General features: G+C 48.3%; 2 protein-coding genes across 2 annotated transcripts; both read right to left on the minus strand.

The window, feature by feature from the left end:
* Window positions 1-18979: 18979 nt before the first annotated feature.
* Window positions 18980-73029, minus strand: LOC140395454 (tripartite motif-containing protein 16-like). The gene is made up of 6 exons (XM_072483225.1): window positions 72445-73029; window positions 67184-67279; window positions 66860-67093; window positions 64497-64665; window positions 61397-61480; window positions 18980-24418 (listed from the first exon to the last, which is right to left on the minus strand). The coding sequence occupies exons 1-6, from the start codon at window positions 73027-73029 to the stop codon at window positions 23856-23858; spliced, it is 1731 nt and encodes a 576-aa protein (XP_072339326.1). The 3' UTR covers window positions 18980-23855.
* A 25803-nt stretch (window positions 73030-98832) lies between these two features.
* On the minus strand, window positions 98833-102082 carry LOC140395455 (avidin-related protein 1-like). Its single transcript, XM_072483226.1, has 4 exons — window positions 101755-102082; window positions 101123-101336; window positions 99386-99506; window positions 98833-98987 (listed from the first exon to the last, which is right to left on the minus strand). Exons 1-4 carry the CDS (start codon window positions 101815-101817, stop codon window positions 98927-98929), a joined length of 459 nt encoding a protein of 152 aa, XP_072339327.1. The 5' UTR covers window positions 101818-102082; the 3' UTR covers window positions 98833-98926.
* Window positions 102083-108511: the final 6429 nt, after the last annotated feature.

Here is a 108511-nt window from a genome sequence, read left to right on the forward strand (position 1 = left end):
ACCTTTTGAAATTATTAATGCAATCAGCTTCCGTAGAAACCTTCCGGATTCTGTCAACTCAGAGAAAATATTTCTCTATCTTATTTTCAGTGATGTGAAAACTATAGGCTCTGGTTATTGATCTATTCCCTCGGAAATAACTTCTGTGATCTTTTTTCTCTAATGTTGACTATCCATCTCTAAAATTTCTCCAATGGATCATCTCTGAACTTTCCCTGTTCTGAGGAGGACATTCCTAACTTTTCAGCCTCTCCTCATAACTGAATTCCTCATCCTTGGTAACATCCTGGTTAACTATCTCTGTCCCCTTTATGAAACCTTTCCATCTATCCTGAAACGTGGTGTCCACAAGAATTGTCCACAATATTAACCTGAAGTCGAATGGATTTATAAAGTTCAAGCACAATCTCTTTTGCGAGATTATCTGGCCTCCCTGCGGCGAGTTTCTCGATGGCGGGAGGCGGCCCGCCATTGGTCAGCGGCAGGATCTTCTGGTTCTTCCATTGTCAATGGGATTTCCCATTGAATCCACCCCACACTGTCTAGAAACCGAGGCAGAGGTGTGTCGTCGATAGGCCGAGATCTCACCCTTTGTTTTTATTCTATTCCAGTACTTATAAGCCCAATGTGCTTTAAAGCCACCCTTTCAACTTACCCCACCACCATTAAGGATTAAATGGACACCCAAGATATTTTTGTTCATTAGGGTTTTCAAAATCCTTAGTATTTACAGTATACTATCCAGACCATATTAGTCCTCTAGTACATCACCTCACACATCTCCAGATTGAACACCAGCTGTGATGTTTCTGTCTCTTTTGTCAACATCCTGAAGCCTATCCTCATCATATCTGTTAAGTTTTGTATCATCTGCAAGCTTTATAATAATGCCCCCCTACATCTGAGTCTAGGTTGTTTATAAAAACTGTAAAATGGTGAAGTATCCTTGTTTGGTGAGACAGGAGAGCTCATTGTTATTCTTAGATGTGGAGATGCCGGCGTTGGACTGGGGTGAGCACAGTAAGAAGTCTTACAACACCAGGTTAAAGTCCAACAGGTTTGTTTCGATGTCACTAGCTTTCAGAGCGCTACTCCTTCCTCAGGTGAATGAAGATGTATGTTCCAGAGCATATATATAGACAGATTCAAAGATGCCAGACAATGCTTGGAATGCGAGCATTAGCAGGTGATTAAATCTTTACAGATCCAGAGATGGGGTAACCCCAGGTTAAAGAGGTGTGAATTGTGTCAAGCCAGGACAGTTGGTAGGATTTCGCAGGCCAGATGGTAGGGGATGAATGTAATGCGACATGAATTCCAGGTCCCATGTGTGCGGAACTTGGCTGTAAGCTTCTGCTCGGCGATTCTGCGTTGTCGCGCGTCCTGAAGGCCGCCTTGGAGAACGCTTACCCGTAGATCAGAGGTTGAATGCCCTTGACTGCTGAAGTGTTCCCTGACTGGAAGGGAACATTCCTGCCTGGTGATTGTCGTGCAATGTCCGTTCATTCGTTGTCGCAGCGTCTATAGAACACTACAGACAGTTACCCGCTGATCCAACCAAGGAACACATCCGCCAACTTAACGGACTGATCAAGACCTTGGATCCAGATCTTCAGAGCACCCTACATGCTCTCATTCCACGTACTCCCCGCATTGGAGATCTCTACTACCTCCCGAAAATACACAAGGCCAACACACCAGGCCGTCCTATCGTTTCAGGCAATGGGACCCTGTGTGAGAACCTCTCTGGCTACATCGAGGGCATCTTGAAACCCATCGTACAAGGTACGCCCAGCTTCTGTCGCGACACGACGGACTTCCTACAGAAACTCAGCACCCATGGACCAGTTGAACCAGGAACATTCCTCGTCACAATGGACGTCTTGGCACTCTATACCAGCATCCCCCATGACGACGGCATTGCTGCAACAGCCTCAGTACTCAACACCGACAACTGCCAATCTTCAGATGCAATTCTGCAACTCATCCGCTTCATTCTGGATCACAACGTCTTCACCTTCGACAACAAGTTCTTCATCCAGACGCACGGAACAGCCATGGGGACCAAATTTGCACCTCAATACGCCAACATCTTCATGCACAAGTTTGAACAAGACCTACTCACCGCACAGGACCTTCAACCAACGTTATACACCAGATACATTGATGACATTTTTTTCATTTTGACCCACGGTGAAGAATCACTGAAACGACTACACGATGACATCAATAAGTTCCATCCAACCATCAGACTCACCATGGACTACGCTCCAATATCAGTTGCATTCTTGGACACACTCGTCTCCATCAAGGACGGTCACCTCAGCACTTTTCTTCACCGCCAACCCACGGATAACCTCACGATGCTCCACTTCTCCAGCTTCCACCCTAAACACATTAAAGAAGCCATCCCCTATGGACAAGCTCTCCGTATACACAGGATCTGCTCAGACAAGGAGGAGCGTAACAGACATATACAGACGTTGAAAGATGCCCTTGTACGAACGGGATATGGAGCTCGACTCACCGATCGACAGTTCCAACGCGCCACAGCAGAAAACCGCACCGACCTCCTCAGAAGACAAACATGGGACACAACCGACAGAATACCCTTAGTCGTCCAGTACTTTCCCGGAGCGGAGAAACTACAACATCTTCTTCACAGCCTTCAACACGTCATCGATGAAGATGAACATCTTGCCAAGGTCATCCCCACACCCCACTACTTGCCTTCAAACAACCGCGCAACCTCAAACAAACCATTGTTTGCAGCAAACTACCCAGCCTTCAGAACAGTGACGACACCACACAACCGTGCCATGGCAATCTCTGCAAGACGTGCCAGATCATCGACATGGATACCACCATTACACGTGAGAACACCAACCACCAGGTACGCGGTACATACTCGTGCGACTCGGCCAACGTTGTCTACCTCATACGCTGCAGGAAAGGATGTCCCGAAGCGTGGTACATTGGCGAGACTATGCAGACGCTGCGACAACAAATGAACGGACATCGCGCGACAATCACCAGGCAGGAATGTTCCCTTCCTTTAATCTACGGTAAGCGTTCTCCAAGGCGGCCTTCAGGATGCGCGACAACGCAGAATCGCCGAGCAGAAGCTTATAGCCAAGTTCCGCACACACGAGTGCGGCCTCAACCGGGACCTGGGATTCATGTTGCATTACATTCATCCCCTACCATCTGGCCTGCGAAATCCTACCAACTGTCCTGGCTTGACACAATTCACATCATTTTAACCTGGGGTTACCCCATGTCTGGATCTGTAAAGATTTAATCACCTGCTAATGGTCGCATTCCAAGCATTGTCTGGCATCTTTGAATCTGTCTATATATATGTTTCTGGAACATACCTCTTCATTCACCTGAGGAAGGAGCAGTGCTCCGAAAGCTAGTGACATCGAAACAAACCTGTTGGACTTTAACCTGGTGTTGTAAGACTTCTTACTGTTATTCTTCGAGACACAGGATCAGCACAGTCACTGATGTTGGTAGGTGACGGAATTTCTCTCCAGAACATTTGCTGAATAAAAATTTTAAATATGGGTTAATTCTGTAATTGTGAGGTTGGCTCATTACTTGCCTGCTGACTTTTTATTGGGAAACGGCTTGACTGGGGATAAGGTTAGGGTAGGTTGCTGTCTCCAGTGGTTTCAGGAAAACCCCTTGTGGCTGTTGTAACTGAAGTTTTACAAGAAAAGCAGAGTTCCATTGAAGAATCCAGGCTTCCTGTAACCCAGTTGCAATAATTGATATTTTGACTAAAGATGCGTGGAAAGGGTCAGAAACTCAGCCTACTAATTTTAAAAGGACATTGGAACATCCAGCTGTGATGAATTAAAAATGCAGGAAAAACATGAGCAAGGTGTGGCAGAGCAGATAACAACTGTACTCAAAACTAATGGTGACACAAAGAAGAGGAATCCATTGAAGGAGGGTGGGCACAGCTGAATCCAAAACTAACAATGTAGAACTGTGAGGAAGGACACATGTTCTTGAAAATAAATTCAAAAATAATCGTGAACTGACTAAAAAATTCCTTGGCTGAACGTCAAAATGACATTAATGGGATTTGCAAAGCTACAACTAAAGAGGATTTTACTTGACAGAGAAATGAACTGATTGCACAAAAGGAGCCAGTGTTATACCTGCATCTCCAGGAAAAGAAAATCAAAAGTTAAATCATGGGAAAGATTTAAAGATAAAAATGATCCTGAATTTAAACAGAATTAGGTGAATTCAATTGTTATGCAGGGCAATTCAGATGTTTGAAACTTTCTTTTTTTTCTTTTAAAAAAAATTTAGAGTACCCAATTATTTTTTCCAATTAAGGGCCAATTTAGCCTGGCCAATCCAGCTACTCTGCACATCTTTGGGTTGTGGGGGCGAAACCCACGCAGACACGGGGAGAATGTGCAAACTCCACACGGACAGTGACCCAGAGCCGGGATCGAACCTGGGACCTCAGCACCGTGAGGCAGCTGTGCTAACCACTAGGCCACTGTGCTGCCCTGTTTGAAACTTTCTTCACCGACCTGGACATAAAAAAATGTAGACTCGAAAGAAAATGGAGTTCAGGAGTTAAAACCTGAACAGAGCGGTTTACAGTCTGTTTTAAAAGTACACACAGGACAGAGTTACAGAGCTCAAAACAACATACATCTTTAAAAGTTGAGAACCCTGGTGAAAATGTAGTGTCTGGTATTAATGACGAACAATGGAAATTGCTGAAACCAGAGGGTGAGAAGCAATATGAGAGAGGATTTTTCCTTCGATTCCAATGTACAGCTGCTAGTACCTAGAAGCTATCAATACTGCTCTTGACAAAGTTAACCAGATCAAACAAATTTTGAAAGTTTTCAAATAAAGACAGAAAGTAATGGAAATAGTCAGCAGGTCTGGCAGCATTTGTGCAGAGAGAAACAGAGTTAGCATTTCTAGTTGAAAATTACTTCCAGCACTTTCTATCTTTATTCCAGAATCTATTATATTTTGCTTTTATTTTAGTGTGAAACCTTTGAACCCATCAAGAATACTATCCCATGGTCCAGATTGTGCATTATCCAATACAGATTTTAGAAAGCAACATGACAATGCAAAATCACAGTGCAGTCTTTTAACCAAGGACATGGTAAAGCTATATAGACTATGCAAAACAAACTGTTATCTTTTGCATAGATTGAAGAAAGTAAATGAACGAGCAATAAAAGAAACCCATTTGCAAGAGAATTGGGACTCTTAAGTACTCACACAAGGTGGACGAGAAATCTAGTCACATTCAGGGCACTAATTCATCTACCCTGCTGTTCCTTGATGGGGTGAAGGTCCTGGCGCCATATTTAAACCCCAAAACACAAACATTCACTGCAGTCCAAGTGTATTGGGGACTTATTGCCCATGGTGCCCAGAAGAACGAAAACCTCAACTCCATGATTCAACAAGGTCTCCTGGGGCAGCACCTTCAGGCTATCCAGGGGACGTCCCCTTTACGCATGACGGGAGCAGAAGGTCCATGAACATGAACACACCGGCATGTGAGCAGGTCGCCAGGGAGGTGTTGCTGCTGAGTATCCCAAGGTTTGTGAAAAATGCCAACCCCTCCCATTTCTCATCCTTTCTCTTTCAGCTTTTCCTGTTAAGTTGCCACACATAAGTTGATCGCTCGTCATATCAACCGTTATTTCTCTTTTGGATTTGGCAGGTGGTTTTACAGCTGGATGTCCTTCCTGTGCTGCTAACCTTCCCTTTTTATCTGACAGTGATGGACACTGGCTTGCTTGCACTAGTGGCTGGGCTGCACCCTACTCCCACCCTGCAGACGTGGAAAATGTGCAGACTCTACACAGACAGTTACTCAAGGCTGGAATTGAACCTGGATCCCTGGGGCTGAGGCAGCAATGCTAACCTCAGAGTCACGGTACCACCCTGTTGACTTCCATCATTAAGGCTTGCAGCACTGTATTTGTAATTGTCTCTCTACTTTAGTGCTCCATTTTCTTTGTTTCTTATTGCAGTATTAGCAATCAGCAGCAACCTCTTTAATGAGGGACATACCGGCTTTAACAGTAGAGGCTAGCTGAAACACATGCTCGCCTTGCATGCTGCAAGGCCCCTGTTTGGTGTTCATATAGCCAACAATGTATGTCCCACTCTGCTGTATAGTACATTCATTCAAATGAGGAGAAAGTTTGTGTATTGCATGTCTCAATGGGACCTGGCACTGGCAAATCCGAATTGCAATCAAGATCGGAGGAAATAACTTTTTATTTCTTGTGCTGGGCTGCTAATATAATCCATCACCGACCGCTGAGAAATTTGAACTGTACTAGTAAACTAGGAGAGAACATCCATACCTACAGAATGGCATCAACTGAACACGGAACTGTCACAGGAAAAGGTACCAGTTCACTCTCCCTGAGAACCTGCCCCCCATAAACCTCAGCCCATCCAAATCTCTGCTGTCGATATCCTACACCAAACCAAGTCCAATTGACCCATCACCCCTGTCCCCACGACTGCCTTAAAGTCTGAAATTCAAAATTTTCCTGTCTGTTCGAATAACTCCATGGCCTTCTCCCAACATATTTCTATTACAGCCTTACTACTTGCACCCTCAAACATTTCATTACATTAGGGCAACATGGTAGCACAGTGGTCAGCACTGTTGCTTCACAGCTCCAGGGTCCCAGGTTCGATTCCCGGCTTGGGTTGCTGTCTATGCAGAATCTATACGTTCTCTCCATGTCTGCGCAGGTTTCCTCCGGGTGCTCCGGTTTCTTCCCACAGTCCAAAGATGTGCAGGTTAGATGGATTGGGCCATGCTAAATTGCTCTTAGTGTCCAAAATGATAAGGCGGGGTTACGGGGATAGGGTGGAGGTGTGGACTTAGGTAGGGTGCTCTTTCCAAGGGCCGGTGCAGACTCGAAGTTCCCGGTGGCCTCCTTCTGTACTGTAAATTCTATGATTCCAATATCTTCTCTCTGATTTCTTGTTCTCCCAGTGAGCCAGAGAAGACACAGCCAGAGTGAGACACAACAAAGAGTGAGTTTGGGAATTTGAAGCTAGGTGGGAATTGAATTCAATCGATAAGACTGTTCCTTTTTAAATTTCAGGAGTTTAAATTAATCCAGAATTGTGCAGTGAAGGTTAACAAGGGCTGCCCCACCCACTCACATAACTGGATGGCAGTTAAGTGTCAGTCACCTTAATCTACTTTGATATAAAAGCGGGTGTGGGGGGGGGGGGGGGGGAGTCAACTCCGGCCAATTTAAAAGAGCAACTTGTAACTCGCTCCCAGTGAGTTCTCCCAGTGAGCCAAAGAAGACACAGCCAGAGTGAGACACAACAAAGAGTGAGTTTGGGAATTCGAAGTTGGGTGGGAATTCGAAGCTGGGTGGGGAGGAGGTGCTTTTTAACCCTGGTAAGTAACTGGTAAGTAGTTTTTCTTTTCATTGTCTAATTTTTTCTTTTTTTTTTTCTTTCATTTTTTGGAATTGTAGTTGTATAAGTTGACCTAAGTTTTAAGACATTGCAGGAAATCCCAGACCCGTGTCATGCCCCCGTGTGCGATGTGGGAGCTCAGGGACATGTCCACTGTCCCTGCCTCCTTCACGTGCAAGAAGTGTGTCCAGTTGCAGCTCCTGTGACAGCTCTGGAGCTGCGGATGGACTCACTTTGGAGCATCCGCGATGCTGAGGAGGTCGTGGATAGCACATTTAGCGAGTTGGTCAAATCGCAGGTGAAAGCTACTGAGGGAGATAGAAAATGGGTGACCAAAAGACAGAGCAAGAGTAGGAAGGCAGTGCAGGTGTCCCCTGCGGTCATCTCCCTGCAAAACAGATATACCGCTTTGGATACTATTGAGGGAGATGGCTCACCAGGGGAAGGCAGCAGCAGCCAGGTTCATGGCACCGTGGCTGGCTCTGCTGCGCAGCCTCGCAGGAAGAAGAATGGCAGGCTATAGTGATAGGGGACTCAATCGTAAGGGGAATAGACAGGCGGTTCTGCGGACGCAATCAAGACTCCAGGATGGTATGTTGCCTCCCTGGTGCAAGGGTCAAGGATGTCCCGGAGCGGCTGCAGGACATTCGGGGGGGGGGGGGGGGCTGAACAGCCAGCTGTCGTGGTGCACATAGGCACCAACGATATAGGTAAAAAACGGGACGAGGTCCTACAAGCTGAATTCAGGGAGTTAGGAGTTAAACTAAAAGGTAGGACCTCAAAGGTAGTAATCTCAGGATTGCTACCAGTGCCACAAGCTAGTCAGAGTAGGAATGTCAGGATAGATAGGATGAATGCGTGGCTCGAGATGGTGCAAGAGGGAGGGATTCAAATTCCTGGGGCATTGGAACCGGTTCTGGGGGAGGTGAAATGAAATGAAAAATGAAAATCGCTTATTGTCACAAGTAGGCTTCAAAGAAGTTACTGTGAAAAGCCCCTCATCGCCACATTCCGGTGCCTGTTCGGGCAGGCTGGTACAGGAATTGAACCGTGCTGCTGGCCTGCATGGTCTGATTTACAAGCCAGCGATTTAGCCCAGTGTGCTAAACCGGACGGTCTGCACCTGGGCAGGACTGGAACCGATATCCTGGGGGGGTGTTTGCTAGAGCTGTTGAGGAGGGTTTAAACTAATGTGGCAGGGGGATGGGAACCGATGCAGGAAGTCGGAAGGTAGTAAAACAGGGACAGAAACAAAAGGCAGTAAGGAGGAAAGTGTAAGGCTGAGTAGCCATAGTCAAAAATCAAAAAGGCCGACAGTACAAGGTACAGTGACTGAGGGGAGCTCAGTGAATAGTCCCAGCAATACTAAAAGGAATAAAACGGGAATTAAAAACATAAGTGGTAAGCGACGCGGCAGGTTGTTACATGAAGATATGGGTTCAACGACAAGGAAAATTAGGAGAAAAGTTAAGAGGAAATATAACTTAGGAGAGGTTACTGATCGAGGTGTTAAGATTCAAAACAGAGGTATAAAAACCAACATAAGTGTACTTTACCTGAACGCACGTAGTATTTGGAATAAGGTAAATGAGTTGATGGTGCAAATCATCGTGAATGGCTATGATTTAGTGGCCATTACTGAAACATGGTTAAAGGATGGTCATGACTGGGAGTGAAATATCCCAGGGTATCAAACTATTTGGAAGGACAGAGTGGATGGTAAGGGAGGTGGTGTAGCTCTTATTTAAGGATGGCATCCGGGCATTAGTAAGGGATAACATCGGTGCTATGAAGAATAAGGGTGAATCCATTTGGGTGGAAATCAGGAATAGTAAGGCGAAAAAGTCACTGATAGGAGTAGTCTATAGGCCACCAAATAGTAACATTATGGTGGGGCAGGCAATAAACAAAGAAATAACTGATGCATGTAGAAATGGTACAGCAGTTATCATGGGGGATTTTAATCTCCATGTCGATTGGTTTAACCAGGTCGGTCAAAGCAGCCTTGAGGAGGAGTTTATAGAATGTATCCGCGATAGCTTCCTAGAACAGTATGTAATGGAACCTATGAGGGAACAAGCGGTCCTAGATCTGGTCCTGTGTAATGAGACAGGATTGATTCAGGATCTCATAGTTAGGGATCCTCTCGGAAGGAGCGATCACAATATGGTGGAATTTAAAATACAGATGGAGGGTGAGAAGGTAAAATCAAACACTAGTGTTTTGTGCTTAAACAAAGGAGATTACAATGGGATGAGAGAAGAACTAGCTAAGGTAGACTGGGAGCAAAGACTTTATGGTGAAATTGTTGAGGAACAGGGGAGAACCTTCCAAGCGATTTTTCACAGTGCTCAGCAAAGGTTTATACCAACAAAAAGGAAGGACGGTAGAAAGAGGGAAAATCAACCGTGGGTATCTAAGGAAATAAGGGAGCATATCAAATTGAAGGAAAAAGCATACAAAGTGGCAAAGATTAGTGGGAGACTAGAGGACTGGGAAATCTTTAGAGGGCAACAGAAAGCTACTAAAAAAGCTAGAAAGAAGAGTAAGATAGATTATGAGAGTAAACTTGCTCAGAATATAAAAACAGATAGTAAAAGTTTCTCCAAATATATAAAACAAAAAAGAGTGACTACGGTAAATATTTGGTCCTTTAGAGGATGAGAAGGGAGATTTAATAATGGGAGATGAGGAAATGGCTGAAGAACTGAACAGGTTTTTTGGGTCGGTCTTCACAGTGGAAGACACAAATAATATGCCAGTGACTGATAGAAATGAGGCTATGTCAGGTGAGGACCTTGAGATGATTGTTATCACTAAGGAGGTAATGAGGAGCAAGCTAATGGGCTAAAGGTAGACAAGTCTCCTGGCCCTGATGGAATGCATCCCAGGGTACTAAAAGAGATGGCTAGGGAAATGGCAAATGCACCTCATGATAATTTACCAAAATTACCAAGACTCTGGGGTGGTCCCGACAGATTGGAAATTAGCAAACATGACACCACTGTTTAAAAAAGGAGGTAGGCAGAAAGCGGGTAATTATAGGCCAGTGAGTTTAACTTTGGTAGAAGGGAAGATGCTGAAATCTGTCATCAAGGAAGAAATAGCGAGGCATCTGGATGGAAATTGTCTCATTGGGCAGGCGCAGCATGGGTTCATAAAGGGCAGGTCGTGCCTAACTAATTTAGTGGAATTTGTTGAGGGCATTACCAGTGCGGTAGATAACGGGGAGCCAATGGATGTGGTATATCTGGATTTTCAGAAAGCCTTTGACAAGGTGCCACACAAAAGGTTGCTGCATAAGATAAAGATGCATGACATTAAGGGTAAAGTAGTAGTTTGGATAGAGGATTGGTTAATTAATAGAAAGCAAAGAGTGGGTATTAATGGGTGTTTCTCTGGTTGGCAATCAGTAGCTAGTGGTGTCCCTCAAGGATCAGTGTTGGGCCCACAATTGTTCACAATTTACATAAATGATTTGGAGTTGGGGACCAAGGGCAATGTGTCCAAGTTTGCAGATGACACTAAGATGAGTGGTAAAGCAAAAAGTGCAGAGGATACTGGAAGTCTGCAGAGGGATTTGGATAGGTTAAGTGAATGGGCTAGGGTCTGGCAGATGGAATACAATGTTGACAAATGTGAGGTTATCCATTTTGGTAGGAATAACTGCAAAAGGGATTATTATTTAAATGCTAAAATATTAAAACATGCTGCTGTGCAGAGAGACCTGGGTGTGCTAGTGCATGAGTCGCAAAAAGTTGGTTTACAGGTGCAACAGGTTATTAAGAAGGCAAATGGAATTTTGTCCTTCATTGCTAGAGGGATGGAGTTATACTGCAATTGTATAAGGTATTAGTGAGGCCACACCTGGAGTATTGTGTTCAGTTTTGGTCTCCTTACCTGAGAAAGGACGTACTGGCGCTGGAGGGTGTGCAGAGGAGATTCACTAGGTTAATGAAGGGGTTGGATTACGAGGAGAGGTTGAGTAGACTGGGACTGTACACATTGGAATTTAGAAGGATGAGGGGGATCTTATAGAAACATATAAAATTATGAAGGGAATTGATAGGATAGATGCGGGCAGGTTGTTTCCACTGGCAGGTGAAAGCAGAACTAGGGGGCATAGCCTCAAAATAAGGGGAAGTAAATTTAGGACTGAGTTTAGGAGGAACTTCTTCATCCAATGGGTTGTGAATCTATGGAATTCCTTGTCCAGTGAAGCAGTTAAGGCTCCTTCATTAAATGTTTTTAAAATAAAGATAGGTCGTTTTTTGAAGAATAAATGGATTAAGGGTTATGGTGTTCGGGCCGGAAAGTGAAGCTGAGTCCACAAAAGATTAGCCATGATCTCATTGAATGGCGGAGCAGGTTCGAGGGGCCAGATGGCCTACTCCTGTTCCTTGTTCTTATGTTCTTTTCACTCCATCATTGGTTAAGTTGCCTCGACCTGGCACTCCCTAAACATTTAAGGGGAGCCAGATAAATACATGAGTGTGAAAGGCACAGAAGTTGATGGGGTTATATGGAGCATGTGTACGGTATAAACACCACATGAACATGTTGGCCCAAATGACCTATCTCTGTGCTGTAAATACTATGTAATTTTATAGCCCTTGCCAGCAGGGGAGACACACCAACAGGTAAGGATAGACTAGGTAGGCAGGCAAACAATCTGACAGGTTAATGACTGAGGCATGAATTTAAAGAACAGACTAGATCCGACAGACAAGGTGAAGTGAAGAAGGCAAAATATAACCTCTCCAACCTTGGTGGCCAGGGTTTGAAGGTAAGCAGCATGAATCAGTCAGCACAGGACAACAATGACTCACATTTACAAGGTTCCTTTAATGTGTAAAAATATCTATGCTTTCTCCTCCATTCCTTGGAGTAGTGAGTTCCACATTCTAAGCATTCTCTGGGTAAGGAAGTCTCTTCTAAATTTCCTACTGGATTTAATAGTGACTATCTTATATTTGTTATGAAGATGTGTCACATAAAATATTAATTCATAATCTTCATAAGAGCCTTGACTCTTCCTGTGTCAGCCCTGGCATTCGATCATGGAGGATCTCACAACTGAATTTGATTCTGTCCTCACCCAACACTAACACAAGATTTTTGGAGACGGGCAGGAGAGCGTGTAGTAAGCCAGCCATTATAATCAGCAGTATGAGGCTTCCTGGTTTTCTTCCTCGCCAAATGGTGTGGGGCTATTTGTAGCAACCCCTAACCATTGCGACCATATTATCTGGGGACTTGTGCCAAAATTGGGAGACCTATCCAACAACCTAGTCAAGCAACAGCCTAACATAGTCATACTCATTGAATCATAACTTAGAGCCAATTTCCCAGACTCCACCATCATGTATATCCCTCACTCTAACATTGCTAAGCGATCAACCCTGGTTCAAGGTGGAGTGCAAGAGGACATGCCAGGAGCAGCAGCAGGCTGAAAATGATGTGCCAATCTGGCGAAGCTACAATACAGGACAACATGCATGCTAAAAAAATTTATTAAAATATTTCTATTCTCCTTTTCCACATTTTCATCAAATTTACATCCACTAACAAATAATCAACAGCAACAAATACAATGGCAATCCGCTGGCCAACAGTCCCTTTATCCCACCCACCCCCAAAAAGCCCCCAATATTTTTAATACAGCCCATGTACGACCCGCCGCCGGCGCTCCCGCTTTGGGTCCCGGCCAACACTCTCCACGGAGAGGAAGGGGTTTTTCGCGTCCCGAACGCCACCCTCACCCCCGTCCCGCGCCCCACGCCTGACCTGCCGGCGCCACCTACTTGGACCCCGACCACCGCTGTCCCCGGTGAGGGAGCTCCTCGCGCTCCTTGCGCTCGCGGCCCCACGCCTGACTCGCCGGCGCCGCCGACTTGGGCACTGACCACCGCTGTTCCCGGCGAGGGAGCTCCGCGCGGTCCTAGCGCTCGCGGCCCTGGCGCTCGCGGTGAGGGAGCTCCGCGCGGTTCTAGCGCTCCCCAGACCCCCCAGCACACCATGTGCGACCCGCAGACGCCGCCATTTTGGGTCCCGACCACCACGAGGGGAGGAGGGGCGCCGTTGTGCGACCCGCAGACGCCGCCATTTTGGGTCCCGACCATCACGAGGGGAGGAGGGGCGCCGCCATCTTGGACCGCCCCCGACCTGTACGACGCATGGGGCCGGCCATTTTGTCCACCCCCGCCGCCATCTTGTGACCCCCCAGCCACGTGCGATGTATGGGGGCGGCCATTTTGTCCATCCCCGACGCCATCTTGGACGGCAACAACGGACCCCACCCCACTACTACAACCACGGCTCGCTTCGGTTACGCTCGATCTGGCTCAGCCCCGGACTCTCCAGACGACGACGACAACGGTCCTAATTAACGGCCACGAGACGCCATGCCTAGTCGACTCCGGGAGCACGGAAAGTTTTATACACCCCGACACAGTAAGACGCTGTTCCTTAACCACTTATCCCAGCGCACAAAAAAATTTGCCTAGCTGCAGGATCCCACTCCGTACAGATCCAGGGATTCTGCATAGTTACCCTAACGGTGCAGGGGAGGGAGTTCAAAAACTACAAACTTAACGTCCTTCCCCAACTCTGTGCCCCCACCTTGCTGGGATTAGATTTCCAATGTAATCTACAGAGCCTTACGTTTAAATTTGGCGGCCCCATACCCCCACTCACTATCTGCGGCCTCGCTACCCTCAAGGTACAACCCCCGTCCTTGTTTGCGAACCTCACCCCGGATTGCAAACCCGTCGCCACTAGGAGCAGACGGTACAGCGCCCAGGACCGGACCTTCATTCGGTCCGAAGTCCAGCGGCTACTAAAGGAGGGCATAATCCAGGCCAGCAATAGTCCCTGGAGAGCGCAGGTGGTAGTAGTGAAGACAGGGGAGAAACAAAGGATCGACATTGACTATAGCCAGACCATCAACAGGTACACACAACTAGACGCGTACCCTCTCCCCCGCATATCCGACATGGCCAATCGGATTGCCCAGTATAAAGTCTTCTCCACCGTGGACCTCAAGTCCGCCTACCATCAGCTCCCCATCCGCCCAAGTGACCGCAAGTACACAGCCTTCGAGGCAGACGGGTGATTATACCATTTCCTACGGGTCCCTTTTGGCGTCACAAACGGGGTCTCGGTCTTCCAATGGGAGATGGACCGGATGGTTGATCAACATGGGTTACGGGCCACGTTCCCGTACCTCGACAATGTAACCATCTGTGGCCACGATCAGCAGGACCACGACGCCAACCTCCAAAAATTCCTCCAGACCGCCAAAGCCTTGAACCTCACGTACAACGAGGACAAGTGCGTTTTTAGCACCGATCGGCTAGCCATTCTGGGCTACATAGTGCGCAATGGGATAATAGGCCCCGACCCCGAACGTATGCGCGCACTCATGGAATTTCCCCTCCCGCACTGCCCAAAAGCCCTGAAACGCTGCCTGGGGTTCTTTTCGTACTACGCCCAGTGGGTCCCCCAGTACGCAGACAAGGCCCGCCCCCTAATACAGACCACGACCTTCCCTCTGTCGACAGAGGCTTGCCAGGCCTTCAGCCGCATCAAAGCGGACATCGCAAAGGCCACGATGCACGCCACTGACGAGTCCCTCCCCTTCCAGGTCGAGAGCGACGCCTCCGACGTAGCTCTAGCGGCCACCCTTAACCAAGCGGGCAGACCCGTGGCCTTCTTCTCCCGAACCCTCCACGCCTCAGAAATCCGCCACTCCTCAGTGGAAAAGGAAGCCCAAGCCATAGTGGAAGCTGTGCGACATTGGAGGCATTACCTGGCCGGCAGGAGATTCACTCTCCTCACTGACCAACGGTCGGTAGCCTTCATGTTCGATAATGCACAGCGGGGCAAAATTAAAAATGACAAGATCTTAAGGTGGAGGATCGAGCTCTCCACCTTCAACTATGAGATCTTGTACCGGCCCGGAAAGCTGAACGAGCTGTCCGATGCCCTATCCCGCGGCACATGTGCCAACGCACAAATTGACCGCCTCCAAACCCTCCACGAGGACCTCTGCCACCCGTGGGTCACTCGGTTTTACCACTTCATCAAGTCCCGCAATCTCCCATACTCTTTAGAAGAGGTCCGTACAGTCACAAGGGACTGCCACATCTGCGCGGAATGCAAGCCGCATTTTTTCAGGCCAGATGGAGTGCACCTGATTAAGGCTTCCCGCCCCTTTGAACGCCTCAGTCTCGATTTCAAAGGGCCCTTCCCCTCCACCGACCGCAACGCATATTTCCTTAATGTAGTGGACGAATACTCCCGCTTCCCTTTCGCCATTCCCTGCTCCGACATGACCGCGGCCACAGTCATTAAAGCCCTGAACAGCATCTTCACACTGTTCGGTTACCCCGCATACGTCCACAGCGACAGGGGGTCCTCTTTCATGAGTGACGAGCTGCGCCAGTTCCTGCTCAGCAAGGGCATAGCCTCAAGCAGGACGACCAGCTACAACCCCCGGGGGAACGGGCAAGTAGAAAGGGAGAACGGCACGGTCTGGAAGGCCGTCCTACTGACTCTACGGTCCAGGGACCTCCCAGTTTCACGGTGGCAGGAGGTCCTCCCGGACGCTCTCCATTCCATCCGGTCGTTATTATGTACAAGCACTAATCAAACGCCTCACGAGCGTCTCCTTGTCTTCCCTAGGAGGTCCTCCTCTGGAATGTCGCTGCTGACCTGGCTGGCGGCCCCAGGACCCATCCTGCTCCGAAAGCACGTGCGGGCACATAAGGCGGACCCGTTGGTCGAAAGGGTTCACCTCCTCCACGCAAACCCCCAGTACGCCTACGTGGAGTACCCCGACGGCCGACAGGACACGGTCTCCCTGCGGGATCTGGCGCCCGCCGGCACCACGCACACCCCCCCGACACCATCAACCCAACCGCCCCCTTCCTGCCACCGCCGCACCCCGCGACCGCCCCCTTCCCAGGAGGATCAGTCCCCCTCCCCTTTGCACCGACAGCTGAAACCGTACGGCTCCTGGAGGCGACAACACTGGTACAAGCACCACCACCACCGCCGGGGCCGAGGCGATCGACACGGACGACCAGACCGCCCGACCGACTCGTGGCGTCGATGTAAAACAAAGATGGACTGTTCAAAGAACATTTTGTTTTTTCCTATACCCGCTGTAAATAGTTGTAACAGGACGAAACTGTCCAATACTGTACTACCATGTAAATGTTCTGTCCTCCCAGGACCAGCCCTGTAAACCCTTACCACCATACGAAGCATCACCCCGCCGGGTTCATTTTTGACAAGGGGTGAATGTGGTAGTATGTATTGGGGGTCATGTGGGACTGGAAGCCCTAATGTCATTGGCTGACAGATCCCGGGTCCTGGTTGGCCGTTGACCTCAAGCTCCGTCCTGAAGGCGAAGTATAAGAAGCCGGTGTCTTCCCCCGCAGGCCAGTTTACTATCGGGCTGCTGGGGAACAGACACGCTTAATAAAGCCTCATCGACTTCACTCTATTCGTCTCACGGAGTCTTTGTGCGCTACACCACTTGCCAAGTCTCCCTTGTCTGTACCTTCCAAACCTGTGACCTCTACTGCCTTGATGAACAAGCATAGCAGATGCATGGAAACACCACTGCCTGAAAGCCCCCTCCAAGTCACATACCTTCCTCACTTGGAACTACATCGTTTCTTCACTGTCACTGATTCAAAATCCTGGATCTTCCTTCCTCATTGCACTGTGGGTGTCCTCACACCACATGGACTACAGTTGTTCAATAAGGCAGCTCATCAAGGGCAATTAGGGATGGGCAATAAAAGCCAGTACACGTGTCTCACGAACTAATTTTTTTAAAAGGTTGCCCTGGGTTCATTGAGCAAACTCAGAATGTTGACCCTCTTGAGCTCAGTCCCACAGAGACAGTGGGCTGGATTTTTCCAGAACGCCACGGGCGAGCCGCATACGATGGAGAAATCCACTGACCTCGGGCGGGATTCTCTGGTCGCCGGGCAGGCGCGGCCAGAGAATCCCACCCAGAGCATTTACTCATTAATGTAACACGGGTGTCATTTTCTGTTTAATGGTTTAGTTTCTTTTTGATTTATTGTGTACCTCTTTATCTTTCTGTCCAGCACCCCTCTCCCCATCACCTCTTCCCTCCTTTCTTTCTGTAACCCATCCATGTACGAAAGGCCAGTCCTGCTGACAACTCCAGCTCCACCTCACAGGGGCTACTTGGGCTGATCTCCAGGAGAACATTTTCAAAAAGAATTCGGATGGTGCTGGAATAATGAGGTGCAGAGGCTTGAACTTCATTCAAGTACATTACAAGTCCAACAAGAGCGTGTAGTAATTCCAAATTTAGTCTTTGGAAATGAAGTAGGGAAAGTGGATGAAAGAGCAGCGGATGACCACTTTGGAGACAGTGAACATAAAACAATTAGCTTTAGCATCGTTATGGAAAAGGACTAAGAAAGAACAGGAGTAAAAGTTCTAAATTGTGGGGGGGAAGACAAATTTTACAAAGCTGAGAAGTGATCTGATGAAAGCTACTTGATGAAAAACCAGTGACAAATCAATGGAAGGTATTCAAAAATGAGATTCTTATGGGCACAGTGTAGACATGTCCCCACAAATAAAAAGGGTGGTACTGCCAAATCTAGACTCCCTGGTTATCCAGAAGCATGCAGGGTAAAATAAAACAGAAAAATAAACTTAAATGACAGTCACAAAAAACTTAATATTGTAAGAAGCCTAGCAGAGTGTAGAAAGTGCAGGAGTAAAGTAAAAGGGAAAGTAGGAAAGCAAAGAGAGGATATGAAAAAATACTGGCAGGTAAAATCAAGGAAAACCCAAATATGTTTTATCAGTACATTAAGAGCAAGAAGATAACTAAGGAAAGGGAAGGGCCCAAGGGATGTAGAAAGTAACTTATGCATGGATGCAGAAGAGATGGACAGGGCTCTCAATGAATACTTTATCTTTGTCTTCACTAAGGAGAGGGATGATGCAGGCAAATCTTCATTAAAGAGGAGAATTGTGAAGATTTAGATACAATATACATATGAGAAAGGAAGTACTTGAGGGACTGTCATCCTTGAAGGTGGTAAATCACCATGGCTGGATGTATTGTATCCCAGGCTGTTACAGGAAGCTCAGGAGGATATAACGGATGCTCCGAGGACTATTTTCCAATCCTCAGTAGATAGAGGTGAGGTACCTGAGGAGGTCAGCGAATATTGCACCATTATTTGAAAAGGGTGCAAGGGAGAAGCCAAACAATTGTAGGCCAGGCAGTCTGACTTCATTGGTGTGAAAATTATGAGAATTAATTTGAAGAGACAGGATGACCTGTCACTTAGAAAGGCAGTGATTGATCAGGGGTAGTCAACACGGTTTTGTTAGGGGAAGGTCTTGACTTATTAATGTTATCAGATTTTTTGAGGAAGTAACCAGAATTGATGAGGGTAGTGTTTTGTTATGCTCTTGACATAGCATAAGCTGCTTCCTTGATGTGCACTCTGACAAAGGAAGGTTCAGAATTGGAGATAGCTTTAACACATTTATTAAACTATTAATAATTCTCCTACTTGGATTCGACGCTACTGTTAATCCTGCTATAGCTACTCAGACTGACTAACCAGTCTGCTACAATCCACGTGGTGGGTGTGATGTTCAATCAACCCTGTGTCTGTACTCACTGAGTGTCTACACTGGAAAGAGCCAGAGCATGTGTGATGTATCCTTTCATATGGGTTGGCGTAATGCCCTCCTGTGGTAGTGTCACCTCTGTGTGTATCGTGACTGCCCATTGGCCGTGTCCTATTGGTTGAATGTCTGTGTGTCATGTCTCTGGTGTTCCCTCTAGTGTCTAGATAGGTGTAGTGTATGTACATTAACCCTTTGTGTACTTACAGTGATGTATATCACCACATTCCCCCTTTTTTCGTGTTACATATTTTCTGTACGGTGTTAAAGAAAACTGAACAAACTAGGTAGATGAGTGGTACTCTATGCAAGTTATGATAACAGTGATCATTAAACAATAAGCCCATATGCATAAGTCCAAAGTTCATTAATTATTATGGTCGAGTGGCTTTCTTGTTTGGTTGGTGAGTTGGTGATGTTGATGGTGGCATTGCATTGTAAACACCATCAGTGTCCCTGTGCTGAAGGAACCAAGAAGTGGTCAAATCACTACGTTGTCGGATTTGGACTCTTTTTTTTTTTCTTTCGATGCTTGTGGTGGTAATTCTTGATGGCATCTGTCCTGAAAGCCAGGTTGCCTGTTGGTAGTGCAGCAAAAGTGAATTGGTAAGATGCATCGTCCTGCCATGGCATGTAATTGTACTGAGCTGAGAAGTAACAGTGTCCCTCATTTGCAGAGTTGTAACATGTCGTGCCAGTCGTAGTTCCATTGGTGTTGTTTTTGTCATGCTTGTTGTCAACGTTGTTGCCTTTGGTACGCTCCTTGCTATTGTCTTTGATGTTGTTGTTGTGGTGGTTGGTTTTGTTGCCGTGTTTGCTGCGCTCAAGGACCACACTGTGGATAATACGAGTCCTTCACACAGTTACTCGTGTTAGCGTCCTTTGTGGCATCTGCTGTCTCCTTGAGCCTGCCGTCACTGAGTTTGCGGCGCTCTCCATCTGGAGTCATGTCCGGCTTACTTGAATCAGCTTTGGCTTGTCGATGCTCCCCGTTTGGAGTCTGGGCTGTTTCACCTGAATCAGTTTTGGTTTGTCGATGCGCCCCGTCTGGTCTGTTTCACCGGAATCAGCTTTGGTGTCTTGACGCTCCTCCTCCGGAGTCATTGCAGGTTCACTTGAGTCAGCTGAGGTTTCTTGATGCTCCCCGTCAGGAGTCATTTCAGGTTCACTTGCATCTTCTGAGGTTTTGTGATGCTCCACGTCCGGAGTCAAAACATTCAGGAATGCATTTGCTTGTGGAGAGGCTCGAACGAATGAGGTTTGAAGTAACGTGGTGTCACCGGAGTCACCAGTAGTCTCGCTGTGATTGTCGAGTGCCTCTGTACACACTAGCTGAGGTCTGTCACGTTGCACATCTGGTATGGGAAGTGGGATGCCGTCGTCACTTGTCTCACATACAGTGGGTAGAGCCTCAGTGTCTTCTTGTCTTTCACTTCAGCTGGGTAGACCGTCAGAGTCTTCTTCTGATGGCTCAAATAATCTGGGTGGACTGTCATAGTCTGCTTGCTGTACACTTGAGCATGGCAGACTGTCATAGTCTTTCTGTTGTTCACTTGAGCGTGGCAGACTTGCATTGTCTGCTGCTGGTTGCTCAGAGGAGGTTGCTAGACCCTCACGGTCTTGTTCATGCAAGGACTGCGCTTTGGAGTCTTGCATTGCTTCTATCGTGGAGGCTGTCCACGAGCTCGCTGTGGAGGCTTGTGTCACTCCCTCTGTGGAGTCTTGCAGCGTTCCTTGTGTGGTATCGTGCATTGGTCTCGCTGTGGAAACTGTCATCACTTTTTGTTCATGCATTGGTCTCTCTGTGGAAACTGTCATCACTTTTTGTTCATGCAAGGACTGCGCTCCGGAGTCTTGCGTTGCTTCTATCATGGAGTCTGTCCACGAGCTCGCTGTGGAGGCTTCTGTCACTCGAGTCACTTCTTGTTCATGCAAGGACTGAGCTGTGGAGTCTTGCATTGCTTCTCTTGTGGAGTCTGTCCACGAGCTTGCTGTGGAGTCGGGGACCCTTCGCGGTGCGTGGACCACTCTCTGTGTGGCAGCAGGCCGCTCGCTGTGGGCTTGTACCGCTCTCTGTCTCTTGGCATCAGGCTGCAGCATAATCCTGCACTCACGAGTCGGGATGTCATATCTGCTAGGCTGAAGATTCCCCAATCTGAAGAACTCGTCATCAGGGTCGTCAATGTACGTCTAGTTGCGGTTCGGATTTGGTACTGGGGTAGCCACCCAAGGTGAAATGTTCATCTGAGTCGTTGTCTTCTGGGACCATATCATCACGTTTTGTGTCAGAGCTAGCATTGGGCACGCAATGTCCAAAGAAGAATTCAAGGTCTGAGTCATAGTCTTCAAGGACTGTATCATCTCTTTGGGCGGTGCTAACTGCTTATTGCAGGGTTCTGCAGAGGTTACTTTCAGCTACTGGTCGAATTTCAGGCATTGTGCTGTCGTTCCAGGTGAAAGAATCTGGTTTTGAGACTTTAATTTTTTTTTGTGTGTTTTGGGACATTTCCCCCTTAAGTGGGCGTGGTCCGCGGCCTCTGACGTCATGAAGCGTGTGACGCAGGTCGTAGGAATCTCAAACATCACCTTACCTGGCTGCTGTTGCTGGTTTTCACTGTTTGCTGAGTTTTAACTATATGGATTTAAACAGTTACTCACTGGTACCATGTTTTGTTATGCTCTTGACATAGCATAAGCTGCTTCCTTGATGTGCATTCTGACAAAGGAAGGTTCAGACTTGGCGATAGCTTTCACACGTTTATTAAACTGTTAACAATTCTCCTACTTGGATTCAACGCTACTGTTAATCCTGCTATAGCTACTCAGACTGACTAACCAGTCTGCTACAATCCACGTGGTGGGTGTGATGTTCAATCAACCCTGTGTCTGTACTCACTGAGTGTCTCCACTGGAAAGAGCCTGAGCATGTGTGCTGTGTCCTTTTATATGGGTTGGTGTAATGCCCTCCTGTGGAAGTGTCACCTCTGTGTGTATCGTGACTGCCCATTGGTCGTGTCCTTACTTACTGACCTATTGGTTGACTGTCTGTGTGTCATGTCTCTGGTGTTCCCTCTAGTGTCTAGCTAGGTGTAGTGTATGTACATTAACCCTTTGTGTACTTACAGTGATGTATATGACCACAGGTAGGGCAGTCCATGTCGTTTACATGGATTTTAGTAAGGCATTTGATAAGATCCCACATGGCAGACTGGTCAGAAAAAAAGCCCATGGGATCCAGAGGAATGTGGTGAGTTGGATCCAAAATTGGCTCAGCAACAGGAAACAAAGGGTAATGGTTGATGGATGTTTTTGTGAATGGAAAGCGGTTTCCAGTGGCATTCCACAGGGCTCAATGTTGGGCCCCGTGCTTTTTGTGGTATATATTAATGATTGACTTAAATGTTGGAGGTATATTTGGGATATTTGCAGATGACACAAAAATTGACCGGACAATTGGTTGTGAACAGAATAGCTGTCGACTCCAGACTGATATCAATGCCTTAGATAAAAAGTGAATTCAATCCAGAGAGTTGTGAGGTAATGGATTTGTGGAGGACAAACAAAGAAAGATAATACACAATAAATACGAGGATATTGAGAGGGGAAGAGGAAGTGAGAGACCTTAAAGTGCATGTCCACAGGTCCCTGTAGGTGGCAGAACAGGTGGATAAGATGATAAAGAAAGCATATGGAATGCTTTCCTTTATTGGGTGAGGTATTAAATATGAAAGCAGGAATGTAATGCTAGAACTGTACAGGTTATTGGTTAGGCCACAGCTGGAGTTTTGTGTACAGTTCTGGTCACCACATTACAGGAAGGACATAATAGCTCTGGAGAGAGTACAGAGGAGATTTACGGGAATGTTGCCGGGGCCTGAAAATTGCAGCTATGAGGAGAGATTGGATAATCGAGGATTGTTTTCCTTGGAACAGAGGAGGCTGAAGGGTAACTTATTGAGGTGTACCAAGATTATGAGTGGTCGAGAGTAGACAGGAAGGACCTGTTTCCCCCACCGGAGATGTTAATTGCCGGAGCACAAATTTAAGGTGAGTGGTCAAAGGATTATAGGGGACATGAAGAAAAACCTCTTCACTCAGTGGATGGTGGGTGCCTGGAATTCACTGCCTGGTTTGGTGGTTGAGACAGAAACCCTCAACTCATTTAAAATCTACCTGGATTCACACTTGAAGTGGTGTATCCTGCAAGGCTATGGACCAGGTGCTGGAACGTGGGATTAGAATGAGCAACTGGTTTCTTTTTTTTTTTCTTCTTCAGGCGGCACAGTGGCACAGTGGTTAGCACTACTGCCTCACAGTGCCAGGGTCCCAGATCAATTCCAGTCTCAGGTGAATGTCTGTGTGGCATTTTCACATTCTCCCTTTGTGTGGGTTTTGTCCGGGTGCTCCGGTTTCCTCCCACAGCCCGAAGATGTGCAAGTGGAGTGACCATGCTAAATTGCTCCTTAGTGTCCAAAGATGTGCAGGTTAGGTGTTGCTATGGGTTTAGGATGGGGTGTGGGCCTAGGCAGGGTGCTCCTTTGGAGGGTCGGTGCAGACTCAATGGGCCTATGTCCTCTGTCTGCACTGTAGGGATTCTGAGATTCTTTGGCTGGCACAGACATGATGGGCTGATTGACCTCTTTCTGCACCGTACTTTTTCTATGGCTCTGTGGTTCTAGAACCAATAACTAGCATTCAAACTGGTGAATGGTGAGGGAGGAATTAGAGTAAAGACCAAAGGCTGGATATATAGGATCAGTGAAGACAGTTTGGAATCGGTGTAGAAGGATTATTCTGTCACTGAGCGCATAGAATGAGAGGTTGCCTGCATCAATGTCCAGGTAAACCCCAATCCGCTCACACCTGGTTACTGGGAGGTTAACACCTTTATTTCTGTGCCGTGTGGCAAAACGGAGCCAGTTTCCTCCATCTGGGTAAACATTCAGGCACCAGGACATAGCATTCTCACCTATACAACAGGACCGCTCTGCCCCCTTTCTGCACATCTTCCCGTACACAATCCCCACTTTGGCCAGGAAGTTATGTGAATAGGCCTGACCCTGCACCTCCCAGTAATATTTGCCGCAGGCCAGGCTCTCACTGCACAACACCTGCCACAAGCTGTCGAAGCGCCAAGGGTGGTCGGGGTAGGCCTGTGACTCTGGGTAGCATTCCGTCACTGTCTGATTCACATCTGATAAACGGAGATAATTATTCACTGTGTTAGGATCAAAAGTCAGATTCACAGCATCTGCAATGAGAAAGAGAGAAAGAGTCACAAACTCTGGTTGAGAAATAGTTTAAAAAAATCAATTTTGCATGATTAAATTACCCATATTCTTAACTATTGTCTATTGTAGATTATTTCTACAATTTAAAACCCTTTAGTTGAGAAACTGTAAAAAATGGAATGTGGTGTTTAAAGATTTGGGTGCCTGATGTCGGCTCAACAACTCTCAAAAGGAAATTGGACAAATATTTAAAAGGGAAAATATGGACTCTGGACTCTGGACAAAGGGGGGGGGGGAGTGGGATTAATTGGATAACTCTTTCAGAGAGCTGTCCTGGGCACAATTGGCTGAACAACCTCTTTCTGTGCAGTATAATTCTACAAAAAAGGCTGACCATGTGACTGGGTGAAGGTCACCACAACAATCCTAGACAGCTGATATGATTACAATTAGATTCACTTTATTACCCAACTGGTCTCATTTTATAACATTCTAACCCAAACATTAATGCTTTTTGTGCAGGGCTACCCACCCACAAGTAGCAGTAATCAAATTGACCTTGTTAATGACCAATTAAGTCATTTTGTCAAGGCCAACCGGAGGCAGCCTCGCAGCAGGAGACTGTTGCAGCACCAGCACTCCAGGATGGCTAAGAGATCTTCACTGTCCATAACAAGATTCAGGTGCAGTAGCGGACAGCCATGTGGTGTATTTCCCCCCTCCACTGTGATAGCTAGGTTGCCGAGGACGTTTTGAATTTGATTTGGAGTTTAGAAAAGGTGGTGAGAAGGTGCCTATGACTTTGAGCACCCTCTCTCTCACTCAAAAAGCTGGCTTCTGCTTTGAGTGCTGCAGGGGGTGTCTCCATTAGCCCTCTTCAAAGCCCACCTGTCATCCTTCATTGGATGGCAAGCCTGCTCTGACCACCAATTGGCCAATTAGGGGAAAATTATAACCAAGTGACTATTCTCCACGCAGTATGGGCTTCTGACCCCTATTTGAGCCTATGGTGGGGGCCTGAAGCCCGTAGGGTAAAGTTTTGTCTCATCTTTAATAAATCTGCAGACATTTTAATTAGGGAGTTTGTTTTTTTCTTGCTAATTTCCTCCCCTCCTCTCTTAAAGGTTCTGATTCATGACTGGACAACAGCTTCAAAGATATTGGCCGGTATTAGAATTTATAAAGACAGACGCTGGGATTTTCCGCTCTTGTTGTTTTCGTGGGGATTTGACGACAGGAGTGAAAAATCTTCTGAAAGGCCCAAATCGTGTTTTATGTCAGCATGAAGTTTTGCAGCAGCCACCCCCTCTCCCTGCCAGTGACATAACTGGTTCCCCGCCATGCAACGTCAGGTGATTTCAATACTTTATCACATCATCGGGCCTCCACCCAGCAGTAACACCTCCATGCTCCAAGGTCAGCCAGAGGCAGCGTGACATCACAACGATACAAATCACAACAGCTTTTAAAAGATGGGAACCTGGTGAGCTCACACACTCGGGGCGTTCGGAGGTAAGAACACAGTTTGCCACATGGCATCACTTCTTCAAAGGGGAGAGAGGGCACCGGCAAATGTGAGGGGGTGCTAGCAGAGGCCTCGAGAGAACAGGCAAATGTCTCAAGGTGCGAACCGGTAAAAGCAAGGGAGGATGCCGGCGAGGGCAATGGGGGTAGCAGCAGAGACATTGGTGCCAGAAAGGGCCAATGCACTGGACCTGAAATCTGCAGGCAGAAGGGCTGAAAGTTGAAGGCACCGGGGCTGAAGGCACCGGGGCTAAAGGAGCAATGGAACTGAAGCAAAGGCAAGAAGGTGGGAAGAAATGGGCCCAAAAGCAGGGCCGACTAAGTGCCAGAAGGGGAAGACAGCAAGTCTTAAAATTACCATTCCTGAGGCTGCATTCTTCTGCTGCTGGGCTTCTACCTTCTTGGAGGGCCCTGACACTGGGAAGGGAAGCCTGGGTTAGTGTGGTGGGTGAGTGGCCAGTCATCACAAACTGACGGACCCACTCACATGTTGGGGAGAGCTGCAGTGAGTTTACTCCTGACAAAGGCAGGTCTGGCGATGAGGCATGTCAGTAATAAACATTCCATTGCAGCTGAAATTGTTCAGCTGTAACTCAGTTAACATACTGTAATCTGACGGCTCACCCAATTATGCCCACTAAATCACCACTGATGTATCTGAGTGCCGCTGATTGCCACTCAGCAGTTAACCCTTGGCGCACTGACCTCCACATTCTGACTGTTATGGTCTCCCTGCACCATTGGCTCTGTGGGCAAGCACATGCATCCCCTTTGACCGTGAGCAAGGGCACACTGGCTGAGGAGAGCGCTCTGTCCCATCAAATGTGTGCAGAGGTGCATTTTGACAGGTGCCCCCTGTTGACCGGGTTGCGTATAAGGCCTTGGAGTGAAGCTTGGGACAATGCCTGCATCTTACATGAGAGTTCAGAATGCAGTACTTGGCCTAAGCTGCGGCTACTCAGTCAAGCTGCCTGGGGCAAGGGTGGTGTGGAGGTCTTGTCCATTCTGGGAGTAAATGAAAGACGGGTCATGAATGTGGTGACCAGCACATGAGTCACTGTCCGGCAAGGCGCAGCAACCAAGGACGAATAGGCAAAGGGTGAACCCTGGGGGCAAAACTAACCGTCAACTCTGTCATGATATTCAAACACACACATCATGATGGACACACCAACAGACAAATCAGAGCACACAACACCACAACCAATCACACACAAGGATAGCAACCACATAAAAGCACGAGCACGACACCTAGTGGACAGTAGGTCTGGGGACAAAGACACGGACAAGACCGGTTACAAGATCACAAACAGGGAATCCCCACGTGCAGGGTATCAAGACAAAACTGTACATAGAAAGTTTAAATAAAATAGCGTTGTACCATATACAACCGTGTTGGCTCATCTGTGTGTCAGAACACCCAACACCACATGGTACAGGAGTGGATCGATACCTGCCAACTAACCTGCCATTCTGGACATGGACCGCACCGACAAACCGCAGCCGTTGCAAGTCGCGGGGAACCTAGGTACCAATTGGAAGCTCTTCAGGCAGCGATTTGACCTGTACATCCGAGCCAACGAAAAACAGAGTGCCTCGGATGAAACGAAGATTGCAATGCTCCTCTTCTACGCAGGTCAGCACGCCCTCGACGTCTTCAACTCACTGGTGTTCGAAGAAGGCGAAAACCAATCCAAGTATGACACGGTCATCCTCAAACTGGACCAGCACTTTAAGGTTGAAGTAAATGAAAGTTTTGAAAGATATCTCTTTCAGCAACGCCTGCAAGGTAAGGAGGAGCTTTTTCAACCCTTTTTGACGCACCTCCGAATTCTAGCGCAGTCCTGCGGTTACGGCAGCACCACAGAGTCCATGATCAGGGACCAGATTGTTTTTGGCGTTGCCTCTAGTGGCCTACGCCAGCAGCTTCTTAAAATAAAAAGCCTCACCTTAGCGTCTGCTGTGGAAGCCTGTGTCCTCCACGAGAATGCAACCTGCCGTTTTGCCCGATTTCAGGCGTCCGAGTTGGCACGGAGGGGGTCCCCAGCCGTCGAATCGGCAAGCCAGGCCGCCCACGACGCCGAACGCATCCAGGCCGTCGATTACTTCCCGACCCACGGCCCGGACGACAGCGGCCGCTTCCCGCGCTTTTCGCGGTCTCCCGCGCTGGTGCGCGCCAAAAATAACGGCCACATCGAGGGACACGCTGCGCAGGCGCGCCCACCGCAAGATCGCACTGCGCATGCGCAGTGGCGCAACGAACGCCGTGACGTCATGACGTGCGGCAATTGTGGAGCTGTACACTTAAAAGGGCAATGTCCTGCTAAAAACCGACAGTGCCTCAGATGTGGCAAGATGGGCCACTATGCTGCCCACTGTCGTTCGGCTCAACCCATGGATCCTGCACATGCCCGACAATCTCGCAGACAAGTCAGGACCGTCCAGCCCACGCATCAAGACTTCCAGTTAAGTGATGCAGATGACCAGGATGCCTTCCGCGTTTCCGTCATCGATGTCAACAAGGTCAATGCCATCAATCCAGCCGATGAGTGGTGTGCCACCCTGACGGTCAACCGATCGCGCGTCACCTTCCGTCTGGACACCGGCGCATCCGCCAACCTGATTGCATATTCTGCATTCCAGGCCATGAAGGTCAAACCACCCATCACGCCATCCCGGCTCAAGATGGTTGATTATAACGGGAACGTCATCCCGTCCATAGGATCTTGCCAGCTACAGATAACTCACAAGATGCACACAGCCTCACTCCCCTTCGAAGTTGTCGGCTCATCAAAAGACTCGTTACTGGGCGCACAGGCGTGTAAGGTCCTTCACCTGGTACAGCGCATTATGTCTCTCTCTCCAGATGAGATATCCGACTTCCCGGATGCTGAGTTCCACGCAAATCTCCATTCCCTCCTTGCTCACAACCAGGAGGTTTTTGAAGGCATGGGGACATTGCCATACACGTACAAGATTCGACTCAAACCGGACGCCTTCCCTGTCGTTCACGCACCTTGCAGGGTTCCTGCGCCACTCAAAGACCGCCTCAAGTTGCAGCTGCAGGCTCTTCAAGACCAAGGGGTCCTATCCAGGGTCACGGAGCCCACGCCATGGGTCAGCTCCATGGTCTGTGTAAAGAAGCCCTCTGGCGAGCTCCGCATATGTATAGATCCTAAAGATCTGAATAACAACATCATGCGGGAACACTAACCCATCCCGAAACGAGAGGACCTCACCAGCGAGATGGCGCAAGCCAAAATATTTACCAAATTGGATGCGTCCAAAGGATTTTGACAGATCCAATTGGACCCGGCCAGCCGAAGGCTATGCACGTTCAACACCCCTTTTGGCAGATTCTGCTACAACCGGATGCCATTCGGCATCATTTCAGCATCTGAAGTTTTCCACCGCATTATGGAGCAGATGATGGAAGGCATCGAAGGGGTACGTGTATATGTGGACGATATCATCATTTGGTCCACCACTCCGCAGGAACACATGCATCGTCTATGACGTGTCTTCACCCGCAAACGACAAAATGGCCTGCGTCTCAACCGCGCCAAGTGTGCCTTCGGCCAGATGGAGCTGAAATTCCTCGGGGACCACATCTCACGATCAGGGGTCCGTCCCGATGCAGACAAAGTTAGCGCCATCACAGCCATGCCACGGCCGGCTGACAAGAAGGCTGTCCTAAGATTCCTGGGCATGGTCAACTTCCTTGGGAAGTTCATTCCCAACCTGGCTTCTCATACAACGAATATGCGCCATCTCGTAAAAAAAATCAACAGAATTCCACTGGCAGCAATCGCATCAGCTGGAATGGGAGGAGCTCCAGCACAAACTGGTCACGGCACCAGTGCTGGCGTTCTTTGACACGACTCGCCCTACAAAGATCTCAACAGACGCCAGCCAATCTGGTATTGGAGCGGTACTCCTGCAAAAAGACAGCACGTCGTCATGGGCCCCGGTTGCATATGCCTCACGAGCCATGACCCCTACCGAACAGCGCTACGTGCAAATAGAAAAAGAATGCCTGGGCTTGTTAAGTGGACTGGACAAGTTCCACGACTATGTGTATGGCCTGCCACGATTTACGGTTGAAACTGACCACCGCCCCCTGGTCAACATCATTAACAAAGACCTGAACGACATGACCCCTCGCCTTCAGCGCATCTTACTTAAACTCAGGAGGTATGATTTCGAACTGATCTACACTCCGGGGAAGGATCTCATCGTGGCGGACACGCTCTCCCGAGCAGTGAGCACACCACCAGATGCGGAGGGGTTTGTGCGTCAAATTGAGGCACACGTGACTCTGACAGCAGCAAATCTGCCAGCTGATGACCCAAGTCTGGCCCACATACGCGCAGAGACGGCGACTGACCCCCTTCTGCAGCGAGTGATGCGCCACATGGCGGAAGGGTGGCTCAAAGGGCAGTGCCCCCAGTTTTATAATGTGCGAGATGACCTTACCAACATAGACGGGGTCCTTATGAAATTAGACAGGATCGTTATTCCGCACAACATGCGCCAGATGATTCTTAATCAACTACACGAAGGCCACTTGGGCGTCGAAAAATGCAGATGAAGGGCCCGAGAGGCAGTATATTGGCCGGGTATTAATGAAGACATAGCCAACATGGTGCTCAATTGCACAACCTGTCAGAGGTTTCAGCCGGCGCAACCTCCGGAGACGCTTCTACCACACGAGTTGGTGACGTCCCCCTGGGCGAAGGTGGGTGTTGACCTATTTCACGCGCTCGGCAGAGATCACATCGTTATTATAGACTACTTCTCAAACTACCCAGAAGTCATGCCTCTCCATGATCTGACGTCGTCCGCAGTCATTGGGGCCTGCAAGGAAACATTTGCTCGCCATGGCATTCCAAGGACTGTCATGTCAGACAATGGACCCTGCTTCGCCAGCCGTGAATGGTCGCCCTTTGCCGCAGCATATGGTTTCACTCATGTGACATCCAGCCCTCTACATCCACAGTCGAACGGGAAGGCTGAAAAGGGCGTCCACATTGCCAAGCGGCTCCTGTGCAAGGCGGCTGCTGCCGGATCGGACTTTAACCTCGCCTTGCTGGCCTATCGATCGGCCCCGCTATCCACGGGTCTCTCGCCAGCGCAGCTCCTAATGGATCGCTCCCTCAGGACGACGGTACCGTCCATCCTGGCACCAACAACAGACCATGAGACGGTTCTTCGGAACATGCAAATGCAGCGTGATCGCCAGAAAAGTCAGTACAACACACGAGCGACGGACCTGCCCCCCCTGACCTCCGGAGACAAAGTACGCGTCCATCAACCGTATGGCTGGTCAGCACCGGCCGAAGTCCTCCGACATGTGGCTCCCCGCTCGTTCCTGGTTCGCATGCCGGATGGTTCAGTGCGTCGCCGCAATCGGCGCGCCCTTCGCCGACTTCCACGCTCGCAGCCACACAATACGCACACGCCAGATCCTCAACAGGCTTCTGAGGATGACTTTGTGGAGCTGCCGCAGATCACGCCCTCTCCATCGCCACCCATGGCCATGCTTGCACATCAGCCGGTGGTTCTTGACCCACCCTTGAGGCGGTCAACCCGAACTCGTCGCAAGCCCATTAGACTGGACTTAAAACACCGTTCATATGTCTAACAAGTTGCACAATTTTATATGATAACCTGTTGTTGTTTATCGTTCCAGATATCGTCTGACTGGACCACTGTTCAAGTTCTTTTTCTCGTTCGCATTCATGTTCTGTTATGGTACAACCTTGTTCATGTGACGCACCCGACATCGCCCCCATGTAAATAGTTACGTCATATGCACATGCTGTACACAACACACACACACTCTTAGATGCACTCACAACGCGATCATATTTATTACCACGTAGGCACATATCTTTGTAAAAAGGGGGGATGTCATGATATTCAAACACACACATCATGATGGACACACCAACAGACAAATCAGAGCACACAACACCACAACCAATCACACACAAGGACAGCAACCACATAAAAGCACGAGCACGACACCTAGTGGACAGTAGGTCTGGGGACAAAGACACGGACAAGACCTGTTACAAGATCACAAACAGGGAATCCCCACGTGCAGGGTATCAAGACAAAACTGTACATAGAAAGTTTAAATAAAATAGCGTTGTACCATATACAACCGTGTTGACTCATCTGTGTGTCAGAACACCCAACACCACAAACTCTCTCTGTTTACCGTTGCAGTGATTAGCATGAGGGAGAGGTGGAGCCTGTGGGACTGGCTATTATTCTCTGCCGCATAGAGAGGAGAGAAAATATCAAGGGAAGCGTTTGGCTCTCCAGAGACAGGAGCAAAACCCTGAGGAGGAAGGGGGAGCAAAACCCTGAGGAGGAAGGGGTAGCAGAGTGTGCTCTCCTGGCACAAGAGGTATCCCAGAGAGTGATTGCTTGGAGGTGCCTTCCATGACCCAGGGTCTACAGACAGTGCCTGCCCTTCCTGTACATGAGCGAGAACCAGTGTCAGCAAAGGTTTCACCTGTCAAGGAGCTCACTTGTGCACCTGTCTGCGGGAGTTGGCCCCACGACGACTTGGAGGGCATCCATTGCCTGTGGCATTGAAAGTCACAGCACTCTGCAACTTTTACGCAACTGGCTCCTTCCAGTGACCTTTGCAGCATCTTGCAAGTCCTTGCACATAAGTGTGTCAAGGAGGTGATGGATGCACTCTTTGCAAGGGCACATAACCACGTCAATTTCAACCCATATCAGACAGCCAGGATGCAAGAGCTGACAGATTTGCCCAGATTTCTGGTTTCCGATGAGGTTCCGGTGCCTGGACTGGTTTGGTGGAGCCCTGCAGTAAAGGGTGCCACTCATTGTGGTTGTCTGCTGTGCCCTTCAAAACCTGGTGCTTCAACGGAGGAGGAACTGCCTGGGAATGAGATGGAGGAGCAGCACGTTTCCTCAGGTGAGAAAAATGTTGAGGTGAATGGCAAAAAAGAAGTCCTGGAGAGCGGGTGGGTTGGCCCTGAGTGGCCGCCCGATTCGTGGATGGTGATGATGTGAACCACTGAGAACATCCCATCATCCTCAGGTCTCTTCTGTTAGCATTGCTCTCTTAGCTGACTGCTTACAGCGTACACCCTCACTGATAAGGCTCGTGTCATGGGAGGGTGATGCACGGTCAATTACATAAAGACCAGAGTAGGATATAATCGAGGCTTTATTACACTGAGATGTGTGGCCTCCTACAGCAGCTGACTAAATGGCTGCTGTACTGGGAGCACACATATTTATACTCCGCCTACTGGGCGGAACCAGCAGGCAGGGATCTACCCCCGTACCTGTAGTACAGGGGCCTTACCGTAAAGCACCTACATCAACATCCTATATATACATAAGTGGTGACGACCACATTCACCCTGTTAAAAAAATGAGTCCGACGGGGGTGGTGGAGAACTATATACAGAAAGTTGTGTTTTAAAAGTACAGATAATATTACAAATTCAGGCGGTCCGGTGGAGCGCCGCAGTGCTGGTGGCGACTCTGGTGGCGGGGAGTGTGTCGAAATCCTCTTCACCCCGGGTGTGAGCAAGGGGAGGACGGATTGTCCCGGAACGGGGGCTGCGGTGGGGTGCGCCGGGAGAGGGGAGAGTGGCGCCGGGGCGGGGGGTGGGGGGGTGTGGAACCAGCTGGTGCCAGGTCCCTGAGGGAGGCTGTGTCTTGGCGGCTATCGGGGTATGCTACGTAGGCATACTGTGGGTTGGCATGAAGTAGCTGTACCCTCTCAACCAACGGGCCCGCCTTGTGGAGTCGGACGTGACGACAGAGGAGAACGGGTCCTGGAGCTGCCAGCCACGTTGGGAGCGAAACCCCGGAGGTGGACTTCCTGGGAAAGGCAAAGAGACGTTCATGGGGGGTTTCATTAGTCGCGGTGCACAGGAGCGACCGAATGGAGTGAAGTGCGTCAGGGAGGACCTCCTGCCAGCAGGAGGCCAGGAGATTTCTGGACCGTAGGGCCAGCTGGACGGCCCTCCAGACCATCCCATTCTCCCTCTCCACCTGCCTGTTTCCTTTGGGGTTGTAGCTGGTCGTCTTGCTCGAGGCAATGCCCCTATTGAGCAGGTACCGGCGCAGCTCATCACTCATGAATGAGGATCCCCTGTCACTGTGGATGTAGGCGGGGAAGCCGAACAGAGCGAAGATGGTGTTGAGGGCTTTGATGACGGTGGCAGATGTCATGTCGTGGCATGGGACGGCAAAGGGGAATCGGAAATATTCATTGACCACACTGAGAAAGTACGTGTTGCAGTCGGTGGAGGGGAGGGGCCCTTTGAAGTCCACACTGAGGCGTTCAAAGGGGCGGGAGGACTTCACCAGGCGTGCATGGTCTGGCCGGTAGAAGTGCAGTTTACTCTTCGCGCAGACCTGGCAGTCTCTGGTGATCGCCCTGACTTCCTCGATGGAGTTGGGCAGGTTGCGGGCCTTGATGAAATGGTAAAAACGTGTGACCCCTGGGTGACAGAGGTTGTCGTGCAGGGTCCGGAGTCGGTCCACTTGTGCGCTGGCACATGTACCTCGGGATAGGGCATCGGGGGGCTCGTTGAGCTTACCGGGGCGATACAAAATCTCGTAATTGTAGGTGGAGAGCTCGATCCTCCACCTCAAGATTTTATCATTTTTGATCTTACCTCGCTGTGTGTTGTTAAACATGAAGGAAACCGACCGTTGGTCAGTGAGGAGAGTGAACCTCTCGCCGGCCAGGTAATGCCTCCAATGCCGCACAGCTTCAACGATGGCTTGGGCCTCTTTTTCGACAGAGGAGTGCCGAATTTCGGAGGCATGGAGGGTGCAGGAAACGAATGCCATGGGCCTGCCTGCCTGGGTTGCGGCCAGAGCAACGTCTGATGCATCGCTCTTGACTTGGAAGGGGAGTGTCTCGTCGACTGCGTGCATCACGGCCTTGGCGATGTCGGCCTTGATACGGTTAAAGGCCTGGTGAGCCTCGGCCGTCAGAGGAAAAACAGTGGATTGAATGAGTGGGCGGGCCTTGTCCGCATAGTTTGGGACCCACAGGGCGTAATACGAAAAGAATCCCAGGCAACGTTTGAGGGCCTCGGGCAGTGGGGGAGGGGGAGTTCCATGAGGGGGCTCATGCGATCGGGGTCGGGCCCCAGAACTCCGTTCTGGACCACGTAGCCAAGGATGGCTAAGCAGTCTGTGCTGAACACGCACTTCTCCTTGTTATACGTGAGGTTGAGGAGAGTGGTGGTGTGGAGAAATTTGGCAAGGTTGGCAAACGCAGATGGTGACATTGTCCAGGTACGGGAAAGTGGCTCGCAGCCCGTACCAGTCAACCATTTGGTCCATCTTCCATTTGAAGACCGAGACCCCGTTGGTGACGCCGAAGGGAACCCTAAGAAAGTGGGAAAGGCGGCCACTTCGAACGCTGTATATTGGCGGTCCGCCTTGCGGATGGGGAGCTGGGGGTAGGCAGATTTCAGGTCTACTGTCGAGAAGACCCGGTACTGTGCAATCTGATTGACCATATCAGGTATGCGTGGGAGGGTGTACGCGTCGAGCTCGTGTACCGATTGATGGTCTGACTGTCGTCAACGACCATCTTGTTTTTCTCCCCAGTTTGACCACTATCACTTGGGCTCTCCAGGGGCTGTTGCTGGCCTTGATGATGCCGTCCCGAAGCAGCCGCTGGACTTCAGACCTGATGAAGGTCCTGTCCTGGGCGCTGTACCGTCTGCTCCTGGTGGCGACGGGTTTGCAGTCCGGGGTTAGGTTTGCAAAAAGGGAAAGTGGGTCGACCTTAAGGGTCGCGAGGTCGCACACAGTAAGGGTTGGTAGGGGCCTGCCGAATTTCAGGGTTAGACTCTGGAGGTTGCACTGGAAGTCCAGGCCGAGTAGCAAGGCAGCGCAGAGGTTGGGGAGGATGTAGAGGCAGAAGCCGCTGAACTCCACGCCCTGGACAGTGAGAGTGGCGATGCAGTACCCCCGGATCGCCATGGAGTGGGACCCGGAGGCCAGGGAGATTCTCTGGTTAGCGGGGTGTACCGTGAGGGAGCAGCGCCTTACCATATCGGGGTGAATGAAGCTCTCAGTGCTCCTGGAGTCCAGCAGGCAGGAGATCTCATGCCCATTGACCTTCACTTTAGTTGAAGCAGTCGCGAGGTTGTGTGGTCGAGACTGGTCAATTGTGACCGAGGTGAGACGCGGCTGGTCGTTGGTGGTTGCAGGCGATGAGCGGCTGGATGAGGTGCCCGACGAGCATGGGTCCTGAGTCAGGTAAGATGGCGGCGCCCATGGGCCACACGTGTCGTGGGGGAAGCAAGATGGCGGCGCCCGTTGGTTCTGGGAGGAACAAGATGGCGGCGCCCACAGGCCGCATGAGTTGCGAGTCGGGCAAGATGGCGGCATCCACTGGCCGCACGTGGTCCTAAGAGGGGAAGATGGCAGCACCCACTGGCTGCACGGGGGTGCAGGGACAATAGCGGCGATTGAGCGGGCCTTGCACACTGCAGTGAAAATGTCCCTTCTTGCCACAGGTCTTGCAGAGGGCGCTCTGCGCCGGGCAGCGATGTCGGGGGTGTTTTGACTGCCCACAGAAGTAGCATTTGGGCCCTCCCGGGGTTGGTTGGCTGCCGTGCGGCACAGGCGTGGGATTGGCTGAGGGCGGTCGCTGATGGGGTCCACGATGGGGTGGCCGTCTGCAGAGTCCACGATGCACGGGGGGTGGGCCGGGCGGTTGGGGGCATAGGCCTGAATGTTGCGTGGTGAAAGCGCTAGTTTTTTGGTTGCCGAAAGGTCGAGTGTGGCCCCCTCTAAGAGGCGCTGGCGGATGTAGTCAGACCCTATGCCCGTAACAAATGTGTCTCTCATTAGCAAATTTGAGTGTTCCGTGGCCGAAACGGCCTGGCAGTCACAGTCTCTAACTAGGGGGAGCAGGGCACGCCAGAAATCTTCCACCGACTCACCGGGAAGATGACGCCACGTGGAGAGGAGGTGCCTGGCGTAGAGTGTGTTAGTCCGCTGAGCGTAATTTTCCTTCAGTAGCGTCATGGCCTCTGCGTAGGTTGGCGCATCCTGGACAAGTGGAAAGACGTTGGAGCTCAGCCGCGTGTAAAGGATCTGGAGCTTCTGTGCTTCTGGAATTTTGTCTGCCACAGACCCAATGTACGCTTCAAAACAGGCTAGCCAATGTTCAAAGGCCTTTTTGGCGTTGTCTGCTTGCGGATGCAGCTGCAGGCGATCCGGCTTGATGCGGAGATCCATCTTCTGAAAAACTCGGTGTAATAAATTGATGCACGATCAATTACACAAAGACGAGAGTAGGATGTAATTGAGGCTTTCTTACACTGAGATGTGTGGCCTCCTACAGCAGCTGACGAAATGGCTGCTGTACTCGGAGCACACATAATAATACTCTGCCTACTGGGCGGAACCAGCAGGCAGGGATCTACCCCTGTACCTGTAGTACAGGGGCCTTACTGTAAAGCACCTATATCAACATCCTATATATACATCAGTGGTGACTACCACAGAGGGACTGACTGCCCATAATTCCAACGTTTCAGGAGGATCTTGAAGACTTGCAGTGGAGTCAGTACATAGAACCTCACAGAGCTACTGTGAATGTCTTACTCCAGTCTGGCTGAATGTAGCTCGCTTATTCTCAGTGACCTGGGTCATAATTTGGCAGTGTCGCATAGAGTTTCACCTCTCCTGGTCTATGGTCCTCGTTAGTGATCTGTAACTTGGGTTTTAGTGTCACAGGGGGCTGAGGCTAATATTTTATGGGGACAAGCAGCAGGGCAACATGTGCAGAGAGCTCACATTGACAATGACTGAGATGAGTGACGGTAGCTCTGCAAATTGTGGGAAGCGCTCTCATTCTCTCTGCCTTAAAAATATTCAATGAGCAAGGAAGTGAAAGGTTATTGTGGTACGTAAGATCATAAGACATAGGGCAGCATGGTGGTGCAATGGTTAGCACTGCTGCCTCACGCGCCGAGGTCCCAGGTTCGATCCCGGCTCTGGGTCACTGTGCGGGTGGAGTTTGCACATTCTCCCCGTGTTTGTGTGGGTTTCGCTCCCACAATCCAGAGATGTGCAGGGTAGGTGGATTTGCCACGCTAAATTGTCCCTTAATTGTAAAAAAAATTGGGTACTCTAAATTTATATTAAAAAAAACATATTCAAATTTTCCAATGACATGAAGATTAACGATACAGCAAGCAGTGTAGACAGGAAGCAAAGAGGCAGGCGTTGGAGGAGCCCCTGGGGCTGAGGGAGGTGCTGGATAGTATCAGGGGTATGAAGTCGGGGAACGCCCCTGGGCCGGATGGGTACCCGGCAGAATTTTATAAGGAATTTGCGGCGGACCTGGCACCACATCTGTTGGGGGCGTTTAATGAAGCACTGGAGAAGGGGGAGATGCCGGAGACGATGAAGCAGGCAGTAATCACACTAATCCCAAAAAATGGGAAGGATCCGGTGGAATGTGGGTCGTATAGACCTATAGCACTATTGAACACGGATGTGAAAGTATTGGCTAAGTTGTTGGCGGGGAGGATGGAGGATTGTGTCCCGGGGTGGTTGCAGAAGATCAAACATGGTTCGTGAAGGGCAGGCAGCTCGCGAGTAATATAAGACGGCTGTTGAATGTGGTGATGAATCCGTCGAGAGCTCTGGTACTGGAGGTAGTGGTGTCCATGGACGCGGAGAAAGTATTTGATCGGGTGGAGTGGCGGTACTTGTTCGAAGTTTTGGGAAGGTTTGAGTTTGGGCCGAGATTTGTGGCATGGGTGCGGTTGCTGTATGTGGTGCCAAGAGCGAGGGTGAGGACGAATGATATGAGCTCACAAAGCTTTGACTTACACAGGGATATGAGGCAGGGGTGCCCACTGTCACCACTGCTGTTTGCGCTGGCCATAGAGTCGGCAGGGGGTCGGCAGAGTGGCAGGGGATAATGAGGGGCCAGAGGGAACATCTGTGCCCGTGACCTCCTGCTGTATGTTTCGGATCCGTTGGAGAGTATGGGAAGGATTATAGGCCTGTTGGGGAGGTTTAGAGGGTTCTCGGGATACAAGCTGAATGTAGGGAAAAGCGAGGTATTCCCGGTGAATGAGCTGGCACAGCGGGCTAGTTTAGTGGAGATGCCATTTACGGTAGCGAGGGATAGGTTTAGGTACTTGGGGATTCAGGTAGCGAGGGAATGGACGGGGCTCCATAAGTGGAACTTAATGAAGCTGGTGGAGGTGGCCAGGGAGGATCTTAGGAGGTGGGATACACTGCACTTAACGTTGGCGGGGAGGGTACAAGTGGTGAAAATGAATATTCTGCTGAGGTTCTTGTTTATCTTTCAGGCTCTCCCGATCTTTATACCAAAGGCCTTTTTTCGGAAAGTGGACACAATCATCTCTGACTTTGTATGGGCGGGGAAGGTGCCGAGGGTGGGGAGGACCCTGCTACAGAGGCAGAGGCAGCAGGGGGGTTGGCGTTGCCAAACTTGCTTCATTATTATTGGGCGGCGAATGAGGACAAGGTGCGGCGGTGGTGGGAAGGAGAAGGGGTAGAGTGGGTTAGGATGGAGGAGGAATATTGTAAAGAGTCTAGTTTGAGGCCTATGGTGACGGCAGCATTGTCAATGGCTCCGAGTAGGTATTCAGGGAGCCCAGTGGTGTAGTCCACAGTGAAGATATAGGATCAGCTGAGGAGGCATTTTAGGATGGAAGGGATGTCGGTGCTAACGCCGCTGTGCGAGAATCATGGGTTTGAGCTGGGGGGATGGATAGTGTATACAGGAGGTGGAGGGAAGTGGGGCTGATCAAGGTGAGGGATTTGTATTTGGAGGAAGGGTTCGCCAGTCTGGAGGAGCTAAGGGAGAGGGTAGAGCTGCTGAGGGGGAGTGAGTTCAGGTATCTACAGGTTAGGGACTTTGCACGAAAGGTCTGGAAAGGGTTCCATAGATTGCCGGGATACCCCCTGCTGGAGCGACTGCTGCTTCCGGATGTGGAAGGGGATTGAAGGATTGGGGATATATACAAGTGGCTGGGGGAGCAGAGAGGAGAGCGGGTGGTGAACATCAAGGAGAAATGGGAAGCTGAGTTGGGAATGGAGATCAATTGGGGAGTATGGAGTGAGGCACTGCGAAGGGTAAATGGGACCTCCTCTTGTGCAAGGATGAGCCTGATACAGTTTAAGGTGGTGCACAGAGTGCATATGACTCGGGCGAGAATGAATGGGTTCTTTCAGAGGGTAGCAGATGAGTGTGAGAGGTGTAGGCGGGGGCCAGCGAATCATGCGCACATGTTTTGGGGTTGTGAAAAATTGGGAAGATTCTGGGCGGGAGTGTTCGCGGTCTTAGCCAGGATAGTGGAGGAGGGAGTGGACCCGGACCCTTTGGTGGCGATATTTGGGGTTTCAGAGAAGCCGGAGCTCATGGAGAGGAGGAAGGCCGATGTCTTGGTCTTCACCTCTCTGATTGCACGGCGACAAATTTTGCTGGAGTGGCAGTCGGCATCGCCACCGGGGGTAGCAGCATGGTTGGGTGACCTGTACGACTTCCTGCGATTAGAGAAGATAAAGTATGAGTTAAGGGGCTCAGCAGAGGAGTTCGAGGAAAGGTGGGGGATGTTTGTGACCGTGTTTGAGGAGCTGTTCGTCGCAGAGGGGGTGGGGGGCTGTCATAATATCCACGCATGTATATAATGAAGTGCAGACAGGCAGTGACTGACATACAGGATGACCAGTAAGCACACAGCACAGTGCAGCCAATCACCAGACAGGACACCACCACTATAAAGCCAGAGGGCACTAGGTTTCCCGCTCTCTCTGGACCCAGCCACTGAGACAGTCAGAGTCCACGAGCTAGCACAGTGCAAACACCATGCGGTAGCTAGTAAGTCTGGTCAGGCTAGTACAAGGTCTCCAGTCAGTTCAGTACAGTGTCGACCCACAGTTAAATATGTATGTTAGTTCTATCGTTCAATAAAACCGTGTTGGATCTTCTACAATGTTACAGGTCTGTTTCTCGCATCGCTGCATCAAGTGCAGTCCACACAGAACCGACCTGCCTAACACATCATGGTACCAGAGTGATACTGATCTTGATGGACCTACCTCGAGTGAATCAGCATTGACCAGCAAGCAGCCATCCGGTGACATGGAAAACATCCAGCCTCCTCTGCAGCTCCGCATCTCCGGCAACCTTGGCGCAAATTGGAAAATCTTCAAGCAAAAGTTCCTCTGGTACATCGAGGCCTCCGACCTCGAAGCAGCATTGGATGCCAGGAAGATCGAGCTATTTCTCTCCACCGCGGGAGACCACGCCATCCACATCTACAACTCCCTCACGTTCGCTGACGACGAAGACAAAACAAAATTCAAAACAGTCCTGCTGAAGTTTGACAGTCACTGCGACATTGAGGTGAATGAGAGCTTTGAACGGTACGTTTTCCAGCAGAGGCTTCAGGGTAAGCATGAACCTTTTCAGTCCTTCGTGACCCATCTCCGCATCCTAGCGCAGTCATGTAACTATGACTCGACGGCTGATTCTATGATCCGGGATCAGATCGTTTTCGGGGTCCACTCCGACTCCATGCGGCAGCAGTTCCTGAAAGTCAAACAGTTGACCCTCTCTGTCGCTATCGAGACGTGCATTGTCCATGAGCATGCTAAGAATCATTACTCCCACATCAGGGGGGAGAAACTGCGAAGCTGGCCTCCCACGAGGCGGAACGGGTGCAGGCCATTGCACAAATGCAGGGCCTGAGCATTGAGGAGAGTGGCTGTTTCGCGCGCTTTTCCCGGGACCCTGCGCATGCGCGCCACATCCGAGTGGACGACAAGCCCGACAACCCGACTGTGCAGGTGTGTACGTCGACCCACCGCACTGCGCATGCGCCATGGCGCACGGAACGCGTTGACGTCGGCGGCATGACGTGTCCAAATTGTGGCTCCGCCCATTTAAAGGGGCAAAGTCTGGCAAAAGGACGCCGGTGTCTACAGTGTGGCAAGCTTGGCCACTACGCAGCCCTTTGCAGATCTGCTCCACCGCTCAGCAGCCAGCGATCCCAGCTGCGGCGCAGAAGTGTCCGCTCAATACAACAAGGCATGCCAGATTCCGATCCCAACAGCCCAACAGACCCTGATGCTGAGTGCTTCAAGTCCCCATACCGGGTGGGCATCATAACTACACATGCGCTGCCTTCCACCACAATGGCGAAACGCCTCTCGATCCTCAGTGTGGATCCCGACGACGAGTGGTCTGCTGTCCTCACAGTGGACAAGGCCCGCATCCGGTTCAGACTGGACACTGGCGCATTGGTGAACCTCATCTCGATATCCGACCTCGACACCATCCGCGCTAAACCAAGCATTCTTCCACCGGCCTGCCAGCTCCTTGACTACAATGGCAATGCCATAGCTGCCAGTGGCTCATGTCAACTGGGGGTATCCAATAAGGCGATCAAGGCGACGCTGCGGTTTGAAATCGCCGGGCCTGACAGAACATCTCTGCTCGGTGCTTGTGCCTGCAAGCTCCTGAACCTTGTTCAACGCGTCCACACCATGTCATCATCACCGGCGACGGCCTCGCCCGATGGGAACTTGCAAGCTGACATAGATGACATCATCATGCAGTACCACAGTGTGTTCGACGGAATGGGCACGCTCCCATACCGATACAAAATCCTGCTCAAGCCGAACGCCACCCCTGTAATTCATGCACCTCACCAGGTGCCGGCGCCCCTCAAGGATCGTCTGAAGAACCAATTACAGGACCTCCAAGACCAGGGCATCATATCAAAGGTTACAGAGCCCACAGACTGGGTCAGCTCCATGGTCTGCGACAAGAAGCCGTCAGGGGAGCTTTGCATTTGCATTGACCCTAAGGATCTAAACCACAACATCATGAGGGATCATTACCCGATACCAAAACAAGAAGAGTTGACCAGTGAGATGGCTCATGCCAAATTCTTTACTAAGCTCGACGCCTCCAAGGGTTTTTGGCAAATACAACTGGACGTGTCCAGTCGCAGGTTGTGCAAGTTCAATACCCCGTTCGGTCGCTACTGCTACAACCGGATGCCTTTTAACATCATATCTGCTTCCGACGTATTTCATCGCATCATGGAACAGATGATGGAGGGCATTGCGGGGGTGCGAGTGTACATTGACGATGTCATTATCTGGTTCACAACGTCCCAGGAACACACCGCTCGCCTCAAGCTGGTATTCCAAAGAATCCATGAACATGGTCTTCAGTTCAATAGGGCCAAGTGCACATTTGGTCAATCGGAGATCAAATTCCTAGGTGACCACATCTCGCAGCAGTGCGTGCGGCCAGATGCCGACAAGGTCTCGGCGATCAATGCCATGAAGACCCCGGAGGACAAAAAGACGGTCCTCCGCTTGCTCGGAATGGTCAACTTCCTCAGGAAATTCATTCCCAATATGGCATCCCACACCACGGCCATCTCGTCACAAAGTCGACGGAATTCCAGTGACTGCCCACGCATGAAGAAGAATGGCACGAGCTGAAAGCAAAACTCACGACAGCCCCGGTCCTAGCATTCTTCAACCCAACTAAGGAAACCAAGATATCAACTGATGCAAGCCAGGACGCCATTGGGGCGGTGCTCCTTCAGCGGGATGACTCCACGTCCTGGGCTCCAGTGGCGTATGCCTCCAGGGCCATGACGCCCACTGAGCAACGGTACGCTCAGATTGAGAAGGAGTGGCTGGGCCTCCTAACAGGGATAGTCAAGTTCCACGACTATGTTTATGGCCTGCCGAAATTCACGGTAGAGACGGACCACAGGCCTCTAGTCCACATAATCCAGAAGGATTTAAATGACATGACACCTCGGTTACAGCGAATTCTTCTAAAGCTACGCCGCTATGACTTCGAACTGGTCTACACACCAGGCAACGAGCTGATCGTTGCAGATGCCCTGTCCAGGTCCATTACCACACCACATGAACAAAGTGACTTCATCTGCCACATAGAAGCCCAAGTGCAGTTGTGTGCCTCGAACCTTCCGGCCTCCGACGAATGGGTGGTCCAAATTCGTGAGGAGACAGCCAAGGATCATCTGCTGCAGCGCGTGATGCAGCACCTCAGCAATGGCTGGCAGAAGGGACAATGTCCCCAGTTCTATAACGTAAAAAACGACCTGACGGTGGTGGAGGGAATCCTTCTGACACTCAACAGAATCGTAATTCCTCAGAGTATGTGTGCTATGGTGCTGGGCCAACTCCATGAGGGTCACCTTGGGGTCGAGAAATGCCGACGCAGAGCTCGGGAGGCGGTCTATTAGCCGGGTATCAGCCAGGACATTGCCGACACAGTCCTCAACTGCCCTACCTGTCAGAAGTTTCAGCCAGCTCAACCCAAAGAAACGTTGCAGCGATCGTGACCTCTTCGTGGTCCAAAGTAGGTGTAGACCTTTTTCATGCCAAAGGGCGTGACTACGTACTCCTGGTCTACTTCTCCAGTTACCCAGAAGTAGTGAAACTGTCCGACCTCACTTCAAAGGCGGTAATCAAAGCCTGCAAAGAAATGTTCGCCAGGCATGGGATACCGCTCACGGTAATGAGCGACAGCGGTCCTTGCTTTTACAGCCAGGAATGGTCTGACTTCTCACAGTCCTACAACTTCCGTCACGTTACCTCCAGTCCCCACTACCCACAGTCAAACGGGAAGGCCGATAAAGGGGTCCACATTGTAAAGCGGCTGATGTGCAAAGCTGCAGATTCAGGCTCCGATTTTAACCTGGCGATGCTGGCAGACAGGGCGACCCCACTGTCCACTGGGTTGTCTCCAGCCCAGATGCTCATGAATCGCACTCTGAGGACCACAGTTCCAGCCATCCACATTCCCAACCTTGACCACCTCACGGTCCTACAGAAAGTGCAGCAGTCATGGGCCCAACAGAAAGCCACGTACGATGCCCATGCCACGGATCTGCCCGAGCTGGCCCCAACTGATCATGTTTGCGTACAGTTGCCTGAGGGCGGCTGGTCAGCCACAGCTGTTGTGCTCAAACAAGTGGCCCCAAGATCGTTCCTTGTCCGCATGGCTGATGGCTCCCTGCTACGGCGCAACAGACGGGCACTGCGAAGAGTTCCACGCCCGCTACCTGACCGGCGTGCCCCGCTGCCAACGATGCCTCCTCCGGACGTACCCTACCACGAGGCCACCGATCTCCCAGCAATCCTGCCGGTCCACGCGCCCACCGCGATGCCAGCGATCCCGCCTCTCCAAGTGCAGGCGGCACCTAATCCGCCTCCTGCGGCGATCAACTAGAATTCGGCGCCCACTACAAAGACTAAATCTATAGACGGAGCTTTTGTACATTTTTGTGATTTCACCAATTGGACCTGTGTAAATATCGTTTTGTTTGCCATGTATCAAGTCTGGTCAGGCTAGTACAAGGTCTCCAGTCAGTTCAGTATAGTGTTGACCCACAGTTAAATATGTATGTTAGTTCTATCGTTCAATAAAACCGTGTTGGATCTTCTACAGTGTTAGAGGTCTGTTTCTCGCATCACTGCATCAAGTGCAGTCCACACCGAACCGACCTGCCTAACACATCAGGGGCGATGGGGAGGTGGGGGTGAAAATGGAGGAAAATCTGTACAAACTGTATAGTTGATTGTTGGGAAGAATGTTTCCCGGGGTGTTTATTTGCTGTAACCTACTTTGATACAAGTTTGAATAACATGTGTTTAAAAAGAAAAAGCAGTGTAGACAGGAACACAAAATTATAAAGAGACATTGATACATTAAGTGAGAAGACAAAACTGTGGCAGGTGGTTTTCAAATTTGGCAAGTGTGAGGTCGTCCATTTTGCAGCAAAAAATGATAAATGTGAGTATTATTTAAGTGTTGAAAATGTAGAACCTTATAGAGGGCCACTTAGATTTGGGGGTTCAGGATCATGAAAATGTAGTGATCACTATATTTCCTCTAAGCTGTCCAGGGTGGTGCAGTGGAGCAGCAGTTGGGAAGGTGCTGCCCAGAGGATAAACAGGCCGGGCGGGATCAACATTTTCTTTAAGATATACACTGCACCAATCTTAAAGGGACAACACCGTGGAACAAGCCAGCCTCACACAACAATTTAATGTTAGAAGATTCATTGGTAATCAGGCACAAAACAAAATCAAAATGGCTGCAATGTTTACCTGTATAACTAATGGATAGAATATAAAAGGGAGGAAGTTTCACTACAGATATTCAAATTCCTCATTGGACTAAATTGAGAGAATTGAATACAGTTCTGGGTACAGTACTTGAGAAAGGATATATTAGCTTTGGAAGGAATGCGGCATAGATTCACCAGAATGTTTCAAGGGCTCCGAGGATTAAATTAATAGGAAAGGATTACAAAATCTAGGCTTGTAGTCAGTCCCTGGAATATAGAAGGTAATTTGATTGCCTTTTTTTGGATTTTGAAAGGAAATTATCGATTAGATAGAATTTGTTTCCACTGGTGAAAATGTCTAGGACAAGGGGACATAATCTTAAATTCAGAACCAAGCCATTACATTCAGGAGAAGGTGGGAACTGATTTATTTATTTGTTGCCACAAAGAGAAAAGGTATAAAGGTGCCCACTCTCTGGATTCTTGTAAAACATGATGAGAAGTTTACTATGACGTATTGCTCATACAATCAAAGATGGTGATCTCCCAAAGCCTTTGCAAACATTCTGCTGACATCAATAAACATCACGTGACAGCAGGAATATATTCTCTGATAATAACACCCATTCGTGCAACAACAACAATCAATGTTTATACAACGAATCACTTTACGTTATTTCTATACATGTATACAATTCGATAAGACAGTCTCTCTGGTGGACGCCTATTCCTTTTTGGTAGAATCCGGCGTTCTTGAACTTGGCTACTTGACACCTCAGAAGTGTCCTCATTCCTTTCTGTAGATGGTACTTCTTGGGTAGTTATTTCAGTATCTGTCACAATAGATATTGAAAAGTCCTCAGAAACAGAATCTGAGCTTATCATTGTCTCTGGTCTCCAATCCGAAGTATTGCTCTCTAGATTTTCCAAGGGAAGAACTTCTTAAGATGTTTCTGCGAACTCGCCTTGTGCAGCAAGTAACTGATCGGCATGATGTTGCCAAACTCTTTCATCATCCCTCTGTATGGTGTATGATATTGGACTTGTCTTTGCTTGGATCATAGCAGGTGCCTATTTCTTGTTGGTGGTGCAGCTCCTAGCTAGCACTCTCTCTCCCTGCTTGAATTCTTGCTTTTTAGGAAAGGATCAGTCACCTTGTCAGGAGTTTTCTATAGGCCCCCCAATAGTAGCAGAGATGTGGAGGAACAGATTGGGAAACAGATTTTGGAAAGGTGCAGAAGTCGCAGGGTAGTAGTCATGGGTGACTTCAACTTCTCAAACATTGAGTGGAAACTCTTTAAATCAAATAGTTTGGATGGGGTGGTGTTTGTGCAGTGTCTCCAGGAAGCTTTTCTAACACAGTATGTAGATTGTCCGACCAGAGGGGAGGCAATATTGGATTTGGTTCTTGGTAATGAACCAGGGCAAGTGATAGATTTGTTAGTGGGGGAGCATTTTGGAGATAGTGACCACAATTCTGTGACTTTCACTTTAGTAATGGAGAGGGATAGGTGCTTGCAACAGGGCAAGGTTTACAATTGGGGGAAGGGTAAATACGATGCTATCAGACAAGAATTGAAGTGCATAAGTTGGGAACATAGGCTGTCAGGGAAGGACACAAGTGAAATGTGGAACTTGTTCAAGGAACTGGTACTACGTGTCCTTGATATGTATGTCCAGGCAGGGAAGAGATGGTCGAGTGAGGGAACCATGGTTGACAAGAGAGGTTGAATGTCTTGTTAAGAGGAAAAAGGAGACTTATGTAAGGTTGAGGAAACAAGGTTCAGACAGGGCGCTGGAGGGATACAAGATAGCCAGGAGGGAACTGAAGAAAGGGATTAGGAGAGCTAAGAGAGGGTCTGAACAATCTTTGGCGGGTAGGATCAAGGAAAACCCCAAGGCCTTTTACACATATGTGAGAAATATGAGAATGATTAGAGCGAGGGTAGGTCTGATCAAGGACAGTAGCGGGAGATTGTGTATTGAGTCTGAAGAGATAGGAGAGGTCTTGAACGAGTACTTTTCTTCTGTATTTACAAATGAGAGGGGCCATATTGTTGGAGAGGACAGTGTGAAACAGACTGGTAAGCTCGAGGAAATACTTGTTAGGAAGGAAGATGTGTTGGGCATTTTGAAAAACTTGAGGATAGACAAGTCCCCCGGGCCTGACGGGATATATCCAAGGATTCTATGGGAAGCAAGAGATGAAATTGCAGAGCCGTTGACAATGATCTTTTCGTCCTCACTGTCAACAGGAGCGGTACCAGGGGATTGGAGAGTGGTGAATGTCGTGCCCCTGTTCAAAAAAGGGACTAGGGATAACCTTGGGAATTACAGGCCAGTTAGTCATACTTCGGTGGTAGGCAAAGTAATGGAAAGGGTACTGAAGGATAGGATCTCTGAGCATCTGGAAAGACACTGCTTGATTAGGGATAGTCAGCACGGATTTGTGAGGGGTAGGTCTTGCCTTACAAGTTTTATTGAATTCTTTGAGGAGGTGACCAAGCATGTGGATGAAGGTAAAGCAGTGGATGTAGTGTACATGGATTTTAGTAAGGCATTTGATAAGGTTCCCCATTGTAGGCTTATGCAGAAAGTAAGGAGGAATGGGATAGTGGGAAATTTGGCCAGTTGGATAACTAACTGGCTAACCGATAGAAGTCAGAGAGTGGTGGTGGATGGCAAATATTCAGCCTGGAGCCCAGTTACCAGTGGTGTACTGCAGGGGTCAGTTCTGGGTCGTCTGCTGTTTGTGATTTTCATTAATGACTTGGATGAGGGAGTTGAAGGGTGGGTCAGTAAATTTGCAGACGATATAAAGATTGGTGGAGTTGTGAATAGTGAGGAGGGCTGTTGTCGGCTGCAAAGAGACATAGATAGGATGCAGAGCTGGGCTGAGAAGTGGCAGATGGCGTTTAACCCTGAAAAGTGGAGGTTGTCCATTTTGGAAGGACAAATATGAATGCGGAATACAGGGTTAACGGTAGAGTTCTTGGCAATGTGGAGGAGCAGAGAGATCTTGGGGTCTATGTTCATAGATCTTTGAAAGTTGCCACTCAATTGGATAGAGCTGTGAAGAAGGCCTATGGCGTGCTAGCGTTCATTAACAGAGGGATTGAATGTAAGAGCCGTGAGGTGATGATGCAGCTGTACAAAACTTTGGTAAAGCCACATTTGGAGTACTGTGTACAGTTCTGGTCGCCTCATTTTAGGAAGGATGTGGAAGCTTTGGAAAAGTTGCAAAGGAGATTTACCAGGATGTTGCCTAGAATGGAAAGTAGGTCTTACGAGGAAAGGTTGAGGGTGCTAGGCCTTTTCTCATTAGAATGGAGAAGGATGAGGGGCGACTTGATAGAGGTTTATAAGATGATCAGGGGAATAGATAGAATAGACAGTCAGATACTTTTTCCCCAGATGGAACAAACCATTACAAGGGGACATAAATTTAAGGTGAATGGTGGAAGATATAGGGGGATGTCAGAGGTAGTTTTTTTACCCAGAGAGTAGTGGGGGCATGGAATGCACTGCCTGTGGAAGTAGTTGAGTCGGAAACATTAGGGACCTTCAAGCAGCTATTGGATAGGTACATGGATTATGGTAAAATTATATAGTGTAGATTAATTTGTTCTTAAGGGCAGCACGGTAGCATTGTGGATAGCACAATTGCTTCACTAAGGTGTTAGTGAGGCCACACCTGGAGTATTGTGTTCAGTTTTGGTCTCCTTACTTGAGAAAGGACGTACTGGCACTGGAGGGTGTGCAGAGGAGATTCACTAGGTTAATCCCAGAGCTGAAGGGGTTGGATTACGAGGAGAGGTTGAGCAGACTGGGACTGTACTCGTTGGAATTTAGAACGATGAGGGGGGATCTTATAGAAACATATAAAATTATGAAGGGAATAGATAGGATAGATGCGGGCAGGTTGTTTCCACTGGCGGGTGAAAGCAGAACTAGGGGGCATAGCCTCAAAATAAGGGGAAGTAGATTTAGGACTGAGTTTAGGAGGAACTTCTTCACCCAAAGGGTTGTGAATCTATGGAATTCCTTGCCCAGTGAAGCAGTAGAGGCTCCTTCATTAAATGTTTTTAAGATAAAGATAGCTAGTTTTTTGAAGAATAAAGGGTGTTCGGGCCGGAAAGTGGAGCTGAGTCCACAAAAGATCAGCCATGATCTCATTGAATGGTGGAGCAGGCGCGAGGGGCCAGATGGCCTACTCCTGCTCCTAGTTCTTATGTTCTTATGTTCACAGCTCCAGGGTCCCAGGTTCGATTCCGGCTTGGGTCACTGTCTGTGCGGAGTCTGCACATCCTCCCCGTGTGTGCGTGGGTTTCCTCCGGGTGCTCCGGTTTCCTCCCACAGTCCAAAGATGTGCAGGTTAGGCGGATTGGCCATGATAAATTGCCCTTAGTGTCCAAAATTGCCCTTAGTGTTGGGTGGAGGTGTTGACCTTGGGTGGGGTGCTCTTTCCAAGAGCCGGTGCAGACTCATTGGGCCGAATGCCCTCCTTCTGCACTGTAAATTCCATGATAATCTATGATTAATCTAGGGCAAAGGTTTGGCACATCATCGTGGGTCGAAGGGCCTGTTCTGTACTGTATTTTTCTATGTTCTAGAGTTTTTCTCCTTCCAAGTAATTTGTGTTTGTTGTTATTGCTTGACAATCTCTGAACTATCAGGTGGAGTTAACAAATCAAACTGTGTTCGTAGTTTCCTCTTGAACAACAGAATTGCTGGTGAACTTTGTGTGCTAGCATGTACAGTGTTCCAGTAAGATATTAGGAATTTGGTTACTCTTCTTGCCAATGTCCGCAGTCCTTTGATGCTTTAATAGAATGCTTTAATGATTGCGCAAAACGTTTGGTCAATCCATTCATTGCAGAATGATATGGAGCTGACTGGATATGGGGTAAACCGTGCCCCTTCAAGTAGTCCTCAAATTCCTTAGAAGTAAACTGAGTACCATTATCACTGACAATCTGCTCTGGTGTTCCAAATCTTGCGAATATTTGTCTATTTTCTTTATGATTTGCTCAATCGTCTGTAACTTCATTATTGCGATTTCTGGCCATAATCGCTAAGAACATGTGACCCTCCAGTGGACCAGCATAATTGGTGTGTATTTTCTGCCATGGCTGTGTCGGCCGTTCCCACAAATGTAATGGTTGTAATGGTGGAGCGTTCCTTAGTTTTGCACAGGATTAACATTGCCTTATTTTCTATTCAATTTGAGCATCTAATCCTGGTCATCAAAAATAACTGCATGTCAGTTCCTCCATCTTCATTACACCAGGATGTCCTTCATGCAGTTGGTCAAGGACTCTACTTTGTAAGCACGGAGCAATAATCACACCATTTCCCACAATAGAACTCCATTCTGTACACTCTTAATGTGATGTGGGTTTGAGGTCTGGATTTTTCTTATGAACGTCTGACAGCGTTCCTTGTTGGACCAAGTCCATCATCTTCCCCATCACTGGATCGGTTCTTGTGTATCTTTGAACTTGAGATGAAGTCACAGGTACATTATCCACGAGCGAGAAATACCAAAATATTGAGGAAATGTTCTTAAGGGTCATGCTTGACTTGTAACAGCAATTATGATAAAGCATCATCAGCATTTGCATGCGATATTGGATATGATAAGTGTGTGCCGACAATATATATGTATATATAATCTACTAGCTGACAAAGAAGGTATGTCTTTACACGGCCCAAATATGGCAGTCAAGGGTCGATGATCTCTCAAAAGAGTGAAATGACGTCCATAAAGGTAATGGTGGTATCGCTTCTCGGCCTTTTGGCTAAGATGAACATGTGGTCAGGTGTAATGTCTGATGAATTGGATTCAATTTGAATTGGTTTTTGGAGCTGGATTCGGGGTTTGCCCCTGTCTACACTCTGAGTTCTGGCTTTGTAACTCCGATAAAGTAATTTTAAAAAAGTAATGGCGGCATTTTCTTACACCAAAAATGATGTTCAAGGCTTCTTTTTCCAGCTAAACATAATTCATTTCTGCACTAGTAAGAGCGCATGAAGCAGATGCTATCGGTCATCCCTCTGCTGAAGGTATAATGTGCGAGACGACTGCACCAACCCTGTAGTCACCGTAAACAAGTTGTAACTTCATCTTGGGATTATAATGAACCAACAGCTGTGACTTCTGTAAAGCTTTTATCACTTCATTGTATGAATGTTCACATTCTTCAGATCAGTGCCATGCCTGTTTGGCACATAGCAAGGTGTGTAAAGGCTTCAATCGTGTTGCTAAATTCGGTATGAATTTATCATAATAATTGATCACGCACAAAAATGCCCTCAATTGTGTCACATTTTGAGGACGTGGTGCTTCTAAGAATCCTGACGTTTTCTCCCGCTCCTTGTGTAAGCCATCTTTGTAGATGATATGATCTAGGTAATTTATGGATGACTTGAAAAAGTCACACTTTCCCTTTTTAGTTCTCAGGTTGTGACCTTGTAAACACTTCAGGGTAGCTTCCAATTCCTGTTCACACGAACCAGTGAGGAGTAAATCATCTAAATGAGATTGTACTCCATTCAACCCACTTGGAATTTGATCCATGGATCTCTAAAGAAGAGCAGGCGCAGATGTTATTTCAAAAGGAAGTCTTCGGTAACAAAACAGACCTTTGTGCTTTACTATGGTGAGAACTGGCTGTGATTCTGCAGTCACATTCATCTGTAGATATGCCTGTGAAAGGTCAATTTTACTGAATTTCTCCAGAAAGTCCAGCAAGCAAGTCCTCAATTAGCGGCAGTGGATAATGATCTACAGACAATACTGGGTTAATAGTGGTTTTATAAACCTCCACAAATTCTCACTGAGCCATCCCTTTTATACTAGAACAGTTTGTGTTGCCTAATCACTTGTGGCAACAGGTTCAATGACTCCTGTACATACTAATTTTTCTAGTTCTTCAACTTTAGGCCTGATGGCGTATGGTACGGTTCTAGTTTTGAGACATTTGGGTGTGCTGTGTTTTTTGTTTCTTTTGTTCGTTAAAGTAACAAGCCTAGGTTGGCTGGGTTTTCTTGTTGTGATGGGGGGTGGTTTGTTGGAGTTTGGTGGGTTGTTTGGTTGCAACCCAGGGGGGAAGGTGGGGGCAAGGAGAGAGGGGTGGGGGTTGGGGGGGGGGGCAGGTTGCTGCTGATGGTTTATGTACAGTCTTAGGAGGGTGACTGCAGCCATTTTGGGTGGGCCTGGAGCTGGTATAAGTTGGGGCCCGAGTGGATTTCCTTGTGGGTAGGATATGGCTGATCATAGTAGAGGCCCAATTAGGTTGGTGACATGGAACGTGAGGGGGTTGAATGGGCCAGTTAAAAGATCCCAGGTGTTTGCCCATCTAAAGAGTTTGAAGGCAGATGTGGTTTTCTTGCAGGAGACATATCTGAGAGTTCAGGACCAGACAAGACTGTGGAAAGGGTGGGTGGGGAAAGTGTTGCACTTGAATTTTGATGTGAAGGTGAAGGGGACTGATAAAAAGGAGGGTGACCTTTTTGGTGGCTAATATTTTAGTGGACTCTGGGGAGATATGTTATAGTGAGTGCGGTGTTGGCGGGCGCTCCGGTGGTCTGAGTGAGTGTATATGCGCCCAACTGAGACAACACGGATTTCACCGAGAAGTTGCTGGCCACCATCCCCGAGCTTGACTCCCATCATTATGATGATTATGGAGGAGGATTTTAATTGTGTGTTAGACTCCAGGCTGAACATGTCGAGCCCCAAATCCTTTACAATATCGGGGGTGGCAAAGGAGCTGCTAGTATTCATGGAACAGATGGGGGAGGTGGATCTGTGGCAATTTAGATACCCTAGGGGAAAGAGTTTTCCTTCTTTTCACACGTGCATCGGGTCTACTCTCGTATTGATTTCTTTGTGGTGGGGAAGTCGTTACTCCCCGGGGTTGGGGGGGAGGGGAGTACTGAGCGATTGTAATGTCAGATCACACCCCACACTATGTCGGTGTGTGGTTGGAGACGAGCTGTGCTCAGAGACCGCCGTGGAGGTTGGATACGGCTTTGCTCGCAGATATGGGGTTTTGTGAGAAGATAGTTTCTGCTATTGGAAATTATGTAGATATTGATAAGAATGAGGAGGTCTCCCCTTCCAACTTCTGGGAAACGCTAAAGCCGGTCATCAAGGGGGGGGCGATAATTTAATTTATAGCTCTGGTATGGCAGAGAGGCAGAGGTTGGTGCATTCCATCCTTGGAGTGGACCGTCAATACTCTGCTGCCCCAACGGCAGAGCTGTTACCGGTGAAGAAAAGCTTCAGATGGAGTTTGAGTTGGTGTCGACGGGGAAGGCGGTGAGCCAGCTTCATCGTGCAAGAGGGACATTTTACAAGTATGGGCAGAAGGCCAGCTGTGACGCAGGCAGCCTCATGGGAGATAGTTCAGGTTAAGGACTGGGGGTGGTGGTGTTGGTTTCTGCTCCAGAGAAGGTCGATGGGGTATTTGAGTTCTTTTACTGGGGGTGAAACCACTCTGAGTTTCCTTTTTTTAAAAAGAAATTTAGAGTACCCAATTATTTTTTTTCACAATTAAGGGGAAATTTTGCATGGCCAATCCACCTAACCTGCACATCCTTGGGTTGTGGGGGTGAAACCCACGCAGACACGGGGAGAATGTGCAAACTCCACACAGACAGTGACCCAGGGCCAGGATTTGAACCTGGGTCCTCAGCGCCGCAGTCCCAGTGGTAACCACTGCGCCACATGCCGCCCCCAGTCTGAGCCTCCTGAGGAAGACTCGACTATGGTATCGTTTTCTGGATGGGTTGGTCTTCCCAGTGGTGGAAAGGGGGCAGGAGCTGGAGGCACTGCTCGGGATGGAGGAAATTATGAACAATATTTGTTCAACGCAGTCAGGGAAAGTACTGGGCCCGGATGAACTCCCTGTGGCATTTTATAAACAATTCACGACTGTGTTGGAGCCACATCTGTTGGACATGTTTAATGATTCTCTGTCCCAGGTGCAGATATCAATCGCCTTAATCTTGAAAAAGGATAAAGATCCTATGGAGTGTAGATCATATCAGCCCATCTCTCTGTTGAATGCTGATGCAAAGTTGTTGGCCAAGGTGTTGCCACCCTTGCTGGGGTAATTTCTGAGGATCAGACTGGTTAAAGGCTGGTAGTTGTCGGCCAACAGTAGGAGACGTTTGTTAGCGCGGAGGGACTCGAAGCCCCCGAATTCAGAGGTGTGGCTTAGTGACATGGCTTGGTTTCTAAGACTTGAGAAAATAAAGTTCGCCCCAAGAGGGTCAACGCTGGGGTTCGTCCGGGGGTGGCAGCCGTTTGTCGACTTCTTTGGAGGAAACTAACTGTCAGCAGAGGTAGAGGGGAGGGGGGAGTTAGATTATTTAGAGGAGGTGGGACTTGTGAAGGAGGGAGGCGGTCTTTGCACTATGTTTATATTTGTATTTGTATCCCCGAACAGGCGCCGGAATGTGGCAACTAGGGGCTTTTCACAGTAACTTCATTGAAGCCTACTTGTGACAATAAGCGATATTCATTTCATTATTTGTACTGTTTACTGTCATTGTTATAAAATTATAAATGCCTTAATAAAATGTTTTTTTTAAAAAAAACAGTAGGGGACTTTTGAATGTGGTGCTGTCACCCTCCCAGGGGGTGATCCAGAGGTGATCATCTCCATGGACATGGAAAAAGCGTTCAACCGGGTTGAGTGGGGGTATTTTTCTGAGGTATTGGGGCGGTTTGGCTTCGGGCCTAAATTAATTTAGTAGGGTAAGCTTTTGTACAGGGCCCGCACTGCGAGCGCCTGTACCAATACATGCAGTTTGGGGTATTTTCAGTTATATAGGGGACTAGACAGGGATGTCCACTTTCCACGTTACTGTTTGCTTTGGCGATTGAGCTGTTGGCCATCGTGCTTAGGTCATCGGCAGGGTGGAGGAGTATAGAGAGAGGATGTGGGAGCATAGGATGTCCCTGTATGTGGACGGACGATTTATTACGGTAAATCATGACCCTCTCTCTAATGTTGGGGAGATAATGGAGGTGTTAAGGGAGTTTGGTTCCTTCTCAGGATATAGACTGAACGTGGGTAAGAGTGAGGTTTTTCCAGTGAACCCTCCTGCGAAGGGAGCTGATCTGGGAAGCTACTGTTTCGGCTGGCCAGGACTAGTTTTAAGTACCTGGGAATATGGGTGGCTCATGACTGGGCCTCGTGACATAAATTGAGCCTGGTCAGTCTGATAGAGGGACTGAAGGCCAATTTGAAGAGGTGGGATGCCCTCCCGGTGTCCTTGATGAGAAAGGTTGAGACAGTAAAGTTGAACATTCTTCCGAGGTTCTTGTTTGTGTTTCAATGTCTTTCTTTCTATATCTTTCTTTAGTAGGGTCACAAAGTTAATTTCGACTTTTGTTTGGGCAGGTAAGAAAGGGCTTTCTTGCAGAGGGATCGGCAGTCGGGGTGATGGGGGGGCGGGGTGCGGGGGGGGGGGGGGGTGGCGGGGGGGGGGGGGGGCTGGGGTTTCCTAATCTGATGTATTATTACTGGGCGGCAAACGTTGAGAAAGTGCGGGGGTGGTTTAGGGGTCGGGGTTGATGTGGGGGTGGATGGAGGAGGCTTCTTGTATAGATTTGAGTTTGAGGTACGACCCTGGCCCTGGGTCACTGTCCGTATGGAGTTTGCACATTCTCCCCGTGTTTGCGTGGGTCTCACCCCCACAACCCAAAGATGTGCAGGGTAGGTGAATTGGCCACTCTAAATTGCACCTTGATTGGAAAAAATGAATTGGGTACTCTAACTTAGTTTTTAAAGGTTTGAGTTTTAGGGCACTTTTACTGCTCCTCTTCTGTTCTCTCTGGCTAGGGTCTCTTTGAGCCCAGTGGTAATAGCCTCTGTTACTATGGAATAAAATCAGACACTACTTTAAATTGGGGTCTGTGTTGCTACTGACCCCGATCCGTGGGAACTATTTGTTTATACTGGCTGGGATGGATTCATAGTATAAGATCTGGGAGGGGGAGAGGCTGAGAGGTTGAGGGATTTGTTCATGGTGGGTAGGTTTGCTGGGCTGGAGGAGTTAGTGGTGAAGTTCTAACTCCCAGGAGGGAATGTTTTTAGATATTTGCAGGTATGGAACTTTGTGCGTAAGGAACTCTCTTCATTTCCTCTGTTGCCAGCGCCTTCACTTATGGATGAGGTGCTGTCTCTTGACGAGATAGGGGAGGGGAGGATATCAGATATTTATGGGCAGATGATGGCGATGGAGAAGGCTTCGCTGGAGGAAGGGGAAATGGGAGAAAGAGCTGGGTTTGGTTTGCATAAGGTCAACTTTACCTCCTCATGTGCCAGGCTGAGTGTGATTCAGTTTAAAGGGATACATAGGGCATGTATGAGTGGGTTCTTTCCGGGTGTAGAGGATAATGTGAGCGTTGCTTGAGGGGGCTGGCGAACCATTCTCATATGTTTTGGTCTTGCTCTAAGTTAGCAAAATCTTGGGCTTCCTTCTTTGAAACAATGTCGGAGATTTTGGGAGTTAGAGAAGAGCTGTGCCAAATGGTGGCATCTTTGGAGTGTCAGACTTGCTGGGGCTGCAGGAGAGGAAGAAGGCTGATGTCTTGATCTTCGCCTCTCAAATAGCCCAGAGGTGAGTCCTGCTCAGATGGAGGGCATCGGCACCGCTTAAAGCTTCGGCATGGTGGGGATTTGTTGGGATTCCTGCATTTGGAAAAGATAAAATATACCATAAGGGGATCAGAGGAGGGGCTTTACTCTAGGTGGCTACCGTTCTTTACCTTCTTTAAGGAACTGGTTGTCGTCAGCAATTCGGGGGGAATGGTTGGGTTCGTGGAATCATAGAATTTACAGTGCAGAAGGAGGCCATTCGGCCCATTGAATCTGCACCGGCCCTTGGAATGAGCACCCTACTTAAGCCCATACCTCCACCCTATCTTCGTACCTAACCTTTTGAACACTAAGGGGCAATTTAGTATGACCAATCCGCCTAATCTGCCCATCCTTGGACAGTGGAAGGAAACCGGTGCACCCTGAGGAAACCCATGCAGACACGTGAAGAAAGTGCAAACTCCACACAGACAGTTCTGTGTAAATACCGTGGGAAGCTGGGTCATGGAGATATTTTAATTAAAATTTTATAAATTTGTGTGACTATTTTGTATGTTATAATTGAACATTTTCTGATTAAAAACATTTTTAAAAAATGATTCTGCTGTACCCGTATCCACTTGCATTTTAATTCCATAACCTTCAAGTTTTGGATATGCCCAAAAAACGCTGTTGATCACCCTGCATTGACAAGACACCTAGTTTTAGCTCCTGCAGTAGCTCGGTTACGTTGTCTTATGAGTGTTCTTGAGCTTCATCCGTTAATTGGTAAACACGATTAGACTGTTTGGCTGTGTTTCTTTTCTTCAACCTTCTTGGTGTAGAAGACCTTTTCTGAATCCAACATACGTTGGCAATGTGGCCTTTCTTGCCACAGTTCTTGCCTGTATTTGTTTTACTCCAGAATTCCCCCGCTGAGTGACCAACCTGCATACAATGGAAACATGGTTGCACCTTTGCAGCCTTGTTCCTTGAAGTTTTGTGGATCTTCGCTCCAGCCCCTATCTGTGAAGCTCTCTTGCTGCTAGCTTCATAAATGTGGCAACTTCCACAGCAGCTTTTTGAGTTAAATCACTTACAGTAAGCAGCTTCCTCTAAATAGCTTCACTGCAGAGTCCACAAACCAGACTGTCACAAAGAGTATCATTAAAAGGGCGGCACAGTGGTTAGCACTGCTACCTGACAGCAGCAGAGACCCGGGTTCAATTCTGACCTCGGGTGGCTGTGCGGAGTTTGCACATTCTTCCCTCATCTGCGAGGATTTCCTCCGGGTGCTCCGGTTTCTTCCCAATGTCTAAAGATGTGCCAATTAGGTGGATTGGCCATGCTAAATTGCCCCTAGGTGAGATTACGGGGATGGGGCGGGGGATTGGGTCTGTGTAGGGTGCTCTTTCAGAGGGCCAGTGCAGACTCGATGGGCCGGGTGGCCTCTTTTTGCACTGTAGGGATTATGAATGCTGCACCAAATTTGCAATATTTAGCTAACTGTCATAAAGACGCTGCAAACTGTAAAATGCTTTTACCTTCTTCCTGATTACAGCGGTGGAACCAAAACCTTTCTGCAATCAATAACGGTCTAGGAGAGAAATGTCCCTCTAAGATTTTCTTTAATTCAGTGTAAGACTTATCTCCTGGTTTTGCTGGGTAAACTAAATTCTGTTGCAGCATAAAGGTTTTGCACCCTACTGAGCTGGGAAAGGGTAGCATGGTGGTTAGCACAATTGCTTCACAGCTCCAGGTCCCAGGTTCGATTCCCGGCCTGGATCACTGTCTGTGCGGAGTCAGCACGTTCTCCCCGTGTGTGTGTGGGTTTCCTCCGGGTGCTCCGGTTTCCTCCCACAGTCCAAAGATGTGCAGGTTAGGTGGATTGGCCATGCTAAACTGCCCTTAGTGTCCAAAATTGCCCTTAGTGGTGGGTGGGATTACTGAGTTATGGGGATGGGGTGGAGGTGTGGGCTTGGGTAGGGTGCTCTTTCCAAGAGTCGGTGCAGACTCGATGGGCCGAATGACCTCCTTCTGCACTGTAAATTCTATGATTCTATGAAATGTTGCGACCTTTAGGTTCTCCGGCGCCTGATTTGATATGAGAAGTAATTGGAGTCTTTCCTCATATGAATTCCATGATGATCCTCATCAAATGTATCCATGGCACCCATTTTCCCCACCATTTGTGGATCCTAGCTTCTCGGGTCTGCACTTCCTTCCTTTGATTTCTAATGGAAGTAAGGCACAAACGATCCCCATCACAAGCAACTAGGAATTCTTTCCCATTTTGCCTGACTGTAGTTTGACTTTTTCTCTGAGTATAGCCGTGCAGAGTTGGCAAACTTCGAACGCCCTGTTCCCCACAGCTCATTTAGCTTCGCCACGTGGGCGATCCCTGCAACCCAGCCCCTGCTCACTTCAACGCAAGCAAGTCTTCCCCGACTGTCGGTATTCTTGCTCACAGATGCAGTTGAAATTTTTTTTTTTAAACCTTCACATCGGCGGCAGTGCTTCACCTGACGTCTGTGTGTGTTTGAGTCCGGTCCCGAGAATCTTCCATTGCTCCTAATGCTGTCCCACTATTAGTCGACAATTTTTTTCCCTGCGATTTTTCCTGCCTCAATCTTCGTCTCCAGTTTACTCTTGTTATACTTCTTTGTTGTCTCATAGAGAAAAGGTATGGAGTTGCCCACATTCTGGATTCTTGTAAAACACGATGAGAAGTTTATTAATGGTGTTGCTCATACAATCAAAGATGATGATCTCAGGGCAGCACGGTGGCACAGTAGTTAGCACTGCTGCCTCACTGCGCCGAGGTCCGAGGTTTGGTCCCGGCTCTGGGTCACTGTCCGTGTGGAGTTTGCACATTCTCCCAGTGTTTGCGTGGGTTTCGCCCCCACAACCCAAAGATGTGCAGAGTAGGTGGATTGGCCACACTAAATTGCACCTTAATTGGAGAAAAAGTGAATGGTGATCTCCTTAAAGGCCAAGCGAACACTCTGCTGATGTCACTACGCTTCACGTGATACACAAACCAGCAGGAATGTATTCTCTGATACATAACTGGAACACTTCTTCTTGCGAAAGGTAGTCGAAGTGTGTAATTCTTTCCCACAAAAGAGTAGTAATTGTTAACTCGGTTAATCATTTTAAATATGAGATCAATAGATTTTTATCAACCTAGCGTATAAAAGGGTATGAAGCCAAGACGGGTAAATGGAGGTAGCCCTCATTAAATGTTGAAATGTTGGAGGGGTTGAATGGTCGCCCTCTGTTCCTATATCCCAGGAATAGTGAATTTCCTGCATGGTTTACTGATTTACGAACAAGTAACATAACCTGTAATGGATGAGAACATCACTAAAACATTGTGTAGGCTGTTAATGTCAGATATCAGCATGGATTTAGCACTGCCTGAATGATGCTTTGACCTGCCACATTCTGTATGACTGCTGATGCTCTCAGTTTGTACAGAGTTAGATAGTTGTATGAATTCACCTGCTGTTCACTGTGTTTGTGACAGTGGAAACAATACATCCTTCATTTTTGTTTTTTACAGAACAGTGCATATAGCATACAAAAAAAACACTATATAAAAAGGACTAGATTAGATAGCCCTTGAAATTAGGCATGAAGATCATGTTGCACAGTTACTTGCCTGCTCATTTCCATGATTGTGGCAGTAAATAACCCTGATAAATTAGCAGAGAACACTCACAAGGTAGGAAATCCTCTCTGGTCTCCAGGTGAAGCAGGGGAACTTCTGGTGAGGGAGTCACTGTGGGGAGATCCCGGTCTGGTTCTAATCAAAATTAATGTAGGAAGAACACAGGGAAGATTTAATAACTTTACTTTCTGTTATTTGAGTCTTACTCCCTTCTTTGTTTTGTTCCAATCCTAATTATCCCTATTTCTGATTGTCCTGAATGCAGTAATTCACCAGAATGTTGTTCAGGGCCATTGGCTGCTCCTCCCCGACCATCCTCAGGTGTGAGCTACTAGAGCTGGGGAATTGTCACATCTGCATAATTGGCAGAATGAGGCATTGAAGTCGAGGCTGCCAATAGTGGTGAGAAGTGAATGGAAGCTAGGTCAGAGGCAAGAATGTGACTTACTATTGAAGTGTTAGGGGAATGTAACAGCCTCCCTGAACAGGCGCCGGAATGTGGCGACCAGGGGCTTTTCACTAACTTCATTTGAAGCCTACTTGTGACAATAAGCGATTTTCATTTTATTTTCAATGGTATTTGAGAGAGGTGTAATGGGTGAACAAGTTTGTTGTGAGTTAAAATACAGACCGCCGAGTTTTGGATGAATTGAAATTTATGGAGGTTGGGAAATGTCAATTCTGGAGAAAGCCGAGGCAATGATTAGAGATTTATCAGCAGATGGACGGAGGTTCAGGCAGATGGGAGTGATGTTGTAAAGTGGAAATAGGGGGGGGGGGGGGATTCTCTGAGCCCCGCGCACCGGACCGGAGAATCGGCGGCCCCGCCGATTCCAGCAGCCCACGCCACGCCAAACGCGCCGGTGCGCGATCCTCTGAGGTGCGGAGAATCGTCGGCGTTTGCGCCGGCGCGTTTGGCGCGGCGTGGGCCGCTGGAATCGGCGGGGCCGCCGATTCTCCGGTCCGGATGGGCCGAGCGGCCGCTCCGACATGACAGAGTACTGCCGGCGCCATTCACCCCTGGTCGCTGCTGGCGGGAACTCTGCGGGAACGCTCGGGGGGCGGCCTGTGAGGGGGGGGAGGGCTCCTTCGCCGGGGGGGGGGGGGGCCTCCGATGGGGTCTGACCTGTGATCGGGGCCCACCCCGATAAGCAGCATTGGCAAGAATGGAACTGCTGAGGAAGAAAAATCAGAAACATTCTTTGAAAAACAAAACTGCTCTTTCCTACAACCTTATAAAAGAGTCAACCAGATAGAGCATTAAACTTCACTCCTCTTATTTTTGTCCAAATAAACATTGATAAAAGAGAACACAGAAATAACTTATTATAATGACTTAAGATGTCAATCAAGGAAAGTCGACAATTTACTTAATTTGTCTAAACATTGAGTCCCTGCTGAGCTAATGCCTTTATTGCCTGGGCTCTCAGTCTAGCATGCATAATGAGGATAGAGTGTCTAAGGGTTGGATAGGGATGAAGAAGAGGAAGGGACCCTTGGTGGAACTCACAAACAATTTGCATTTATATAGAAGCTTTAACATAGTAAAATACCTCAAGTGCTTCACAGAAGTGCTATCAAACCAAATCTGACACCGAGATACATAATGAAATATTTGGGCAGGTACCGAAGGCTTGGTCAAATAGGTAGGATTTAATGAGTACATTAAAGAAGAAAGGAGAGGCAGAAAGGTGGTGATTTCTGGGGAGGAAATTCCAGAGCCTCTGGCCCAGGCTGTTGAAGCATGGCAGGCAATTAAATTTGAGAATGCTCAAGAGAATTGTCAAAATCTCAGAGGGTTGTAGGAGGTTACAGAGGTAGGGAGGCCAAAACTTTGAAGGGATTTGAAAACCTGGTTGAGAATTTTGAAATCAAGATATATCTTAACCAAGATCCAGCACGGGGGCGATAGGTGAATGGGACTTTTATTCATTCATGCGATGTGGGTGTCACTGGCTAGGTCATCATTCATTCCCCATCCTTAATTGCCCTTGAGAAAGTGGTGGTGAGTTGGCTCCTTTAATCACTGCAGTCCATGTGGTGTAGATACACCCACAGTTCTTTTAGGGAGGGTGTTCCAGGATTTTGACCGAGCGACAGGAACAGTAGCACAGTGGCTAGCACTGCTGCCTCACAGCTCCAGGGACCCGGGTTCAATTCCAGCCTCGGGTGTCTGTCTGTGTTGGGTTTGTACGATCTCCCCGTGTCTGCGTGGGTTTCCTCCGGCTGCTCCAGTTTCCTCCCACAGTCCAAAAACGTGCAGGTTAGGTGGATTGGCCTTGCCAAATTGCCCCTTAGTGTCCAAAAAGGATAGGTGTGGTTACTGGGTTATGGGGATAGGATAGATGTGTGGGCTCCAGGCATAGGGTGTAGGGTGCTCTTTCCAAGGGCCGGCACAGATTAGATGGCCTCCTTCTGCACTGTAAATTCTATGATTTCCAAGTCAGGATGGCGAGTGGCGAGGGGAACTTCAAGGTGGTGGTGTTCCCATGTATCTGGTGTCCTTGTCCTTCTGGATTGTGGAGGTTGTGGGTTTGAAAGGTGCAAACTCACACTTTGATTCCAGTGGAAAATGTATGAGGTCAGGAAGAGAAGCCATTGCAGGTAATACTCTGGCTACGATCAGATTGGTGAAGGTGAATCCAGTCGAGGGCATTCTCATAGAGGAGTGGTGTGGGAGAAAAGAACGTTGACCTTGTGAAAGTTGCAGAGAGGGGTAATGCATCATGGTCACAATTAGAGATGGTGAGAACAAGCACGGTGGCGAAGTGGTTAACACTGCTGCCTCACGGCGCCGAGGTCCCAGGTTCGATCCCGACCCTGGGTCACTGTCCGTGTGGAGTTTGCACATTCTCCCGTGTTTGTGTGGGTTTCACCCCCACAACCCAAAGATGGGCAAGGTAGGTGGATTGAACACGCTAAATTGCCCCTCAATTGGAAAAAAATGAATTGGGCACTCTAAATTTATTTAAAAAAAAGAGATGGTGAGAACAAATGTTAAAAGTATTTTAAAAATGTAATATTGCGAAATATAATTTCCAGGCATGTAAAGCTGTGACATCCAGGTGCATTAACAATATTTTGTACAAAATTTATAAAATGAATAGCTGATTTTCTGCCACATAATTAACAGATAAACTAACTGACTGACCCTTTATTTTGTTGTTTTTCAGTTGCTTGGCAGCTGCTCTAAGGTATCCTGCAACCAGTGCTGAGAGATCGGTTACTGCTTTACTGGCACACCTGAGACGGACTTCAACATTGGAGCAAAATGCTGGGATATCTCGACTTTGCAATGGTGCGTTCAAGGATAAAGATTTCTAATAGGAAATAAAACCAAGAAGAAGCTTGAAAATATTAAAGACACACTATAATAAAAGCAAATTCTGCAGGTGCTGGAAATCTGAAAAAAAAATATTATTCCACTGGGACCATTCCCTCCATGATATCCTGGACACTTCTCCATCACGCCAAACCTCTCATCAACTTCCCATGGCACCTTCCCATGCTATTGCAGAAAGTATAACACCTGCTCCTTTACCTTCTCTCTCCTCATTGCCCAAGGCCCCAAATGGCCCTTATAAGTGAAGCAGTGATTAACCTGCACCTCCTTCAACTTAGTCTACTGTATTCACTGTTCCCAATGCAGTCTCTACATTGGGGAAACTAAACACAGACTGGGTGACAGCTTTGAAGAACACCTTGGCTCAGTCCGCAAGCAAGACCCCAACCTTCCTGTCACTTACCATTTCAACTCATCACCTTGCTCTCATGCCCACATTTTGGTCCTTGGCCAGTGAAACCCAATGCAAACTGAAGGAACAGGACCTAATTTCTGATTAGGTACATTACAGCCTTCTGAACTTAACATTGAGTTCAAAAACTTCAGACCATGAACATGTTAGACTGAGAGCCCAGGCAATAAAGGCATTAGCTCAGCAGGGACTCAATGTTTAGACAAATTAAGTAAATTGTCGACTTTCCTTGATTGACATTTCTCCACCGCCCCCCCCTCCCCACAGGGCCTAACTTGTTCTTGTGTTTGGCTTTCACAGAATGCAAACCCATGTTCTGCTATTAACGCATTCTGCTATCTTACCTTTGTGCGACTTTTCACACCTTCTCTGATAATACCACCATTAACACTCCCTTTGTCTTGTGTCCACAAGATCTTTGTCAAATCTCTCCTAAGCTTCCACCTATCCCTGACCTTCTATTTTGCTCCACGGACTCCAGCTCCTCTTCAACAGTATAAAATGCATCACATGTCTACCTCTCTTTAGCTCTGAAGAAGAGTAATACAGATTCAAAACTTTAATTCTGTTTCTCTTTTCACGGATGCCGACAGACCTGCTGAGTTTTTCCAGCATTTTCTGTTTTTATTACAGAAACACACTACCTGCTCCTCGTGTCCAAGGGACACTGCCCACTCCTGCTGGTGTCTGTGACCTGGAACCAATGTAGGTCATCAAATATGGGGGTAATAGGTGAATGAGAATTCAAGCAAGGTAGGATACAGGCAATAGATAGATAGGAGTTGGGAATTATTACAGAGGAGGAAGTCGTCCTGGTGATAGAGAGGGTGTCAGGCCAGTTAGTCAGCCAAAGGTCAGATAGGATGCTTGGATTGGGACAAGTTGGTTCAGCTTGAGGCAGTTTCTTTGGAGGGGGACTGAATCAATAATGAGGGAATCTGTAGTGGGGGGTAAAGATGATGTCTTCAGTCTTCTCAATACATAACTGGAGGGAATTGTGACTCAAATGGATGTTGGACAAACAATGGAAGGGTCAAAAGTGATAGTGAGGTAGATGGAGCTGAATATTGTTAGGACTCGGGTAGAAGCTGAGCCATTGTCTGTGGATGAAATTGCCAAGGGGCAACATGTAGAGGCAAAATAGTAGGCAGCCAAGGATAGATCCTTGGGGAACACCAAAGATAACAATGTGCGTCAAAAAGAGAATCCATTGCTGGAAATCCTGTAGTTGCGACTGGATAGGTAAACGTGGAACCAGATGAGGACAATCCCATCAAGCTGTACAATGGAGGAGGGGGTTTGGAAGAAGGGGTTTGGAGGAGGATGGTGTGATCCAGTTATGTTAGTGCGTTCAGACAGGTTGACCTGTCTCTGTCCCTTGCCTTGCATCAAACGCAAACACTTAGAGAAGGGATCTAGTGCAGCAACCCTGACTGTGTTCCCTCACTCGGACCTGAGACACCAGACTATTGAAGCCTCATAATGCTGCTGCACTGCTGTTAACTGACACAACACCAAGCAGTGATTAAAGTCTGTGAGTCCAGCTAGGTATGACTCAGGTAATTCAGAATCAACTTACTGAGCCAACAGAGAGTTTACCCTCTCAGTTTTTTTTAATCTCTTGTTATTGGGTGTACACACATTGATCTTTGTCACAAAGCTGTTATCACCTTTATTCCATAAGGTCTGAATCAACACAGATTTTCAGGTGCATAAGTAGGAATAGATTTGGTATTTATCACTTGGGTATATTCATTACCTGCACCAGCATCATATGATCGTTGCTCTTTGACAGGGTTTTCAGTTGCTCCTCTTTCTCTCTCAGCTCACTACATTTCTTTTCCAGTTGGCGCCGGATACTGTCAGCCTGTTTCAATGCTGCCCGCACTGCGCTCTCTATCAATCCAATCACTTCTTCCGCAACTTCCTCAATGGCTTCAGTCATTGCAGAGAATGTGCCTCTGATTTCACATCCCACTTTGAGGGAAGAACTCTAACAGAGAATAAGACACAAGGCCAATGACAGTCTGACCACATGCACTACAGGCAACCAATGTACCTCAAACCTCAAGGACTCACTCACCATGATTGAGTCAACGGTTTGTTCCAGAAGTTTGATCTCAGTGAGGGTTTTCTGTGTCTCTGCTTCTGCTTCACGTCCTTTTTGGAGAAGCTTTTTCTTGAAAAGAGGAAGGTATGTTAAGTTAATGGTGAATCTTTGACATGAACCAACAAATGCATCCTGTCCTCACCCCGAGATCCCAGTCCCCAGGACTACCTAGAAATGCAAGTCAATTCACATCTGGAAAGGGAATGCTGGTCAATATTTTGTGTGAATACCATTGCTAACAGACCTTATCTCAATCACATGCCTAATGACTTGCCACGTATTTCAACATTTGTGGACCTCCTCGTGCGTCATTGCTTAGACACTGTTATTGAAAAAGATTTGTATATAGTTTTTTTCATGACTACAGGATGTATCAAAATGCTTTACAGCCAATAAAGTACTTCTGAGGTGGAGTCACTGTTTTAATCTAGGATACACTGCAGCCAATTTGCATATAGCAAACCCCCATAGTGTAAGAATGACCAGATAATCTGTTTTTATAATGTTGATAGTGGGATATATATTGGTCAGAATACTGAGGATAACTCCCCTGCTCTTCTTCTCAATGGTGGCCTGGGATGTTTTACATGCACCCGAGGCAGTTGGAGCCTCAATTTTATCGTCTCGTCTGAAAGACAGCTCCTCCAAAAGCACAGTGCTCCCTCAGTACTGCACTGGAGTGTCAGCTTTGATTCTTGTGCACAAGCCCTGGAGTGGGACTTAAACCCAGAACTTTGTGACTCAGGGGCAAGACTTCTACATAAATTATATTTCAACTGCAAGCAGAGTAAAGTGAAAAATTGCCCTGCACAAGGTTGCTGGATGACAGTTAAAATAAAATCACTCTGAAGCGCTGTAAATGTCTTATAAGACATGTGGAATCCTGAGCTTTGTAAATAAGGTCATGGAATACAAAAACAAGGCAGTTATGATGAACCTTTATAAAACAGCCGCAACTTGAAGAATTGTATCCAGTTCTGGACCCCACACTTCAAGAAGGATGAGAAGCCATTGGAGATGGTGCAGAAAACATACAAGACTAGTTTCGGCAGATGAGAGACTATAGTTTTTTAAAATAAATTTAGAGTAGCCAATTATTTTTCTTTTCCAATTAAGGGGCAATTTAGTGTGGTCAATCCACCTAATCAGCACATCTTTGGGTTGTGGGGGTGAAACCCACACAGACACGGGGAGAATGTGCGAACTCCACACGGACAGTGACCTAGGGCCGGGATTCGAACCTGGGTCCTCAGCGCCGCAGTCCCACTGCTAACCACTGTGCCAAATGCCACCCTTACATGATTTGAGTGATTGTTTGCAGATTTAATTGGAAGCACGGTAAGAAGTCTTACAACACCAGGTTAAACTCCAACAGGTTTGTTCCAAATCACTAGCTTTCGGAGCACTGCTCCTTCCTCAGGTGTAGGAGCAGTGCTCCAAAAGCTAGTGATTTGAAGCACACCTGTTGGACTTTAACCTGGTGTTGTAAAACTTCTTACTGTGCTCACCCCAGTCCAACGCCGGCATCTTCACATCATAATTGGAAGCAGGAAGCTAATAAACTTTTACTACAACAAGGTGTAACAGTGGATAGCAGAGGGTTGTTTCGATCCATGGTTCTCTGGCTTATGGGCCCAGCACGCTTCCGCTGTGCCACTCTGCACTGTGAGAGACTTCAGTTTTGAGATAGATTGGCAAAGCTGTGATTGTTCTCTTTAGAAAAAAGATTGAGAGGAGATTTAATAGTGCATCGAAACTCATGAGAATAATCAGGGAGAAGCTGTTTCCATTGGCTGAGGGATTGAGAAACAGATGACACCAATTTAAGAAGACTGGCAAAAGAACCAGGGGTGACATGAGGAAAAATGTTTTTATGCAGTGAGTGATTAGGATCCAGGTTCTAGAATATACTGCCCGAGAGTGTGATGGAAGCAGTTTCAGTTGTGGATTTGAAAAGTGAATTTGATAGTAATCTGAAAATGAGAAATTTGCTGGGCAATGGGGAAAATGCAGAAGAGTGAGAATAGCTGATTGCTCTTACAGAGAGTTGACATGAGCATGATGGGCCAAATGGTTCCTTCTGTGTTGTAAGCATTCCATGTTCTATTCTATAAGATGCTTGGCCTTCATAGTTCCTTCTCATATTACCCTCTCTGCTGATGGGACTCGTTGATAATCGGGTATAGGTCCACAGGTCTCGTGCATCCTCTCCCAAGAGGCCAATCACCATGTGTAAGGAATTTCCTGACAGGGCATGATGGGTGGCTACTGTGGCCAGCATCACAGTGCATGGTGATCCTGCCAGCACTCAATGTCCACACATTAAACCCCCAGGAGGAAAAGCTCGGAAACTTGGTCTGACTGTTGTGGGAAAGTGACTAGAATTTATCATTCGGAATAGAGTGAAAGAGTACGTGCACAGAATCTGGGCTGATGAGAGAGCACCAGAATGTATTTGTGAGAGGTAGGTCATGTCTAATTGATTTTGTGGAGATCACTGACATGGTAGATAAGGGAATATCTATGCATATTATTATATGAACTTACAGAAGGCATTTGATGAAGTTTCACACAAGAGACTGCGAACGAAAAATGAAAGTATGTGGAATTGGCATGGATACGGATGTGTTAGGAGGTAGGAGATAGCGTTGGGGAAATTGGGTATGCACTCAAATTATCAGCATGTGACTAGTGGTGTCCCACAAGTATCTGTACTGGGGCCTGAGCTTCTCATTACATTTATAAATTACTTAAATAGACGAATAGAGAGATAAAAGCAAATTACTGTGGATTCTGGAATCTGAAACCAAAAGAGAAGATGCTGGAAAATCTCAGCAGGTCTGGCAGCATCTGTAAGGAGAGAAAAGAGCTATCTTTGCTTTGACAAAGGGTCATCTGGGCTTGAAACGTTCGTTCTTCTCTCTCCTTATAGATGCTGCCAGACCTCCTGAGATTTTCCAGCATTTTCTCTATTGGTTAAAGGAATAGAGAGGTGTTGTACCCAAGTTTACTGACGACACTTGTGATGTTCTCTGTTTTGTAAATCAGGATGTCCTGAGTACATAGTGTTGAACAAAGAACATCAAGCTAAGTAAATGAACAAAGCTGATTTATTTACACTACTTAAATAAGATTCGAACAAGTCACAAGGTGTAAGTTATTAAATTAAACTATATGATATCTCTAACTACAGAACTCTACACTTTGCAACTAATCTCTCTCAAGCCTTAAATACCTTCCCCCAGAATCTCAGGAGTCACATGATATTTATATGACTGCTCCTTATCTCCACCTGGTGGTGAGAAGTATATTTTCTTTTTCTTTAAAATTTTTTTTTAAAGTATCCAATTAATATTTTCCAATTAAGGGGCAATTTAGCGTGGCCAATCAACCTAGCCTGCACATCTTTGGGTTGTGGGGGCGAAGCCCACATCAAACACGGGGAGAATGTGCAAACTCCACATGGACAGTGACCCAGAGCCATGATCGAACCTGAGACCTCGGCACCGTGAGGCAGCAGGGCTAATCCACTGCGCCACCATGCTGTCATTGGTGGTGAGAAGTATTAACATCAAATTGTTAACCCTTTGTATTCCTTACAATATACATATTGTTACAACACTAAGTTAGGCTTCGTAGTAACCACTGTAGATGGAAGCTGAACGTTCCAAAGTAACATTGATGAATTCAGTGAGTGGGCAAAACTGTGGCAGATGGAATTCACTTTGGACAAATGTAGAACGCGATTCTCCGGCTCTCGCTTGAACGCAACGCGTGCAGAGAATGTCGAGAGAGGCTTACAGCGAGCCTCCCGACAGCCTCCATGCCTCCTGGGATTCTCTGGAGTCCCGCAAGACTTCGGAGTCGGAGTCCCGCACCCAATACTCGCTGCAATAGGTTGAAAACGTACTTACAACCTACCTGCGTGGGATCCAATGCCCTCCCTCGATTCTTTGGCCTCTTCAGAGAGGCTGCAGCCGGGCGCCGATAAGTGCTAATCCACTCAAACGTGAACCAGGCGGAACAGCATCTGGTGGGGGGGGGGAGTCTCCCGCCGGGCCACCGGAGACCCAGGATGGTCAGGGTAAGTGCTGGGTGGCCCCCTGCCCTCCCTGTGGAATGCAAGCACCTTGGCAATGCCCAATTGGCACCTTGGCACTGACACCCTGGCACTGCCAAGCTGTCAGGAGCACTGCCTGGGTGCCACAATGGCAGTGCAAGGGTGCCCAAGTGCCAGGGTGGCACTGCTAAGGGCCAGAGGGTGAGGGGGCCATGCCCATGAAATGAAGGTGGAGCACCACTGGAAACAGTCTTCCTGTTGCAAAATCACCCATGAATATTGTTTCCTGTCACTGAGCCAATTTTGTATTCAGCTTGCTACATTACCCTGGATCCCATTGGCTTTTATTTTTTTAACCATTTGAGACTTCGGGGTGGATGGAGAAGTGTTAGTTAAAACTTTCAAGAAAGGGATTAATAGATTTTTATTAAGGGCAGTACAGTGACGCAGTGGTTAGTTCTCAGGTTCGATCCCGGCTCCGGGTCACTGTCCGTGTGGAGTTTGCACATTCTCCCCATGTTTGCGTGGGTTTCACCCCCACAACCCAAAAGATGTGCAGGATAGTTGGATTGGCCACACTAAATTGCCCCTTAATTGAAAAGAAAATGAATTGGGTACTCTAAATTTATAAAAAATAAAAAATAAAATAGACTTTTATTCGGCAGGGGAATTAAGTATTAGGGAAACAAAGTAGGGAAGAGAAAGTTGAGGCACACAGCAATCATGATATAATTGAATGCTGGAACAGGCTTGAAGGGCTGAATGGCCTCCTCCTGTTCCTATTTCAGAGCAGCCTTAATTAATAATTTTAATAATCTTTATTGTCAGAAGGAGGCTGACATTAACACTGCAATGACGTTACTGTGAAAAGCCCCTAGTCGCCACATTCCGGCGCCTGTTCGGGTACACTGAGGGAGAATTCAGAATGTCCAAATTGCCTAACAGCACATCTTTCAGGACTTGTGGGAGGAAACCGGAGCACCCGGAGGAAACCCACAAAGACACAGGGAGAACGTGCAGACTCCGCACAGACAGTGACCCAAGCCGGGAATCGAACCTGGGACCCAGGCGCTGTGAAGCAACGGTGCTAACCACTGTGTAACCCTGCCGCCTTATATGACTTCGGACCATTTCCTTTCCGTAAAGTGATATACAATGAAGGCAGTGATCTCACCTTTCTATCAGCCCCTTCCTCCTCCACCGTGACTGTCTCATGGTTCCTGTGTTCCTTTGTTGTACACACGGAGCAGATAAAGGTCTGATTTGTTCTGCAGAATAAGTCAAGAGATTTTCCATGAGCCGGGCACCGTCTCTGGCTGAGCTCCTTGAGGGGCTGGGTCAGGCTGTGATGCTGGAATGCCACATTCTCCCGGTGCGGCTTCAAGTGGATTCTGCAGTAAGAAGCCAGACATGCCAGGCAGGATTGTGTTGCCTGTAACTTGGTATGGGTGCAGAAATCACAGGCCACATCGCCTGGGCCAGCAGCTGGGCCTTCAGCAGAGCTCCCCTTGGATGAGGCAAAGTCTTCAACCACTCTACACAGGACGAGGCTTCTGAGAAGCTGAGGTCTGGGAGTGAACCCATGTTGACATTGAGGACATTTCTGACCTCCACCATCCATGTCGCGATCCCAGCAACTCTGAATGCATCCCAGACAGAAACTGTGTCCACACGGGATTGTGACAGGATCCCTGAACATTTCCAAGCATATCCCACAAAGCAGGCTGTCCTCTGAGAGAAGCACATTCACAGCAGCCATTTTGCAGAAAACAGAACCTGAGTCCCGAGTCAACAGCACTGGGATTTAAACCGATTGCCAGCTAGTTAGACACACCCATCAAGGGGTGCAGAAGGTGTTGGGGGTGGGGTTTAACTGTCAGTCACCAATAAATTAAATTCCAGCATTCCAACAGAAATGTACAGCTTCAACTCTCCTGCTGGAGGCATCATTTGACTATTGGCCGAAGGGCCAGGGATCCTGCTTGTTCCTGGGATTTGATCACCGTGAGGCAACATAGCTGCTGTTGAAATAATTCATTGCCTCCTGTTATTTTTGTACCATTCCTGACATTCTGCCTCCCTAGGCATCGCTGAAATTAGGGGTTGAAAGAAGGGATGTTGCAAACAGTTTTACAGCCAATAAAGTACTTTTGAAGCAGTCACAACTACAATTTACTAAACATAACATTCAGCTTGCACAAAGCAAGATCCGACAAACAGCTATGAGGTATATGACCAGGTAATCTGTTTTTAGTGTTGGTTGAGAGATAAATATTGGCCAGTAAAATGCTCCTGCTCTTCTTCTAATTAGAACCATGAGATGCTTTGCGTCCACTGGGTAGACAGAGCCTTGGTTTAACGTTGCATCTGACAGTACCCCACTGGAGTGTCAACCTAGATTATGAGCTCACGTCTTTGGTGTTGGCTTGAACCCACGAGCTTCTGAGTCATGGACAAGTAGATACCCACTGAACCACTGATGACGCTCAATGGAAAGGAAGAAACAGGTTATAGTAGCTGGCCCTTTTAAGGGTCATGTGAGCCAATTGACCAATGGGGAACGAGCGTCAGGATCTCACTGCAGAGTGCGGGCCTTTGCAGCCAGTTGTGATCCTGGTGCTGGGAATGAAGACATCATTAATAATACTCTGTGTATAGAATTTACAGTGCAGAAGGAGGCCATTCGGCCCATCGAGTCACCATTGGCCCTTGGCAAGAGCACCCTACTACAGCCCAGGCCTCCACCCTATCCCCATAACCCAGTAACCCCACCTAATCTTTTTTGGACACTAAGGGGCAATTTACCATGGCCAATCCACCTAACCTGCACATCTTTGAACTGTGGAAGGAAACCGGAGCACCTGGTGGAAACCCACTGTGGTGAAGGAAGTGTAGAAGATTGTAGTTTAGTCGGGCAGCATGGTCGGCACGGGCTTGGAGGGCCGAAGGGCCTGTTCCTGTGCTGTACATTTCTTTGTTCTTTGTTTGTTCTTTGAATGTATTCACCAGAATAAGTTGTCTGTAGAGTATTGTAAAATGATCCCTTTTCCATGTAGTGTACTGGAACCCTGGTGGGCTCCGCCCCCCTGGACGGTATATAGACCAGCCGCCTGGGGGCGGCGCTTAGTTACAGCGATCTCAGGCAGGCAAGTTCTTGTGTAATAAAGCCTATGTTCTCTTGCTCTCATCGTCTAGCAGTAGATTAATGGTGCATCAATTTATTACACAAAGACACTATGGAAGCCGCTCTGAAGCCTGATAAATTGGAACTCGACGCACTAGCAGCAGAAGCTAAGGAAATCTTCTCCCACTGGCTCCGCTGTTTTGAGGCCTACCTCGACTCCTCTGCAACGCCTCCCTCCGACGCCTTCAAGCTGTGCCTCCTCCGCGCCCGGGTGAGCCACCGAATCTCGGGTACGATTCAGGACGCAGCCACGTACGACGCGGCAGTTGCGATTCTAAAGAGACAGTTTGTGAAGCCCGTGAACGAAGCGTTCGCGCGGCACCTCCTCACTACCCGCCGACAACGTGCCGGGGAATCGCTGGACGAATACCTGGAGACCCTGACTCTACTCGCCCGCAACTGCAACGACAAGGATGTGAAGGCGGACGAGCACATGAAACTGATGATCCGGGACACATACATGCCTGGGGTCAGGTCTAACTACATCCGGCAGCAACTGCTGGAAAACGGGGCCACTGACCTACAGGACACGGTAAAGCTAGCCTCCTTGTTAGAGGTGGCCTACCAGAGCCTCATCGCGTTCCAGGCAGACCCAGCAAACCACTCATGGGCACCACAGTCGCGGCCTCCACCAGATCCGACTACAGCCCAGGCCTGTGCCGCGTGGCTGCCCGTTCCGCCTTGCTACTTCTGCGGTCAGGGCCAACACCCCCGGCAGCATTGCCCAGCCCGCACCGCGACATGCAGCGACTGCGGCAAAAAGGGACATTTCGCCAGAGTCTGTCTGGCCCGATCCAAAGCCCCGAAGTCAAAAGCATACCAGGCCCGACCCACGGACTCACAGGCCCCCAGACCCCACAACGTGGCTGCGTGCCTGCCGGCACCGCCCCCTTCAGATGCGTCATCCGCCTCATGCAGCTCGTGGGGGCCGCCATCTTTAACCCAGTCCGACACGTGCGACCCGTGGGGGCAGCCATATTGGCCGCTATCTTCAGCACCAACCGACACGGGCGACCGATGGGGGCAGCCATCTTGGTCGTCATCTCCGACCCAGCCCGACACGTGTGACCCGGGGGGCCGCCATCTTACGACCCCGATACCTCCGACCACGCAGACTACCCGCAGCTCAGTGCAGTCACCCTCGACCAGTCGCGGCCAAAACACCTCGAAGAACTTGATGATGGCCATCCGGGTCAATGGGCACGAGACCCCCTGTCTTTTCGACTCCGGGAGCACAGAGAGCTTCGTCCACCCCGACACAGTAAGGCGCTGCTCCCTCCACATCTACCCCGCGTCCCAGACAATCTCCCTCGCCTCCGGATCCCATTCGGTACAGATCCGGGGGTACTGTGTCGTGAACCTCGCCTCACCTCTGCGCCCCTCTACTGCTTGGACTCGCCTTCCAATGCAGTCACCGAAGCCTGACGCTAAAGTTCGGCGGACCCCTACCCCCCCCTCACTGTATGTAGCCTCGCGAAACTTAAGATCGCCCCCCCCCCCCCCCCCCTTCGCTCTTTGTGAACCTCACCCCCGACTGTAAGCCCGTCGCCACCAGGAGCAGGCGGTACAGTGCACAAGACATGATTTTTATCAAGTCGGAGGTCCAGCGACTCTTGAGGGAAGGGGTCGTGGAGGCCAGCAACATCCCCTGGAGAGCACAAGTGGTGGTTGTCAGGACCGGGGAAAAGAATCGGATGGTTGTGGACTACAGCCAGACCATTAACCGGTTCACGCAACTTGATGCATACCCCCTCCCCCGCATAGCGGAGATGGTCAACCAGATTGCACAGTACCGGGTGTTCTCCACGGTTGATCTGAAGTCTGCCTACCACCAGCTCCCGATCCGCCCGGAAGATCGCCACTACACTGCTTTTAAATCAGCCGGCCAACTCTTCCACTTCCTCAGGGTCCCTTTCGGCATCACTAATGGGGTGTCGGTTTTTCAGAGAACGATGGACCGAATGGTGGACCAGTACGGGCTGCGGGCTACATACCCGTACTTGGACAATGTTACCATTTGCGGCCTTGATCAGCAGGACCACGACGCCAACCTCCAGAGGTTCCTCCAGGCCGCCCAATCCCTCAACCTCACATATAACAAAGAGAAGTGCGTTTTCCGCACAACCCGGCTAGCCATCCTCAGCTATGTCATGGAAAACGGAGTCCTAGGGCTCGACCCCGACCGCATGCGCCCCTCATAGAACTTTGCTTTCCCCACAGCCTCAAGGCCCTCAAATGCTGCCTGGGGCTCTTTTCCTACTACACCCAGTGGGTCCCCAACTATGCGGACAAAGCCCGCCCACTTATCAAAGCCACTATATTCCCCCTGACGGCTGAGACCCGCTCGGCCTTCAGCCGCATCAAGGCCGATATTGCCAAAGCCACGATACACGCGGTGGATGAGTCCATCCCTTTCCAGGTAGAGAGCGATGCGTCAGACATCGCCCTGGCCGCCACCCTCAACCAGGCGGGCAGGCCAGTAGCCTTCTTTTCTAGAACCCTCCACGCATCCGAGATTCGACACTCCTCTGTCGAGAAGGAAACGCAAGCCATTATGGAAGCTGTGCGGTATTGGAGGCACTACCTAGCCGGTAGGAGGTTCACCCTCGTCACCGACCACGGTCGCCTTTATGTTCGACAATGCACAACGGGGCAAAATTTAAAACGACAAAATCTTGAGGTGGAGAATCGAACTCTCCACCTACAATTACGATATCAAGTATCGTCCTGGGGAGCTCAACGGGCCCCCAGATGCCCTGTCCCGCGGCACATGCGCCAGCGCGCAAGACGACCGACTTCGGGCTATCCACAATGACCTCTGTCACCCGGGGGTCTCTTGGCTTATCCACTTTATTAAAGCACGCAACCTGCCCTACTCCACCGAGGAGGTCAGGGCCATGACCAGGGATTGCCAAGTCTACGCAGAGTGCAAGCCACACTTCTACCGGCCAGACAAGGCCCACCTGGTAAAGGCCTCCCGGCCCTTTGAGCGCCTCAGCATCGACTTCAAAGGGCCCCTCCCTTCCATCAACCGCAATATATACTTCCTGACCGTCATTGACGAATACTTCCGCTTCCCCTTCGCTATCCCATGTCCCGGCATGACCTCGGCCGCCGTTATAAAGGCACTGCACAGCATCTTCACCCTGTTCGGTTTCCCTGCATACGTCCACAGTGACCGGGGCACCTCGTTCATGAGCGATGAGCTGTGCCAGTACCTGCTCAGTAAGGGCATCGCCTCGAGCAGGACTACGAGCTACAACCCGCAGGGAAACGGGCAGGTGGAAAGGGAGAATGCGACGGTATGAAAGGCCTTTGGTCTAGAAGTCTCCAGATTCCCCTCTGGCAGGAGGTCCTCCCCGACGCGCTCCACTCCATTAGATCGCTCCTCTGCACAGCCACGAACGAGACCCCTCACGACCGTTTGTTTGTCTTCCCTAGGAAGTCCATCTCTGGGGTCTCGCTTCCACCCTGGCTGACAACTCCGGGACCTGTCCTTCTCCGGAAGCATACGAGGAGCCATAAGACCGACCCCCTGGTCGAGAGGGTCCAGCTGCTGCACGCCAACCCCCAATATGCCTACGTCGCGGACCAAGACGGACGGCAAGATCCGGTCTCCCTCCGGGACTGGCCCCTGCTGGATCCCATGCCAACGCGCCCACCCCCTGCCAACCACCACCCCCCCAACCCTTTACGCCCCCCCGGGGCTCCTGTACTGTCCCGAGCCCACACTGCCACCATCCACCTCTCCCTTACCGCTAACCACCACCCCCCTGCCTACCTCTACTCCTCAACCGTCGCCGACACGCCGGACTGAAGCTCCAGACGACATGCTCCCGGAGTCAACGACCACGTCGGCAGCACCCACCGCACTGCCAGGGCTGAGGAGGTCTAATAGAACAGTCCGGCCTCCAGACAGACTGAACATTTGATGACCACACTTCACCCCCGCTGGACTTCATTTTTTTAACAGGGGGTGAATGTGGTGAATGTATTCACCAGAATAAGGTGTCTGTAGAGAATTGTAATATGATCCCTTTTCCATGTAGTGCAGTGGAACCCTGGTGGTATATAGACCGGCCGCCTGGGGGGGGGCACTCAGCGATCTCAGGCAGGGAAGGTTCTTGTGTAATAAAGCCTAAATTCTCTCGCTCTCATCGTCTAGCAATGGATTAATGGTACATCACCCACACAGACATGGGGGGAAAGTGCAAACTCCACACAGTCATCCGAGGCCAGAGTTGAACCCGGGTCCCTGGAGCGGTGAAGCAGCAGTGCTAACCATTGTGCCACCCACAGCAAACCTATCTCTAGGTTACTCATCTACACAAATTCACCATCATTTTGTCAATGAAATTCATTCCAGTGCAGAAGGCTGTCTTGTCTCCATATCCCCAGCAATTCTTCCCATTTTCCTAAATGTGGCTCTCTTACCACTGCCTTTAGAAAGTAGATATTTCATATGAAATATCATTGGTAATTCATCTCTTCTTTTCCTGAAATAATTTTTTTTCTTTCTCCTTCTATGTTCATTGATATCTCAGGATCTTCAATGCTTCTTCAGTCTTTGATACAGCGGTAGAGGATGCAGCTGTGGCAACGTTCCCTGGTGTTGAAGTTCATTCCTCTTCAGAACCTTCTTCCCAGAGTCCTTCAAGGGAGCAACAAGTTATTCAGTGTCCTGTGTTCTCCTCTTCTAGTCCCAGGGGGTCCAAAGGTCAATATTCTTGAGTCTTCTCTCTGTTGTCCTTGTAGTTCTATCATTCTGCAGCCTACACTCAGCTTTCTAGCTATGCTGCAATGCTGATAAAGAGTTGGCCTAATCTGCAGATGATCTACCAGGTGCAGAAGAAAACCCTTATATCTCCAAGTTGTCTTCCCTAAGGGCCGAGAATACTGTGGGAGTTTGAATCCCCCAGAAGTGTGACTTGGGGATGTCATAATATACACCAGTATATCATGGTGCAGACACACACACACACACTGATGGACATGCAGTGGGACCAATCAGCATACACAACACCGCAGCCAATCACCAGTGAGAGCACACACACTATAAAGACAGGGGACAGGAGAGTTCCCGCTCATTCTAGTAGCAGCCAGCTCGGAGCACAGAGCTCACAGCCTGCAACACAGACATTCACCATGTGCTGAGTGCATCACCTGGTTAGGACTAGGCAAGGGTCAACAGTTAAAGCTGGTATTGCATTTACCCACAGTTCAAGTATGTTAATATAGTTAACCTTATAATAAAATAGAGTTGCACCACTTGCACTGTTGGTGACCTGTTTGTGATCCAGAACACCCAACACATCAGGGGAGGGGCAGAGTAGGTTTTGAAGTTGAGTCTATAGTTGTAAAAAGGGAGTTACAGAAATGTAATGTAAATAGTTGAAGTCACAGACTGGAATTCTCCGATTGCCGGGATTCTCTTTTCCCACTGGCAGCGCACCCCCATTCGCGGGTTTCCCGGCAGCGTGGAGTGACTTCAATGGGGAATCCCATTTACAAGCAGCGGGAGGATAGAATCCCGCCGCCAGCGAATAGCTTGCGGCCGAGAAACACGTGGCTAGGGGACCGGAGAATCCTGCCCATATTTTCATGTTGCTGTTAAAAAGTATGATAGCATACTTGGGGAAAGGGGTCATATAAAGGGTTAACCGATGGGCTATGCTAATGTATGCAATAGATAATGATGTACCACTGACACTAGGCAGTCATGTATTGAACACTGTTTCTCCCTCTCATGGCTAAGAGCTATGGACCTACTCTGTGACCTGCTTGGAAGTAGAACTGATAAACAAGTGTTAAGTAGGTACCAGATTACGTCTACAGTCTGTCTGAAAACCAAGTTCCATGCTTCGAGTTCAAGGCAGAATGATCAGTCTCAGAACAGGTTGAGCCCAGTGCAGTTTAGAAGAATGAGAGGTGATCTATTGAAACATGTAAGATCCTGAGTGGGCTTGTCAGGGTAGGTGCTGAGAGGATGTATTTCCTTATGGGACAATCTAGAACTAAGGAGCACTTTCAAAATAAGAGGCCTCTCATTTAAGATGGAGATGAGGAGGAATTCCTTCTCTCAGATGGCGTTAACCTTTGAAATTCGGAGAACAGTGGAATATATTAGATGTTTTTTTTAATCTACAAGGGAGTCAATAGTCATGGGGAACATGTTGGTAAGTAGATTTGAGGCCACAATTAGATCAGCCATGATCTTATTGAATGGCAGAACAGACATGAGGGGCCAAATAGTCTGGTCCTGCTTTTTGGGCACATGTTCTCTCAAAGGACAGCATGCTGTGTGGGATACGTTTGGAAGCGTTCAAGAATCCAGCACAATCCATTGTGGACCCAGTTTCTACGTGGGATGCATGCAGAACTCCTGGGATCAAGATTTTGGATGACGGAGCCCTAAACTGTCAGCAGTACCAACAGGGGTTCACTCCCAGACCTCAGTTCCTCAGGAACCTAGATCTGTGTAAAATGTTTGGGAACTTTGCCTCATCCAAGGGGAGCTCTGCTGAAGACCCTCTTGTTGGTCCAAGCTAAATGGCCTGTGATTTCTGCACCCACAGCAAGTTACAGACAGCACATTCCTGCCTGCAGTGCCTGGCCTCTTACTGCAGATTCCACCTGAAGCCTCACTAAGAGAATGTGGCATTCCAGCACCACCGCCTGATTCAGCCAGTGAAGGAGCTCAGCCTGAGAGGGTTCTTGGCTGATGGAAATGCTCTTTCAACTTGTTCAAAGATAACCCTGTTTCCTCATTAAATATGCCCAGAATATCTAGAAAGAAGTTTAGATCCATCCTGTTTTTATCCTAAAGTGTTCACAGACACCAGAGAAACTCTGTACGTGAGTCCGCAGAACCCGAGCATAGATTGATGGATCCCTTAAGGAATTCCTTGGCCTTCGTCAACATTCTCCAATTTACCATCTGATTTAAGCCTTTTTTAAAAAAAAATTTAGAGTACCCAATTATTATTATTATTTTTTTCCAATTAAGGGGCAATGTAGCACGGTCAATTCACCTAACCTGCACATCTTTGGGTTGTGGGGGTGAAACTCAGCAGACACAAGGAGAATGTGCAAATTCCACACGGACAGTGACCCAGGGCCGAGATTCGAACCCGGGTCCTCAGTGCCGTGAGGCAGCAATGCTCCCCACAGTGCCAAGAGCCGCCTTTCTTTTTAAAAAAATATATTTTATTCAAATTTTTCGGCCAAACAAAACAATACAAAGGTTTTCCTTTTTACAACAATAAAACAATATAAATAACAGTGGTCGTTTTAACAAATAAATAAATAATATATAAACTAAATGGCAACTGCCATAACAAAAATAATAACTCTCCAAAAATAAAATCAAACAATCCATTATACATAACCTAGTACAACTATCTATACAAAAACACCCCTGAGGACCCACCCAAGGCCCCCCCCCCCTCCCCCCTGGGTTGCTGCTGTTACCGTCCCATTTCCTTTATCGTTCTGCGAGGTAGTCAATGAACGGTCGCCACCGCCTGGTGAACCCTTGCGCCGAACCCCTTAGTACAAACTTTATCCGTTCTAGTTTTATAAACCCTGCCATGTCATTTATCCAGGTCTCCACGCCCGGGGGTTTGGCTTCCTTCCACATAAGCAATATCCTTCGCCGGGCTACTAGGGACGCAAAGGCCAAGACATCAGCCTCTTTCGCCTCCTGCACTCCCGGCTTTTCTGCAACCCCGAATATAGCCAACACCCAGCCTGGCTCGACCCGGACCCCCACCACCTTCGAAAGCACCTTTGCCACCCCCACCCAGAACCCCTGCAGTGCCGGACATGACCAAAACATGTGGGTGTGGTTTGCTGGGCTTCTCGAGCATCTCCCACACCTATCCTCTACCCCGAAAAATTTACTGAGCCTTGCTCCGGTCATATGCGCCCTGTGTAAAACCTTGAATTGTATCAGGCTTAGCCTGGCGCACGAGGACGACGAGTTTACCCTACGTAGGGCATCAGCCCACCGCCCCTCCTCAATCTCTTCCCCCAGCTCTTCTTCCCATTTCCCCTTCAGCTCATCCACCATGATCTCCCCCTCGTCCCTCATTTCCCTATATATATCCGACACCCTACCATCCCCCACCCATGTCCTTGAGATCACTCTATCTTGAATCTCCTGCGTCGGGAGCTGCGGGAATTCCCTCACCTGCTGCCTCGCAAAAGCCCTCAGTTGTATGGCTCGAAATTCATTCCCTTGGGGCAACCCATATTTTTCCGTCAGCGCTCCCAGACTCGCAAACGTCCCGTCTATGAACAGATCTCTCAGTTGCACAACCCCAGCTCTCTGCCATGCTCCAAATCCCCCATCCATTCTCCCCGGGACAAACCTGTGGTTATTTCTTATCGGGGACCGCACCGAGGCTCCCGTCCTTCCCCTATGTCGTCTCCACTGCCCCCAAATTTTTAGTGTTGCCACCACCGCTGGACTTGTGGTGTATTTCTTCGGGGAGAACGGCAACGGCACCGTCACCATTGCTTGTAGGCTGGTTCCTTTGCAGGACGCCATCTCCAATCTCTTCCACGCCGCTCCCTCCCCTTCTCCCATCCACTTACACACCATTTAGATATTGGCGGCCCAGTAGTATTCACTTAGGCTCGGTAGTGCCAGCCCCCCCCTATCCCTGCTACGCTGTAAGAAGCCCCTCCTCACTCTCGGGGTCTTCCCGGCCCACACAAAACTCATGACACTTTTCTCGATTTTCTAGAAAAAAGCCTTCGTGACCATCACCGGAAGGCACTGAAACACAAAAAGGAATCTCGGGAGGACTACCATTTTGACCGCCTGCACCCTACCCACCAGTGACAGGGGCACCATGTCCCATCTCTTAAAATCCTCCTCCATCTGTTCCACCAATCTTGTTAAATTAAGCCGATGTAAGGTTCCCCAACTCCTGGCTATCTGAATCCCTAAGTACCGGAAATCTCTTGTTACCTTCCTCAGCGGTAAGTCATCTATTCCCCTGCTCTGCTCCCCCGGATGCACCACAAACAACTTACTCTTCCCCATATTCAATTTGTACCCCGAAAATTCCCCAAACTCCCTGAGTGTCTGCATTATCTCAGGCATCCCCTCCACTGGGTCCGCAACATACAGCAATAAATCATCTGCATATAAAGATACCCGGTGTTCTTCTCCTCCCCTGAGTACTCCCCTCCACTTCCTGGAGCCCCTCAGTGCTATGCCAATGCAAACAGTAACAGAGACAGGGGACACCCCTGCCTCGTCCCTCTATGAAGACGGAAGTAGTCAGACCTCTATCTGTTCGTGACCACGCTCGCCACCAGGGCCCCATACAGCAGCTGTACCCATCCAATAAACCCTTCTCCAAAACCAAATCTCCTCAGCACCTCCCACAGATAATCCCACTCCACTCTGTCGAATGCTTTCTCGGCGTCCATCGCCACCACTATCTCCGCCTCCCCCTCTGGTGGGGGCATCATCATTACCCCTAGCAACCTCCGTATGTTCGTGTTCAGCTGTCTCCCCTTAACAAACCCATTTTGATCCTCGTGGACCACCCCCGGGACACAGTCCTCTATCCTCGTCGCCATCACCTTGGCCAGGAGCTTAGCATCTACGTTTAAAAGGGAAATGTGCCTGTAGGACCCACACTGCAGCGGGTCTTTTTCCTTCTTCAAAAGGAGCGATATCGTTGCCTCCGACATAGTCTGGGGCAGCTGCCCCCTTTCCCTGGCCTCATTAAAGGTTCTCGTCAAAAGCGGGGCCAGTAGGTCCATATATTTCCTATAAAATTCCAACGGGAATCCGTCCGGTCCCGGTGCCTTCCCCGCCTGCATGCTCCCAATCCCTTTTACCACCTCCTCCATCTCAATCTGTGCTCCCAGTCCCGTCCTCTCCTGTTCCTCCACCTTAGGAAATTCCAGCTGATCCAAGAAACACATCATTCTCCCCTTCCCTTCCGGGGGCTGAGCCTTATATAACCTCTCATAAAATGCCTTGAACACCCCGTTCACTCTCTCCGCTCCCCGTTCCATCTCTCCCTCCTCATCTCTCACCCCACCTATCTCCCTCGCTGCTCCCCTCTTCCTCAATTGGTGGGCCAGTAGCCGACTCGCCTTCTCTCCATACTCATACTGTACACCCTGCGCCCTCCTTCACTGTGCCTCTGCCTTACCCGTGGTCAGCAGGTCAAATTCCACATGTAGCCTTTGTCTTTCCCTGTACAGTCCCTCCTCCGGTGCCTCCGCTTATTGCCTGTCCACCCTCAAAAGTTCTTTCAACAATCGCTCCCTTTCTTTACCCTCTTGCTTCCTTTTATGTGCCCTTATGGATATCAGTTCCCCTCTAACCACCGCCTTCAACGCCTCCCAGACCACTCCCACCTGAACCTCTCCATTGTCATTAAGCTCCAAGTATCTTTCGATGCACCCCCTCGCCCTTAAACATACCCCCTCATCCGCCAATAAGCCCATATCCATTCTCCAGAGTGGGTGCTGTTCCTTTTCCTCTCCTACCTCCAGGTCTACCCAATGTGGAGCGTGGTCCGAAATGGCTATGGCCGTATATTCCGTCCCTGTCACCTTCGGAATCAGTGCCCTTCCCAAGACAAAAAAGTCTATCCGTGAGTATACTTTGTGAACATGGGAGAAAAATAAGAACTCCTTACTCCTAGGCCTACTAAATCTCCAGGGGTCTACCCCTCCCATCTGCTCCATGAAGTCCTTGAGCACCCTGGCCGCTGCCGGCCTCCTCCCGGTCCTGGACCTCGACCGGTCCAGCCCTGGATCAAGCACCGTATTGAAGTCTCCCCCCATTAGCAACTTTCCCGCCTCCAGGTCCGGGATACGTCCCAACATACGCCTCATAAAATTTGCATCATCCTCAGCATACGTTCACCAGAACCACCGCCTCCCCTTGCAATCTGCCACTCACCATCACATATCTACCCCCACTATCCGCCACTATGGTCTTTGCCTCAAACAGTACCCGTTTCCCCACTAAGATAGCCACCCCCTGTTCTTCGCATCTAAACCCGAATGAAACACCTGCCCCACCCATCCTTTACGTAGTCTGACCTGGTCTATCAGTTTCAGATGCGTCTCCTGCAACATAACCACATCTGCCTTTAATTTCTTTAGGTGTGCGAGTACCCGTGCCCTTTTAATCGGCCCGTTCAGCCCTCTCACGTTCCACGTGATCAGCCGGGTTGGGGGGCTCTTTACCCCCCCCCCCCTTTGTCGACTAGCCATCCCCTTTTTTAACCCAGCTCCTCACCCGGTTCCCACGTACCCGTATATCTCCCCGACGGCGCCCTCCCGCCTCGACCACCCCATCCCATAACAGCTCCCCCTTCTCCTTAGCAGCAGCAACCCAGTTAACCCCCCCTCCCCCCCCGCCCTCCGCTAGATCCCCCTCTAGCGTAGTTGCACCCCCATGTTGCTCCCAGAAGTCAGCGAACTCTGGCTGACCTCGGCTTCCCCCCTTGTCCTCGGCCCCCACTGTGCGAGGCCCCCTCCTTCCTGCGTCCCTGTTCCCGCCATAATTACCATAGCGCGGGAACAAAGCCCGCGTTTCCCGCTCGGACCCGCCCCTAATGGCCGGCACCCACAGTTCCTCATACTCCCCCCACCCCCCCCCCCCCCACCCCCCCCCCCCCACCCCCCCAACATGGGGAAGAGAGAAAAGTTACAGGATCACAAAATTAACAAATTGAAAAATCATCCCCCCCCTTTTTTCTCGCCCACATAATCACCCCACTACTTTGTCCCAAAAGCTCTTTCTCTCGCCAGACTATTCCAGCTTCTCGTCCACAATGAATGTCCACGCCTCTTCTGCCGTCTCAAAGTAGTGGTGCTTCCCTTGGTGTGTGACCCGCAATCTCGCCGGTTGCAACATTCCAAACTGGATCTTCTTTTTGTGAAGCACCGCCTTAGCCCGATTAAAGCTTGCCCTCCTTCTCACCACCTCCGCACTCCAATCCTGGTATACGCGGATCACCGCGTTCTCCCACCTACAGCTCCGAGTTTTCTTCGCCCATCTGAGGACCGTCTCTCTGTCATTGTAGCGGAGAAACCTCACCACTATAGCTCGAGGTATTTCTCCAGCCTTTGGTCTTCGCGCCAGAACTCGATGAGCTCCCTCCACCTCCAAAGGGCCCGTCGGGGCCTCCGATCCCATTAGCGAGTGAAGCATCGTGCTCACATATGTCCCGATGTCCGCCCCCTCTGCGCCTTCGGGAAGACCCAGGACTCTTAAATTCTTCCTCCTCGAATTATTCTCCAGTACTTCCAACCTTCCCACACACCTTTTGTGCTGTGCCTCGTGCATCTCTATCTTCACCACCAGGCCCTGTATTTCATCTTCATTTTCAGCAGCCTTTGCCTTCACGACTCGAAGCTCCAGCTCTTGGGTCCTCTGCTCCTCCTTTAACCCTTCAATCGCCTGTAATATCAGGGCCAACAGCTCCGTCTTCAACTCCTTCTTCAGCTCTTCCACACAGCGCCGCAGGAACTCTTGTTGATCCGGGCCCCATAGCAAATGGCCACCTTCCGATGCCATCTTGTTTTGAGCTTCCCTTCCTTGCCGCTGCTCCAGAGGATCCTCCGCAATCCGGCCGCTATCCTCTCCCTTATCCATGCGTGTCCGGGGGGGATTCCCTTCTGGTTTACCGCACAGTGTTTTTGGCCGTTTAAATTGCCGTTGGGGCTCCTGTTAAGAGCCCAAAAGTCCGTTCCAATGGGAGCTGCCAAAACGTGCGACTTAGCTGGTCATCGCCGCACCCGGAAGTCCGATTTAAGCCTTTCTAAAGGATCTCTGCCTCTCCTGGCCTATCTCATTGCACACAGTCTTCATCAAACTCCAAACCTGCCGTCGAAACAAGGTATTTGGAGTTGGACGCCAAGAAAACTCGCATTTGCACTGAACCTGATCAAATGCTCAGCATGTTCCAAAACGCTGTACGACCATTTGATTTTGATTTGATTTGGATTTATTGTCACATGTACCGAAATACAGTGAAAAGTATTTTTCTGCAGCCAAGGGAACGTACACAGTACGTACATAGTAGGCAAAAAAAGAATAATCGATAGAGTACATTGACAAATGGTACATCGACATACCGTGATTGGTTACAGTGCGGAACAAGGGGTCAAACAAAGCAAATACATGAGTAAGAGCAGCATAGGGCGTTGTGAATAGTATTCTTCATTTAATAGTTAATATAGGGAAACGGATCCATCAGTTTGTTCAAAGCAAGGTCCCAGAAACAGTAGATGAGATGAATGAGCAGTTGCACTATTTTGGGGTAAAAGAGAACATTAATTGAGACCAATGATTCATCTAAGCTGCCACACAGAAACTCAAAAGTGATTGTAAACACTGCGCACAAGTTGGTCCAATTAGGTAGCTGCAGGTGTGTGATTGTGCAAAAATTTAAAGGGCCTGCGCAAAAAAAAAGGAAGGGTAGATTGTTTGAGCCATTGGGGGAACTCCCCTGTTCCTGTGCCATTTGATTGCTGACTTCCAATAAAACAAGTAGATGGGACCTTGCTTTAACTTCTCACCTGAACGCCTAACAAAGTAAGACTTCCTCCTTGGAGTGGGGCCTTGAATCTATGATCATCTGACTCAGAGACAACAGTACTACTAACTAGGCCAAGCTGACATTAATAATTAAGTTAAATGACAATAGCTGGGTCTTGTGATGCAGGATTCACTCTTTCTTCACCGCAGGGAATTTGTTGCAGTCTTCAGCACAATTGTATCATGACCATCATAAAGCAATATTTAAATATAATGTGCTGTTATCAGTATGAAGCTGTCTTAACAACTGAAAAATTGAATTCAATCGCATGTTTGATTTTTTTTTTGTCTATCAGTCAATGATATTTTTGCCTCTGAGTCAGAAGATTGGAGGGTTCAAACCCCACTCTGGATTTGAATCCAGAAACTAGACTAATGTGCCAGTGCAGAACAAGGGATCATAGCACTGTCAGAGGCAGGTTCAATATGAGAAAGTGCTGCACTGTCAGAGGGTACTAAGGAAGTGCTGCACTGTTGGAGGATTAATACTGAGTGAGTGCTGAACTATTGGAGGATTAGTACCAAGGGAATGCTGCACTGTTGGGAGGGTTAGTACTAAGGGAGTGCTGCACTGTTGGAGGATTAATACTGAGTGAGTGCTGAACTATTGGAGGATTAGTACCAAGGGAATGCTGCACTGTTGGGAGGATTAGTACTAAGGGAGTGCTGCACTGTTGGAAGTTTAGTACTACAGGAATGCTGCATTGTTGGAGGGTGGGGTTAGTAAAAAGAGAGTGCTGCACAGTTGGAGGGTCAGTACTAAAGGAATGCTGCACTGTTGGAGGTTTAGTACTACAGGAGTGCTGCACTGTTGGAGGGTCAGTACTGAGGGAGTGCTACGCTGTTGGTGGGTCAGTACTAAGGGAGTGCTGCACTGTTGGAGGGTCAGTACTGAGGGAGTGCTACGCTGTTGGTGGGTCAGTACTAAGGGAGTGCTGCACTGTTGGAGGGTCAGTACTGAGGGAGTGCTACGCTGTTGGTGGGTCAGTACTAAGGGAGTGCTGCACTGTTGGAGGGTCAGTACTGAGGGAGTGCTGAACTGTTGGAGGGCCAGTACTAAGGGAGTGCTGCAATGTTGGAGGGTTAGTACTCAAGGACAGTGATTATTAATTATTTGTTAACTATTTGTGTTTCTCTAATTTAAAAAAAATGTCAAGGAGGTGTCTGAAATTAAATGAAATGCGATAGAACTCTGGCTGAGATCACTCAACTGTACTAAACTGTTGATTTGAGCATGGCAAGTGGGTCCCGGTTTACTTCTGTGCTTCAAACCCATTACTTGAATATTTTATTCCTCTCAATATTCTATCCTCACTTGCCTCTCCATGCTGAGGTGCCACCACAGGTTTGTCACCCCTCAGTACATCAGCCCAATATGTGTCCTTCCTTCCTGAGTCACTGCAGTGAGGGCCAACAGAGACACACCACAGCCACATCAATCCTGTCATCATTCGGTGAGCACACTCAAGTCAGCAAGTCTCAGATACTCAGTGGCTCACCAGTACGACAGTTATCTATGGTAATTTTTTTGTGCCTGAGTGATGATCCTGAGTCTTGCGTGGGTGCGTTAGAGGCAGCATCCGCCATCTTCACAGTGGCACTGCTGTTTAATGGACTGGTTCTCAGTGGGACAGCATTCGCAGCCCTGATTGGTTCTCCTTTAAGTGCCCTGATTGGCGATTCCATCAGAATTCTCCGATTACCAAATCAGAGCTTCCACAGAGGAGGCAAGCAGAGGAGAGCTAGAGGCTGGTGAGGCAGGGAGAGCCAAAGGCTGCGGGGTGGTGGTGGGGTGGGGTGAGAGCCAGAGGCCATAGAAAAGAGCTAGGGGCTGACGGGGAGCTGGAGGCCAGGGGTGAGCCGGAGGTTGGGGGATGGAAAGAGCCAGAGACCGGGTGAGGGATCAGGGGAGCCACAAGGGAAGAGAGCCAGAGGTCTTTGGGAGAGAGCTGGAGGTAGGAGGGGGAGTGCAAGAGGATAGGGGTGGTGGGAATGGGAGGGGTCTATGTGGGGCAAGGTGTGAGCTGATGGCCTATGGACGGTGGAGACACTGATTGATAGGAGGCACAAGGCTTAATTTATAGGAGCTATTGGGGGTTCATTTAGAGGAGATACTGGGGGTAACTTCTGTGAGTTACTGAGGTAATTTATAGGACCACCGAAGATATTTTACCCTGTGGACATCCTATAAATTAACCCCACGACCACCTGGGAACAGGGCGGGAATCAGCCTGTGGATGATGACAAGGATTGACAGCACTATCCACCAACCAGAAACTGCATTTGAAGAGGTAATCAGACATTGTACATTGGAAAACTGCCAATCAGTGCTGAGGAAGGGGGCTGGCAAGTTCTGTTGAGCCATGGCGTGATCATCTCATTGAAAGATCATCCTTTCCCATTTATGGTTCTGGGTGCAAACAAAATCTCCCACACTTATGTACATTGGCTAGTTTAAAATCCAACCTTCTGGCTAAAAACATCCATAGTTGGAGCCCAGTATGCAAATGAAAATAAACAAGGCTTTTAAATCGAGGTTGATCTCACCATTGTACACTGCACAGTAAAGTTCGAGCAGAATTGCCTGGGATCTTGTGACAGAGCCTTGGTTCAGTTCTTTCAAGAGAATGAGATACAAATGTAATTGGAACAAAAGTCAGTGGTTTGTAACTGCTATCTTCAATAATTGGATGTCTTAATAGTGTTGGCAACTCTGGCTGGACATATTTCAGGAGATGTCATCATAAAACCTTCAATTGCCCCTCCCCTAGACTCCTGCAATTGGCCGTCAGAAATGTCAATGAACACAGAGCCCCATCTGCCCAAGGCTTTTCAATGTGTTCCAGTTTTGGCTTTTGAAAATATCGTCATCCCAGTGCCCTCCCCAAAGAGGTTCTGAGTCTTGCAAGTTTAACAATTGATGAGTGAGATCCCGTCGCCTCCATTAATTGTCACCCAAAGAAAAATGTATTTATAAAAGGGGTCTGAGTCTTTGAAATTCTCCAGCCCAGAGAGCTGTGGATGCTCAGTCAAGACAGAAGTCAATGGATTTGAGAGTATTAAAGGAGTTAAGGGATGTGGGGGAGTAGAAGATCAGGCTTGAGGTTGTCTAATGGTGGAACAGGCTCCATTAACCAAATGGCCTACTCCTGCTGCTATTTCTTATGTGGTCAGACTGTCATTGGCCCCGTGTCTTATTCTCTGTTTGCGCTTTTCACTCATGTGAAATCAGAGGCACATTCTCTGTAATAGAACATGGAACATAGAACATTACAGCGCAGTACAGGCCCTTCGGCCCTCGATGTTGCGCTGACCTGTGAAACCACTCTAAAGCCCATCTACACTATTCCCTTTTCGTCCATATGTCTATCCAATGACCATTTGAATGCCCTTAGTGTTGGTGAGTCCACTACTGTTGCAGGCAGGGCATTCCACGCCCTTACTACTCTCTGAGTAAAGAACCTACCTCTGACATCTGTCTTATATCTATCTCCCCTCAATTTAAAGGTATGCCCCCTCGTGCTAGACATCACCATCCGAGGAAAAAGGCTCTCACTGTCCACCCTATCCAATCCTCTGATCATCTTGTATTCCTCAATTAAGTCACCTCTTAACCTTCTTCTCTCTAACGAAAACAGCCTCAAGTCCCTCAGCCTTTCCTCATAAGATCTTCCCTCCATACCAGGCAACATTCTGGTAAATCTCCTCTGCACCCTTTCCAATGCTTCCACATCCTTCCTATAATGCGGCGACCAGAATTGTACGCAATACTCCAAATGCGGCCGCACCAGAGTTTTGTACAGCTGCAACATGACCTCATGGCTCCGAAACTCAATCCCTCTACCAATAAAAGCTAACACACCGTACGCCTTCTTAACAACCCTCTCAACCTGGGTGGCAACTTTCAGGGATCTATGTACATGGACACCAAGATCTCTCTGCTCATCCACACTGCCAAGAATCTTACCATTAGCTCAATACTCTGTCTCCCTGTTATTCCTTCCAAAATGATTCACCTCACACTTTTCAGCATTAAACTCCATTTGCCACCTCTCAGCCCAGCTCTGCAGCTTATCTATATCCCTCTGTAACTTGTAACATCCTTCCGCACTGTCCACAACTCCACTGACTTTAGTGTCATCTGCAAATTTACTCACCCATCCTTCTACGCCCTCCTCCAGGTCATTTGTAAAAATGACAAACAGCAGTGGCCCCAAAACAGATCCTTGTGGTACACCACTAGTAACTGGACTCCAGTCTGAACATTTCCCATCAACCACCACCTTTGTCTTCTTCCAGCTAGCCAATTTCTGATCCAAACTGCTAAATGACCTTGAATTCCATGTCTCCGTATTTTCTGCAGTAGCCTACCGTGGGGAACCTTATCAAATGCTTTATTGAAATCCATATACACCACATCAACTGCTTTACCCTCATCCACCTGTTTGGTCACCTTCTCAAAGAACTCAATAAGGTTTGTGAGGTACGACCTACCCTTCACAAAACCGTGTTGACTATCTCTAATCAAATTATTCCTTTCCAGATGATTATACATCCTATCTCTTATAAACCTTTCCAAGATTTTGCCCACAACAGAAGTCAGGCTCACTGGTCTATAGTTACCGGGGTTGTCTCTACTCCCCTTCTTGAACAAGGGGACAACATTTGCTATCCTCCAGTCTTCTGGCACTATTCCTGTAGACAAAGATGACTTAAAGATCAAAGCCAAAGGCTCAGCAATTTCCTCCCTAGCTTCCCAGGGAATCCTAGGATAAATCCCATCCGGCCCAGGGGACTTATCTATTTTCACACTTTCCAGAATTGCTAACACCTCCTCCTTATGAACCTCAAGCCCTTCTAGTCTAGTAGCCTGAAACTCAGTATTCGCCTCAACAACATTGTCTTTATCCTGTGTGAAAACTGACGAAAAATATTCATTTAGCACCTCTCTTATCTCCTCAGATTCCAAGTACAGCTTCCCGCTACTGTCCTTGACTGGCCCTACTCTTACCCTAGTCATTCATTTATTCTTGACATATCTATAGAAAGCTTTAGGGTTATCCTTGATCCTACCTGCCAAAGACTTCTCATGTCCCCTCCTGGCTCTTCTTAGCTCTCTCTTTAGGTCCTTCCTAGCTAACTTGTAACTCTTGAGCGCCCTAACTGAACCTTCATGTCTCATCTTTACATAAGCCTCCTTCTTCCTCTTGACAAGTGTTTCGACTGCTTTAGTAAACCACGGTTCCCTTGCTTGACCACTTCCTCCCTGCCTGACAGGTACATACTTATCAAGGACACGCAGTAGCTGTTCCTTGAACAAGCGCCACATTTCCATTGTGCCCATCCCCTGCAGTTTTCCTCTCCATCCGATGCATCTTAAGTCTTGCCTCATCGCATCATAATTGCCTTTCCCCAAGATATAACTCTTGCCCTGCGGTATTTACCTATCCCTTTCCATCACTAAAGTAAACGCAATGGAATTGTGGTCACTATCACCAAAGTGCTCACCTACCTCCAAATCTAACACCTGTCCTGGTTCATTACCCAGTACCAAATCCAATATGACCTCGCCTCTCGTTGGCCTATCTACATACTGTGTCAGGAAACCCTCCTGCACACATTGGACAAAAACAGACCCATCTAAAGTACTCGAACTATAGCGTTTCCAGTCAATATTTGGAAAGTTAAAGTCCCCCATAACAACAGCCCTGTTGCTTTTGCTCCTACCCAGAATCATCTTTGCAATCCTTTCCTCTACATCTCTGGAACTTTTCGGAGGCCTATAGAAAACCCCTAACAGGGTGTCCTCTCCTTTCCTGTTTCTAACCTCAGCCCATACTACCTCAGTAGACGTGTCCTCATCAAACGTCCTTTCTGCCACCGTAATACTGTCCTTGACTAACAATGCCACCCCTCCCCCTCTTTTACCACCTCCCCTGAGCTTACTGAAATATCTAAACCCCGGCACCTGCAACAACCATTCCTGTCCCTGCTCTATCCATGTCTCCGAAATGGCCACACCATCGAAGTCCCAGGTACCAACCCATGCCACAAATTCACCCACCTTATTCCGGATGCTCCTGGCATTGAAGAAGACACACTTTAAACCACCTTCCTGCCTGCCGGTCACTCTTGCAACTTTGGAACCTTACTCATGACCTCACTACTCTCAACCTCCTGTATACTGGAGCTACAATTCAGGTTCCCAAGCCCCTGCTGTACTAGATTAAACCCTCCCGAAGAGCATTAGCAAATTTCCCCCCCAGGATATTTGTACCCCTCTGGTCCGGGTGTAGACCATCCTGTTAGAGGTCCCACTGACCCCAGAACGAGCCCCAAATATCCAGAAATCTGAAACCCTCCCTCCTGCACCATCCCTGTAGCCACGTGTTCAACTCCTCTCTCTCCCCATTCCTCGTCTCGCTATCACGTGGCACGGGAAACAACCCAGAGATAATAACTTTGTTTGTCCTAGATCTAAGTTTCCACCCTATCTCCCTGAATTCCTGCATTACATCCCTATCCCTTTTCCTAACTATGTCGTTGGTACCTATGTGGACCACAACTTGGGGCTGCTCCCCCTTCCCCTTAAGGATCCCGAAAACACGATCCGAGACATCACGCACCCTGGCACCTGGCAGGCAACACACCAACCGTGAGTCTCTCTCGTTCCCACAGAATCTCCTATCTATCCCCCTAACTATGGAGTCTCCAATGACTAGTGCTCTACTCCTCTCCCCCCTTCCCTTCTGAGCAACAGGGACAGACTCCGTGCCAGAGACCTGTACCCCATGACTGAAGCCATTGAACAAACTGGGGAAGAAGTGATTGAATTGGTAGAGAGCATGGTGCAGGCAGCATTGAGCCAAGCTGACAGTATCCGGCACCAACTGGAAAAGAAATGTGGTGAGCTGAGAGAATGTCTCCAACTTCGGGCAGGACCAGAACATATGTACATGATTAACTAACAACTGAAAACTCTGTCAAAGATTAATGGTCATGTGAAGCTGGTGCAGGTAATGAATATACCCAAGTGATAAATACTGAATCTATTCCTATTCATCTGCCCAACGAACAACTGTTGATTCAGATCTTACTGATTAAACATGCTAACAGCTTTGTGACAAAGATCAATGTGTGTACCCAATAACAAGAGATAAAGATCGAGGGGGTAAGTTCCCTGGTATCTATATCATACCTACCTGGATACACAGACTTTGATCACTGCTTGGTGCTGTGTCAGCTAATGGCAGCTGGGCAAAAATAAGAGGCTGCAATAGTCTAGAGTACCCCCAGTCAGAGAGAGGGAGTGTCGTCAGGGACTCTGCACTGGATCCCTTCCAGAAGTGTTTGTGTTTGATGCAAGGTGAGGGAGAGGGGAATGTTGATCGGTTTTTGACCTTTGTCAACTCCACAAATCGTCCCCAAGCCCCTTCCTCCATTTTCTGGCTTGGTGGGATTGCCCCACCCTCCAACCTCATCACCGATAACACCTCCTCCAGCAACGAGGAGGAAGGTGCTACCGGAAAGGTCGGAAAGAACTTTTCGCAAAGTCCCGCACCTGCATGCACCTAAAACCCTCCCCACGCAGGAACCCAAACTTCGCCCCCAACTCCTCCAAACTGCCCTTCCAAAAACAAGTCCGCCATCTCCTTCATCCCTCTTTCCTCTTGCAACACGGTAGCACAAGTGGACAGCACTGTGGCTTCACAGTGCCAGGTTCGATTCCCCGCTGGGTCACTGTCTGTGCGGAGTCTGGGTAACTGTCTGTGCAGAGTCTGCACGTTCTCCCAGTGTCTGCGTGGGTTTCCTCCGGGTGCTCCCGTTTCCTCCCACAGTCCAAAGACGTGCAAATTAGGTGGATTGGCCATGCTAAATTGCCCTTTGTGACCAAAAAGGGGTTATTGGGTTACTGGGATAGGGTAGAAGTGAGGGCTTAAGTGGGTCAGTACAGACTCGATGGGCCGAATAGCCTCCTTCTGCTATGTTTCTCCCATCCCCAAAACCTCGGATCCATCCTCCCCAGCTCAAAGCCATGATTCCCTTGGATCAGAATTAACCTTAACCCTGCCCCTAACCTAAAGTGCTCCCAAAATTGCTTCCATATTTTCAGCGTGGCAACCACCACGGGACTCCCCGAATACCTCCCTGGGGCAAATAGGAGTGGCACCTTTGCCAGCACCCGCAACTCCGACCTGCAGGAGCCCATCTCCATCCTCACCCACAAAGCCTCCGTCCCCCTACTCCAACACTGCACCTTTTCCACATTTGCCACCCAGTAATAGTACAAGAAGTTCAGAAGGCCCAACACCCCGACTGCCGTCCTCTCTGAAGTACTGTCGTCCTAATCCTAGCCACCTTACTGCCCAGACAAACGATGAAACCAACCAATCCACACCCTTGAAAAACGACTTAGGCAAAAGATCGGCAAGCACTGAAATAAAAATAAAAAGCACAGCAAAATATTCAGCTTCGCCACCTGCACCCAACCTGCCAACGATAGAAGACTATCCCACCTCAGTAGATCCGCCGTAACCTTGCCTACCAGACCTGTAAAGTTCATCTTACGAAGCTGCGCCCAATCCCGGGCCACCTGCACTCCCAAATACGTGAAGTGGGTTGTTGCCACCCGAATGGCAAAGACCCCACCCCCGCCCCTGGGATCCCTCCAGTACACCTGGTTTGATGTGCCTTTTGTCCAGCTTCAAATATTGGATGAACCTGAATTTTCTCCATATAAACTTTAGGAAGCCCGAAGCCATTGTTTTCAAATCCCACCACAAGCTCCGTCCTTTAGCCAATGATATTACCCTCTCCCAGGCCATTGTCTCACTTTAAAACAGAGTTATTGCAATTCCATCTGAAATCAAGCTGAGCTTCTTTTCTCATATTGTTTCCATCACAAAGATAATTTCCATCAGTGTAAAAAGCCCATCTTCATCACTGCCTCAGGCTGTCTGCTACAGAATACCTCATCCACACATTTCTTACCTCCAGACTAAATTAATACAATGCTCTCCAAACCAGCTTCCCATCGTTCATCATCCATAAACTTGATCTTAGTCAAAATTCTGCTGCTGTAATGGACACAAATTCCCATTCCTCAGCATTGGCAACGTCACTGGAGTGATAAATACTGAATTCATTCCTATTTCTTAATTTTCCCATGCCGGAACAAGTTTCAATCTTAGGAATTAAACATTATTAAAGGATTCATGGAGAAAGTACTTCTTTGGCAGTGAAGTGCCTTATGCCATTCAGAAGTTGTCAAAAGTACTCAATGAATCCAAGGAAACATCCCCACTATTTGGAATCCTAGATAGCACAAAGGAAAATTGTTGTTGTTGGAGGCCAATTAGATAGGCCCATCCATCTCCAGCTGCTTACTTAATGACCTTCCCTCCATCAAAAGTCAGAAATGGGGACGTTCGCTGAAGATCGCACAATGTTCAGGACCGTTCGCAACTCCTCTGATAACGGGTTAGCTCTGCAGCCTCGTGGTGCTGAGGATCCGGGTTCGGTTCCGGCCCAGGGTCACTGTTGTGTGGCGTTTGCACATTCTCCCAGTGTCTGCATGGGTCTCACCCCCACAACCCAAAGATGTGAAGGCAGGTGGATTGGCTATGCTTATTTGTGGAAAAAAAAGTGGGTACTCTAAATTATTTTTTTTGAACTCCTCTGATAACATGTTGGAGCCCTTTTGAAATAGTGGGAAAGTCTCAATTCCTGGATTCCTGATCCCATCCTGGGCTTCCGATTTCCAGGAGTGCCTTTCAAGAATGCGGGAGGTTTGGGTCACAAACCGGCACTCCTGACCTGACCAGCTCCAATGAGGGAATAGACATGTCCTAGCCCCCAGCAATTTTCATGGGAGTTGGGTCAGCTTTTCAAAGTATTGTGGTTCATGACACCTCCAGAGGGTCACAAGCCATAGACTGCATGAAAGGCAAGTTCAAATGGCCCTTCTCATGCCCACCATGCCAAGAGATGATTCCACCCAAATGCCCTATGGCCCTTCATGCCCCCATTGCCAAGGTGTTACATATTCTTTGGCTGAGAGCCCAGAAATACATTTGCCTGTTGGAACACATGAGCCCCAGGGAAAACATTGCTTGATTGACAGCTTTGGCACTCTGACCTATGCTGTCAATTTCATAATGTTTATTTACATAGGATAAATAGGTTTCAGGTGCTTTCAGTTTCTGCTATTGATACTTTAAAGAGACTGGGTGATTGACACCTTTATTGGGCAGTAGTAAAGAAGAGTTTTTTTCCAGAAAGTGGGACATTATCAGTGAATGACCTTGTAAAAAATGTTTTTACATTTTTTTTTACAGCCTACTGAATATTGCTCTGATACAGTATATTGTGGATGAATGGGCACAAACTATCATAGCTTGGCACGGGGATATGAGGAGCCATAGGGGTTGTTTGAGAGGTACAGCATGGCATGGGGACAGGAATATGGCATGGGGAGTGTTTGAGGGATGAGGGCTCTTCTGTTTTCATTATAACACAGCACCAAAGTGGGCCTTTTAAACAGCCCGCCTCAGCATCTCACAGCTTCTGTGGCTGCCTCGGAATATTTTCCCAAGTCGGCTGGCCTGACTGCAATCTGTACCCGTCCGCCCACAATGAAATTCATGTCCTTGCAGCCACTTTCTCCGGAGGCGGGTGGGCCAAGCCAAGAATTTCCACAAATTCATCTACCCACCTTGAGGATGAAAATACAGCACAATGAAACAGAGAAACAGGTTATACTGCCGTCAATACACACAATAACAACAATGAGGCTTTTAAAATTTTATTTTATTTTGAATACCATGAAGAAGTGATAATGACACTGAGTGTTGTTGCAGTGTGTTACACTAAAGATTGATAGAATTAATGATGGTTCACTTTCAGGGTGGCCTCATTTGTCTGATGGAATGTATCTTGTCCAATTCTAAGAGAGCCAAAAAAAGATGTGAGTAGACATCAAAAGACATACAGCACAGGAACAGAATAGGGCCATTCAGCCCTTTGAGTCTGCTACACAGGAACAGGAGGAGGCCATTCACAAAAGGACAGGAGGCCATTTAGCCCCTCAAGCCTGTTACACTGGAACATAGAGAAGGGCATTCAGTCCCTTGAGCCTGTTCTTCCATTCAGTGAGGGTCTGGAACTCACTGCCTGGAAGGATGGTAGGGGCAGAAATCCTCATTAAAGTGGAGTGTGGTAACAAACAGGGCTGTTGACCAAGAATGAGAGTTGGGATTAGGCTGAATAACTTTCTTGGCCAGCACAGTTATGATGGACCAAATGGCCTCCTTCTGTAACATAAGTATATCTATGATGGCTCACCGTGTCGCTTTCCAATCCTCCTGTAAACTGGTAGCTGGAGATCTCAGCAGCCATGTGGTCTTCAGAACCTGCTGTCCACCCTCCAATATCAGGCACTGGCCAACCCAGGATGTAATGGAGCCTGAAATTACCAAGAAACATATTCAGTCATTAGGCTTCAATTGCCCTGTTCACTCCTTCAATGAGAGTCAGGGAGCAGGTCCATAAGGCCACACTCCCAAGATACTCAACATCTTGACTCGTTTTAAAGGACTCATTCACTCACAGCTTACTTGAATTATTTAATGCAAAATGGATTTGTTTTCATCAGTTTCATTAGAAGAAAGACAGACAGAGGAATGGAGAGAGAGACATAGAGGGAGGGAGAGTGGGAATGAGGGAAACAGAGGGAGGGAGACAGTGGGAGAGTGAGATGGAGAAAGAGGGAGATAGAGTGAGGCACAGAGACAGGCAGATAAATAGAGGGAAACAGAGAGGAATAGAAAGAGGAAGACAGAGCGATTTGAGAAAAGAAACAGAGATTCAGAGACACCGAGAGGTAGGGACCTAGAGACAGAAACAGGGAGAGGAACAGGTAGAAATGAGGTACCAAAGGACCAAAGGCAGATAGAAATAGAACAATCAAAGAGGGAGGTCCACAATGAGTAACAGAGGGGCTCTGGCTGCCCAGGGACTGGGACAATGTTTGTGTGAAGCTCCCATATTTCAATTTAGGCAATCTGTGAACTAAATACTAATTGAAATAATAGAAGGGAGTGGGATGGGCAGGGAGATACCCCGGAGATCAGATATCAGAGATGGTTACCCTCGGGGGCAATGGTTGTGGTTCACACCCATATAGCGGGAGATGACAATTGTGTAATTATTCTGTATAGTAGGTGGTAATATCTAATGTATTAGGACTCTGGGCAAGGCTTCTATTCAGTTTGGTTTCAATTCATCAGTTGTAAAAACTAATTTCAATGGGGGCTATTTGAACATATATTTCTAGAGACCTCTGTTGTTAACTTTGATTTCTCTAACTATGGGGTTAATTTTGTGGTTAATTAAAATTGGGATTAATTATTGTTGCGCTGATTTAATATTCAGGATATTTAATATTGGGGCTAATTAATATTGAGGAGTGTTTAATATTGGAGTTAATTATTATAGTAAGTAGGGTCAGCATGATGGCACAGTGGTTTGCACTGCTGTCTCATGGCGCCAAGGACCCCGGTTTGATCCCGGCCCCAGGTCACTGTCCGTGTGGAGTTTGCACATTCTCCTCTTGTCTGCGTGGGTTTCACCCCCACAACCCAAAGATGTGCAGGATAGGCGGATTGGCCGCGCTAAATTGGCCCTTAATTGGAAAAAAAAAGAATTGGGTACTTTAACTTTATTTTAAAAATTATTGGGGGTTAAATAATATTGATGTTATTAGATCTAAATATTGGAGGTTAATTAATATCAGTTGTTCCTTAATGCGGGGTTAATTCGTATTGGGTTATTTAATGGTGGGATTATTTAATAGTGGGCAGTACTAATTATTGGTGTTTAATCTGGGGGAGTTCAGGGTCATTGATTAACAAATCTGGAGTTATTTAACATTTAAATTATTTCACATTGAAGTGAATTGAAATGGAGTTACTTTCGAGTTAATTAATTTGAGATGAATTAATATTGAGTTTGTAATTTTTCTAGGTTATTTCAGTTGCTCCCGGTGTTTCTCAGTTGCCGGAGTCTGTCCCCTGATGTTACCTCCGGCCCAGGCTGTGGACATGCTGAATGTTGGCTCTTTGCCGTTGCTCCTGATGCCAATCACTTGGGCTTGTTTCTCGGGTCCAGCCTCCTCCCTCGCCGCCTCCACCGCGGTCAAATACTGGCCGTTCAGCCTGAAGTTCTGGGCCTCGCTCAGGTAGAAGACTGAGCCCAAGTCGTTCCTCCAGAACCCAGTCATATTACAGCCGCCCGCCTGCGGAAGAAAACAAGGAGAGGAGAGGAGCGGCCACAAGACAGCAAAGGCCCCATGGGGCAGATACCCGCGAGGGGTAAACACCGATCGGGAACAAATACCCACAAACAGGGGTTAAACACCAACAGAGGAAATTAGCCACAGAGGGTAGACACGGATGGGGCAAAATCTAAGTAAACAATGGGGCAAATACCCACAGGGCACAATACCTACAAATACCCTCACCGACACAACGCTCACTTTCAGGGGAAAACAGCAGAGGACACAATCCACAAAGCCACATTCACTGGGGCAAAGTTATATCACTGAGTCAGCTTTCCTTTCACACCAAGTCCTCATTCAAACAGTTCAATTGCGAACCTTTCTCCAGACCCTGACCCTTGTATAACCCCCGAAGGAGACTAAAATGGGGACTTACCAAGATTCCAGGAGCAAGAAAAGCCAACAGGAAGAGAGAGAATGCAGAGACCGGTCTCTCCATAATGGATGCTTCGTGTTAAACACAGCTCTAAAGCTCAGCTCCTTATAGAGATTCCACAATCCGTGCTGGCAGTAAACCAATTCAAATTATATCTGCTGACTTGCAGTCCTCGCTGCTTATCTCATTTAAACATTCCCCAGGCCGAGTTTAAACGATGAATATTTTGTCTTGAATGAGACCTTGAATAGAGCTTGAGTCCACCCCCTCACTTGAATGAGACCTTGAAATTTGGCCGTTGGTACCTTTACTTGAAAGTATTTGCAGCCCACCATTCGTAGAGCTCACTGGGATCTCCCACTCAATCACAACCCCCCCCCCCCCCCCCCCACCTCGACCGTGAACCCTCCAGACTCAGATCCCTTTCCCTCTGACCTCAGTGACGTCCCCACTCATCTCCAATCCTTAGTTCCCTCAGGGCTGCTGCTAGTGTTGCAGCTGCTCGATCTCAAAACACATTTACATTTGCTTTATCTTTTAGCTGTCTCCATCACCCGGCACAGAAACACATCAAATCTGTGCCACTGTCACTGCTTGGGATGCCTTTAACACAACAACTCATGTTCACATAGTGCCTTTGGTATCAGTTTCCAAATATTTTTATTAAAACAGTAACCATTACAGTTGTACAAGGTCAAACGGTACAAACACTAATTTTGCGTTGGAGAAACTGGGTACCCTCACTTCTGTACCAATTTACAGGGAGTGGGGGAGGGGGAGGATATTATTATTAAAACGGTTAACACAGTTGTACAAAAACAAATGGTACAAGCACTAAACCTTGTACTGGAGACCAGAAACCCTTGTCTCTGTACCAACAGAAGGGGGAGGAAGGAAGGGGTTGGTATCTGTTTCCACACTCCTGCTCACTCCCCATAACTATTAATATCAATTTGGTCTGAATAGATTACCAGGGAGAATATATAGCAAGTTGTTCACCTCGCACACAGACCCCCCTCTTGATCTTTCACCTCCAGATTCCAGCCACACAAATTTAACAGTACAGCATTGAGAAATTCTGTTTGCAGAAAAAAAGATATCACCAAGTTATGTGATAAACCAACAGACGAAACTAATCTGCAGTTACTCCTACTGTACTCCCTATACACACACACACACACACACACGACTGCATGGCAAAATTTGGCTCCAACTCCATCTACAGGTTTGCTGATGACACAACCGCAGTGGGTCGGATTTCGAACGACGAGGGTGATAGAGAACCTAGTGGAGTGGTGTAACAACAACAATTTCTCCTCAATGCAGCAAAACTAAAGAGCTGGTCATTGACTTCAGGAAGCAAAGTACTGTACTGTACTAAAGTACTACACCCCTGTCAGCATCAACGGGGCCAAGGTGGAGATGGTTGACAGCTTAAATTCCTAGGTGTGCACATCACCAAAAATATGTCCTGGTCCACCCACGTCGACGCTACGACCAAGAAAGCACGAACCCGCCTCCCATCCATTGACTCTATCTACACCTCCCGCTGCCTTGGGAAAGCGGGCAGTATAATCAAAGTCCCCTCCCTCCCAGCTTACTCACTCTTCCAACTTCTTCCATCGGGCAGGACATACAAAAGTCTGAGAACACGCACAAACAGATTCAAAAACAGCTTCTTCCCCGCTGTTACCAGACTTCTAAACAACTCTCTTATGGACTGATATGATTAATTCTACACGCCTGTATGCTTCACCCGATGTCAGTGTCTATGTATTTACATTGTGTACCTTGCGTTGCCCTATTAAGTATTTTCTTTTCATGTACTAAATGAGCTGCATGCAGAAAAATACTTTTCACTGTACCTCGGTACACATGACAATAAACAAATCCAATCCAATGTATGCAACAGTCTCGGGCAAGAGTTGAGAGAGGCTGGAGAGCTGAGGGAGGGAGGGGGGGGGGGGGCACATGGGCTTGTGGGGCTTGTAGGGTCTTGGGCTGGAGAGCGGGGGCAGCTGAAGTGGAGGAAGCAAATTCGATAATCATTTTGAAAAGGAAATGAGATAAAAGCTAGGAGGAAACATTTGTTCTGGGGAACGAGTATGGGAGTCTATCTCCCAAAGAGTTGACACAATAGGCTGAATGGCCTCTCTCTGTCCTGTGTTCTATGATTCTATATGGTCTCACCAGCAATCTTTAAAATCACAGTGAGGACATGGTCTATCAGGTTGTGTGGCACCACCACCATACTAAATGTCATAGATTTAGAATAGATTTAATCCCACTCCAGCTTTCCCCTGATAATCCTGCATATGAATCCTCTTCAATTGCATGTCAATTCGCACTTGTGCATAATGAATAGTTGAGGCCCCAGCTATGGTCCACGAGTTACAGTTTGCCAAGTTGAAAATAGCCCATTAATCTCGGTTGTCTCCTGCTCGCCAATTCTCTATCCTCACCCACCGCAAGTTGATATCTTGTGTACCTTTATGTGGTACTTTATCAAATGTCTTTTGGAAAAACAGATACATATGGACTGGCTTCTCTTTATCCACCCTGCTGGTTATATCCTCAAAAAATACATTTGTTAAATATGATTTTCCTTTCACCAAACCATGTTGACTCTGCCTCATTATATTTTGATTTCTAAATGTCATGCTGCCACAACCTTAATAATGGATTCTAGCATCTTTCCAATGACATATGTCCAACTAACTGGTCCCTAGTTTGCTGCTTTGTCTCCCTCTTTTCTTGAATAGAGGTGTTACATTTGTGGTTTTCCCACCTGCTGGGGCCTTTCCAGAATCAAGGGAATTTGGAAGATTACAACCAATCCATCTACTATAAGATCCTTTAAGGTCAGAGGATGCAGGCATTCAGGTACAGGAGACTTGTCAGTCTTAAGTTCCCTTAGTATTTCCATTTCTGTCCTCCAGTGAGTGATAGTTTTAGGTTCCTCCCTACATTTTGTCTCTTCGTTTTCCATTATTCTTGGGATACTTTTTGTGTCTTCTACTTTGAAGACAGATACAAAATACTTGTTCAAAGTCTTTGCTATTTTCCTTGTTTTCCATAGTTAATTCCCCAATCAGGCCACGGAAGACACGGCCACCAATAGCAAAGCGAATTATGACTGGGAATGTACAAAAGGCTAGAATTAGAGAAGCAGGTATCTTGGAAGTTTGTGGCGTGGAAGATTATAGAGAAAGGAAAGGATGAGGCCGTGGATGGATTTGATTTTAAAATTCTCATCTTTATTTTCAAGACATTACTTGAGCAGGAGACAATATCGTTCAGCAAGCACAAGAATGAAGGGGAATGGATCTGAGTCAAGAGGCAGTAGAGTTTAAGGTGATCAAGTTTACATTTACCTTCAAATAGAGTCAGAATGGCAAGGAGGGCAGCACGGTAGCATTGTGGTTAGCACAATTGCTTCACAGCTCCAGGGTCCCAGGTTCGATTCCCGGCTTGGGTCACTGTCTGTGCGGAGTCTGCACGTTCTCCCCTTGTGTGCGTGGGTTTCCTCCGGGTGCTCCGGTTTCCTCCCACAGTCCAAAGATGTGCAGGTTAGGTGGGTTGGCTATGCTAAATTGTCCTTAGTGTCCAAAATTGCCCCTAGTGTTGGGTGGGGTTACTGGGTAATGGGGATAGGGTGGAGGTGTGGGTTTGGGTAGGGTGCTCTTTCCAAGAGCTGGTGCAGACTCGATGGGCCGAATGGCCTCCTTCAGCCCTGTAAATTCTATGATATTAGGTGTAGCGCACAATGACTTACGAGAGAGACGAGTAGAGATGAAGTCGATGAGGCTTTATTGAGCGAGACTGGTCCCCAGCAGTTCAGCAACAGAATGGAGCAGCGGGGAGAAGCTCGGGTTCTTATACTCCGCCTTCAGGGCGGAGCCAGGAGTCAACAGCCAACCAGGACCCAGGATCTGTCAGCCAATAGCATCACGGCTTCACAGTCCCACATGACCCCTAATACATACTACCACATTAGGTAGGTATTAATTAGGTGCACATAGGCTCAAGCCAGCATTTAACCCCTATTGCTGACAAATAACAGGGAAAGGGAACTGTTGTTAGGACACAAGAGGACAACACAATAGGACATTTCTCTATCTAAAGACTACAGGTAATTTACAGGGTGGGACTTTCCATGACCCTTCGGAGGCAGGCCACAATTATCAACAGGGTTTCCTGTTCTATGTACTCCCCGCCTACGGGAATTCCGCGGCGGGGGTGTGTGGCCGGCAGGGCTGGAAGATCACACTGGCGAGAATGGCCGGAAAATTTCGGCCATGATCTGTCATAGACTGATTTGGGGCAGTCAGCATGGCTTTGTGCGTGGAAAATCATGTCTCACAAATTTGATTGAGTTTTTTGAGGGGGTGACCAAGAAGGTAGATGAGGGCAGTGCAGTAGACGTTGTCTACATGGACTTTAGCAAAGCCTTTGACAAGGTACCGCATGGTAGGTTGTTGCAGAAGGTTAAAGCTCACGGGATCCAGGGTGAGGTTGCCAATTGGATTCAAAATTGGCTGGATGACAGAAGACAGAGGGTGGTTGTAGAGGGTTGTTTTTAAAATGGAGGCCTGTGACCAGTGGTGTGCCTCAGGGATCGGTGCTGGGTCCACTGTTATTTGTGATTTATATTAATGATTTGGATGAGAATTTAGGAGGCATGGTTAGTAAGTTTGCAGATGACACCAAGATTGGTGGCACAGTGGATAGTGAAGAAGGTTATCTAGGATTGCAACGGGATCTTGATCAATTCGGCCAGTGGGCCGACGAATGGCAGATGGAGTTTAATTTAGATAAATGTGCATTTTGGCAGATCGAATCAGGCCAGGACCTACTCAGTTAATGGTATGGCGTTGGGGAGAATTATAGAACAAAGAGATCGAGGAGTACAGGTTCATAGTTCCTTGAAGGTGGAGTCGTAGGTGGACAGGGTGGTGAAGAAGGCATTCGGCATGCTTGGTTTCATTGGTCAGAACAATGAATACAGGAGTTGGGACGTCTTGTTGAAGTTGTACAAGACATTGGTACGGCCACACTTGGAATACTGTGTGCAGTTCTGGTCACCCTATTATAGAAAGGATATTATTAAACTAGAAAGAGTGCAGAAAAAATTTACTAGGATGTTACCGGGACTTGATGGTTTGAGTTATAAGGAGAGGCTGGATAGACTGGGACTTTTTTCCCTGGAGCATAGGAGGCTTAGGGGTGATCTTATAGAGGTCTATAAAATAATGAGGGGCATAGATAAGGTAGATAGTCAACATCTTTTCCCAAAGGTAGGGGAGTCTAAAACTAGAGGGCATAGGTTTAAGGTGAGAGGGGAGAGATTCAGAAGGGCCCAGAGGGGCAATTTCTTCACTCAGAGGGTAGTGAGTGTCTGGAATGTGCTGCCAGAGGTAGTAGTAGAGGCGGGTACAATTGTGTCTTTTAAAAAGCATTTAGATAGTTACATGGGTAAGATGGGTATAGAGGGTTATGGGCCAAGTGCGGGCAACTGGGACTACCTTAATGGTAAAAACTGGGCAGCATGGACTGGTTGGGCCGAAGGGCCTGTTTCCATGCTGTAAACTTCTATGATTCTATATACCAAAGTAAAGTGAAAAGCATTTTTCTGCAGCCAAGGGAACATACACAGTACGTACATAAGAACTAGGAGCAGGAGTAGGCCATCTGGCCCCTCGAGCCTGCTCCACCATTCAATGAGATCATGGCTGATCTTTTGTGGACTCAGCGCCACTTTCCGGCCCGAACACCATAACCCTTAATCCCTTTATTCTTCAAAAAACTATCTATCTTTATCTTAAAAACATTTAATGAAGGAGCCTCTACTGCTTCCCTGGGCAAGGAATTCCAGAGATTCACAACCCTTTGGGTGAAGAAGTTCCTCCTAAACTCAGTCCTAAATCTACTTCCCCTTATTTTGAGGCTATGCCCCCTAGTTCTGCTTTCACCCGCCAGTGGAAACAACCTGCCCGCATCTATCCTATCTATTCCCTTCATAATTTTATATGTTTCTATAAGATCCCCCCTCATCCTTCTAAATTCCAACGAGTACAGTCCTAGTCTACTCAACCTCTCCTCGTAATCCAACCCCTTCAGCTCTGGGATTAACCTAGTGAATCTCCTCTGCACACCCTCCAGTGCCAGTACGTCCTTTCTCAAGTAAGGAGACCAAAACTGAACACAATACTCCAGGTGTGGCCTCACTAACACCTTATACAATTGCAGCAGAACCTCCCTAGTCTTAAACTCCATCCCTCTAGCAATGAAGGACAAAATTTCATTTGCCTTCTTAATCACCTGTTGCACCTGAAAACCAACTTTTTGCGACGCATGCACTAGCACACCCAGGTCTCTCTGCACAGCAGCATGTTTTAATATTTTATCATTTAAATAATAATCCCTTTTGCTGTTATTCCTACCAAAATGGATAACCTCACATTTGTCAACATTGTATTCCATCTGCCAGACCCTAGCCCATTCACTTAGCCTATCCAAATCCCTCTGCAGACTTCCAGTATCCTCTGCACTTTTTGCTTTACCACTTATCTTCGTGTCGTCTGCAAACTTGGACACATTGCCCTCGGACCCCAACTCCAAATCATCTATGTAAATTTAATGTACATAGTAGACAAAAATAATAATCAACAAAGTACATTGACAAATGATACATCGACAAACAGTGATTGGTTATAGTGCGGAACAAGAGTTCAAACAAAGCAAATACATGAGCAAG

The sequence above is a fragment of the Scyliorhinus torazame genome, chromosome 18 (assembly GCF_047496885.1).
Source record: "Scyliorhinus torazame isolate Kashiwa2021f chromosome 18, sScyTor2.1, whole genome shotgun sequence".
Taxonomy (NCBI): Eukaryota; Metazoa; Chordata; class Chondrichthyes; order Carcharhiniformes; family Scyliorhinidae; genus Scyliorhinus; species Scyliorhinus torazame.

Bases quoted from the DNA above. Each gene is read 5' to 3' on its own strand.
- LOC140395454 (XM_072483225.1), bottom strand. From the start codon at position 73,029: ATGGCTGCTGTGAATGTGCTTCTCTCAGAGGACAGCCTGCTTTGTGGG. The intron at 67,280-72,444 runs GTGAGATCACTG...CCTCTTTTCAAG, and splicing joins AGGAAGGGGCTGATAGAAAG to AAAAAGCTTCTCCAAAAAGG. The intron at 64,666-66,859 runs GTAATGAATATA...ATTTCCTATTAG, and splicing joins ATCATATGATGCTGGTGCAG to AAATCTTTATCCTTGAACGC.
- LOC140395455 (XM_072483226.1), bottom strand. From the start codon at position 101,817: ATGGAGAGACCGGTCTCTGCATTCTCTCTCTTCCTGTTGGCTTTTCTT. The intron at 101,337-101,754 runs GTAAGTCCCCAT...TTTCTTCCGCAG, and splicing joins TTCTTGCTCCTGGAATCTTG to GCGGGCGGCTGTAATATGAC. The intron at 99,507-101,122 runs GTAACATCAGGG...TGGTAATTTCAG, and splicing joins GTCCACAGCCTGGGCCGGAG to GCTCCATTACATCCTGGGTT.